We start from the raw sequence: 144179 nt of genomic DNA on the forward strand, positions 1-144179 counted from the left end.
TGTCAGGGAGTCTCTTGCAGAATGCAGGAGGGGAGGTAACTATGATGTAACAGTGTAATGTGTGCTAGGTGACATGAGGGAGATTGCTAGACTAATGAGTGGGAGAGGGAGATTGCTGCTATGTCAGGGAGTCTCTTGCAGAATGCAGGAGGGGAGGTAACTATGGTGTAACAGTGTAATGTGGGCTAGGTGACATGAGGGAGATTGCTAGACTAATGAGTGGGAGAGGGAGATTGCTGTTATTTCAGGGAGTCTCTTGCAGAATGCAGGAGGGGAGGTAACTATGATGTAACAGTGTAATGTGGGCTAGGTGACATGAGGGAGATTGCTAGACTAATGAGGGAAAGAGGGAGATTGATGTTATTTCAGGGAGTCTCTTGCAGAATGCAGGAGGGGAGGTAACTATGATGTAACAGTGTAATGTGGGCTAGGTGACATGAGGGAGATTGCTAGACTAATGAGTGGGAGAGGGAGATTGCTGTTATTTCAGGGAGTCTCTTGCAGAATGCAGGATGGGAGGTAACTATGATGTAACAGTGTAATGTGGGCTAGGTGACATGAGGGAGATTGCTAGACTAATGAGTGGGAGAGAGAGATTGCTGCTATGTCAGGGAGTCTCCTGCAGAATGCAGGATGGGAGGTAACTATGGTGTAACAGTGTAATGTGGGCTAGGTGATATGAGGGAGATTGCTAGACTAATGAGTGGGAGAGGGAGATTGCTGCTATGTCAGGGAGTCTCTTGCAGAATGCAGGAGGGGAGGTAACTATGGTGTAACAGTGTAATGTGGGCTAGGTGACATGAGGGAGATTGCTAGACTAATGAGTGGGAGAGGGAGATTGCTGTTATTTCAGGGAGTCTCTTGCAGAATGCAGGAGGGGAGGTAACTATGATGTAACAGTGTAATGTGGGCTAGGTGACATGAGGGAGATTGCTAGACTAATGAGGGAAAGAGGGAGATTGATGTTATTTCAGGGAGTCTCTTGCAGAATGCAGGAGGGGAGGTAACTATGATGTAACAGTGTAATGTGGGCTAGGTGACATGAGGGAGATTGCTAGACTAATGAGTGGGAGAGGGAGATTGCTGTTATTTCAGGGAGTCTCTTGCAGAATGCAGGATGGGAGGTAACTATGATGTAACAGTGTAATGTGGGCTAGGTGACATGAGGGAGATTGCTAGACTAATGAGTGGGAGAGAGAGATTGCTGCTATGTCAGGGAGTCTCCTGCAGAATGCAGGATGGGAGGTAACTATGGTGTAACAGTGTAATGTGGGCTAGGTGACATGAGGGAGATTGCTAGACTAATGAGTGGGAGAGGGAGATTGCTGTTATTTCAGGGAGTCTCTTGCAGAATGCAGGAGGGGAGGTAACTATGATGTAACAGTGTAATGTGGGCTAGGTGACATGAGGGAGATTGCTAGACTAATGAGTGGGAGAGGGAGATTGCTGTTATTTCAGGGAGTCTCTTGCAGAATGCAGGAGGGGAGGTAACTATGATTAACAGTTTAATGTGGGCTAGGTGACATGAGGGAGATTGCTAGACTAATGAGTGGGTTAGGGAGATTGCTGTTATTTCAGGGAGTCTCTTGCAGAATGCAGGAGGGTAGGCAGCTATGGATGCCGGCTCTCTGTATTCCGGCGTTTGCTTTGTTGGGTTTTTTATTTGGTATGTTTCATTATATATATGTGACCACAATCAATACAAACGTCTACCCTCGCGGGCTTTATCTGTTCGCCACACTTCCCAATCTTAGTCCACTGGATAGTAAATTAAGCAAACTTTGGGGAAACAATTTACAGACCGTTGATCTGTTGTGTTGCGTTGTGTGTTATTGTCGGTTTATTATGTACAGTAACGATCAGTCAGCAACACTACACACAGAGATTGATTCAGCAAGGCTCGCTAAGCAGTGGCCATCCGAAGTGAGCCATGAATCATGGGCCAGCCGAACGTCACCTGACCCCCCACCGGCCGCCGCCGCCGAATCCCCTTGGTACCATGCCAGGGAATGTGCGTGAACACATATCCTCACATGCAGCTGAAGGGGAGAGAAATCATCAGATGTCACTGACACCTTCGGTAATAAAAGTCAGTCTAAGCGTAGTTTTATTTACGTCAGTGTCCACCGAAGAGGGGGTGGGGACTGATGTCAGCTGCCCACCCCCAACAGGCATCGCCCCACCTGCATATCCAGGGGACAGCCCAGGATGGTTCTGCCCCCAGCCATCCCTCCCCGCAACAAATGGCACAGCAAGTGCGCAACTCGCCAAAGCTATTCGATGCTGGGGTTTGCACATACGCAGAAATACGCAAACCCCTACTATCGGGGCTGAGGTCAAATTCGACCTGAATCAGCCCCACAGTGGCCCTTATTCAGATCTGATCGCAGTACAAATTTTTTGGAAAATGGGCAAAACCATGTGCACTGCAGGTGGGGCAGATGTAACATGTGCAGAGAGAGTTAGATTTGGGTGCAGTGTGTTGAAACTGAAATCTAAATGGCAGTGTAAAAATAAAGCAGCCAGTATTTACCCTGCACATAAACAAAATAATTCACACAAATCTAACTCTCTCTGCACATGTTACATCTGCCCCACCTGCAGTGCAGCATGGTTTTGCACATTTTCCAAACAAATTTGTACTGCGATCAGATCTAAATAAAGGCCAGTGTGAACATTCCCACAGATCAGAGCCGGCCCTAGCCTAAATGACGCCCTAGGCAAGATTTTGGCTGATGCCCCCTCGCACCGCCACTAGTTCCGCCTCTGACCCTTCTTCCCTTTCCCAGCACCATCAACTCTCATCATAGCAGTCATCATTTTGGTGCTCCTACCCACAATATTTTAAATAGAAACAGTGCACACATTCGGTGCGTGGCCCAAACAAGGGTGTGTTCTTGCTGGGAAGGTGGCATGGCCACACAATAGTACCCCTAATTCAAATTATGCCACACAGTAGTGCAACTTTATTCACATTATATCATGGGATGGTGTCCCTTATTCACGTTACATCACACAGTAGTACCACTTTACCTTATATACATTAATCCTCATATTATTCACATTATATCATGCGATGGTGTCCCTTATTCACGTTACATCACACAGTAGTACCACTTTACCTTATATACATTACGCCTCACATGATTCACATTATACCCTTAGAAAAAAATCTTGAGAAAATATTGTGTTTTAAGCACCTCCATGGCCACACTGCAACCCAGCACAAAGCAGTGTGTGCTGGGCAGAGGAGAACAGCTGCAGCTGCTGCTGTCACTTAAGGGGAGGGGGCCTGGGGACCCCACTGGGCCCTTCTATCAGACTTTGGCCAGGGTAATTTGTACCCCCTACCCCTTTCTCTCGGATACAGATGTTTCCTCATATATCTTGCCTCAATAGGTCAAAAAAGGCACCCAACGTTAGCAGAACTGGCCAGGAGCTGCATGGCCTATGCAGCTCCTGGCCAGTTCTGCTAACGTTGGGTGCCTTTTTTGCTGAAATTCAAATTCGACTTATTTCCATTGTTATGTGACAGGAAACACAATGAGCTTCTGATAATTAAAATGATATGCAGCATGCCTATATTCTGTGTGCGACTGTGGCTGTACCTGCATACAATGCTATGTTAAAGTGATTTCCGTTTCCACTATTTCATATGCAGATACAGCTTCACTCATACACAGAATATAGGCATGCTGCATATCATTTTAATCAGCAGAAGCCCTAGGCATTTGCCTAGTTTGTCTATGCCTAGGGCCGGCTCTGCCACAGATTAGCATAGGCCAGTGATGGCTAACCTTGACATCCAGCTGTTGTTGAACTACACATCCCAGCATGCCCTGCATCAGTTTTAGCATGGCCAACTAGTAAAACTGATGCAGAGCATGCTGGGATGTGCAGTTCAACAACAGCTGGAGTGTCAAGGTTAGCCATCACTGGCATAGGCCATAGGAGTACTGACCAGACACAGTGGGCGGTATTCAATGAGGCTGATTCGCCATGTTTTTTTATGGCGATTTTGTGCTGTAAGGCGAATTTTTGACTAAAACGGTGAATCACCCTATTTAATGACCAGATGGCGAATACATTTCAAGGTTTTTTTCGCCATGATTCACCGAGTAGCAATCGCTATCTTTTTATGGTGAAGTGGAATGTGAATTTTTAAAATAAAGTGTTTTGTTTTTTACATTTGGTGTCAAAAAATCAGGAATTTTATTCTGAGCAGGGGCATGCTATTTTTATTCATATATGAATATATATTTACTAAAAATATATATATATATATATATATATATATATATATATATATATATATTTTTTTTGGTACTTGTTTCCTAGAACGGCCACAACGATTTAGATCGTTGTGGTCGTAAGATAAAAAATCGGATCGATCGCATCGCATGCGATTTGGTCGCATACGATGCGACCGATCCGATCTGCCGATTTTTCACCCGATTTTTTTTTTTTTTCACAAGATTTGTTTAAATTGCCCCCCCAAATGTTAATAAGTGTGCTAGACCCCACGATAGACGTGAACCCGAAGCGTGGCGAGCGCAGCGAGCCCGCGAGGGGCGGCGGTGCGCGTCCTCCGACCTTTTCATTCCCCTACTATCCACTAGGGCGTGGAGTGAGAATATAATAGTGTGGCGAGCGCAGCGAGCCACCGAGCCCGAAGCGTGGCGAGCGCAGCGAGCCCCGCGAGGGGACGCGTCTAGCTTCACAGGTATACGCGTCCCCTCGCGGGGCTCGCTGCGCTCGCCACGCTTCGGGCTCGGTGGCTCGCTGCGCTCGCCACACTATTATATTCTCACTCCACGCCCTAGTGGATAGTAGGGGAATGAAAAGGTCGGAGGACGCGCACCGCCGCCCCTCGCGGGCTCGCTGCGCTCGCCACGCTTCGGGTTCACGTCTATCGTGGGGTCATGGCGGGCACATAAAAAATGTGAAATGGGTCATATTGGCCCATTTCACCTTTTTTATCATTTTACACTATGTGAGATGGACTTAATCAAGTCCATCTCATCTTGTGCCATTATAATGGCACAAGACCGACCGATTTCAATGTTAAAAGATTTTTTAACATTGAAGTCTATGGAAAAATCGGGTCAATCGGTCGGTCGCATCGCGGCCGATTTTAATTGGTCGCGACCGACCGATTGACCCGATTTCTGTCAATCACAGTGAAAAAATTGTCAAAAATCGGCCACATCGTGAGGATCGTGTCCCTTAATTAAGAGCCACGATCACTCACGATTGTGGCCGTTCTAGGAAACAAGTACCTATTTTTTTTTTTACACAGACCAGCCAGCAGGGGGCCGGGAGCCGAGCCGCTCATTAGATATTCATATATTCACTGCACCCGATCATTACATATGCATGATCGGGTGTAGTGAATATACCCGGTCCCCTGCTGGCACCCCCGGGGGGGCAGCCTGTGCTGCCTGGCACCCGGGGAGCCCACCTCCCCCCCACAAACGTTCTGGGGCAGGCAGGGATGACTTCCATCTCCCTGCCTGCCGCCGTCCTCGGGCTTCCTGCGGCATCGCCGCAGGAGTTAAAATTCGCCGGTCAGGGGCAGTGAGCCCCTGACTCGTTGAATACTGGAGCCGGCGAGGCTCCGGAACGCAGCGAGCAGTGGCGAATGTGCAGCGAATCCGAAACAGGATTCGCTGCACATCGCCAAAATGCTCATTGAATACTGCCCACTGAGTTCTATCTCCCACACCCTACTCTGTAACGTCTGCTCCGCTCTTATCTCTCCGTAACTCCCATTATCCCAGGGTTATAGGATTGTCTCGTGTATCAGACAATTGTCACAGAGAGCTGTAAGGAAGCAATTAAAAAAAAAAACACAGAAGAAATCAGCTGGGTGATGGTGAAAAAAACAACACATATAACTTGTTACAATCCACTATCTCATAACACCCACTACGAAACAGATTACAGATTCTGTTCCAGGACATGGCTGGGAGATTTGTATCCCAGGCAGATTTTAGCTGTTAAACGCTATGTACATATATTTATTTATTAATTATTTACAGTGTCTTATATAGCGCAGTAGATTCCGTTACAGTTTCTTATATAGCGCAGCAGATTCCATTACAGAGTCTTATATAGCACAGCAGATTCCGTTACAGTTTCTTATATAGCGCAGCAGATTCAGTTACAGAGTCTTATATAGAGCAGCAGATTCCGTTGCGCTTTACAATGGTAGACAGTGATAAAACAAACTGGGTAACAACAGACAGACTTGGAGGTTAGAGGGACCTGCTGCAAGCTTACAATCTATAGGGACATAGGAGGGAAACACAAGGACAGGCACCAGTAATAGCATAGCAGTCCCACCAAGTTACAAGTCCAGAAGGGAAGCTACCGGTATATAATACATAAGTGCCTCCGAGGGTTATGTGTGCGGTATATAAATATGATAGGCTTGCCTGAAGAGGTGGGTTTTCAGGGAATGCTAGAAAGTTTGGAGGCTAGCGGAGAGTCTTATTGTGCGTGGAAGGGCATTCCATAGGATGGGAGCAGCCCGATGAAAGTCCTGTAATAGTGAATGGGAACTAGTGACGCAGATCTTGTGCAGAGCGGAGTGGTCAAGATGGGAGATATTTTGTGGCCCCCATCCTAGGGCCATTATAAGGTGTTTGGTGCAGGTACAGCATGCACCAAAGGGTGTATTTTCACAAGGAAGGGGTGAGGTCACACAATAGTACCCCCAATTAAAATTATGCCACACCGTACCACAATTTTATTTACATACCACTCTATGTGTGATTCATTACACAACATAGTAGAGTTACATAGTTACATAGTAGGTAAGGCTGAAAAAAGACTTGCGTCCATCTAGTTCAACCTGGTATAGATATCCATTGCTGATTTGGTAGGTTCTGGTATTTTACAGACAAATTATATTTCTTATTTGTACCCATGGATGTTTTTCTCCAGTAAATGTTTGTCCAACTTTGCCTTGAACGCATTTAATGAGCCAGCCGTTACCACCTCTCTGGGAAGAGAGTTCCAGAGTTTGACTGTTCTGACCGTAAAGAAATTCTTTCTACTAGCTGAATGAAATCTTTTTTCTTCTAATCTATACTCATGCCCTCGTGTCCTAGATTCCTTTCTAGTAGAAAAGAGGGTACGTGACAGTTCCTTATATTGGCCCTTGATATACTTGTACATGTTGAGCATGTCCCCCCTTAAACGTTTCTTTTCCAATGTAAATAGTCCCAAATTGCTTAATCTCTCCCCGTAGCTTAAATTCTCCATTCCCCTAATAAGCTTTGTTGCTCGCCTTTGGACTTTTTCTAATTCTATGATGTCCTTTTTATAGTGTGGGGCCCAGAACTGTACTCCGTACTCGAGGTGAGGTCTCACCAATGCTTTATATAGTGACATAATTACCCTTGAGTCCCTAGTTTCCATTCCCCTCTTAATACATGCCAGAATTTTGTTGGCCTTTTTTGTAGCTACATTACAATGGGCACTACATCCTAGTTTGCTGTCTATTTGGACTCCTAGATCCTTTCCAGAGTCTAGAGTCTCTTATTCACTTTTCATTACAAAGGAGTGCCCCTTATACACAATGGCCCTTATTCTGGTTGACTCGCTCGGATGCAAATTCGCACCATTGCGAGTCATCTTGAACCTGCCCGGCGAATGCTGGTACGCCTGCACCCATTGGCACACCAGGTTCCTTCATCTGGCACGCGAATGGAGGTTTTACATAAACAACCATTCACATGCTGGTGGGATCATCCCCTATCTTTCGATCGAATGATGGGAATGGCACACACATATGTACGGGTGGTCCAGACCACTCGTACATATGAATGAAGAAATGCAGTAATATAGGCGGGCAGCTGACATCCGGTTATGGCAGGGCCGGCGCCACCACTAGGCAAGGTTAGGCATTTGCCTAGGGCGCCGGCCACTGGAGGGCGGTAGTGAGCTGGCCTGGCCAGCAGCAGCAGGAGGAAGCTGCTACGCACGTCGACGCTACCGCAGAGGAGAGAGCCGGAGGAGGAACAAGAAGGCAGCGGCTGGACTCCACACAGGCTGAGGGCGAGGCTCAGCAACAACTGCACAGCTGAGCTTGTAAGTATAACAGACTACCCCCGTCCCCCCCGCCCGTGTACATGGCTGCCGCCTGCCTGCCGCCAGCGCTGACAGACAGTAGTCAGTCAGTCGCTGTCGCCCGGACGGTCATCAGGCCGCGGCGCCAGCAGCCAGCGGGAAACTTCGGCGGCGGGCGGCGGCAGCTCCTGCCCCTGCCCCCACTGGCAACTTAGCCGCAGCTCCTGCCCCCCCCCCCCACCCGGTGCCGTGCCCGTGCTGCGCCGTGACCGACACAGGCTCAGCAGGCCTGCAAATCTCCGGCGGGTGGAGGAGCCGCCGCCCACCCCCTCCTACCCACCCAGCTAGTCAGTTTCACACAGTCTGATCTGCCACCCACTGCCAGTCATCTGGATGGTGGCGTGGTGGCAGTCAATCATTATTTTACAAGGTGCGCAGCGCTTCCTATCACTATGAGGGGGGGGGAGGGGGGTCATCTCCTATAGGATGGTGCGTGGCAGTAAATTTTTTTTTTAACAAGGTGTCGCTTCCTCCCTCTATAGGGGGGGGGGGTCATCTCCTATTATAGGAGATGACCCCCCCCCCCCCATAGAGGGAGGAAGCGACACCTTGTAAAAAAAAAATTACTGTCACCATCCTATAGGAGTCCTATAGGATGGTGGCACTCAGTAATTTTTTTTACAAGGTGATGTAAAAAAAGGTGGCAAACAACAAATGAATGGCTGCACCTTAACCCCACAAACCTCCACCCTGCACTTGGAGCACATTTTATTGCATGGATGTGATCCATATTATCACCTAACTGGTGCTGCACTAATCCCAGCCTCACCAGAAGCCTGGTCTCCCTATCCACTGTACATTACAGAGCTGGCACCAGCAATCCCTCATGCTGCATTTGCCTACCCAGCTGCTGCTGCAGCAAACCTTTAGGATTGTGTTTGTTTGGTTACGGGGAGCTGCAGGGCGGTGAGGAGCAGTGGGGGCGGGCGGCGGCAGCTCTCAAATGAGTGGCCATCGGGGGTGCTGGTGAAGAAGCATGCCGGTGGTAAAATAGTGGGGAGGGCTATCACTGTATGCAGTGGGCGGGTAGCGGTGATCAGTGTCCGCAGCACAGCGGCGGGCAGCAGCGGCATTTACAAGTTTAAAAAAAAAAAGTGTCAAATGACTCTCTGGCTCTTGATTGGCTGAGATAGAGCGCTCTCTATTGGCTGCGGAAGGAGGCCGCTGATTGGCTGAGAGTGCTCTATCTCAGCCAATCAATAGCCAGGCAATCATTTGACACTTTATTTTAAAGTTGTAATTGCCGCTGCTGCCCACCCGCTGCGGACACTGATCACCGCTGCCCGCCCGCTGCACACAGTGACAGCACGCTGATGATCCCTGCCGCGGCTGCACTGCTTCACAGGTACTTGGGGTGCCCCCTTCACTCTCAGAGAGCTCTCAGCCAATTACTGACTGTCCATACATTTTGTGATATTTAATGTGATATTTAATGTGGCTTAATGTGACATTTCCTGTAAAATGTGGCAGTTATTGATGTTACTGTTACATGGTATTTATTGTTGCTATAATTTATGTTGTTAATCTAAAAATATAGCTAATAAAAATGTTAAAAGTCAATTGTGTATGTGAGAAGTTGGTAGGGTGGCGGGGGGGGGGGGGGGGGGGCGGGGCGGTATCCTGTAGGTTTGCCTAGGGCGCCTAGATGCCTTGCACCGGCCCTGGGTTATGGAATGTGCACATATATGTAAGGGTGGTCTGGGGCACCCTTACATATGTGTGCAGGTTCAAAAGGAAATGGGTGGGCAGCTGACATCCGGTGATGGCCTCATTAGCATGAGAATGGCCATGAAACGCTGGGTACTTGTTTCCTAGCATGGCCACACCGATTTACTTCGGGGTGGTCGTGTCGGAAAAATCGGGTAGATCGCATCGCATGCGATTTGGTCGCATGCGATGCGATCGACGCGACCGACCCGATTTTCGACCCGATTTTTTGATTGAATGAAATGTAAATCGGGTCCCTGGGACCCGATTTTACATTGGATTCAATGTAAAATATTCCCTAGACCCCCAAATTTAACGACGTAAACCCCACCCCACGATAGACGCCAACCCGAAGCGTGGCGAGCGCAGCAAGCCCGCGAGGGGCGGCGGTGCGCGTCCTCCGACCTTTTCATTCCCCTACTATCCACGTCGGCGTGGAGTTGAGAATAGAATAGTGTGGCGAGCGCAGCGAGCCACCGAGCCCGAAGCGTGGCGAGCGCACGCGTATACCTGTGAAGTTATACGCGTGCGCTCGCCACGCTTCGGGCTCGGTGGCTCGCTGCGCTCGCCACACTATTCTATTCTCAACTCCACGCCGACGTGGATAGTAGGGGAATGAAAAGGTCGGAGGACGCGCACCGCCGCCCCTCGCGGGCTCGCTGCGCTCGCCACGCTTCGGGTTGGCGTCTATCGTGGGGTGACGACGGGGACATCTATAATGTGAAATGGGTCATATTGGCCCATTTCACATTGTTTCCTATGTGAGATGGACTTAATCAAGTCCATCTCATCTTGTGCCATTATAATGGCACAAGACCGACGCGATCCTCACGATTTCAATGTTAAAAAATATTTTAACATTGAAGCCTATGGGGAAATCGGGGGCATCGCGTCGGTCGCGTCGGGACCAATGTTAATGGTCCCGACCGACGCGATGCCCCCGATTTTGTACCTTTGCCGGCAAAATGGACCTGATTTCAAAGGAAATCGGGTCCATCGTGTGGATCGTGTACCTTAACTTAAAGGTACACGATCCCAACGATTGTGGCCGTGCTAGGAAACAAGTACCAAACACTGCACCCAGCGATCCGAGTATTCTAGTTTTCTCAGTTGGTGCACGCACCCTGCGCATGCGCATGTGCAGTAACAAAACATCAGTCCCCGTATGAACGTGCGCTAGCAGCGAATAGACCAGAATAAGGTCCATAATGCCCACAGTAATAGCATCCCTTATACACATAATGCCCACAGCAATAGTGTCCCTTATACACATAATGCCCACAGTAGTAATGCCCCTTATACGCATAATGCCCACAGTAATAGCATCCCTTATACACATAATGCCCACAGTAGTATTGCCCCTTATACGCATAATGCCCACAGTAATAGCATCCCTTATACACATAAAGCCCACAGTAGTAATGCCCCTTATACACATAATGCCCACAATAATAGCATCCCTTATACACATAATGCCCACAGTAGTAATACCCCTTATACACATAATGCCCACAGTAATAGTGTCCCTTATACATATAATGCTCACAGTATCAGCGTCCATTATAGTATTATCACATGATAATGGCTCTTTACTTACATATATCTAAACTAAAAAGAATCTATCTTGAATCAACCCCATAATGCTCCATGTGACACATTAGGACAAGCACCTTCTCGTAATGCAAGCTCTTCTGTCTCCCACAACAGTCATATATATAGTGGCTGATGCTCAATTAGTTTAGTGATATCACTCAGCAGTGGCGTAACTAGAAATAAAAAAAAAATTGGCGCCCCCTCCTCCCCCTCAGTAAGAACAACCTTCAGTCTTGCCACCACATACCCTACCCTCCCCCAAGAGAAATCTACCTTCAATGTAGGGTTGCCTCATCCACCCCTGCACAGGCAGCGCCGCTGGGTCATCTCACTACATACAGGTGGCTCAGGGGCTTCCAGCGGGTCACCTTCTCTCCCCTGACTGTACAGAAGCTGCCGCAGGGCCTCCTGCTCGGTGCTGTACATATGGCGCCGCAGGGCTTTCTGCTCCCCGCTGGTCCCTGCTCGTCCCGCATGGGGCTTACTCATATATTTGCACAAATATATGTAACAAAGATCTCTGAATTCTATTACCATGTAGTATTTAAATCTGGTTACTTTTTACATAAAAGATATTCACTATAATAATCATCAGTGGTGGATTCAGGGGGGGGGGGACTGCAGCACAGTTCAAAATTCAAAAGGGGAGTCACACCACCAGCCATCAACTGCCATTTCAAACTGACTCACTGGCAGTGGGTGTGGCTCCCCTATTTTAATTTTAAACTGTGCTGCCACCTCCCCTCTGGATCCGCCACTGGTAATCACTAAGGATTGTAATAAATATTGTAAAAATGTATAAAAGTCACAAAAAATCCCATCTCAAACTATTTCAGCTTTCACCCTTGAAGCAATGTTTTAAACACCTAGTGTTGGACAGCAGCATGAAGGGCCCAACAGGGGAATGCAGTGGAAGGGGCCCATGTTAGGACCCTGTCTCCAGGGGCGGTGTGGCCAGCAAACACATTAATTTGCCTTACCAATAGAGAGTGCATAAATACAGCTAGAAAACGTATGATAAAGTACCAGATAAATACCAGCAATACCAATACACCATGGTCTACTGCAGCAACTGGTATATTGTGTAATTCAAGTGCACAGTGTTGAACCTGTGGAGGAGGTGGGGCCCCGGGGCACTGGGGCCCGCTGTCATTTTCCCCTGTGGGTCAGTACAACCCTGTAGACACCTTGCACAACTGGAACGGTCAGTTCAGCTTTGGAATTGTTTCTACAGAACAAGGTGTAGGAGACAAGCAAACTGTATTATTCATAGATTAGACAGTCACAAGTCGCTTTCAGTATGAGAATTCATCCCAACAAATAAAAACAGCTTTAAGTAATAAACATGAGTCGCCATCGCCTTTACAAGAGGTCAAGGAAAAATGGTTGTGCAGTCATTAGATCTATGGGGGCAGATTCTGGATCACTCGTAGTGACCTGAATTCGGACCCTGCCCCAATGGTCAGGGTTTGCAAATGCATTTCTGTGCACGTGCAAATCCCGACTGCGAATGGTCAGGGCAAGTTACTCACTCACCTGGGCATTCGCATCGGTGAGAAGGGATGGGGGCGGTGCTGGGCTATAGGCGTCCTCTTGAAAATGCTGGGCATTCCCATGGGTACGCGGGTGGGCGGGGGCGAGAAGCTCGGAGCTTGAAAAAGGTCTAATAAATCGACCGAAACGTTGCTTGATGCTGGTTGTCCTGTACTGATTCTGTTGAAGTCCCGTGAGTGCCGCCGCCGATTACCCTCTAATATCTGTGCTGACACACCTGGGCAGTGCCAGTTTCAACGGAGGAGTGCCGACAGTTCTGTCTCTCTCTCTCTCTCTCTATATATATACACACACACACACAGATGGAGCGCAGCTCTTTCAGTCGGGGGCTGACGATTCCATTGACAGCCATCGCCAGTGGGCACACGCGCTTGAGACGCTCATGTGCCCCGATGCAACGGAGCTCCTCGCCGCCTCCATCGCCAGTCCCCACCACCGCCCAGACTCCCCCCAACCCTGCCCGTCTCCCTAAAGCAGAGACGGGCAGGGTCCTGCTGCCCAGCCGCCGGCTCTTGCCAGCGTGGGATGTTCTGGCGAGAGCCGGGCAAGCATGAGAGGGCCCCATCTGTGTGTGTATGTGTGTGTGTGTATATATATATATATATATATATATATATATATATATATATATATATATATAGACATTGTAGGGGCTCTGCACACACTAAATTAACTGATAATAAATAGTGGAGATTTGGTTCATGAATTGATCAATGCATTTAAGCCTGCAGCCCCCTTCACGGGACCCCACTTTTCTGCAGGTCCTAACACTATCGCTGAAAATAGCCATTTTCAGCGATAGTGTTAGGACCTGCAGAAAAGTGGGGTCCCTTGAAGGGGGCTGCAGGCTTAATTGCATTGATCAATTCATGAACCAAATCTCAACTATTTATTATCAGTTAATTTAGTGTGTGCAGAGCCCCTACAATGTCTGTTTAAACAATGTGGTCACAAGCCATAGGGCACCCCAAAACTAGGAAAGTTATTATATATATATAATTTTATAAGTGATTTATTCACCTTTGAAAACAAGTGGGATCAGGGCAGCCTGTCCGGGATGAAACGGGTCACGCAGCATTTGACAATACATCATTACAGTTAGTGAGCCGCCCAGCTACATGTCCATAACTACTCTCACGTAGTAATACAGATAACTGTGCTTAAGGCAATGCCAGCATCCAATCACACAGAGACAAATCAGCCTTCAGGCAAATCACTTTTTCTCAGTTAAGCTTACCTGTACTTGGGTTACTGCCAAGTCATTAAACTACACAACGACTAAACCTTCCCCTGGGCTGAAGAATGCAGGAACCCTCACATAATGCATCAGAGGGAGTGTACTGGGGAGATAAGAAGATTACACGTCGTACAAGTAAGGTATGCACTGTGTCTATTCATATGCAGATAAGGGGGCGGGGCCCAGGTGTGCCCAGGTGTATAAGAACGCAGGTAAGCTGCTACAAGTTACTGGCTCAGAGCTGAAACCAATCCCTCACCGAGCAGAGGAGGTGAGTTCGCTCTGAATTATTTCATTCTTTGAGTATTTAGGATTGGGTTACCTGCAATGGAACAGGTAACAATTAAGGTAGAATAACAGAATTGATCTCTCGGAGGCATTTACCAGCCCGTTCCTGGGCAACGTTTCACAAAGACTGTTCTTATGCATTCTTGGCTGTGCTCATTTTGGGTAACCATAGAGATTGCTTAATTAGGACCACAGGCAGGTTCAGCAGGTGCGTTCATATCCCCAGTTACCTGGCAATTCTGTTGCTGCAAGAATTGTACATATATCGATTATGTTCTGCTAATCTGAGTTGTTATTTTTGTATATATTATATTTTTATTAGTCTGGGTTTTGCATTCCGTCCGGGGTATTATGCCTGACGCTACAATAGTTGGTGGGGAATTCTGCCTGGATATTCTCTGTAGGACAGTTGTATTGCCTGGGTGTTCTTTATGTAATGTACTTCTTATTAATAGCATGGTACTGTATAAATGATACTAATCTGTTCACAATAGCAATAAATTGGATATTTCCTTGGAACAATCATGTGCAAGTTATATTAAATTTTGGTATGGGATAAACCTGTACTAAGCCTTGGGAAAAGATAAAGGGCCAGATTCTCTACACTTCAAAAGTGATAAAATGGAGAGTGATAAACAGCCGGCCAATCAGCTCCTGCCTGACATTTTTCAAACACAGTCTGTGACATGGCCGGTAGGAGCTGATTGGCTGGGTGTTTATCACTCTCCATTTTATCACTTTTGAAGCTTAAAAGTTGCAAGAGATAAAATGCTAGCCAATCAGGTCCAAACTGCGGTGTTGTGTTTGAAAAATGACAGCTAGGAGCTGGTTGGTTGGTACTTTATCTCTTTTTCACTGTATCACTCTTCAAAGCTTAGTATACCTCCGCCTCTAAGAGAATCTAGAAATGAAAAGTACAAGTCTGTAGATCTGTACACATGATGACGTCTGCGGGAGTTAATAAATAATCCCGGCTAAAATGCAATTTGCCCGACTGGCGTAATCATGTGCAGATATTGTAGATCTTATCTATCCAATGCGGAAACAAGAAGCGCCGTGTTCCAGACCTCCTGTAGAGTCATGTTGTTTTGGGATGGAGTACAGTAGGTGTTCTGCAGTTGCAGCAGAATTGACACAACTCTTGGTGCAGTTTCTGCACTCTAAGGGGTTAAGTTACAAAGCGTCGGGTTGTAAACCTGGAGTTTCTGATAACGTTTAGGGAACAAATTTAGAAGGCCAAATATTTTACAAAGTAAAAATATAGTGCATAATAAACATCAGAAGTGCTGAGTAACAACCCAACGCTTGCCAAATAACCCGCCACAAGGTTGTTCCGTCAACACAACCGTTAGAAAAGCCATACATTTCTTGAGCTCAATAAGGACCTAAGTTAGTTAATTAGCGCTGTGGAGGAGATGCATCAATCCTTGGACAGTGATAAAGGGTCTAATTCTAGTTCACTTGCTAATGGACAAACGATGCTGCACTGCAGGTGGGGCAGATGTAACGTGTGCAGAGAGAGTTAGATTTGGGTGAGCTATTTTGTTTCTGTGCAGGGTAAATACTGGCTGCTTTATTTTTACACTGCAATATAGATATCAGTTTGAAGTACAAACCCCACCCAAATCTAACTCTCTCTGCACATGTTACATCTGCCCCACCTGCAGTGCAGCATGATTTTGTCCATTAGCAAACCAAATGTGCTTTTCGAGTGAACCTGAATCAGGCCAAAAGTGTAAAGGTTCCCAAAAGCAACCAATCAGCTTCTGTCATTCATCTAGGGCAGTCTTTGAAATCACCATAAGAAGCTCATTGCTGAGAGTAGTATGGTACCATGGCCATTAATATTCGTAAAACGCATGTTTTTTTTTTCCCCCAGCAATAACCATGGACGTGGTACTCAAGTCAGTGTTTGTTTTAATCGTCGCTACCTCGCTCTCTCTGGCCAAGGATGTGACCCCCAAAGGCAAAGTACCGCCACCGTCCGGCCGACCCCAGACGCTCTCCAGAGGTATAATAATTATGTTGTGTGTGTGTGTGTGTGTCCAAAGATTAATGTTCCTCTGTAAAAGTGCCCACACCAGGCACAATTTTATGAAAAATCCAATCTGTCACCCAATTTCCCTTGAAATCCAGAACACTCCCAGCCAAACAATATTATGCACTTGCACAGAACGATTGTACACAGATTGCACCGTTATCATGCCCACACACGGACAGTTTTCAAACGATCGGTCGTTCCAATTAGTCAAAAACTGCCATATCGTTTCAAAAATCTACCCGTGTGTGGGCTCCTTTAGATCTAGGAGGCAGATGTATTAATCCCAGTAAAGTGATAAAGTGGTGACAAATCAGTGATAAGGTGATAACGCAGCAGCCAATCAGCTCCTAACACTAATTTTTCAAACAAAGCTGAGTGGCCGGTGCATTATCACCTTCCACTTTGTCACTTTACCAGGGCTTAACTCTTTGAGTGCCAACATCTCTGTAAGAGACGCGCAAAATATCCGCTAACAATGCCAGCACCGCTCACATTTGTTATATAAATTCAAATTAAAAAAAGTAATGTTAAAAAATATTATATTTCCTATATAAGGTAAATATTACAGATCATTATGATGAATACAAACGTTTGCTTGGCAATTTTCACACATAAATTGACAAATTCACTTGGCACTCAAAGGGTTAATAATCTGCCCCTATTTAGTGTACAGTAAGCTCAACAACAATTTCTCTGTCTCCTTTAAATGATATTTTCACCACTTCCTTACACGTCCAAAAGCTGCACCTGTGAGTAAAGCTGTGCGCACAACCTCATTGTTTTATCATTGACTCTATGTTCTTTCACTTACAGGGTGGGGTGACAGCCTTGAATGGGTTCAGACGTATGAGGAAGCTCTGTTTAAAGCCAAGTCCGGGTCAGTATAAGTGCAATCCTTGGGTATAATTTACTGTATATAGTGCGCCATCTAGTGTTTAGTAAAAAGAATGCATTGTCAAACCCTGTGATAGGAACAATATTGTTAACTGCCTACTATTAAACAAATACTGCAGCTCTTTACGCCATAAATCAGTGGCATAACATATGAAGGCATATATCAATAAAACAGAATTGCTGGAAAATAATAATATATGTAATCATCTCTGTAATAAAACATTAACAGTTTATTAGCTATATTTACAATGTAAGCCACTTCATTGGTTACCTGTATTCTACCGTATTCAATACAAAATTCTTTTACTTACACACAAAGCCATAAACCAAACTACACCAACATACATATCCTCTCTTATCTCAAAATATCATCCAACACGACCTCTACGCTCCTCCCAAGATCTGCGTCTCTCATCCACACTCATTACCCGCTCCCATTCCCGACTGCAGGACTTTCTTCGGGCTGCACCCACTCTGTGGAATGCCCTCCCAAGCACAATAAGACTCTCCTCCAGTCTCCAAACCTATAAGCGTTCCCTGAAGACTCATCTCTTCAGGCAAGCTTATCAAATTCCAGAACCAGTCATAGAACCTTGCATTCTGGTGGAATCGATGCAATAAAGAATACAGTATCTATCCTTATGTATCAATGCCTATTTCCCTATAGATTGTAAGCTTGCGAGCAGGGCCCTCCTACATTTTGACTGTCTGTAAATACCCTGTTTTGTTGTTTCACTGTCTGCTATTGTAAAGCGCAACGGAATATGCTGCGCTATATAAGAAACTGTTAATAAATAAATAAATAAAATTAGTTGAGCCGGTCAGATGATTAAAGCAAAACCAATGTAAATTATACTTTATTTACTTATGTTTACAGAAATAAACCATTGATAGTTATTAACCACAGAGAAGACTGTCCCCATTCACAAGGTGAGTCATACCTATATCTGCTAAAACCAATGCATGTGAAACCAGCCATACTTCCACCATGTAAATGTTACAGAATATCATAAAAAATAATCTCTATTTGGTTATATTATTACAAGAACACTTTATGATGATTTTGCATTTTTTTTATATAGTACGATCAACATTTGTAAAATATCCCAGATCTCACCTATGATGTGCACAGGACACAGGGAACCCCTTTTGTGGTCCAATAATGCCCCTAACGGATTTGCGTAGTACACTGTAATATTTATTACTAATTAAAATCCAGTCAAAATGGCGGCTAGTCCCTATCTGCTCCTACCTTTAATCTCTGTATTCACAGCTCCCATATCCAGTAAATTTGAAACAGATCATTTTGCTTTCACTTTCTGTTAAGGTGTCATTTGGTTAATCGAGTGGCCTCTAGTGGCCACTGGTGGTACTTCACCGCAGAGTATTTAGACTTTTATATATAGAGATTTTTCACTCTCAGTGGAAACATCTGTGTAAATGTCAGCCATTCCTTTAACAGCCTTTCTCCTAAAATACTGCCAGTATAACCTTATATAGGTCTCAAACGAATCGTACGATAGAGGAGACACCAGGCCTGTATTATTTCAATTTTTATCCCATTGAGAAAAGCCTAGAAACGCGATTCTCCACCAGAGTGCAGAATGCGTTTGTCATAAGTAGAGGACGAGGCTTAGTAAAGCTGGTATAAAATGCTACTGTGAACTAAAACATTTTTTGCGCCATTTGACACAGCAAATACCACCGCAAAACATAGGGGTATAATGAGTATACAGTGGGTATACAATGCCGCTAATTATATAACCACTGAATAAAAAAAAACAATAGTTATAAGTGCTAAAGAAATCAGCATTATCAGTGGCGTTGAGAACCTTCTGGTCCTATATAAGCAAATGTTTTTAATAGAATGCTCTCTTAAGGTGTGGGTTTAGGACCCAAGAGTCATCTGTGTATTCGTCAAGTGATGCATGTGCCACTTGGGGTGCTGGGAGGGACCTGATTCAATCCCTTTCAGGACAAAAACATGAAAAGAAGCCTAAGTGTGCTGGATGTATATGAGAAAATCTGCCAAACTCTGAAAACCGCCCCAGCAAATTAAAAAAATATTGGCAATGCCTGCAGTAGCCACATGATACTATTGGGAATTCCTGGCACATGCTGTATCGTATGCCAGCTATAGCCACAAAGGGTTATTTCACACGCTCCGGCTCCTGCCGGGCAGCAAAACCTTGCATGGCCAGGAAGCTGTGCCGCACACAGCAGTTTACAATGGTGGGGATGGCCACAGCCCGGCAGCCAGTGGTGGGATCCGGCTGCAACCGGGCGGCCAGGCCGTGGCCGTCCCGTGCGAATGGACACATTTGTGTCCATTATTAACTTCTGTGTGTGGCACGGCTTCCTGGCCGTGCAGGGTTTTGCCGCCCTGCAGATACCGGAGCATGTGAAATAGCCCAAACACTGTAAAACAAACCTGTGACAGTGATTTGGAAACTGAAGTGCCACCATTCAACTAAGTTTATTTATTGTACATGAATTAGATATAAACCAGCTGATATATGTTTACAGCCCTGAAGAAAGCATTCTCTGAACACAAAGGAATTCAGAAATTAGCCGAACACTTCATCCTCCTCAACGTCATCGTAAGTATCAATGTACTGAAGGGCGGCCATTGCAACATATGGAGGCCGTAACTTAGTACAGTCCTCTAGCCCAGGCATGGCCAAACTGTGGCACCTCCAGCTGTTGTGAAACTACACATCCCAGCATGCCTTGCCATAGTTTTAGCATTCCCTAATAGCAAAACTGTGGCAAGGCATGATGGGACTTGTAGTTTCACAACTAGTCACTTGGTTTTAGGACTCCGACATAAACCAGTGCTGACCGACTCTGAATTCCCTCCGACAAGCAGACTTTTCCATCCTTCTTGAGGCACAATTTTAGGAGGGACATTGAGTGGTTTGCAATAAGGGCGCCCAGTCTTTCCCTCTCTGTGGAAACACTTGCATTATGAGACTTTGATAAAAATCCAGGCTTAATCCTTGCTGCTAACAGAATGTCCATTGTCCAGGGATCATGTTATATACACAATGGGCAACCGGCAATCCTTCCAGGCATGTGATACGGCACAGTCCTCAGATAAGCATCTGGACCACTCCTGCTTAAAACTAATTGAGCAGCTCTTTGTTCCACCAGGTGGACTGTGAGAAGGTAGAAGGGCGTGTGGTGGGGACTATTAGACCATGACATTGGGGGAAATAAGACAGAACTGAAGAGCGCCAGACAATACTTTATACAAGGTTCAATGATGCCTTAAGGTTCACTCTTTGTTCTCCGGTTTATGGTGGGAATTGTAGATCCCTATATGGACAAGATGTTCTATGTTCAATGCAGCAGCTGAACCCCAAAACACAGATTTGGAAAGCCCAATAGGTGTTGAAGTTGAAGGCCTAGATTCTCCTCGGTCTCTCATGTCTACTACCTGGAAGTCCTCCTCAGCTCCTTCCTCCCCATATGGAGTCTCCCTCACCCATTCCTGCTGCTTCTACCTCCACAACATCTCTAGGATTTCTCACCTCGGGAGTAAGCCGGCCTCTCCTTCACTCCCTCATTACCTCCGGTCTACAGTACCGTAACCTCCTTCTCTCTGGCCTTACCAAGTCCCACATTGCCCATGAGAGTACGGGTCGTAAGGTCCACCCAACTTAGGTAGACACTCAATAGGTTGATGCCACTTAGTCGACGACAGAAAAGAAACATCAACATGGCTTAGGTCGACAGGGTAAATAGGTCGACACAAGCAATAGTTCACAGGAAAAAAGGTTGACATGAGTTTTTCATGTTTTTGGGGTCTATGTTGACTTATATCGTCATGGACACCATATAAGTGTACTTCCTCACTCACTGTCAATCTTTTTAAGGTGTCGACCTACTTATTGTTGATCCATTAACGCATACCACCCATGACCTGTGGAACACACTCCCCCACCCTATTAGATCAGATGCTGTTCTCCGAGGCTAAAGGGTTTCCTTAGAACTCACCTCTTCATTAAGCCTATTAGCCCCCCTGACTTACCTGCCCTTGCTGCCAGTGCTACGGCCCTCTCCCTGTTCCCCTCTCTGTATCTGTCCTTTTTCTCTTACACACAAGGCCGTCGTCCTTTGCGTTTTCCTTCCTAACGCAGATATATTGCCGCCTGTACATTATTACTGTTATCTGTGCTCCTGCTCACTTGTACGGTGCTGAAGATAAATTGTAGCACCTTGCAAATAAAAGGGTGGCAATGTTAACAGAGTTTTCTTAATGGACACGGTAGTGATGACATGATATTGGTATAAGTGATGACATCAGAACTCACTGTTGATACAGCATAAGAATTTATACGCCACTTTTACGTCATACACAATGGGCGATTGTAGCCCTATTTCTAAGTGATCTGACTAGATCGCGTAAGAATGTAGCACGGATTGCTCCGCGTGTGTAGGCCCCCCAGCGACGGCGACGTGCGGTCCCATGTGCCGCCATCGCCTGGCTAGATTTATACTGCCTGCAGTATAAATCTAGTCATTGCCAAAGAACACTGGCCATGCCAGATTGCTCAGCGCACATCGCTGGTGCATCGCTGTGCGCCGTGTGTACGGGGCTTCAGACACCAAAAGAATGTTCTGTAACTAATGGCAACGTTCTCTAAGAGCCTTTTCTAACATCTATTTGCTTGTCTTTCAGTATGATCCTACAGATAAGAACTTGCTCCTTGACGGTCAATATGTCCCTAAGATTGTATTTGTGGGTAAGTTAAACATTTATCATGTATATGCTATTATGGGGGAGAGGGGGGGGGGGGGGGGAGAGTACCAACCAATCCATCTTTCATTATTCAAACCTAACCTGTAAAGGGAAAGATGCTGATTGGTTGGTACATTATCCCTCCCACTTTATATTTATATACCCTCCAACATGACCCATTCCATTAGGTACAAAATGCTCTGTTCCTGGACTTCCCTGCCAGTGGCAGTTACAGAGGTGGGGCTGCAGCACAGTCCAATATTCAAAAAGGGGAGCCACACCTACTGCCACCTCAAACATCACTGTCCTGGACTCACAGGCAGTTGATGTGACACCCCCCCCTTTGAATTTTGGACTGTGCTGGAGCCCCACCTCTGTAACTGCCACTGACAGGGATGTCCAGGAATAGAATATTTTGCACCTAATGGAATGGGTCATGTTGGAGGGTATGTATTTACATAACTCCCTGCATGATTTGATACATCTGCAACTCAGGGGTAAATTTAATGAGACTTCTAAATATGAAAAGAGTTGATGTTTCCAATAGCAACCATGTAGATTCTGTCAATCATTTCTCCATTGAATTCTAGAATATAATAGGCAGAATTTGATTGGTTGTGATGGGCAACATCATTGCTTTTCAGTTTTTTAGAAGCTTTAATAAATGTTCCTCTTAGAGTTTCCCACTAGACTCAAAAGTGATAAAATGGAGAGTGATAAACAGCCAGCCAGCCAATCAGCTCCTACCTGCCATGTTACAGGTTGGGTTTGAAAAATAACAGGCAGGAGCTGATTGGCTGGTTGTTTATCACTTTTTGAAGCTTGGTACATCTGGCCCAGAGAGTAGTATTTGTCAAAGCTGTATAATCACTGCTGCATTGTTTGTCTGTCACAGATCCCTCCCTTGTGGTCAGAGCAGATATTCCCGGGAAATACTCCAACCACCGATACACATATGAGCCAGAAGACATCGACCTGTGTAAGTATATAAGCGATGTACGTCCCTGCCGCATGTAGGTTCTGCTTTCCCCATTGCACGGGGCTACAACACCGAAATAGTCATAATACTGGAGGACGTATCTGAGCGACAGGGCTGGCTTATTATATACACCTAGAATTCTCAAGACCACCATGTAGGATGGGCCTGATTCAGACCTGTTCACTAGACTACGTACACTCACCACCCGCATCCCCTCGCTAGCGTGTGTAGGAGAACATATCCCCTCGCATGCGGCCCAAGGGGAGAGAAATCATTCGATCGCGCCGACCATCAAATGATTTTTCTCCACTTCGGTAATAAAAGTCAGTCTAAAATGACTTTTATTTCCACCGCAGATCGCCGAAAAGGGCGTCATGTGATGTCAGCCACCCGCCCCGAGCAGGCATCCCCTGAGGCTGCCGCCCCCTTCCAGTCCCTTCTGGAGCAAGCCATTCGCACCCAGCGTTTGCGCATGCACATATTCGGTCATGACTATGCGCAAAACCCCCTACCATCGGATTAGGGGCCTAATTCGGACCCCAAACAAAGGGTCTTGAGTCTGCCGCAATATCCAGTTTATATAAAGTTTTAGGAATAAGAAAAAGAGGCAATAACTGGGTACTTATGTAGTAGCCAAATAGCTTAGTGGGCGATTCTGCGTAAGAAAATTGCATCGCATCGCATGCGGTTTTTGCATGTGATGCGATCGCATGCGATGCTATTTTCCTATGTAATTTATTCACTGCTCTCTGGCCTTGGGTGGTGCGCTGAAATCGCATCGCATCGCACCTCCCGCAAAATCGCATGCGATTTTATAGGGCGCGATGCCGTTTAATGTAGTATACACTTGTATGACATCCGATGGGACTTAGGCACCCCCACACCGAAGCATGGCGAGCGGCGGCGGAACGTGTCCCCCCGACCTTTTCATACCCCACTATCCACGTCGGCATGGAGATGATTTTATATAGTGTGGCGAGCCCCGTGAGGGGACGCGAATTACGTTACAGGTATTCCACATCCACTCGCCACACTATATACAATCAACTCCATGCCGACGTGGATAGTGGGGATATGTGGCGTGGATAGTGGGGGGGTGCCTAAATCCCATTGGATGTCATACATTATAGTACATTAAATGGCATCGCACCCTATAAAATCGCATGCGATTTTGCGGGAGTGCGATGCGATCTCATGGCACCGCCCAAGGCCAGAGAGCAGTGAATAAATTACATAAGAAAATTGCATCAGATCGCATGCAAAAAAATCGCATGCAATGCGATTTCACTACGGTGCCGTACGTATGCAAATTGGAGCGCCCGGCTACTATATAAATACCAATAACTGTTCCTGTAATAAAAGAACTCCAGGAACAGAGGAACCGTGTGCTGGGATAACCCAGTTTTCCCCCAGCTCCACCCAGGGCCGGCGCCACCACTAGGCAAATCTAGGCATTTGCCTAGGGCGCCGGCCACTGGAGGGCGGTATTTCGCCCCCCCTTGCCACCCAGGTACCTGTCCTGCGGCGTATATGTGCGTAAAAGCTGGCGGCGGCAGCGGGGGGTCCCTGCAGTCAATAAGAAATAACGAGCGATATCCGCCGGGCTATGCGGAAGCGCTTCTGTTTTGGAAACACTGGCCGCACGCTGATTGGCTGAGATTCAGCCAATCAGCGTGCACCCAGTGTTTCCAAAACAGAAGCGCTTCCGCATAACCCGGGGGATAGAGCTCGTTATTTCTTGTTGACTGCAGGGACCCCCCGCTGCCGCCGCCAGCTTTACAGCACCGCAGGACAGGTACCCGGGCGGCAGACACCGGGGCGCCCCCACCCCGACTTGCCTGGGGCTCTCTGGTACCTTGCACCGGCCCTGGCTCCACCACATCCCCCTCACTTCTAGGCCCCAAGCTGTGTATGATATGGCACATGAAAGTGCACCATATGACCGCAAACAATTCAGACAGCATCCCAGTGTGAGGACACCAGGGGCAGATGAACAATTCATCCCGCTAAAATTGTGCGCCACTAAAAACAAGGGGGTGTGGCCTCGTACGATGGGGGTTGTGGTCGCAAGGTTGTAAGCCCACTTTTCATTGGTGTGGGGCATTGGAGACTCTGGGCTGCCCTTGGAGACCAGATCAAGCAACCTGGCATTTTAACCCTGCACAGAGCTAGGGTTGAACATGGGTCTGACCCGGGTTGGTGCACAGTGTAAACAGGTAACCCGGGTCGTGAGATTTAGGTCCGGTTCACACTATGGAGCTTCCCTGCTCTAAACTGCACTGTCATAACATCCCCTTAGAAACCCAGGAGGCACGTGATACGTTGCTAGGATACAGCTGCTTATGGGGGTTATTCAGACCTGATCGCAAAGCTGATTTTTTTATCGTAATGGTCAACTGCACAGCAGGTAGGGCAGATGTAACATGTGCAAAGAGAGTTAGATTTGGTGGGAGTTATTTTGTTTCTGTGCAGGGAAAATACTGTCTGCTTTATTTTTACACTGCAATATAGTTATCAGTTTGAAGTACACACCCCACCTAAATCTAACTCTCTCTGCACACGTTACATCTGCCCCACCTGCAATGCACCATGGTTTTGTTCATAGAGATTTTTAGTTTCTGACATTTTAGTGTACAGTATTGATTTTGTTTTCCTGTTTTTTTTTTTTTAAAGTGTTCGAAAACATGAAGAAAGCTATGAAACTGTTGAAGACCGAGCTGTAGAAAACCTTTCTATATGTATAGCTATGTTACAATATTCCAATTGTGGATGTGTCCGACGTAAAATATTTAAGCCCTAACTAATGAGATTAGTATATGAACGAAAGTTTGTTTTTCTTCTGTTTGTTTTTAATACGTTCAGGCTCCGGCCTTCGGCCTTTTCTAAGAAATAAAATCAACACGTGGTTATTTATAATTGTGCTTGTTTTCTTACATGCGTTTGTGAAGCCACGGTCTCTCTATGGTCACTAAGTCCAAACTATGAAGGTCCACATACATTAGAACAGGCATTCCCAACCACGGTCCTCAAGGCACACCAACAGTTCAGGTTTTGTAGATATCCAGGCTTGAGTACAGGTGACTTATTTAGTATCTGAGGGTGGGGTTTTTTTTTTTTGGGGAGTGCTCCCCACTGGGCAAGCTTTTTATGGGGAGCGCTCCCTTAAAAAACCCCCACCACTGCCTCCTTGGGTCCGGGCAGCGCTGCTGAACTGTCAATGAGCGGCTGCCCGGACCTGCACACCCGTCCCCAGCAGCCGGCTTGTCATAAGCCGGCACTGGGGACTTCAATAGAAAACCCAGAGGGGAGGGGGAGACGCGGCGGAAGGGAGGGAGTCGGCCAGTGCCGAAGTTGCCTGAGTTCAGTGATTGAACTCAGCAGTACTGCCCGGCTCTAAACAGTGGCAATCCCGAGAATTTTCCGGGTTTGCCAGACAGGACACTGAGGCACAGCCCGGAAAATTCTCGGGATTGCCACTGAAGGGGTTAAACCATCCGTGCTGAAGCCTGGATTATCACTAAAACCTGCACTATTGGTGTGCCTGGAGGACCGTGGTTGGGAATGCCTCATACTTGCCGACTTTTGAGCTGCCCTCTCCGGGAGAGGGCAGCCAGCTCTGTTAGGCAGGGGGCGGGGCCATATTCGGGAGTGGAAAAATAGGCGGTTCGGGGGCGTGGCCACACAGATGCTGCCCTGTTGGGGGCGTGCCTACAGCGGCACGTCATTTTAGCCCCGCCGTGCAATGCAGGTATTTCATGCATTTTACCTGCGAACCCCCCCCCCGCCGATGGACACATCGCGGGAGCTGGGGGAGATATGCGGGAGGATTGCCACCCTTTCCGGGGGGCCGGGAGGGGGACCCGATTTCCGGGACCCTCCCGGCCATTCCGGGAGGGTAGGCAACCCTGGAATGCCTGCATTAGACCAACAGGGTTAGAAGGTTAACACAAGCATTCGTTTCACATGAGTTTAAGTATTTTTAGCTGACATCTCAGACAGGCGGTAATTCATACCCTACCATCCACTACAGCAGTGGTTCCCAACCCTGGTCCTCCAGTACCCCAACAGTGCATGTTTTGCAGGTCTCCACACAGAATCACAAGTAACATAATTAGCTCCACCTGTGGATCTTTTAAAATGTGTCTGAATAATGAGTGCACCTGTCTGGTGACCTGGAAAACGTGCACTGTTGGGGGGTACTTGAGGACCAGGGTTGGGAACCACTGCACTACAGTGTAGTGGGAGAATATAACAGTGTTCCGAGCTCAGCGAGACACCGTACCGGAAGCACTGTGAGTCTGTACTGTGTGGGTTACTTTCAATGTCACCATTAAGGAGAGTAAGCGACTATTATCACTGCTATTTTGTGGCTGGAAATTGGCAGCATTCATTAGCACCCACATAAGGAACCTTATACAGAGGAGAGGCGACACAGCCAGTGGCGAAACGCGTCAGGTGTACCTCCAGGATTGGACTGCCAGCTACCTCCCTCACTGATCTCCATATCCCTGCATCCCATTGGGGAACTGATCTTTGCTCTCCCACTTCCAAGAGCTTTGGACATTCCATAGGAGTCCTCCAGGTGAGCCTCTGCCATTAGCCACCTGACCCAGGGGACCCATTGCCACTTATGTGGCCACCAAGGTGCCTAAACTACTAGTGGCACACGGACATCATCATCTCCTCCCCATCCCAAGGGGGAGCATCCAATAACCAGATCCATTGTGGTCAGTTGCCAAGTGGTGTCATTCCAGGTGCATCTGTACACCAGCACCGGCACCCCAATACTATCGGGGGACATCCGTTCGAGCACCCACTGAGGCTCCACCCATCCACTCCTTTCCCTAACAAAAGTGGATCGATCTCCGTATACCATCCAAGGAGTGTCCACACGGGACTTTCTGTTGCCCACTCCACCCTCCAGCGGTTTGTGGTGACCCCGCTTCAACTAGAGAGGACCACTGGGCACGAAAGAAAAAATCTTCACAGAACCCTCCAGCGGCTAAAAAGATACAAGTTTCCGCATACATAGTGAGGACCTGTAACCCCTTTCCCATTCCATAATGGAGCAGTGATTTTTTTGGAATTATTCATTGGGCAAAGTGCACTTACCCATCATTGAACCAACTTCAGCGTCCATCCTGAGAGTGAGATACCCCTTTTACATATTCCCCCCCCTTTTTATATATATATATATATTGTATTTTCAATGCCTATTATATAAATGCATATGTCAATGTTTTAAACCTTACTTATATAAACTTTTTTTTTAAATTCCATCCAACTGTGTAAATTTTCATTGTAGTACCAGCGCTGCTTTCCACTTTTTTCTTTAGGCGACAGGACAGAGTCTGCTACACAACGATAGTGATTGGAATAGAATATAAAACAAAAAGGCCTATCACCTGCTTCCAGACACGGAACCAGTCAAATGTGATAAAATGGAGAGTGATAAACAGCCAGCCAATCAGCTCCTTCCTGACATTTTTTTTTTTTCAAACACAGTCTGTGACATGGTAGGTGGAAGATGATTGGCTGGCTGTTTATCATTCTCCATTTTATCACATTTGAAGCTTAGTGCATCTGGCACATGAAGAAGTTTATGGAGAGCAGTGGTTTTGTAACAGCAATCGAAGGCTATGTCATTCACATGCAACACTAGTGCTGCGCTCTTGTGGTGATGATACATCACAGTTTTCAGTCACAAGATGGAGGGGAGTCTTGATTGACACATTTATCAGAACTCTGTGACATCTACAACACACACGCATGCATACAACATTTCTTGAGGTAAAATAGGTAAATAAACCATACCACAAACTAACCGGTACATCTAGGACAGGGTATGATGAAAAGGCTTCATCAGTGAACACCAGTGGCATCAAACTCATGGCCCTACAGCTGTTGTGGAACTTCACGTCCCAGCATGCCCTGACACAGATTTTATATAATGGATTGCTAAAACTGTGGCAGGGCATGCTGGGACACGTAGTTTCACAACAGCTGAAGGGCCTTGAGTTTGACACCGCTGGTGTACACTATTCATATTGCCATGTACAAAGGTCCAGGGTGTTCCATATCTCCTATCTGTGCTGCGTCAGTTATTTATAACCCTATGATAAGGGCACTTAGCTAGATCCTGTCCTCTAGTATCAGGAACCTTACTGCCTTCTGTCATGGACTCACTGGCCCTCGGTGACCGTATTCTATTGATCCATAAAATCAGCAGTAGTCCAGGAGCTACTTGCATTAGTCATTGTGGGAGATTCAGACGCGATAGCTCAAGTCCGATTTCTCTACCCCCGCCGATGTTTGGGGTTTGTGCATGCACATATGACATATGCAAACCTATTTGCACCAGGTTGGGCAGGAAGGGGCACTACTGTGGGGGTTCACTCGGCAAGGGGTTGAGGGGGACGGATGTTTACCTTCTCTGCTAAGCAGCGAATATCAAGCAGGTCTGAATCAGGCCTATTACCATGGCAATATCACACGAGTTCCAGTCACGGCACATTCACGCTCATCTGTAACCAATAAGACAATAGACAGCACGGATTGTTCCGGGGTTTATATCTTTATCAATCATTTCTCCAGTGCAAATTGAGATCAATTCTGTTTCTGAACAAAACAGCCCTGTATTCACAGCATTAAGACAGGACAGAAAAGCCCCAGTAATAAGATCCGGAACTGAAATACAATGAAATAAACAAAAAACATGAATGAACTTAGCCATACACAATACTGCCAGAAGGCTACAGAAGAGGAAGGCCGGAGGCCGCAGTAGTGAAGGTTAACAGTAACGGTTTGCCAAAATTCATGGGCACGGCAACTCCCCCCGTGCCACCATATAAGCGCCATTCTTGTCACCTGTTTCTTGGGGCGAGTGAAGACCTTTATACACCATGCCGCACCCCCACACACACTTAATGTTTATGTGCTTTGGGGACCAGTCCCGTAGCCTGCTGTTAGGGGTCATTACTGCAGGAAGAACCAACAGCAGCCCAGGAAGGACTGTATGTGAGCACAAAGCCCCGTAGCTGCTGTACAGGACAAAGTTTTTATCATCATCATCATTTTATTCCAAGAGTTCGGAAAACCTGCCACAAATACAGATCACGGTACCGGTGTGGACACCTGCTTACAAAGTCGCCGTGTTCGATTTTAAGCAATAATTTTTCTCTGCATATTTATTTTTCAACTCAGGATAGAAGTATATTATAAACAGGACTGCTGACACTGTACTGCATGCGTGGTAATGGCAATTTGGTTGGTTGGACGTATAGCGCTGTTAAAAAGCGCCGGCGTTCAGCAAAACAACTTTTTCTCCCTTACAGAGCCCTCCATGGGCAGGCCCACCTTTAGATTCAGGGGGCTAATTTATTAAGAGGGGGGAAAAAAAGAAGAGGTGAGGATTTATTTATAAAAGTGGGTGTGGCTAGTTTTGTAGTAGGTGTGGCTATGGGTAGCTGGAATGCCCCATTATGTGTTGCCACCGCCCATATATTTCCCGTCACAATTGAGGGATTAACGATAGCACCCCTTATCAATTTTAAAAAGTTGGCTGCAGCGGTTGAGTATCTAAGCAAAATGATTTTTATTACATTTACAGGATATATATATATATATCACCTGAAGATCGCAGTTTGTTAATTTATGTACAACGTGTCCCTAAATTGAAATTTTATGGAACCATAAGTACAAAGGGACTGGTTCTTGCTGCCGATTTTACAAACACAAGTAGTCTCACCACAAGTCTCCGTGCCCTGTATTACTGCTTGACGTTTATATTATCAGTGTGACAGAGGGCGCGCTATTTCAGTAAACAAAGTTGAAAGAAAAAAAGGAAAGCAGAAGTGATAGAACAGGAATGCCAAGTGCACTCTGCAACAATGCAAACGACAGGATAAAGCAAACATCATTCGCTGAGAAAATACTGGACTTGACTGTGCATTAAATCAGCCTTAAATAAGAAATATCCCAACAAAGGAAATGTATAACAATTTCATAAACAGCTGCTAGATAACATAAAAGGCCGCTTCAGTCAGCTGACCTACGTGACTACCATTTAAACCATAATGATGCTTAGGTGATATCTAAAATCTATGGACGTATAATACATGATTTTGTGTTCTATTTAACCACCTTTTAGGAGTTGTATGGTTACAGAAGCTTAATTGGATTATCTTTATTTTTTTCTATTACTTATTACACTGTTATGATCTAGTCCAAACTTTCGACTTGAATAGTGGTACTTCTTTATGTCCCTTTTAAGAGAGAAAAAAAAAAAAAGTCTTATTAGTTAAAGTTGGGTTCTTCAAACCAATCAACCACAGCAATCAGGATAGCCGTAGAGGGGTCAGTAGGTAAACTGAGAGGGAACAGTCTTAGAAAATGTTTTTGTTTTTCAATCAAAGAAACGCACTTGGGTTAGCACGCGGATCCTTCTGGTTTCTGTATCTGTAAGTCAGCCAGACGCCAAGTATCTGTGGGACAGAATATAACTTTATTCCAGCAAAACAGCTTGAATTTTTGCAAAACCCTTTAAAATCATACACCTTTTTTGCTAAAAAAAAAAAAAGCATCACTTCAAATTAGAGATGTGCAGGCTCTGATTTACTCTGGTTTCAAAGCAGGATCTTATTGGCTATCAACTGTCAACAGCCGTCATGTAATTTGGGATAGCCAATAAGATCCTGCTTTGAAATCAGAGTAAATCAGAGTAAATCAGAGCCTGCACATCTCTACTTCAAATAGGGTCAATCTGGATTAATTTTGAACATAATGCCTAAAATTAGCAGGAAGTACCGGTATATGTATAGGAGAACCAATGTCTTCCTCGTGCATTGAATTAAGGCAGGGGTTCCCAATCTTTTTTGATTCACGGCACCCTAGAGAATCCGAATTTTTTTCACGGCACCCCTAGGTCCAAAAAAAATTAATTTGATTGGGTTTATATGCGATTCTTAGTGGCAGTTATGTGGTAAAGGGCAGGATTTGCTTCTGTTTGTACACATTCTATGATTGGCAGCCAGCAGCACTGGTTTTGCTCATAAATAATTAACCATTAATAATTTGAGTTGGTCCTGGACCACCAAGTCGCGGCACCCCTGCATGTGTCCCGAGGCACCCCAGGGAGCCACGGCACACAGTTTGGGAACCACTGAATTAAGGGGTTACTAAAGTTTATGAATGAAGTACACAGTAGCTGCCAGAGGGTGGCGCACTAGGTGAACGTTATAAATAGAAACATATATGGGTCTGGCACTCAAACTCAGTAGTGTAGTTGCTATCAATGTTTCAAAGCCTTTGGTTTCTGTCCTGATCTGAGGAAAATGAAGCTATATTAAAAGGCACTGAAACTTCAACAGCAATTATGCTCCTGAAGTGGAGGTAACGTGCATGCAAGGAGCAGAACGGTCTCTTCCACTGGGTTCTAAGGGCCTGTGACAAAAATAACCCCCTCAGAAACCAAGATCCCCCCCTTGGGAATCACAGCCCAGAGCCGCAGTTAGCAAGCAGCCTCCCCCAAACATCCCAAACCCAGCCACCATTAACAACAACCTCTCCAGGGCATCGAAGCCATCGCCGCCAATATAGATGTAATATTTTTCCGTTTATATCTAGCGCAATCATCTGCATAACAGGGAATACCAATATACTAACCCCATTACTATATGGAAATCAGAGGTGTTCATTACTTACTACCAAATGAAAGGTGAGCAGGAGTTACAGAACAAAACAAAGGTGTGGAGATATGTCGCTCAACGGAGCTTGCAATCTAAAGCCGCACGCGTCCCCATATCGACTCACCTCAGTGAAACTGAAGAAGAAGCCAATTCCGCCCACTACCCTCAGCACCGTCTCTGCATGATCCTCTATGACGGATCCACACGTGGCACAATTTGCGGTATGATAACAAGACTGCAAGAATAAAAGGTTTCATAAAACAGTTACTTTCACCATGTACTTTGTGAGGGAGGAGGAGGAGGAGGAAGAGGAGGAGGAAGAGGAGGAGGAGTAACAAAAGTTTGTGGCGGCCATAGACTGGTCAATAGCTAAATATCCGCTAAAAAGGCCAGCGTCACTCACATTTGTTATATAAATGCAAATAAAAAAATGTTATGTAAAAAAAAAAAAAAAAAAGATTTAATTTCATATATAATAGGTAACATTACAGGTCATTATGATTAATAAAAATGTTTGCTTGGCAATTTTTAAACACCTATTTTGACAAATTCACTTGCGCTCAGAGGGTTAAATGTTGACTCCTTTACAGACCTACATCCAGTGACGCTAACTATAGCGTTGGGGAACATTTATCAATGAGTTCGATCATAAGCTACAGGTTTTCAAACATTTGGCAGTTACAGTAGGAGCAGATTGGCGGGAGCACCCTGTATCATAAGCAAGGAATTTTAAAACCTGTGTATAAATGGAGTTCGCTTCAGGTAACTATACATTATTACCAATAATGTCTGAGTGCTTGTAGTTCACTACTGACCAATCTCGGCACTGAGCCACTGACAATGCAAAGGTTGTGTTAGTAAATGTAGCAGCTGTTTCGACATCGAATACTAAGCTGGGATTTCAGTTTTAGTTTCCAGTTGCTGCTCATGTGAGTAGGTGGATGCGGAGCTGCTCATGTGAGTAGGTGGATGCGGAGCTGCTCGTGTGAGTAGGTGGATGCGGGGCTGCTCGTGTGAGTAGGTGGATGCGGAGCTGCTCGTTTTAGTAGGTGGATGCGGGGCTGCTCGTGTGAGTAGGTGGATGAGGAGCTGCTCGTGTGAGTAGGTGGATGAGGAGCTGCTCGTGTGAGTAGGTGGATGCAGAGCTGCTCGTGTGAGTAGGTGGATGCAGAGCTGCTCGTGTGAGTAGGTGGATGCAGAGCTGCTCGTGTGAGTAGGTGGATGCAGAGCTGCTCGTGTGAGTAGGTGGATGCAGAGCTGCTCGTGTGAGTAGGTGGATGCGGAGCTGCTCGTGTGAGTAGGTGGATGCAGAGCTGCTCGTGTGAGTAGGTGGATGCAGAGCTGCTCGTGTGAGTAGGTGGATGCGGAGCTGCTCGTGTGAGTAGGTGGATGCAGAGCTGCTCGTGTGAGTAGGTGGATGCGGAGCTGCTCGTGTGAGTAGGTGGATGCGGAGCTGCTCGTGTGAGTAGGTGGATGCGGGGCTGCTCGTGTGAGTAGGTGGATGCGGAGCTGCTCATGCGAGTAGGTGGATGTGGAGCTGCTCATGCGAGTAGGTGGATGCGGGGCTGCTCATGCGAGTAGGTGCATGCGGGGCTGCTCATGTGAGTAGGTGCATGCGGGGCTGCTCATGTGAGTAGGTGCATGTAGAGCTGCTTATGTGAGTAGGTGCATGTGGAGCTGCTTATGTGAGTAGGTGCATGTGGAGCTGCTCATGTGAGTAGGTGGATGTAGAGCTGCACCTGGTTTCCTTCTCACTGCCACCACTAGAAGCTTTGTTCTCTCTGTAGAGTGGTCGGATAGGCAAATCACTTATTCAAATGTAATTGCTAAATGCAGTTTATTCACTGAAAAATTAGGTGAACATCTACAGTAGACACTGCCCCCTATAGCACACACTGGTCTGTCCGCCTAAAATTACTCCTTCAAACTCAACCTTACAGCACTCCTTTCTCTTGCACTGTACACCTCACTACAAGCCTCTGTCCCTTCAATGTCCATGTCGCATACCTCCTATTGACCCCTTCACAGTCCATGTCAAAGCAACCCCGTCCAATAACAAGATCACAGCTCTCCCTCAGCACCTTCATAGTCCTCCCCCCTCCACACACACCTGTGTCCTCAAATGTCCATCGCACAGCAGTCACATTGACTGACCCCTTTACTGTAGTGTACTCCCCACAATATCCACATCCTCTCTACACTTTCAATGCCCCCCCAAACAAACTGTACTCTCTACACCATCAATGCTATTCCCCCAACACCCCCTCCTCTCTGCACCTTCTATGCTATGCTATCCTCTCCCCCTTAATTGCTCCCCACCCAACACCTCCTCCTCTAAGCACCTTCAATTCTCCCCCCAACACCCCCTCCTCTAAGCACCTTCAATTCTCCCCCCAACACCCCCTCGCATGAGGCCGAAGGGGAGAGAAATCATTCGACGGTCGCCGACCATCAAATGATTTCTCTCCCATTCAGAAAGAAAAAGTCATTCAGAACTGACTTATTTCATTTGTTATAGTATAGAAAGTGTGGTTTCTGGATTCCGCACTAGGTTCTACCCACCTAGGGTGAGAGAGGTCAAGTGGTGGTGCACGGCCTGGGTAGCCTGTAACCAATTCTCGAAAAGGTGTCTATCACCCGAATGGGGTATAGCTTATTTTGGAGTCCAAATGTAAACATAGGCAAAGGAGAAGAAAAAGAAGACTCTTTTTGTGGGGGTACTCTTGAATATGTAGATTTATTTAAAACATAACTTTTATTTATTTAATATTTAAGATAAATGGGACAATTGGGCCTATCGTGCTAAAATAAATCCTTCCTGTGCCACTTATGCAGTGAGATTTTACAATATATGCTATGCACTTGGGGGGTACGCTTGTTGGTAGGAAGGGTTATTCCCCTCTGGGAATCTTGAATAGACAATGTGTTCCCAGTGTGGCCGAAGCTCTACTAACTGGGGATCATTTGGAGGCAAAATTTTGTATATAATCCTGTGTTAGGTAATTGAGGGGTGTATTCCCTGCTGGTAATATTCCCTCTGAAAAGGAGACTGCTTATTAATTGCTGAAAATAATAGAGCGGTACCCTGTGCGGGTGTCAGGATTTTCTCATTATACCTCTTTCTATCGAATGCAAACAGTATATTTGAGGTCTAAGTACAAAAGATGGATGTCTATAGCAACAGATTGTGTCTGTTTGCTGAAGACACACTTGGCAAACTTCAACAAAGTACTTTAGTTTACAGTTGAGTATAGATGTGGCAACAATTTCTTGCGCTTAATATCCAGGATTAACAACGTGCTTCTGTTGGGTAACCAACGCAAATTATAGTACTTGTCAGCTATAATCACGATATAGGCAAGGACAGAAAATTGCACTGCTGTAAGTAACAATGAAGTGATACTTTCTGCTGTTAGTGAGTCATGCTCCTGCAGCGGACTCATTTGTTGTCGGGCGAAGAGGGGGCAGGCGCTGACCCGCCAGATGCCAGTTTTTTCGTGGGGACGCCCATAAAACGCTGGCCGTTCCCCTGCTCCATGGATTTATGTAACTAAGTATAACCACTCTACTTATTTCATGCATATTATTCAGCTCCCTAATAAACGCACTTTTATATGTACTGATAGTGGTTTCTCTGCAAATTAATTGTGATTTTACAGACAATAAACACTCACCGCATCACATGGCTCATTCTTATCGAATACAAGGAAGCCGCAGCAGTTGAAGTTTTTCTCGATGTCCGACCTAGCGGTTGCCGTGTGGTTCCACCCAACTTCCAGGAGCTCGTTCTAAAAGATTTTTGAAATGGTAAAAAAATTAAATAAATAAACTCCCTTCCACTTTGAGGAAAACATTGTGAAGGGATGTAGTCTAATACAATAAATGGCAATTGTTAAGGTACTTCTGCAATCTCGCGTATAGCGAAGGCATCCATTTTGTGTAGAGATGCTGAAAAATTCCTAACAGTTCAAAGTTTGATCCAAAGGTCACTGGCTCGATGGCCACGAATGTATTCGCTGTACAATTTCCCGTTGCCCAATCCTTGTGTTGCGGTTCAGAGTTTTCAGTAAAATTTGTATTTTTAAATACAGTATTATAAATGGTGAAGTAATGGCCACAAAATGTTGGACTTCGGCTTCTAAGTTTATAAGAGAACAACCTATCAAGTTACTAAGATTATTAAGGAGACTATGAACTATAGTGGTGTCCTATTTATCAAACAACACAGTGTCCATGGTTCATATTGTCACATTGTAGTGTCCCAAGTTAACAATATGCCACAGTGTGCTGCCACCAGTGCACATCACACAGTTCCACCGGGTCACATTCTGCCGCTCTGTGTTCGTTGGCAATGACAGATAACTGTACGACCTGGCAGATGGAGTCCAGCTCCAGAGATGGGCACTCTAAATATTCATGATTATGGGCATAACTATAATTGGTGCAGGAGGTGCTTAAAGGCTCAGAATCAGCTTGCAAATGGCTGCCTCCGTTACCAGCAATGCAGGTGGCTGAAGACAATGTCTAGGTTAACAATCAAAAGGTCGACATTGACAGAGTTGACATGGCTTTTTTTTTTTTCAACTTTTTCATACAACATTCATGTGGACTGAAACTGGGAATGATAAAAGTTCCCAGAGTGCAGCAGTAGCGGAACGAGGCACCTATCCTGAAGCATGGCAAGTGCAGCGATCCATGCAAGGGGACGTAGCATACTTATTGGGGGGGGGGGGGGGGTCCACAAGCTCAGGTTTAGTCATTGACACCCAAATCATTTTTTTTTTTTTTTTTTTAAACTCAACATTTTTATTGTGTCAACAGACATCTTTGAGCCATATCACACCCCCCCACTACCCATAGGCAAGATCAATTTCCAGCGTTTCGAACGGGAACTTGGTTTAAAAAAAAAGCAATGATCACATAATGGAATTGGAATTAATTTAATCTACAATAGTCATAAATTATTCTACCATCCTAAAAAAGTAGCAATTATTTAGTAAATATAATACTAAACGGAACCTTCTAACCCCCCCCCCCCCCCCCCCCAAAAAATACTAATACTTGGACTTGCTCTTCCAAATCACCCAAATACGATGCTCAAATGTCCACAAGAGGGTTCCATAGACGCATCTGTAAGTAACAACTGCTTAGATGGAGCACTCTGAGATTGCACTGACTGTTTGCTAAAGATACTCCACACAACTTTCGGCAATGAATAGGGTCAGGTATAGTCAGGGCTATTTTTCAGCAGGCTCCAGCAGGAACTGGGGCCCTTATTCTAGTTCACCCTTTCTGACAAAATATTTCTTAGATGGACAAAACCATGTGCACTGCAGGTGAGGCAGGTGTTACTTGTGCAGAGATAATTAGATTTGGGTGGGGTTTTACACCTGCCTCACCTGCAGTGCACATGGGCCCTTATTCTGATCGGTGAGGTAATATCCGCGTGCGTTCGTGCCGCCGATGTTTTGTGTCTGCGCACGTGCAGAGGCGTCTCTGCGCATGTGCGAGCGGGGCGTACGGCCTAATCCCGCATGAATGTGAACACTCCGAACAGGGGGTGGAGAGGGGTGTGAAGGACTATTTGGGCTCATTACCATATGCATACGCCCCACGTTTCATGGGCGTTCCCATGCAAACACTGGGCGTACGTATGGTAATGCGGCCGTGACGCACGTGTAGGGGGCGGACATATGACATCGCCGGATGTCAGCTGCCCGCCCAGATCCCTGCTTTTGCACGGAAAAATGTCCGTGTGGTCTGAGGTTGCGGGAGCTGGTGGACCACTCGGTCCTGCATTCGATGGTCTGCGACCATCGAATGATGGGGGAGGTTCCCTGAGATGGAGGAGGCGTATTCCGTGAAAAATACACGTGCGGTCCGTTTGGCCAGCTTCTTACCGCGTACGGACGGAGTTGGCGATCCGTATGGAAGGCGGGGTTTCGCACGCACGGTCCTGGCCGCATATTCGGATCCGGCCGCACCGATCAGAATAAGGGCCATGGTTTTGTCCATCTAAGAAATATTTTGTCAGAAAGAGTGAACTAGAATAATGGCCTCAGTTCCTGCTGGAGCCTGGGTATAGTCTTTTTCCCAGGGAACAGGAAGTGACATCACTGCATTTTTCTGTAGAGTGAACTCTCGGACACCAGTATTGAAGCAGCAAGAGAGCAAAGGATTACATTGGTGGGTCCATTCCACACAATTCTACTGCCCCAACCTTTATATAACCATGTTCAAATGAAATAGAGGGGGGAGGGGTTGTTGGTATTTTGTTTTTATAGGACACCATTCAACACTAACTTTAACAGTTTAGCAACATACAATCTAAAACCCATAGCAATAAGACATTACACCAACCTGCTGATCTTTGTTCAATGCCAGGGAGGCACAGGACACAGAAAACTGGACAACAAACACCATAAACAGGATAATCATATACTAAATATAACGGGTTAAGGATGTTTCAGGACAAAAAAATATTTGTGGTTGCCAATAAAAATAATGTCACTATCCGGCACAAATTCGCATGAAGTTGAACATACCGGTATTAGCTAGTATAATAGAAATAAGAAGGATTCAAACTTTTATCTGACACGTCAAATAGAAGTACAATATACTTCTTTTTAAAGTCACTCCTAATTTTCACTCCTTTCTAAAAACCATCCTTTTATCACATTACTACCTTTTTTTTATATAGGCTGTTAAACTCTTTAATGCAAATAAAAATAAATACACTGTAAACAAAACTTGCTCATTCTTATGAAGTGTAGCGAGCAGCACAGCACCCCTTGAATTACTTAAGGGATACCAAAGTGTGAAGTGACACCGTATAGTGTAACCCCCTGTATCATTCCTGTACTGTGTTATGCAGCAGATTTTGTGACATCATCCACGTCCACATTCAACATCTGGTTACCCTTTTATCTGTGGCTACAGCAGCTTCTTCTGGGTTCCCGGACCCCAGTGGTGGCATTCTGGGGAGTATTAAATGTTTTTTATTTATTTATTAACAATGATAAATTCCTTAACCCCCTACCAATAAGATAACTCCAAGGGCCTAACCCCCAACCCTAACCACTTCTACAACCACAACAATCTCACATTGGGTTCTACCCCTCGGAATATGATGGTTTTAGAAAGCAATGCCAAAATCAAAGCTTATTGGATGCGCATCAGATACAATATATTATTTTTGAGGGGTCAGGGGGGGGGGTTGATTTTGGAGTCCTACGCTCCTAAAGTAAATGAAGTCTAGGACAATACACACTAAAGTGGACTAAAATTAAGAACTTTATGTTCAAGAGTTTATGGGGGGTATTCAACAACGACAGCATTGAAAGGTGTCATCTTTTTAAGAAGTTAGATCTGTTTATTCGGAAAGGGCTGCCGATTGTTGAATTCACAGCCGTTTTTCGACAATCCGCTGCGTTTTCGCCGATCCGCTGACTTTCCGACACTTACAGTCTGAAGAAACAAAAACTGACCAGTCGGAAACCCCGGATTGAATAAACCAATATGGCATTGTGGGGCAGATGTATTAAGCATTAAAAAGAGATGAACGCGAGGGTAATAAAGAGCCCGGCCAATAAATGCCCAGCCAATCAGCCCCTAACTGTCATTTTTTTCAAACACTGCCTATAACATGACAGTTCGGAGCTGATCGGCTTGACGTTTAGTGCTTGTGATCTCCCTCGAGTTTAGCTCTTTTTAAAAAGCTTAATACAGGGGTGGCCAAACCTGTCCTCGAGATCTACCAACGGTGCATGTTTTCCAGGCAACCTGTGGATCTATAGTAGGAATGAATGCAGCAGGTTTGAAAATGTGACAGTTAGTATTTAATGCAGCTGTGCAGCAGCTAGGAGATGTGGAAAATGTGGACCGTTGGTAGATCTTGAGGACCGGTTTGGCCACCCCTGGCTTAATACATCTGCCCCAGAGGGCATTAACCCTTTGAGAGTCAACGTTGCCGCGAGATCCTCAAAATATCCGCTAAAATACCAGCGCCGCTCACAGCGACTGTTCGTTTTTTGGGCGAAAAATGTAACTAACCTTCACTTAATTGCCTTGAACGTATTTGTATTTATTTATGCTGAAAGAACAGTCGCTGGGAGCGACGATGGCATTTACAGCGGATATTTTGAGGCTATCTCTCAGTAACGTGGCAATCAAAGGGTTAAATATGTATTAATCGACTTAACATCTGCACCATTTATTCATTTGTTTAGTCTGCTTTAGTGCCCATTGTCACAAACGTCATGGACTTCAGCAGCACGTGGGTTAATAACCTAGCACGTATAGGTTTGCTCGCCGCGTCTTGTGTGTGGGTCACATTCTGAGCACACCAAACATGCAGCAGCAGAGAATTCCCATGCATGCATTACTGTAACCCATACAGGAATCCTACTGAGACCGGCACGGTGCTACCGCCCCTTGTGGACCATCTGGCGCACCATATTAATGGCTTATAGAGCGGTGTACTCAGTAGAAAAGGGAAGTCTCCTTTTACAAGAAGACTAGGTGTTATCATGACTAAACAGTCATGACTTGTATGTACGTAGTATAATATTCCCTGCAAACGACAGCTGCTCCCACTAACCAAACACTGCGCAACATTACAGCCCGTCGCCAAGCCACTCCTCATAGTCAAACACCCGAAGGCCGCTCATAATACTACATTATCCATGCTGTGTAATTGTAACGAGTCACTTCAATCCACGATGCACCTGAGGAGCGCCTGCAATGTGCTCATTGCTGCGGCTCAGTGATCCCGGATACTGCAGCCTCGTGTCTTAGCCTGCAACATAGGCAGAACTCTGGGAGGCAATGGAGTCATCTGCAGCCGGGCTTCTGCTCCCAAGGGGGCACCTTTTCCTCCCCTGCAAGTTTGAATCACTTAATTTAAATCCATTGATAACGGTTCGGTGGCTGACTCCCCCTCCTAGCAACACCATAGAGGTCACACTTTATTCATTTTAATATATAAACAAGGATGCTGGTACCATAAGTAAAAACACTGTGGACTGATTACCACATGATAAAGCACGTTACCCACGGCAAACAGCTCCTCCGGAACCACGGAGTCCTCAGCAGCATGAGTCACTGCAGACGCTGGGTTGCGCCGCAGAAACCAGCAGACGGACGGATGGACGGGCACCAAGCGGGAGATGACGGGTCGCACTGGAAAGCGGGTATCACAGGCCACGCCCTAATATATATAGTGGTATGTGTGTGTGTGTGTGTGTATGTATGTATGTGTGTGGGGGACACCAATATTTATCTTGCCTCCAGGCAACTGGGATGACCCCACTGGCCTGCAACAATGTGCACACGGCTTCAATGGAGTAGTTGCCAATATCAACCAGTCTTGTACCTAATGCATCGTTTTATAAAATGTAATAATTGGTTGAAATTTAGTCTTAAGCAGTGGCGGATCCAGAGGGAGGGCTGCAGTGCAATTCATAATTCAAATAGGGGAGCCACGCCCACTGCCAGTGAGTCCGTTTGGAATAGCAGTGGGCGTGGCTCCCCTATTTGAATTTTAGAATGTGCTTCAGCCCTACCTCTGAAGCCACCCCTGGTCTTAAGGCCCCTGTACACTAGTAAAATATGGCCCTTTTAAACACAATTTCAACCCACCGGGCCGATAAATTGCGTGAAAAGCGCTATATCCTATATCATTTACTTCAGATACAGCTTTTTCAGATTCCTTGATCCAATTATATTAAATTAACTCTGGTACGCCAACAGGGTCTTCTATTGCTGGTATAACCTACTTCCGAAGCAGAGACGGGAACACTACTGGCAATAGCATTCCTATAACACCATTGTATTTTATGGTCATTAATTTAGGTTTTATCAACCAATAAAAGGATACAAAGAACAGCAACACCTGATGGTGCTTAATTGCTCCAATTAAGCCAACCAATGCGATCAGGAACAGTAGGATCCCCACGGCAATGGCGACTCCAACCACGCGGATACTGGAAATGACTCCAAAGGTGATTCCCCAACCTGCGACCCCAATCAGCAGGAGGCTGACCATCTACACAGAGGAGAGAAGGAGGATTACAATGTGACAGGACACAATACATATTCATCGATCGATAATGGGGACACATCTATTTGTCTTGGTACCAATTTCAAATCTGTGTCTGTAATGGGCCCCATACATCTACAGGCGACGGGGTGATTGTCCGTTCTGCCAACACAGATTCACCGTTTAAAAAAAAAAAATGCAGATCGGCAGACATCGATGCTTGGCGATCTTGCTAAAAGATCCAACTTAACCGATACCGATCATTTTTTAATCAGCGTTGGAGAATTAAGGGATTTTTAACATTGGTATTTCACCTGTAACTCAACCCACCACAGATGTATGGACCCCATCAGTGTATGGGCAAATTTTTTGAATTTATTTATATTTCAATAAAAATCAGCAGCACAAGAAATAAATTAAAAAACACAAGAAAAGCAATAAACATCACTAACAAAAAAACAAACAGGTTTTTAGTCGAACCTATCAAATACATGTAGTCACTTGTGGTTGGCCGTGCATGGTGTTATACATAAAGATACATGTCCGATTGTTTTCCTCCTTGCACTTGTGTTCCAGCATCGGGTAAACATGCTAGGAATCACACTGCACTTTAATCGCAGAGTTTGTACTGTAGTACAGTAGGGAAGTGACCCCTGCTCCAGATGACGGCAGAGACTTGAGTCAGTGACTGTTACAACATCAGTGACTTGTGCCTTATGGAAGGCTGAGCTGTCATCTGGGCTGTAAAACACACAGGTCTCCTGGCTTACAGCAGTCTATGGAGGAACACAGCAACAGATTTTTTTTTTTCTTCAATTAAATATCCCCCAAAAATAAGGTCACTAATACCCCTTTTAGACATACTACCCGGGATTTTGGCCAGGTTTACCCGGGATTTTCAACCCAGGTCACTCCCAGGATTTTAGTAACAGACCCCCTTTCACACTACACCTCAAATCCGGGAAATACCCGGGTATACCCCTTTCACACATGAGCCAGGCTTTTCAAGCATTTCAGTGTTTCATCATTAAAATCTGACACGCCCCGGTAGCAAAAAAAGCAACATCACATGTTTAAAACTGAAAAACCCGGGTAAACCCATTCAGACATAAGCCGGGTATTATACCCGGGAGTTAAATACCGGGAAAAACCCTGGTCAATTGCAGGTGCTCAGTATCCGGGAGTGAAATCCCGGGTATACCCTTTCAGACATACACTAGTCCCGGGTTTGGGCGCGTTCATGTGAAAAAACCCGGGATTTTTGCGTATGTCTGAAAGGGGTATAAACAAAACTGTCAGATTCCTATAGCAGAAGAGGGAATGGATCATTAGATTAGTAGGTCGACAAGCATAAGGTCAACACCACTAGGTCGACATGACTGTAGGATGACATGGGTTAGGTCGACAGTCAAAAGGTCGGCATTGGGGTTTTTCACTGTTTTTTTACCCGAATGTTGACACAGTCGACATAGACACTGAAACGTAGCACCGCATCCACTCACATGGCTCGCCATGCTTTGGGTACACTATTTTATCCTCCTACCATGCCCTAGTGGATGGTAGGGCGTAAAAATTCACCTGTCGGCACAAAAAACAGCGGAAAAAAATCATGTCGACCCTTTGGCTGTCGACATTTCCCATGTCAACCTAATGCTTGTGTCGACCTAACCCATGTCAAACAAATGCTTGCCTACCTAGTGACCGTATCCCGCAGAAGAGTAGCTAGGCCTGGGCCCCATAGCACTAGAGCCACACCCTTGGAGCCAGGAGCACTGTTATACCTAGTCTGGAACCCAGATAAAATACATATACTGTATACTGTATTGTGTAACATTATATAACATCCCAATACTGACCACCAAACCGAAGAAACATTTAATAGGAGAGATTCATGAATAAATAACTATAAATATGTTTAACTGTAATGCTAGCCAACCATCTACCCGCTAGCCGTACCCCTACCACTAGCCATCATTATCAGCCACATAGGATCCTAATGAAAGCTCAGGATGGAGCAGAAGGTTGTAATTCAGATCGGGATAAATAGGGATGACAGGCAGTCAGGATGTCAGCGGTCATAATACCGGCACCGGCATCCGAAGGAGGGAATAATGACAGGGGTCACGGAGGTATACTTACCCTGCCCCCTATCCCTGGTACAAACCGCATCGCCTATACCTAGCCTAACCGTTAAAGCCCCCATCGCATGAGGTACCCCTCCAACTCCCCCCCCCCCCCCCCCCCCGCAGCAGGATTGCATATGATACATCGCCTGCGTTTCTTTAGCATACATTGCATCGCATGTGATCCCAGCAAGGGCTGCAATAAATATTCATGGCCATCTGATCTGCGACGGCATTGCGACGAGGAACGCGCATGGAAATTGCAGGAAAAGGTCATGTGACTTAACATGCAATCCGTTGCATCAATTTTTCATAATCGCATGAAAAGTGCGCATGTTGCACTAGTGGATAGGACATACACACCACACAGTTGTGATGAGATACTATAACCGAGGGGACTGAACTACAGCGACCAGCTAGAACACATTTACTGCTATGAAACAATTGGCAGTGCTCCGCTAGATGGAGGAAATAAAACCAGAAAGAAAGTCATGTAAGTATCCGTTTCCTTCCTGGCTGAGCAGTGCCAGCGATGGGTGCAGGGAAGGGCACAATATGTGCCTGGGGAGGATGTCCTTTCAGTAGAGGAATTTCCACCGCTCACAAGTGAGAAGGTTCACAATCCATGTGCATCCCGAACACTAGGATATTAAGAGCACCCATGGCAGGCAGTGGGCATGGCACAACCATCTGTTGGCAACAGGATGGGGATTGGTTTTCCTCTGTGTGCAAGGAAATAGCTTACATGCAAAAAAAAAAAAATAATAATGTGCACAAATAATATTCCATGCTGTAGAGTACGACTGTTAAAATGTACACAAGGTGGCCTTGAGCGATATCTTTTACTATACTGCTTAATGTATATGGATCTTCCTACTTGGCTCCAGAAAGACCTGCAATCCACAGCATGTTCCAGTATCCCGCACCACTACCCCATTTGCATCATAGACTGACCAGCTGGTGATCTGTATGAAATCCCACTCTGCTCAAGCTCCACTCCATCCCCAGAGTACATGTAACAGTGAGTACAGCTGTACCTGCTATCAATAAACACTTGATAAGTAACCTGGCTGAGTGAAACATCTGCTGGCGTGTGCCTATAAAACGCTACAATATCATTACCTGCACAAAAATCATTGCCACCATTGTGTACATTTCATTTGTGCCTGTACAAGACATAGGCAGACTTTGGGCCAGATGTACTAAGTTTCAAAAGTGGTAAAATGGAGAGTGATAAACAACCAACCAATCAGCTCCTGCCTGACATTTTTCAAACACAGTCTGTGACATGGAAGTTAAAAGCTGATTGGTTGGTTGGTTATCACTCTCCATTTTATCACTTTTGAAGTTTAGTGCACCTGGCCCTCTCAACACAGATAAATAATAATAATAATAATAATAATAATAAAGTTATAGGTAATAAAAACGCTAAAACATCAGTATTTCAGGAACAAAACTAAAAAATAATAATTCAACAGAAGGAGTGGAGCTAAATACAGTGTTGAAACATCTCTTCTAGTCAGTTACCAGGTGTTGCAGCAGGAACCGAGGTTGCATTGTACAGTACGACGCACAGAGCATTAAACATTTACTGATTTCCACCACAGGTTTTATAAATGTCTCTCAGAGTCTCCTCAGATTTCCCTGGGCTACAGTTACACACATCACTCTCCCCGGTGATTTGCTACATGGTAAACAATATGGAGGAAAGCCCTCTCCGTACGCGCGCTCCCAAGGCGGTCCGCCCAAGACCCAAAGGGATATTGCTCCCACAGAGTGGATTCTAGAGACATAGGGGGAGATGTATCAAACCTAATAGAGAGATAAAGTACCAATCATTTCCTGTTAAGCTGGCCATACACCTAAAGATTTAATGTTTAATCTGGGTGGTTGGCACAAAAATCTGGTAATAGTTTTTGTCAGTTTTTCAGCATTTCGAAGCAAATGGTCAATGGTCAGTTGCTCCCATAACTTACCAGATTTTTGTTGCAAACAGCCAGATCGGACAATTAGTGGCCCATTTATCACTATCCGCATCTGAGGATAACATTGGCCCAATTATGGCATAATGATTGACTACATCGCACAGATGCATCAATTCTTGCATGCAGGAACAGAGCTTGCAATAAAGCGGTGTCCCTGAGATGGGTCTCCGCAGCACCATCGGGGTATTTTCACATAAAATACTGCAATGCTGTACTGCCCATGCACCGCCCCTCCATGTGCCGCGACCCCCCCACCACCACCACCACCGCTGGTATACTCCAGCAGCTCTGACGGTCTTCCTTCTCCTGTGGCACCTGGTGCTGTAAAATGAGTTTCCATTTTGCAGCGTCACTTTACTGCACCAGGTTCATAGCGCACCAGGAGGCCCCAGAGACCAGTAGCCCTCACCGGACCACCAATACTAAGACCCTGGGGAGGTTATCACAGGAAGGTCCGTCTGTCCCCGCAGGTGGCGGTTCAGGTGTAATTATCGCATACCGAAATGCAATCTTTGGTGCTAATATCGTGCCCAGACCGCATTGCAAATACGACTGATAAATGGCCCCTAATTCTCTAACCAGGTGAATGTGGACCAATGCAGCCGTGTACAGTACAGTTTAGGGAGTTGATGGCCACACACTCCACTGTATGATGTGGTGAGGTCATAAACTAGGGGGTGTGGCTGTCACAGGGCTGATGGGGCCCCTCTTCTCTTGAGGTTTTGATACATACCCTAGGGAGTGTGTTGTCTTGACATTGATGAGGTTTATGGCCATAGAAATTAACTTGAAAGAAATAAAAAAAATGAGTATTTCATTGATCTGGATCCTGTAGATTTACGACACGTGTTGATACATATGAAAGGACCACTAAGTGGTCAAGTTACTTGAATACCCGCCACGTCTAATGACCTTCAGAACATCAATAATATTACAAGCTAAAGAAGCTTTAAAAAAAATTATCTCAAAAACTTCGGACAAAGTCTTAGCGCAAATAAAATAAAAATGTGAGTACAAAGTGACATAACCATCACTAATAGCATCAGGCATGGAACATTGGTTTCCAGCAGGGACAATGGATGGTTCTGTGTGTCTGATCCCCGTGTCACAGAACAAAGCACGCTGCAGCAGCAGCTGATTGCCGGTTGCAGTCAGAGGTCACGGCGGCGTGCACTGATCTGGAACATACGCCATTGCTGCACAGTGAAAATAAACCTATGAAAAATATCATTGTTTTCTATACTGCAATATCGTTCTATGGCTCTTTATTCATGGAAACAGCTCAACAGCAGTTTCAGAATCATTCAGAAGCCAGTCCTACAACCCAAGTCACTGAATATACAATACACAACTGAACAGCAGCGTTGTGCAATGCAGAAGTCGGTTATAGTATAAAATACAAAAATAAGCAAAAATGACTATTGGCTCAGATTGTGCTGATTGGAGCATCTATTATGTAGATATACTCACTATCCGAAAAGTAGATAACATGAAAAAGAAATGTTCATCTCCAATTGGGTCAATCACTGAAGGAAGACATGGCTAAGGTCGACAGGGTTGGAAGATCAACACAAGCATTAGTTGAACAATGGCTTCAGACCGCATATGCCGTGTCGCACCCAGGATTAGGACACGGGTCCCGTCCTCAGAGCGACACGGCATATGCGGTCTGAACGCTCCGACACCGACCCGGCTTATTGCTGTGTTGGTGACGTAACACAGGGCGTAGCTGAGCGGCAGCGCGTCACCCGGGGCTTGGGAGAAGGCAGCACTTGGAGCTGACAATGCTGCCTCCTCCACACTGTGAACGGGACCCGGGTCGCTCGACCCAGGCACCCGTTCACACTGCACTTGACACGGGTAAGAGCTGTGTTTAACCCTGGTCATTATCAGAGTTCTCCACATTTTTTGTGTCCCGAATGTCAACATGGACAAAGTCAGAGTGTAACCCAGCGCTCGCCATTCTTTTCTCCCTCCACTCCATAGTGGATGGTAGGGCATGAAATACCACCTGTCGGCACATGTCGGCTCAACTTAAAATACACAAAAAGATCAGGTCAACCTTTTGACTGTCGACTTAGCCATTGTGGACCCTCCAACCCTGTCGACCTTAGCCATATTGACCTTCAGAGGCCGACCCAACCATATAGCCTCCAATTGTCTATATTTAATAGATACAAATTATTAATTTGAGTCATTTGGGACATGGGAAGGGTATTCAGAGAAATTTGGCTGAGTTCAGAAAGCAACTTATTTTTTCTTAGTACATGAGTGGTTCTCAGTTTTAAGGATAATTCAGAACACTCCTGTGATATGGAAACTTTATTGGGGTCCCCAAGTCATAGGTATATAGAAGTAGCGTTAACATATTTAGGAACACCACTATTTGACTGGAAGAATAAGGAAGGGGGGGGGGGGGGGTTAACAGATCGTGGGAGAGACGGACTACAGATAGTACTGGAATGTATCCCAGGGTCTCCTGATTCCAGTTACCTCTCCATTCACAATCTAAAAAGCAGCACAGCTACTTATCCACCCCCCACCCGACTGATTTGTGAATGGGTGGCTGGCTACAGAGGCAGTAACAATGGCTGAGCTGCTGAGGCTGTCACCATGGAAACAGTGCACACTCCGATGACGCTGAAGGTCTGACCTGATGAGGTCAGCATCGCTGTTGTGGAAAAAGCCGAAGACAAATAACTCCGACAAAACGGATCGGGGGGACACAAGATCTCTGTTCAGAGTATACCTGGCACATAATACAGTACAGCAGCGCATTCATGCCAGACATGAGACCAAAGACAATTCTCAAGGCAGGCATGTCCAACCTTGACCCTCCAGCTGTTGTGAAACTACACATCCCAGCATGCCTTGCAGTAGTTTTAGCATTCCCTAATAGCAAAACTGTGGCAAGGCACGATGGGACTTGCAGTTTCACAACAGCTGGAGGGCCAAGGTTGGACATGCCTGCTCTAAGGCATGCTACAGATACCGGAACAGGCTAGGTGCCGTTGCCCATAGCAACCATATACATTCTAACTGCAATCTTCCATGCCCACTGGGATGTTTACAAAAAAAAATCACGAAAAGCTCATGTATACCTTTTTCATTTGTCGAACAATTGTGGTCGACCTGAGTCTTGACCTAGACACTGTCGGTCTATAACCACATGCCCCCCACACACACGCATGCATGCATGTAACAGGTGCAGTATGATACCCATGGTCACCACTAATATTTATACCCGTGGCTCTAAGCTCCTATGTACTTGGAGAGGAGAAGTGTCCCCAGCACACAGGACCTCAGTGGCACACAGCAGAATGAGCCAGCAGCGTGTATCCGGTTCCAGGTAAGCGTCACACAGTGCAGCACGGAATACATCAGGTAATGATCCCATGACATCCGCCTGGGCACTGGGAGAACCAGCATAGCTCAGGCTGACTGTCAGCACAATACCTGGCTGGCAGCGTTACACAATGTGGTGTACTGTTACCAGCCGATTATCAGATCGCTTATACTGTGTTTTTCCATTCGTCAGACGTCAGCTGACACACCATCACAGTACACACAACACAGGGAAAAGGGATACAAGCTGAACAACATCATTACAGTCCAAACACAACATTACTTTTTTTGGTACTTGTTTCCTAGCACGGCGCCCATCGCATCATATACCATTATAGTAAATAAGGTATACGATGGTATGTGATATTGTACAATAAAATATTGATGCGATCGTATACGATTTTTGATTGTACAAGCACCCTGATGGGTCCTTACCATGTTAAATGGCCCCCTATAGTCAACGCCACCCCCAGGATCAACACCAACCCGAAGCGTGGCGAGCGCAGCGAGGGGCGGCGGTACGCGTTCTCCGACCTTTTCATACCCCCACTATCCACATTGGCGTGGAGTTGATTTTAGATAGTGTGGCGAGCACAGCGAGTCCCGCGGAATACATGTAAAGTAATATGCGTCCGCTCACCACGCTTTGGGATCGGTGGCTCGCTGCGCTCGCCACACGATCTACAAACCACTCCACGCCGATGTGGATAGTGGGGGGATGAAAAGGTTGGAGGACGCATACCGCTGCGCTTGCCACGCTTCGGGTTTGCGTTTCTCCTTTGCCTTGATAGTGGGGGTGCATTTAACATTGTAAGCACCCATCAGGGTGCTTGTACAATTAAAAAAACGCATTGCATGCATCGTATCATGCGATGTGATCAGATGCTGTAAGATGGACATCGGGGGCGCCGTGCTAGGAAACAAGTACCCTTTTTTTTCCTACTGTTCTGGTTTTTTTTTGTCCCGGTAAAGCACAGTCCGGCCAGGTAATCACATTCCCTCCGATTATGGATCAGCAATAGGCGCCTCTACCACACGTCATGTGACAAATGGCCCCTTCGGCTCTCCAGCTGTAGTGGAACTACACATCACAGCATGCCTTGTTACAGTCTTGCTATGTGGCCATGCTACAACTGTTGCAGGGCATGCTGGGATGTGTAATTCAACAACAGCTGGAGGGCCAAAAGTTCCCCATCCCTGGTATAGTGGGTCGACAGTGACTAGGTTGAAATAACCTAACGTTGAGATAGGCAGATGGTTGACACAAACAAAATTTCGACATGGACATGGTCAAAAAGGTTGACAGGAGTCTCATGTTTTTGAGTGTCTACGTCGACATGGACACTGTGTGATATAATGATATAGAGCTAATACAATGAACGTTAATGTTAACAGTCGTCCAGTGATGTCACCGGAACCCCCGCCGAGCGTACGGTCAGATTTGGCGGCATGTTCTGTCACAATCCACAGGAGTGTGCATAGTTGACGATATAGTCAGGGGCGCCGACAGCTCTGCCAGCGCCCCGGGAGTGGGGGTGGCCACCCCCCTGTAAATAAAACAAAATACAAAATTTAGAAGGGGTGCCCGCTCAGGGAGAGATAGCGGACAGGCTTCCTCTGCAGATCCCTCTCTCCCCAGCACACTGCACAGAGAGGCCGCTGCAGCAGCATCCTGTCCTCTCTCTCTTCCACTGCCTGCCTCTCTGAAACGGGGAAGGAGTGTAGCGGGCCCCTTCATCAGGCCCAGGAAAAAAGTACCGACCCCCCCCTTCTCTGCGCCACTGGATATAGTGGCTACACACTGAACAACACGCACAATGATGTTGTTAACAATATAATTATTGTTCATATCGATAACGAAGATTGCATAGTGTGTACCCCGCTCATCTCCATTGCAGGGGTTAGTAAATCTCACTGCCACAAAATGGAGGTGACACGCCTACATCTACTCCCCAAATCAGGAGGTCACAGTAACATGGTAGCACACGTGCTCTGCAGTTCCAGCACATGGACAGTATGGAATCGATGCAATAAAGAATACAGGATCTATCCTTCTGTATCAATGCCTATTTCCCTATAGATTGTAAGCTTGCGAGCAGGGCCCTCCTACATATTGACTGTCTGTAAATACCCAGTTTGTTGTATCACTGTCTCCTTTGTAAAGCGCAACGGAATATGCTGCGCTATATAAGACACTGTTAATAAATAAATAAAATACAGTCCTCGAAAAATTGATCAATTGTAGCCAACCGGAGCAGCATGTGAAGCCCCCGAGTGTACACAGCCCGGCTGACTGAATTGGGAGATCACATGTATATTTCTCATAAGTATATTCATTCATTTGTCTTTCCGACAGCAATTGAATATACCGGGGGCAGGCACTCCTTAGCCTGACTATCACAAAATTAAGGACGACTGAGGGGGAAATGTACTAAGATGGGAGCACTATTTCACAAGGGATGTTGCTCTGGGCAACCAATCAGAATCTACTTATTTAGCACCTTCTAGAACAGTGTTTTTCAACCACTGTGCCGTGGCACAATAGTGTGCCTTGAGCTGTTCCGAAGTGTGCCCCCAGATCTAGAGATGCCCAAACCAGTTTACAGACACGACCAGTTCAACTGTTATTTACTGGTCTTTTCTTTTCATTTAAAGGGCCAATGTATTTTATTTTTGTTACCTGTAGGGACCAGTGTGATTTATTTTATATGGGGGCCAATAGGTTTGTTTTTTTTCCTGTGGGGGCCAATGCGTTTTTCCCTGTGGGGATCTCATGGTGTGCCTTGGCAATTTAAAAATGGTATTTAGTGTGCCGCAAGGTAAAAAGGTTGAAAATCACTGTTCTAGAAGATAATAGATAGTATCTGATGGTTGCCCATGGCAATATCCCATCTGAAATAGAACTCCCATCTTAGCAAATGTCCCCCCCGAGAGAAAGGCATACTCGTTGAGTTTAATGCAAACGTCAGGTGTTGAATGTCTAAGATGCCACCTACGTACATTCACCTGAGGTCCTGGAGAGTCGGTATTGGTGTGTGGGTGGTTAAGCTGACGTTTTGCCTGGAGTGCCGAAACCCCCTGCACTGGCCCCGAGGGCAATGAGAGAATGCTGTCCTCAAGGTCATCTTGTGGCGACCCAAGGCAGGCAGGGAAACATTTGTGTGCGCCTGTAAATTAGATATGGATCCTGTGGCCCAGCTCTAAAACAAATTAAGAGCTTTTAGACAGATTTACACAATCACGAGTATCCAGGTCACTGCATTCCACTAGCGCACTCGTCTCCTTATACACTCAGTGCTGCTGTGAACACTCCAACAATTCCCTTAAATAATTAACTAGAGACAAGGAGATGAAGTGCTCTTGCCCAAGTCATGCACAGCACAGAAACTCACCCCACTTCTACAGTGTCTGGCAGAGTTTCCCATCCTATATAATAACAGCTTACTGCTGCTCCTCCCCTCTATGGTGAACTAGCAGCCCCTAGATGGCGCCATTCCGGCACACGCGCACACACACCTCAGCATCACAGTGCCCCGGTTACCAGCAGGTCTGTCATTTTGACAGGCTGGTAACTAGTTAAAATATATAGTTTCGGGGTAATATACATATTGTAAAGGAAAAGTTGCCCAGGGTCCTCTTAACAGCATTGTGCAAAATCAGGCAAAGCAATGTGTTTGGGGCCCCTCCACACCCATTAACGGGAAAAAAAAATCTAGACAAAAAAATTCATGAAACACCCCCTTGTGTTCCAGCTGTCCACCAATGGGCATGCTGACAGCCACTCACTGGCTGGCTGCATTCGGGAGGCATGTAGGGGATGCTGGATACCGATTGGTGGATAGCTCCAGCATTCACCAATCAGCATTCCTTGGAAGCAGGAAGTGAATGCTGCCTGTGTGTGTGTGTGTGTGCGTGTGATTCACAATCTCTACTGCCTACCAAGAAGCTCAGGAGGCAGATGCCCACAACCCAATCCACCCCAGCTCGAAGGCCCTTAGAATTTAGGGTCCTTTGGCAGCTGCCCATTGAGCCCATACGTTAAGTTGGCCCTGAAAAAGCCAAGTAAAGCACTGTAACCAATACTTTGCTGTAACCAGGATACCTTGCTCTTGACTGACCAATGTTATTATCTGATAAGCAGCTACAGACCACAGAACATTATAGCTTTCTCCACTTTGTTAAGCAATTTGTAGACCATGTGCTTTATTACAGCACTTTGCAGCAATGCAGACAGACAGGACCGACCGGATTTCTATCTTGCAGGATTTCTCCAGATATTACCTATTGCCTAAAGAGCTGAATCAGCAGCGAGTCTTCTCGCAGTCCTGATTATTATGTAGCGGGAACATTATCTGTAGCCAAGACACTTGTATGACTAATGCAGAGCAAAGCGTTGCAGAGCCTTCCTCCTTAGCACCTAACGTCACCTGCTGTGTCACAGCCCCAGGATGCATCAGTCTCCCAATAACATATATTATAGGGAAAGGCGCACGTCACTAAATGATTAAGTATTGGCTATGTTAACTGGATTCTTTGGATGGAAAGCATTGTGTTGACAAAACAATAAAAAATTAGGATTGTGAAAAAGGTTTTTATGCTTTTCTAGAGGGATTTCATTTCCACTGTATGAGAACTGGAAAGGAAATGTTTTCCATGATAAAATCAATTAATTCAACTTTGCAAAGTATTTTGCTTATATAGGTTTACTATCATCCCTAATAAATTATATATTTTTTCATACATGGGCAGGATTTATTAATGCTTCAGGGGTCTATGGCCAAAGTCTTGGAGAGAGATAAAGTGAAAAGAATACCAGCCAATCAGCTCCTAGCTGCCATGTTACAGATGGCGTTTGAAATAATGACAGTAGCGGACTGGCTGGTAATTTAGTTCTGGCCACTTTATCTCTCTCCAGAGTACATCCATAAATCTCTCTCCACTTTAGCGCTCTCCAAGTATGACCCTGACACACCAGTTATATAGGTTTCCTTCTTTTTTTTTTATAAAAAGGGGGCATCAATCTTCAACTTGCCTCCAGGCGACTGGGATGAACTTAAGCCTCTGCCAGGAGGATAAGTAACTTTAATGAAAAGGCCAAACCTTAAAGTTTCATGACATCACTTCCTGCCACACATAGAAGGTGACCAAGTGAAGGAGAACGGATCTAGAAAGAAAGCGCTGTTCTGACTTTTGTCTTGGTGACATCACAGAACATCATCGTTTACGGACAGCTTATAACACAGTCAGGCGAACGACCTTATCCCCTTGAACACCTGAAATACCAGCCGCAGCAGACGCGCCAACACAATTCTAACAATGACAGGGCAGTTCACTTGCCAATAAATACCACCAGAGGGTTTATTAGGTTGGTATGTATAGGAAATAGACAAACACGTGGTCGAACGCGTCTAGTTAGACGCCTAAGCATAGTCGACGGCGTATAAAAAAACAACGTTAACAAAAGATCGATGCAAGCAATAGGTCGACATGAACTTGATCAACATGAATTTTTCATGTTTTTTTGTGTGTCTATGTCGACATGGACACCATATAAGAGTACGGTGTCCCTTTGCATGGCTCGCTGAGCTCGGCACACTATTTTATTCTCCTTCTATGTCAACTGGAATAATAAAGTATGAACAATTCGTCGAAAGAAGAAAAAAAATCATAAAAAACTCGTGTCGACCTTGTTACTGTCGACTGCGTTGCCTTTGACCTTTTACTTGCGTTGCTCTTGTTACTGTCGATCTAGATGCTGATGACTATGTTTAGGCGTCTAACTAGTCACGTTTGACCATTAGTGGGTGATCATTGTCAATCCATCGACCGGACACGGTATAAATAGGAGAATCGATATACGCCGCGTACCAAGAGGCAGTAGGGTAGTAATGTACTTTCCAGCAGACAGTAAGGGAACAACAATAAAATGACAGAACACAACTGGGACGGACACTAGCATTTCCTAGACCATTAAAGTGCTTTGTCTTCCACCAACATCCTGCTTCTATGTAGCCGTTTCCCATTTAAATAACGGACATGTCTTATTAGTAAGAACACAGCCATTACAGTCAGTATAATAGCCTAATTGCTGGAGTGTATACTGTATTTACTAAAGTGAGATGATAGAAGTGGAGATATTGCCATAGCAACTTATCTAGCACCTGATTCAATTTATCTAGCACCTGCTAGAAGACAAGACTCTAACCTAAAAATACCCTTTATACTACACTGTACAGCAGCCAGACACATGGGCCCATCTTATGCATTATAACACCATTGCAATTTTATTTAGCTGCACCTTTAAATTCATCCTATTATAACACACACACACACACAGAGAGAGAGAGAGAGAGAGAGAGAGAGAGAGAGAGAGAGAGAGAGAGAGAGAGAGAGAGAGAGAGAGAGAGAGAGAGAGAGAGAGAGAGAGAGAGAGAGAGAGAGAGAGAATGAACAAGTCACTAGGAAGACAGATTAAAATATATATATATATATAGATTAAAATATATATATATATATATATATATATATATATATATATATATATATATATATATATATATATATATATATATATATATATATATATATATATATATATAGACACACACACACACACACAGTAAGGCAGCTGTTGGTAAACGAGAGGGGACACCAGATCCCCCATCTCCAGTATCCAGGCTCCCACTGACCCACATACACCAGGCTTGTTAGAATATCCTGTTCCCCAAGCAGGAGACTGATCCCAGCCTTCCTGCTACTGCTGCCACCCAATCCAGGCTGGCATGGAGCTGGCACTGCCCCCAGCAGCAGCTGATGAATGGCACCATGGCAGGTGCAAAGCTTGGATGGCAGCCCCCACTCCCCCTCTCTGTGCGGAGTAAGCCTGATCTAGCCCAGCAGGTGAGCCGCAGCATGGCTGCACCAGTACTCACAATATACAGCAGGTTGAGGACGCACAGGGAGTTCTTGGTGCAGGTGAAGCCCCCGCAGACCATGTTGGCGGCTTCTAGTCTCCCTCTTTTCTGTCCTGTTCCTGGCAGCAGGGAAACGTGTGAGGCTCCGGGATCCTGCGACAGCTGTGACCAGTGTCTCCCAGTCCCCACCTCTCGCCTTAGGTGGAGAATAATGGGAGGGGGAGTTTCTCTCTCTTACATATAGATGCATGATACCGGCTGCAGCTGCTGAGCGCCCCCCAGCGGCGGCATGGCAAACTGTTGCCTTTTGCTGGTCGATAAGTAACAATACTAATAAAAATATTGCAATTAATTAGCTAATTTATTGTTGGAAGAGGAATGCATGAGGTAACAGGCTAAACTAACCTCTTCATAACTAGGGACAGTTTGCACTTAACTAGCAATTACTCACAGAAGAGCTTACAGTCAATAATCCCTGTCACATGTTCACTGGGGTTAATGTTTTCCCAAAGCCAATTAACCTACTAAGGCTACTATCAGAATGTAGAGCATAAACTGAAACCTATGCAAGCATGGAGAGAACATACAAACCCCACACACATACATTTGTCATGATCTATCGTGGGCTCAGGTCTGTGACGCCGTAACATTTGCTACTATTCCAATCGTGCTGCCCGGAGCCTTGAAAAAGCCTTTTTAATACAATTTTATTATGGTAAAATCCAAGGAGGCTTTTAGCAAAAAGGGGGCATGTCTGACAGACCCTTTATTGTCCCAATAACCCTGTAGGCCTTGCTCCAAGTGTCCTCTGTAAATACATGGTGACTACATGCATACGCTCCCACAACTGCCCGGGAGGCTCCCAACTACCCTCCCGGCATCCTGGCAAGTCTGTATTCCCCCAGACTACCCACAACTGCCCTCCTCAGCTGCCCACTTACAGAGCATAATTAGGGGTGGCCATCAATTTGAAATCATTGTTGGTTTATGGTCGATGTAGAATAGTTTTGCCATTACTAGGGGATCCAGGTGGTTTCCCTCCATTGATGTCAAGCATCAACGAATAGTTTTTTTTGGTACTTGTGTCATAGCATGGCGCCCGTTACGTAGTTAGCGTAGCGTCCCTGTCAGAATCAGCGTAGTGTTCTCGCAGACAGCGTAGTCAGCATCCCTGTCAGAATCAGCGTAGTGTTCCCACGGCCAGCGTAGTCATCGTCCCTGTCAGATTCACTGTAGTGTTCTCACGGCCAGCGTAGTCAGCTCCCCTGTCAGATTCAGCGTAGTGTCCCCGCGGCCAGCATAGTCAGCGTCCCTGTCAGAATCAGCGTAGTGTTTCCACGGAGCTTAGAGTAGTCAGTCAGCGTTACGCAGTTAGCGTAGTCAGTCAGAGGTGAAGGTAAAGTGACTGCGGCTGTATTATTTCTGAAGCTCCTTGTTAATTTGGAATGGCTGCTGTACCACTGACGATATTTAACCTGCCGCAGACAGAGGAGGAGTCAGTGGCATTTCTTCAACAGCACCACTTGCTGCCACAGACACAAACCTGTCTTAATGGCCACCCAATGCGCTTGAGCATAAAGGAGTGTATGTGACGCTGCCACATTAAAACATGCCGAAAGAAGGTCAGTCTCCGTGCGGCACATTGGTTGGTACTCTTTACCTAGAACGGCGCCCATCGCGGGCATTGCATGTACATCGCATGCCATTATAATGGCATGCGATGCGACCGATGCGATGCCTGCGATTTCACATAGAAATGCATGTTAAAATGTAAATCGCGTCGGTCGCATCGCATGCGACCAAAAAATCGCATGCGATGCGACCGACGCGATTACCGCGATTTTACATAGGAAACAATGTTAAATGGCCAAATTGACCCGATTTTACATAGGGAACAATGTTAAATGGCCCACAGACCCCAAATAGCCACCCTGAAGTGTGAAATGCCCCCCCCCCCCAATTGTTAACGCCACCCCACGATCAATGTCAACCCGAAGCGTGGCAAGCGCAGCGCGCCCGCGAGGGGCGGCGGTACGCGTCCTGCGACCTTTTCATACCCCCACTATCCACGTCTGCGTGGAGTTGAGAATAGAAAGTGTGGCGAGCGCAGCGAGCCACCGAGCCCGAAGCGTGGCGAGCGCAGCGAGCCCTGCGAGGTATCCGCGTCCCCTCGCGGGCTTCACAGGTATCCGCGTCCCCTCGCGGGCTTCACAGGTATGCGCGTCCCCTCGCAGGGCTCGCTGCGCTCGCCACGCTTCGGGTTGACGTTGATCGTGGGGTGGTGTTAACAATTAGGGGGGCCATTTCACACTTCAGGGTGGCTATTTGTGGTGTGTGGGCCATTTAACATTGTTCCCTATGTAAAATCGCGGTAATCGCGTCGGTCGCATCGCATGCGATTTTTTGGTCGCATGCGATGCGACCGACGCAATTTTTTTACCTTGCGATGCCTAAGATCAAAATCGTGGGCGCCGTTCTAGGTAAAGAGTACCGATTGGTTTCACAGCTGTCGCATCCCATTCCTTACCCGTTTTCGTTTTATTTATTCATGGGCAGAGCAGCTTACAAGCATTTCTTTTTTTGAGTGACACCTAAAGTTGTCGAACAAAACCACCGTTTTGTATAATAATTTGATGCGTGAGGCCTGCACCCTGGATTTGATGTCCCAGCCCCAACGCAGGATTGGTGGACCCGGCAAAATAGTTTAAATGGATGAAAGTCTCTTTGTCCCCAAAAAAAATCATGTTGGACGCGTCCTGCCCCAGCAGTGGCTGTTTGGAGGCATATCCCGAGACACAGGTGAATGTTTTGTAATGCCTGTGGCCAGCCTTGACACCAGCACCCTGATGGCCGCCATCAACACACATTTTGAACCGAGTACCATATACTCTGACTGTTGGTGCGCATATAACACTCAACAGCTTGAGCAGGCAGGGTACCATCATGTGTGTGTGAACCACTGCTACAATTTCGTGGACCCAGACACTGGGGTTCATACCCAAAACATCGAAAGGCTATGGGGGTCTTGCAAGTGGAGGAACAAGAGACAGAGGAGGGGCACTGCGCGACAATATCTTGACTCATACCTGCAGGAGTTTATTTGGCGCAAAACTCTTGGTGCAGAGAACGCTTTCCTGTGAATTTTACATGCCCAAACTCTACTCCCAATGGCCGACAAACCAGCCGACACAAATGCAGACACAGCTGTGTCAACTTCAGCTGCATTTGAAGTGAATGCAGAAACTGAAGAATGACTGTTTTACTATTTTCTTTGACTTGTTAGTTGATATTATTGTTTTTATAAAGTGTGGCGAGCATAGTGAGCCACCGAGCCCGAAGCATGGCGAATGTAGCAGTATACATGTAACGTTATCCGCGGAGGGAGGCCGCTGATTGGCTGAGAGTGCTCTATCTCAGCCAATCATTAGCCAGACAGTCATTTGACACGTTATTTTAAAGTTGCAATTGCTGCTGCTGCCCACCCACTGCACACAGCATACTGATGATCACCGCCGCCCGCCCCACTGTTCTGATCACCGCCGCGGCTGCACTCAGTGCCGGTGCAAGGCGCCGGTGCGCCCCAGGCGCTCCACGGGAGGGGGGGTGGGGAGGAATACGCACGCCGTGCTGCCCCTTGGGGGGGGGTGATGCGGCCGGCGCACTGATTTGTGGGGGGGGGGGGGAGAGGGATACGGCCGCCGTGCTGTTCCGGTGACCGTGTATATACTCACCCTTCAGGAGCTCGGGTCTAGCTCAGCGGGCGGGAGGCAGAGCTGGAGGTCTGGCTTAGCGGGCAGGAGGGATGCCTCGCAGTTCAGTCCCGGCGCAGTGTGACTGACATCTTCCTCCACCCACACCGCGTACAGCCGCTCAGCCAGGCAGCGCTGAGCACTTGGCTCACCCTCAGACGCTGCCCGGCTGAGCGGCTGTGCGTGGTGCGGGTGGAGGAAAATGTCAGTTAACATGCACCGGGGTCCGGGACTGAACTGCACACAGCGCAGCGAGCCCTCCCTCCTGCCCGCTAAGCCAGACCTCCAGCTCTCCCTCCTGCCTGTGGCCAGCCTTGACACCAGCACCCTGATGGCCGCCATCAACACACATTTTAAACCGAGTACCATGTACTCTGACTGTTGGTGCGCATATAACACTCAACAGCTTGAGCAGGCGGGGTACCATCATGCACGTGTGAACCACTGCTACAATTACGTGGACCCAGACACTGGGGTTCATACCCAAAACATCGAATAGCTATGGGGGTCTTGCAAGTGGAGGAACAAGAGACAGAGGAGGGGCACTGCGCGCCAATATCTTGACTCATACCTGCAGGAGTTTATTTGGCGCAAAACTCTTGGCGCAGAGAACGCTTTCCTGTGAATTTTACATGCCCTAACTCTCCTCCCAACGGCCGACAAACCAGCCGACACAAATGCAGACACAGCTGTGTCAACTTCAGCTGCATTTGAAGTGAATGCAGAAACTGAAGAATGACTGTTTTACTATTTTCTTTGACTTGTTAGTTGATATTATTGTTTTTATAAAGTGTGGCGAGCATAGTGAGCCACCGAGCCCGAAGCATGGCGAATGTAGCAGTATACATGTAACGTTATCCGTGGAGGGAGGCCGCTGATTGGCTGAGAGTGCTCTATCTCAGCCAATCATTAGCCAGGCATTCATTTGACATGTTATTTTAAAGTTGCAATTGCTGCTGCCCACCCGCTGCACACAGCATACTGATGATCACCGCCGCCCGCCCCACTGTTCTGATCACTGCCGCGGCTGCACTCAGTGCCGGTGCAAGGCGCCGGTGCGCCCCAGGCGGGGGGGCGCCCCGGCGCTCACCCGCTCCACGGGAGGGGGGGTGGGGAGGAATGCGCACGCCGTGCTGCCCCTTGGGGGGGGTTATGCGGCCGGCGCGCTGATTTGGGGGGGGAGAGGGATACGGCCGCCGTGCTGTTCAGGTGACAGTGTACACACTCACCCTTCAGGAGCTCGGGTCTAGCTCAGCGGGCGGGAGGCAGAGCTGGAGGTCTGGCTTAGCGGGCAGGAGGGAGGCCTCGCAGTTCAGTCCCGGCGCAGTGTGACTGACATCTTCCTCCACCCGCACCGCGTACAGCCGCTCAGCCAGGCAGCGCTGAGCACTTGGCTCACCCTTAGACGCTGCCCGGCTGAGCGGCTGTACGCGGTGCGGGTGGAGGAAAATGTCAGTTAACATGCACCGGGGTCCGGGACTGAACTGCACACAGCGAGCTTTCCCTCCTGCCCAGTAAGCCAGACATCCAGCTCTCCCTCCTGCCCTGCTCCCAACTACCGCCCCCCAGTGGCCGGTGCCCTAAGCAAGTGCCTAACACTGCATAGTGGTGGCGCCGGCCCTGGCTGCACTGCTTCCTCACGCCCCCCCCCCCCCCCAGCTGCTCCTGCCAGCCACTCATTTAAGAGCCACCGCTGCCCGCCATTCTGCAGGAGGTACGATTCGCACGGGACCGCACATCGGATTGGATCAAATGTCGAACGCATGTGATTTTGGCCTGATTTCACGCTTTATCGGCCCAAGTGCCGAAATCACGTGGATTCGGTCCAAAATCGCATAGTGTATGGGGGCCGTTAGAATCCAATCCCAAGCTTTCACGTATATTTAACAGTCTGCGATGTGGGACAGTGTCAAAAGCCTTACTAAAGTCTAGATAAGCTACATCTACAGCCCCACCTTGATCTATTACTGTAGTCACCCAGTCAAAAAAAGTCAATAAGATTTGTTTGACATTATCTTCCCCCAGTAAACCCATGCTGTTTCGGATCCTGTAAATTGCTGGTTTATGATTCTGTTTTATGTTCGGGTGCTGGTTGCAAATCATAATAGAGCCCTGAAGGGGTGGGTTTTATCAAATCTTGGAGAGAGATAAAGTACCAGCCAATACGCTACTGCCTTATATTTTACAGATGTTTGAAGAGCAGAAGTTATTTTAAGGAAATGCACTAATTATTATAATACAAATTTTAGGGGGTTTATCAAAGCTGGGAGAAAGATACAATTGTGAAAGATAATATACAACCAATCTGGTACGTTATCTTTCACAATTTGATCTTTCTCCCAGCATTGATAGGGATCTGTCATATTATCTACAGCAACTAGGTTGATAGGCATTGGGTCGACACCACTAGGTTGACATGCAGGAAGGTCGACATGGGTCTAGGTCGACAGGTCATTAGGTCGACAAAAGCATTAGGTCTACATGGGCAAGGTCGACAGTCAAAAGGTTGATATGGGGGTTTTCACTGTTTTTCGACCCGGCATGTGCTGACAGGCGGTATTTCATGCCCTACCATCCACTAGGACATGGTGGGAGAATAAAATAGTGTGACGAGCGCAGCGAGCGATGCGAGGGGATGCGGTGCACTTTAAAATGTGTCCATGTCAACAGTGTCGACATTCGGGTCAAAAACCAGTGAAAAATCCCATGTTAACCTTTTGACCATCGACCTTGCCCATGTTGATCTAATGCTTGTGTCAACCGAATGACCCTGTCGACCTAGACCCATGTCGACCTAGACCCATGTCGACCTAGTGGTGTCGAGCTAATGCTTGTCGACCTAGTTGCTGTAGACAATCCACACCCCTTTGATAACCCCCCTAAAAGTTTTATTATAATAATTACTGCATTTCCTTAAAACAACTTCTGCTCTTCTTTCTTTTGTCATATAAGACAACAGCAGAGGTGTAGTTCACTCTTCAGCTGAAGGAGGCTGCAAAGGGGGTTGGTGAACTTGGACAGCAGTCAGACTCAGCAGTGATTAGAGCAAATCACTATGAAATGAGATGAGAGTTCGTCAGCCCCCTCGGTCTTTCTGTCTTGGTGCCCCTCTGACAGCTGGAGCCCAGTGGCCAGTGCCTTCAATGTCTCAGAGTTACACCACTGACCCTAATCCAATCCTATAAACTAAGCCTAATACCCTATCCCTATGTTTTTCCCTAGTACTATAAAGGTGGAGGCCCTCTCTCACTGGCTGTCTGGCTAATAAAACACTGATATTACTTGGGTGCCATGGTAATTTCACAAACTAGATACTGACTATCTAATCAACTAACGCTACAGTATAAGCATACAGGTCTCTCCGTATGGTGCATTATAAGCATACAGGCCTCTTCGTATGGTGCAGTATAAGCATACAGGTCTCTCCGTATGGTGCATTATAAGCATACAGGCCTCTCTGTATGGTGCAGTATAAGCATACAGGCCTCTCCGTATGGTGCAGTGGAAGCATACAGGCCTCTCCGTATGGTGCAGTATAAGCATACAGGCCTCTCCGTATGGTGCAGTATAAGCATACAGGCCTCTCCATATGGTGCAGTATAAGCATACAGGCCTCTCCGTATGGTGCAGTATAAGCATACAGGCCTCTCCGTATGGTGCAGTATAAGCATACAGGCCTCTCCGTATGGTGCAGTATAAGCATACAGGCCTCTCCGTATGGTGCAGTATAAGCATACAGGCCTCTCCGTATGGTGCAGTATAAGCATGCAGGCCTCTCCGTATGGTGCAGTATAAGCATACAGGTCTCTCCGTATGGTGCAGTATAAGCATACAGGTCTCTCCGTATGGTGCAGTATAAGCATACAGGCCTCTCCGTATGGTGTAGTATAAGCATACAGGTCTCTCCGTATGGTGCAGTGGAAGCATACAGGCCTCTCCGTATGGTGCAGTATAAGCATACAGGCCTCTCCGTATGGTGCAGTATAAGCATGCAGGCCTCTCCGTATGGTGCAGTATAAGCATACAGGCCCCTCCGTATGGTGCAGTATAAGCATACAGGTCTCTCCGTATGGTGCAGTATAAGCATACAGGCCTCTCCGTATGGTGCAGTATAAGCATACAGGCCCCTCCGTATGGTGCAGTATAAGCATACAGGCCCCTCCGTATGGTGCAGTATAAGCATACAGGCCTCTCCGTATGGTGCAGTATAAGCATACAGGCCTCTCCGTATGGTGCAGTATAAGCATACAGGCCTCTCCGTATGGTGCAGTATAAGCATACAGGCCTCTCCGTATGGTGCAGTATAAGCATACAGGTCTCTCCGTATGGTGCAGTATAAGCATGCAGGCCTCTCCGTATGGTGCAGTATAAGCATACAGGTCTCTCCGTATGGTGCAGTATAAGCATACAGGTCTCTCCGTATGGTGCAGTATAAGCATACAGGCCTCTCCGTATGGTGCAGTATAAGCATACAGGCCTCTCCGTATGGTGCAGTATAAGCATACAGGTCTCTCCGTATGGTGCAGTATAAGCATACAGGCCTCTCCGTATGGTACAGTATAAACATACAGGCCTCTCCGTATGGTGCAGTATAAGCATACAGGCCTCTCCGTATGGTGCAGTATAAGCATACAGGTCTCTCCGTATGGTGCAGTATAAGCATACAGGCCTCTCCGTATGGTGCAGTATAAGCATACAGGCCTCTCCGTATGGTGCAGTATAAGCATACAGGCCTCTCCGTATGGTACAGTATAAGCATACAGGCCCCTCTGTATGGTGCAGTATAAGCATACAGGCCTCTCCGTATGGTGCAGTATAAGCATACAGGCCTCTCCGTATGGTACAGTATAAGCATACAGGCCCCTCTGTATGGTGCAGTATAAGCATACAGGCCCCTCCGTATGGTGCAGTATAAGCATACAGGTCTCTCCGTATGGTGCAGTATAAGCATACAGGCCTCTCCGTATGGTGCAGTATAAGCATACGGGCCTCTCCGTATGGTGCAGTATAAGCATACAGGCCTCTCCGTATGGTGCAGTGGAAGCATACAGGCCTCTCCGTATGGTGCAGTGGAAGCATACAGGCCTCTCCGTATGGTGCAGTATAAGCATACAGGCCTCTCCGTATGGTGCAGTATAAGCATACAGGTCTCTCCGCATGGTGCAGTATAAGCATACAGGCCTCTCCGTATGGTGCAGTATAAGCATACAGGCCTCTCCGTATGGTGCAGTATAAGCATACAGGCCTCTCCGTATGGTACAGTATAAGCATACAGGCCCCTCCGTATGGTGCAGTATAAGCATACAGGCCCCTCCGTATGGTGCAGTATAAGCATACAGGCCCCTCCGTATGGTGCAGTATAAGCATACAGGCCTCTCCGTATGGTGCAGTATAAGCATACAGGCCTCTCCGTATGGTGCAGTATAAGCATACAGGCCTCTCCGTATGGTACAGTATAAGCATACAGGCCCCTCTGTATGGTGCAGTATAAGCATACAGGCCTCTCCGTATGGTGCAGTATAAGCATACAGGCCTCTCCGTATGGTACAGTATAAGCATACAGGCCCCTCTGTATGGTGCAGTATAAGCATACAGGCCCCTCTTTATGATTGTATGAAATGTCACGCAGCTGTAGCAGGATTGTTTTGGACGGACTGGATTTCTTTATGGTGCCCCTTGGAGGGCCCTAGGTGGGTGCCTAGGTTGCCTTGTGGGGGTATGACATTGTACAAGGAGTGTGAAGCTGAACTAGGAGCATACCGTTGCAGGAGGAGGATGATAATGCAGATGTTATGCCGTGTTAATGGTGGGGGAGCTTATTTTGCACAACATAAATTGCACCAGAGCTTTTAAACAAAATACCTCAACCCAACATGCTGCCCGCCATGTACAGAACAGACAGAGCACCAATGAGTGATGGCATTAAGGGAATCCGGGTCCGATGAGCAGTCTCTTACACATCAGACCAGGACCCTGTGGTCACACCAGCGGGACATCAGATGTTTCGCAATCGGACCCATCAGTGGCATGTCTAGGGTGCTTTTTAGCACCGGCAATGTGTTGGGTCCGATCCTAGCTGTGTGCCAGCGGTGAAGCATATGAAGCACAGCTGGCACCCATTTATGTGCAGTGGGGGTCCGTGCAGCTGGGGGTGGGCAGCGGGGTCTGTGGGGCGCAGTCAGAGTGGCGGCTGGTAACTAGTAGCAGCATTTGCTGGGAGGCAAGGCGGGAAGTGGCTGGTGAATTTGAAAAAAATATTTTGAAAAGACTGGCCGGATGCTGATTGGCTGAGAGAATTCTCTCAGCCAATTAGCATCCGGCCAGTCTTTTCAAAATATTTTTTCAAATTCAGTAGCTTCTTCCCGCCCCGCTCGGACCACGCTTCCCACCCCCCTGCTGCTGCAGCCGCTCCTTGGGAGATAATGCATGCAATAAATCTCATGCCATTTATTGTAAAAATGGCACATCAAGGGCCAAATGTAACAGGGTTTCAGAAAGTGAGAGATTTTGGGAGAGTTTTCCCATGTTTTTTAAAGCAGCAATCAATTACATGGCAAAAATCAACCTGGTTTTGCAGTGTAATTGATTGCTGCTTTAACCCCTTCCCGACATTTGACGTATATATACGTCATGGCCGGGATGTACTTCCCGACACATGACGTATATATACGTCATGACTTCAAAGTGCCACTGCGTCTCGAGACGCAGTGACAGAGGGACGATGTCTGCTGTCCCTGACAGCAGACATGTCCCTGCATGCCCAGGGGGGGCGGCGATGCCGCCCCCCCCGTCGGCGATCGCTGTGATTGGCTGTTCAATGTGAACAGCCATTCGCAGCGTTTTCCTGTGTTACCGGCGAATCAGACGCTCGGTAACACAGGTGTCAATCACCGCCGGGTGTGAGGGGGCATGAGGGGGTCATCGGTGACGACGACACCTCACCCCACCTGCCCCCAAGGCTGTGATTGGTCCGTCGGACCGATGGACCAATCACAGCCAAGGCGCGCCATTTAAACTAACGGTGACTGCGCTGCAGACGCCATTCCGGTCTGGAATTGCGTGCAGAGCGGTCACCGGCCACTCTGTCGTGATATACATACCTGAACCTTGCCTGATACTTACCTGATCACCGCTGATCACCGCTGGTAGCGTGCTGCCAGCAGTTGGATGCTTCCTGGATCTTGTGACTTCCTGTGTCCTGCTGCTGCAGTGTCATAGAGTCACAGATCGTGAGAGATAGTGACAGAGAGTGATAGAGAGTGATAGAGAGTGATAGAGAGTGATAGAGAGTGCTATATTTTGTGTTTGCCGCACCCCTTTTGTGCTGATCAGTATATCTGTGCTGATCAGCAACTTTTTGGGGTTTTTTTTTTTTTATATATATACCTGTCAGTTGCACCAAAGGTTGTGCTGCCTGTGCAACTGACTGCTGCCCCCCCTTTTGTGCTGATCAGTTTAAATTAATTAACTGATCAGCAACTTTTTGGAGGTCCAGGTTTTTTTTTTTATATATACCCTGTCAGGTTGCACCCACAGTTGTCTGCCTGCTGCCCCTCACTGCTAATCAGTGTCGCATCACTGCATCACTGATCTGCAGTTTTTTTTTTTGGGGGGGGGATTGCAGTGGGGTTTTGTTTTTACACCCACGTTGCTTTTGTGGGTGCTTTTGTGGGTGTCCTGTGGCCGCTGATCAGTGACATACATCACTGAACAGCATTTTTGGCACAGGGTTAATATCATTTTTTTTCTGCAGTTTTTTTTAATTGTTTTTTTTTTGGAGAGTGCTGTGGTATTTTTTTTTTTTAAATTGTTTTTACACCTGTTGCCTTTGAGCGCTGTTCAGTGACGGACGTTACTGACCAACATCTGTGCTCAATTTTTGGCGCAGGACCTTTTTTTTTTTTTTTTTTTTTAACCCCTTCAATGTTTTTTTTTTTTTATTGGGATCAAATTCCTGTATAAAGTATTTTTTTTTCTGCACTACATACACACTACACACTACATACCCCCCGTGTTGAAATAAAGTTTGTACCCCCCCAACACTATACACGTGTTGAAACATTACACTTACAGAAACACAAAAATAAAAATGGCATCCCAAATGTCATCCCAAATGTCATCCCAGTCATCCAGAAGAATGTATTCAGCGGAGGAGGCATATGCCATGCTTGCCTCTGACTCTGACACAGCCAGTGATGCAAGCGGGGAATTTGAAGGATTCGTCTTAAGCTCCTCTTCCTCCTCTAGTGATGAGGGACCCCCTCAAAGACGCCCCCGTAGAGCAGCTGAGACCCCCCCCCAAATGATTGATCCCGTATGGACCCCACCACCAGACAATTTTGAGCCCCAGGTTCCTGAGTTTTTGGCCATCCCAGGAATCCAATTTGATTCAACAGGTCTCAGAGAAATTGACTTTTTCAAATTATTTTTCTCTGATGATTTTATAAATTTTATGGTGGACCAAAGTAATTTATATGCCCAGCAGTTTATTGCTCAAAACCCCACGTCATCATTTGCTAGGTGGACCCCTGTAGATGCAGTAGAGATGATGACGTTTTGGGGTCTGGTGTTACATATGGGCATAGTAAAAAAGCCAGAAATTAGGCAATATTGGAGTACAGATGTTCTGTACAGCACCCCACTTTACCGTATGGCCATGACTCGGACTCGTTTTGAGATAATCCTTAAATTTTTACATTACACCGATAATGCACAGTGCCCACCCAGAGATGATCCCACCTTTGACCGGCTATTCAAAGTCAGGCCGGTCATTGATCATTTCAGTGCCAAATTTGCAGAGATGTACATCCCTAAAAAATTTATTTGTATCGACGAGTCCCTTATACATTTTAAAGGAAGGGTTAAATTCCGCCAGTACCTTCCCAGTAAGAGGGCAAGGTATGGCATAAAAATGTATAAACTGTGTGAAAGCACCTCAGGGTACACCCACAGGTTTAGGGTATATGAAGGGAAGGATTCAAGAATTGAACCGCCAGAATGCCCCCCCTCCCTCGTAGGTGTTAGTGGAAAAATTGTCTGGGATTTAGTGCACCCCTTCCTGGATAAAGGTTATCACCTCTATGTGGATAACTTTTACACTAGCATCCCCCTGTTTAAGGCCCTTGGTTCAAGAGGTACAGCAGCTTGCGGTACTGTGCGCAAGAACCAAAGAGGCCTCCCAAAAACGCACATTGCCCAAGTACTGAGAAGGGGTGAAAGCAGGGCACAATCCACCGAAAATATGTTGTTGGTCAAATATAAGGACAAGAGGGATGTCCTTATACTGACAACAATTCATGGAGACAGTACCACCTCCATCCCTGTACGAGGTACCAGTACCCACACCTCAAAACCTAATTGTATCCTAGATTACAATAAGTACATGGGCGGAGTGGATCTTTCAGATCAGGTACTGAAGCCGTACAGTCCCCTGCGGAAAACAAAAATCTGGTACAAGAAGCTAGCCGTGTATATCATCCAGATGGCACTGTATAAGGCTTACGTGCTATTCCATTCTACCAGCCAGAGGGGGACATTTATGCACTTTCAAGAGGAATTCATAAAGGGCCTAATATTTGGGAACCAGCAGGCAGAGGGCCCCAGTACTTCTAGTACTGGCCCCCGTATTGTACCAGGGCAGCATTTTCCTAACGAAATCCCCTCCACTGCAAGAAAGGGCAGGACACAAAAAAGGTGCAAAGTTTGCTATAAAAAGGGAATAAGAAAGGATACTATTTTCCACTGTGAAACTTGCCCCGACAAACCCGGCCTATGTATAAAGGAGTGTTTTAAAATATACCACACATCTATGGATTATTAGGTTCATCATTTCACCGTGCTTCGGGGGTCTTGCTAATGCCACATAGCACCCACCAACATTCCACCAGAATCTGAGCTGCAAAATCCAAAAATCACTCCTTCCTATCTGAGTCCTGCCATGCACCCAACTGGTATTTTTTGGTCACATATGAGGCATTGCCATACTCGGGAGAAATTGGGGCACAGATTTTGGGGTGCTTTGTCTCCTTCATTCCTTGTGAAAATGAAAAATTTGGAGCCAGAACTGCATTTTTGTGTAAAAAATGTAATTTTTCATTTGCACAGCCCAGTTGTATCAAAATTGGTGAAACCCCTGGGGGTTTGAAATGTACACTATACCCCTAGATGAATTCCCTGAGGGGTGTAGTTTGCAAAATGGGGTCACTTGTGGGGGGGTTCCACTGTATTGGTGCTTCGGGGGTCTTGCTAATGCGACATAGCACCCACCAACATTCCACCAGAATCTGTGCTGCAAAATCCAAATATCACTCCTTCCCTTCTGAGTCCTGCCATTTTTTGGTCACACATGAGGCATTGTCGTACTCGGGAGAAATTGGGGCACAGATTTTGGGGTGCGTTGTCTCCTTCATTCCTTGTGAAAATGAAAAATTTTGAGCCAGAACTGCATTTTTGTGTAAAAAATGTAATTTTTCATTTGCACAGCCCAGTTGTATCAAAATTGGTGAAACCCCTGGGGGTTTGAAATGTACACTATACCCCTAGATGAATTCCCTGAGGGGTGTAGTTTGCAAAATGGGGTCACTTGTGGGGGGTTCCACTGTATTGGTGCTTCGGGGGTCTTGCTAATGCGACATAGCACCCACCAACATTCCACCAGAATCTGAGCTGCAAAATCCAAAAATCACTCCTTCCCTTCTGAGTCCTGCCATGCACCCAAATGGTATTTTTTGGTCACATGTGAGGCATTGCCGTACTCGGGAGAAATTGGGGCACAGATTTTGGGGTGCTTTGTCTCCTTCATTCCTTGTGAAAATGACAAATTTGGAGCCAGAACTGCATTTTTGTGTAAAAAATGTAATTTTTCATTTGCACAGCCCAGTTGTATCAAAATTGGTGAAACCCCTGGGGGTTTGAAATGTACACTATACCCCTAGATGAATTCCCTGAGGGGTGTAGTTTGCAAAATGGGGTCACTTGTGGGGGGGTTCCACTGTATTGGTGCTTCGGGGGTCTTGCTAATGCGACATAGCACCCACTAACATTCCACCAGAATCTGAGCTGCAAAATCCAAAAATCACTCCTTCCCTTCTGAGTCCTGCCATGCACCCAAATGGTATTTTTTGGTCACATGTGAGGCATTGTCGTACTCGGGAGAAATTGGGGCACAGATTTTGGGGTGCTTTGTCTCCTTCATTCCTTGTGAAAATGACAAATTTGGAGCCAGAACTGCATTTTTGTGTAAAAAATGTAATTTTTCATTTGCACAGCCCAGTTGTATCAAAATTGGTGAAACCCCTGGGGGTTTGAAATGTACACTATACCCCTAGATGAATTCCCTGAGGGGTGTAGTTTGCAAAATGGGGTCACTTGTGGGGGGGTTCCACTGTATTGGTGCTTCGGGGGTCTTGCTAATGCGACATAGCACCCACCAACATTCCACCAGAATCTGAGCTGCAAAATCCAAAAATCACTCCTTCCCTTCTGAGTCCTGCCATGCACCCAAATGGTATTTTTTGGTCACATGTGAGGCATTGTCGTACTCAGGAGAAATTGGGGCACAGATTTTGGGGTGCTTTGTCTCCTTCATTCCTTGTGAAAATGACAAATTTGGAGCCAGAACTGCATTTTTGTGTAAAAAATGTAATTTTTCATTTGCACAGCCCAGTTGTATCAAAATTGGTGAAACCCCTGGGGGTTTGAAATGTACACTATACCCCTAGATGAATTCCCTGAGGGGTGTAGTTTGCAAAATGGGGTCACTTGTGGGGGGGTTCCACTGTATTGGTGCTTCGGGGGTCTTGCTAATGCGACATAGCACCCACCAACATTCCACCAGAATCTGAGCTGCAAAATCCAAAAATCACTCCTTCCCTTCTGAGTCCTGCCATGCACCCAAATGGTATTTTTTGGTCACATGTGAGGCATTGTCGTACTCGGGAGAAATTGGGGCACAGCTTTTGGGGTGCTTTGTCTCCTTCATTCCTTGTGAAAATGACAAATTTGGAGCCAGAACTGCATTTTTGTGTAAAAAATGTAATTTTTCATTTGCACAGCCCAGTTGTATCAAAATTGGTGAAACCCCTGGGGGTTTGAAATGTACACTATACCCCTAGATGAATTCCCTGAGGGGTGTAGTTTGCAAAATGGGGTCACTTGTGGGGGGGTTCCACTGTATTGGTGCTTCAGGGGTCTTGCTAATGCGACATAGCACCCACCAACATTCCACCAGAATCTGAGCTGCAAAATCCAAAAATCACTCCTTCCCTTCTGAGTCCTGCCATGCACCCAAATGGTATTTTTTGGTCACATGTGAGGCATTGCCGTACTCGGGAGAAATTGGGGCACAGATTTTGGGGTGCTTTGTCTCCTTCATTCCTTGTGAAAATGAAAAATTTGGAGCCAGAACTGCATTTTTGTGTAAAAAAATAATTTTTCATTTGCACAGCCCAGTTGTATCAAAATTGGTGAAACCCCTGGGGGTTTGAAATGTACACTATACCCCTAGATGAATTCCCTGAGGGGTGTAGTTTGCAAAATGGGGTCACTTGTGGGGGGGTTCCACTGTATTGGTGCTTCGGGGGTCTTGCTAATGCGACATAGCACCCACCAACATTCCACCAGAATCTGAGCTGCAAAATCCAAAAATCACTCCTTCCCTTCAGAGTCCTGCCATGCACCCAAATGGTATTTTTTGGTCACATGTGAGGCATTGCCGTACTCGGGAGAAATTGGGGCACAGATTTTGGGGTGCTTTGTCTCCTTCATTCCTTGTGAAAATGAAAAATTTGGAGCCAGAACTGCATTTTTGTGTAAAAAAAATAATTTTTCATTTTCACTGCCCAGTTGTACCACAATTGGTGAAACCCCTGGGGGTTTGAAATGTACACTATACCCCTAGATGAATTCCCTGAGGGGTGTAGTTTGCAAAATGGGGTCACTTGTGGGGGGGTTCCTAACTTTTAGCATCTTATGGTGCCTAGAAACCTACATGGTGCCTAAAAAATAATCTCATAAAAAGGAGGCTCCAAAATCAAGTAGGTGCTCCTTCTATTATGAAGCCTGTGGTTTGGTCAACGTGCACACTAGGGCCACATATAGGATATTTATGAAAACAAAAGAATTGGGGGAATCAATTTTTAGTCACATTTCTCTAGTAATATCTACTGTGTTCCTTAGAAAAATGTATTAAAATTGCAAATCTGCAAAAAAAAATGAAATTTTGAAATTTCACCTACACTTTGTTTTAATTCCTGTGAAACACCTAAAGGGTTAACAAACTTCCAAAATGCTGTTTTGAATACTGTGAGGGGTGCAGTTTTTGAAATGGCATCATTTATGGGGGTGTCTCACATACAAGTCCCTCAAAGTCACATCAGAACTGAACTGGTCCCTAAAAAAATCAGTGTTTGAAATTTTCTTGAAAATTTGAGAATTTGCTATTCATATTTTAAGCCTCCTAGTGTCCAAAAAAATTAAAAGGAGGCTGAAATAATGATGGAAACATAAAGTAGACATATGGTCTATGTTAGTTATTAACTATTTTGAGTGGTATGATTATTTGTCTCACAAGCAGAAAATGTAACATTTTGAACATTTCTAAATTTTCCATTTTTTTACGACATTTTGGTATTTTTCACAAAAAAACACAGACTGTATCGACCCAAATTTACCACTAACTTGAAGTACAATGTGTCACGAGAAAACAATCTCAAAATCACTGGGATAAGTAAAAGCAAAAAAAAGTTATCCCCACTTAAGTGATACCTGTCAGATTTGAAAAAAAGGGCTCTGTCAGGAAGGCAAAAACAGGCTGCGGCGGGAAGGGGTTAAAAAACATGGGAAAACTCTCCCAAAATCTCTCACTTTCTGAAACTCTCACCCTATTACATTTGGTCCCAAGTGTCAAATCGTAAGCGAGCCTCCCGGGGAGCTGCCGGGGTGCTCGCAAGGGGGAACTGGTTCGACTTGTCCTTAGGACAATCGGGCCAGTGTATGGGGGCCTTACCACTGCTACTTCTGTATCAGTGATAGGGATCGCGGAGATAGTTGGTTTCCGAAGCAGCTGTCCATACAAAGGAATACACGAAATGATAAGGGGATTAAGTATCCACCTCCACAACTCACCCCCCGATAATGAAAAAGCGTCATTGGGTCAACCACTGAAGGTCGATACAAGCATTAGGTCGACAATGGCAAGGTCAACAGTCAAAGGGTTGACATGTCAATGTCAACCGTGAAGACCTTGCCATTGTCGACCTAATGCTTGTGTCAACCTTCCAACCCTGTTGACCTTAGGCATGTCGACCTATTTCAGGTGTCGACCTTCAGTAGTTGACCCAGTGCATGTCAACCTAAATAGAGTGGACTCAATGAGCCATACCTCTAATCTGTGTAAGGATTATCCCACCAATCACCTCCCTTAGTAAGCAAGGTGGCAGCCAATCACAATGGATGTCCTCTGAGTGTACGGCACCAATACCTCATTCTGGCAATATATTATTTATATTGTATGACCCCGATCCACTAGACAAAACTAGTATTTCATAGGTTGTCAGCCCTGCAGCATCATTCCTCCATGTAGATCGTCCTAATTTAGAAGACAAGTTTTACGGTACACTAAGAATCGTAGCGACGCAGGACGTTGTGCTCAATAAACTGCTGGTTATAATAAAAAAATAATTTATTTCATTTAAAAAAAAACTCGCCCCATTATCTGCGACACACAGTGATCTTTCATTACATCCTTATAAAAGCAGAGGAACCCCTGGGGAGGATTACATGACACGTCGAGCTGGGAATGAGCACAGATAAGCAATATACAATATATAAATACCGAACAAATGCAGACATCTTACAACACATATCACTGGCAGGTTTGTGTCTCCAGCAAAACATTATATTAAAAAAGTTTGACATGTATTACTATATTATGAGTTTTTCCAATTTCTAGTTGAACTCTTTGTGCTTTTAGATAAAATAGATTGTCCTGCGCACTGCTGCCTTTATCACTAGGCGCAACCTTTCGTGATACCACAATGGAAGGCTGAATGCAAGAAAATGAGGAAGACAATCAATGTCAGCTGCCCCCAAGAGGACGAGGACGGTGTTAAGGTGGCCACACATCTACAGATCGATTGTCAGATTGGGCCAGTTGGAGCAAAAACCTGGTAATATCTGAATGACAGTTTGGCAGTTTTCCAGCATTTCAAAGCAAATGGTCAACGGTCATTTGCTCTCATCCGTTACCAGGATTTTGTTCCAACCAGCCCAATCTGACAATCGATCTGTAGATGTATGGGGCCCATTAGTCATACAGATTGGCAGAACACAAAGTGGGATGCAGTCAATTTACCTACAATCAAAATAACGACAGTCAAAATACCGACACGGTCAAAATACAGACATTTGAAATGTTGACACGGTCAAAAAGTCGACATGAGTTTTCATTGAAACCGACATGTTCATACTTTACCATCCCAGTGGACATGGAGGGGGGGAATATAATAGTGCCCAAAGCAAGCGAGGGGACGCAGTATGGTCATATGGGGTGCATGTCGCGCTATGTCAACATACAGACTAAAAAAATATCTGAAAAACTTGTGTCTACTTTTTGACCTGTCTATATTTTAAATGTTGGTGTTTTGACCGTGTCAGTGTATTGATACCGAACCCCACAAAGGTACTACTTTGGTAGCAGGTACAGGAAGTGATTCAGCGATGGGCGCAGTAAACACAGCAGTTGTCTTTGGATGCAGCTGCTGTGTGAACATACCGTATGCCAACGCTGCAGGAGACTGCTGTGATGTAGAGAGGCGGCCACACCCCGTCCCTACCTCAAACCTGTACTTACTGTACCTGTGGTTGCTGCCTTGGTCACCGGTCTGAATTTCATTTTTGCATCTTGTGACTCAGCAGAAGTGACTGTGTAGAAAAGCTGCCAATTATCCTAATTAAGGGTCTGATTCAGACCTGATCATTAATCTGCAAAATTGCAGGTGACTGAGAGCAGATAGCCACCACCCAGACAGACAGAAAACCTGTCACGTGTAAAATTTCCAAGCGAACTGCCAACGGATCGCTATTTACAATCCACCCGCAAATCCGTGCGCAGTTTCCAAACCATCGGAAGGTTTTTGCAGTCTGAGCAGACGGGAGTAACCCCGACCCTTCCACAACTCTGCGACCGGCTGATCGAGGCCGTCACTGATGTCACACAGTCTACCTTAAGATGCTTGGCACGCCTGCGTTATTTCTGACACGCCCAGAAAACGGCCGGATAACACCTCCAAAAGCCGGCTTCCTGTAAGTCAACCACTGGCAGCTTTGCTTTTACGATCCATAGTCATTTTCTATCACTAATCGGGCAATGCCTACGTTACGCATACACAGTCATCCCATAATGACTCAATTTGCGGATTCCCTTATTAGCAATCGTCTCTGAATCAGGCCCTACCGGTGGGAACAGACACAGATGTGAAGCAGGAAAATACTGTGTTTAGGGCCTGATTCCCACAGTGAGCTATCTAACGCCGCAGCGAGCCCCTCCCCCCCCTCTGACCTGCAAACACCCATGCTGCACTGCGCATAGATATTTAGCATAAACACCATCAGCACATACTGAATCCTGCCACAGCTGTTCTAACCTACACAAGCGGATAATAAGCGGGTGTCCGAATAAATCCACAGTAAGTTTCTCCTTTCTTGTATTGTGATGTACAAGATAAAACTAAGAATGTATATGAGCCACAAGGAGTCCGGTCTCAACACCCCACAGTCACAGGGAGTCCGGTCCTCACACCCCACAGTCACAGGGAGTCCGGTCCTCACACCCCACAGTCACAGGGAGTCCGGTCCTCACACACCACAGTCACAGGGAGTCCGGTCCTCACACCCCACAGTCGCTGTGTCTGTCCAGGGGCTTCCTAGCCATAATTTGCTGTGCCGAGAGGAACGCTACGGAGACATGGAAGAGAATCTGCCAGAGGTTGCGCAGTCCGTACAGGTACGCGTTACACAGGCAGATCAGTAAGAACAGGCTGAAGGCTTTTAGGGTCCGTGCTGGGCAGTAGAAGAGATACAGGTAACACTGAAATAGACAAGATCAGGTGTAAGAAATGAATCCACATACACACACACAATAAACGTGCCACAAAGGCTTCTATAGAATAACCATATGAGTCAGATGGACTAAGCCTTGAATAGTGATAAAGTGGAGAGTGATAAAGTACCAGACAGCTCCTAACTGTCATGTTTAAAATACAGCTTGAAATGTGGCAGTTGGGTGCCAATCGGCTGGTAGTTAAACGGGTCATGGGTTCTAATACAAAGTGTGACACAAATAATATGTTTAGAATAAATGGAGAGTGACATTTAAGGTCCTGCTAGGAGGAGGAGTCAGCCACAGAAGCGATATCAACAGCTTTTAATTAACTGATTCAAACTTGTAGGGGAGGAGCAGGCGCCCCCTTGGGAGCAGGAGCCCAGTGGCAGATGACTCCATTGCCTCCTAGAGTTACGCATGCGATCCCAGACAAGCCTGCCAAACTCGTAAGCAATCCAACAGATCGCAGTGCTACTCGCAGGCTCCGCTGTGATGCGTACGGGACCGTGCAGCACATCGGACCTGCTGTCAATCACATGCAATTTGGACACTTTTCATGCGCTTGATCCCCGCAATTGCATGAAAAGAGTCCAAACTGCATGTGAATTGCCCCAGTGTATGGGGGCCTTTAAGTTCTGCTTTTTCCACTTGCTGAAAGCAGACACATAAATACTGTAATTGGAGGATGAACCTGATTAATGTTTGTAAGCAAAGCAAAAACATCAAGCAACTGGCCAAAAACATTCTGCGCTGAAGGGGGGCATATGGAACATATGTATGTAGAGGTGTGTGGGTTATATTTTTTCTGTGCAGGGTAAATACTGACTGCTTTTGCATATAGCCCGCAAATGTTAGACAGCTTTATATTTACACTGCAATTTAGATTTCAGTTTGAACACACCCCACCCAAATCTAAACCTCTGCAGGTTACATCTGCCCCATCTGCAGTGCAGCATGTTTTTGGCCACTTGCTTGATTTTTTTGGTACTTGTGTATTATCACGGCACCCGATTTCATCTAAATCGCATACGATATCGCATCCGATTTATCGTCCGATTCGATCTGCGATGCGATTTTGCGTCCGATTTGCGTCCGATTTTCGGCCATTTCCTGCCGATTTGCATGTTATTCCATCCTTGCACACCCCCAGGTACTATGCGATGGTATGCAATGTGATTTTCGGGAAAATGCCCCTGATTGTACAATTAAATATCGCATAGCATTGCATGCCAGCAAGTGGCATGCGATGCGATGTGATTCGCAATGTTAAATGCACCCCCATTATTAAAGCCACCCCCACTATCAACGCCAACCCAAAGCGTGGCGAGCGGCGGCGGTACGCATCCTCCGACCTTTTCATACCCCCACTATCCACGTTGGCGTGGAGTTGATTTCAGATAGTGTGGCGAGCGCAGCGAGCCCTGCGAGGGGACGCGGATTACTTTACATGTATTCCACGTCCGCTCGCTACACTATCTAAAATCAACTCGGCCGCAAAATCACATCCGATTCTAGCATGCGATTTGCGGCCGATTTCGTGGGCGCCGTGATAATACACAAGTATCATTTTTTTTTATGAATAATGATAAACCACTATCCATCCAGATCTTACCTGTCATGCTACAGGCTGTGTTTGAAAAATGTCAGGTGGGAGCTGATTGGGTGGCGTTACATCCACACGCAATGCTGCAAATTTTGCAGAGTTGCATGTACACCAGAATAAGGTCCTTTATATATGAATTTGTAGCTACCGTTGGCATCAATTGTTCTGTAAATGACTGACCTGTAATATGTTTGCGGTAAATGCCGTGAGAAAAGCCAAAACTCTTCCCGTATTTTCATATCCGTCCTGTAATGAGAAGAGGATTAGCCTGTGAGCTCCTTATACGGTACTTACTGCAGTTATATACAGTATTCCCATTTATTGGGTGGTCACTGTGATACTAATTATCATACAGCCAACCAATTCCCCACACAAGTTATAGCCCTTTTTCTCTGCACATGTTACATCTGCCCCACCAGCAGTGCAGCATGGTTTTGTCCATTTGCAAAAATTGCAGCCTTGCTAATAACTGAAATAGAACGCAGTGAATTACAGTTCAAGACAATGTAGGACAAGTATAGGGTGTATAAACTAAGCTGCATCTGCAAATGGGACTAAAATAAGCATCAGGGTGACAGAAGATTGAGGGTTATGTTCCGTTGAAGGGAGGATGGAATAGAAAAGAGGGAAGAGGCTTGTGAGACCTTAAATTCATTTTATTCGTTTGTATTTAAATGGATAATGGGTTTTTATCATTTTGTTTTTTACTTTTTAAAAGCACTCTTATTATTTTTCTTTAGGACAGTAACAGACTGTTTTAGACTTTTTACATGCGTTTGTAAAAAATATTATGTGGGTGCTGAATAATAAAGTCTTGGCTATTGCTATAATGTGCACATCATTAATGTGTTAGAGTAGGATGCGCACAGGGGGAAGAGAAGCTTCAGCAGGAAAGTTCCATCGCTGCACAAATCATCTATTATATGTTGTGTGGAACATTGCTTACTAAGCCTTTACAGAAGGGCTATTTTAATCTTTGCTCTACATAGTGAATTATTAATATTGTGCTTGTCTTTCTCTCGTTATCCCAGGCGATTCGGGCAATGCTGTATTTCAGCTGCTCTGTTTGTTTATGATTGGATTATATTAAGACATTTTTTTCTTTTTGTACTATAGAAGGACAGGTTTAGTATCCCTTATCCGTAATGCTCGAGAACACAAGCATTTTGGATAAGGGATTTTTTGGATTTTGGAATACATTTTTTTCCCCCTGGTGGTACCCCGATGGTTCCCCAGATGTCCACGGCGGCCTTCAGATTCCCCTTCAGAGGCATCTCTGGTCCCAGGGGTGCATTGCCCGAGTGCGCGGGCGCGCCAATGATGTCAACGACGCACCTGTGCAATACACCCCTGGGACTTGAGCGCTGCTGAAGAGGATCCCGGAGGCTGTCGTGGACATCGGGGGACGAGGTAAGTATGAAAAAAAAACAAAAAAAAAAACAAAAAGCCCCCGAAATATTCTGAAAAACCATGGTTTGCAGAATATTTCGGGTTTTGGAATACACAGATAAGGGAGAACTGACCTGTAGTACAAATTGCACCCAGCGTACAGTCCAAATTGTATAGCACAGATTGTATGGCTCAAATCACACATCTTACAAGGTGTGGGCACTCCCATCCGGGCCCTACACCTGAGGAGCATTGGCCCAGCATAATTTATATAGCCGTACATCACACTGTTCACTGACCAGCATGACGGTCATATATATATATATATATATATATATATATATATATAGCAGTACAGCTCTACAAATGTTCAGAGATGGCGTACTAGTAGAAGGGAGAATGGGTCAGCAGGGGTCAGGGGTTACCTGGAATGAGTACTCGGCCAGGTGGACTCCTCGGATGAGGCTCAGAGAGCTGCACATGATGTTGAGCGTCAGTGACAGGATGCCCAGGGCACTCACAGGGGCCATTCTGCAAGGCGTTGCTGTGGACATATAACAGAGAGTCTCAAGTACTTGGTCGCAGATGCAAAAGATGCAACACTATGGGCTCAATTAAGATTGGCTTGACGTCCTGTGACGTCAACCGCCTGCCCCAGGCAGCCATCGGCCCGCTGGCATACACATTCCCTTCACCGTCCACCCGGCAGCCCCAATGCTTTGCAAAGGGGGGCTGCACATTCGCATAATAGACCATGCAACATCCCCCAAACATCAGGATGGGGCCAAATTCAACCAGTCACCTCCTATACGCGGAAGTCACCTGACAGTGTCACGAGCGCAGGACAAACATATAACATCTATTGACCATCGACCCAGACTGTAAGTATCGGCCGAGTTGAAAAGAGCCACTGCTCAGCCATGCCCAGTGATCTATGTAGGCATGTGGGACAGAGGAAGTCCACAATCATCATGCCAACACTGAGGAAATGCTGACATAATTAGAATGTCAACAAATTGCCACTGGTGGTCTAGTGGTGACTTACCTGTTATGGTGGGTCCATAGGCTACAGGGTCTGGCAGTGGTGTCAGAATGTGTATACGTGGAGACTACGCCCCCTAACTGGTGAGTGATGGACCTCTGGTGCCGCTGTGCCTGAAGGTCTATTGTATTATGGTACAGCGCGACATTGTGATCATAATATCAACATTCCGCATGTACCGACATGTTCAATGGTGGCATTTAACAATGTCAACATCATAGCTGTGGACATTGTTAAGGTCAACGTTTTGTATAAACCCCACTACATGAGGGCACGGAACACTTGTAAATCCAAGAAGAGGGAAGAAGATCTGGAGATGACAGGTACTCCATTACCCCCCTGAATGGGAGGATCACAGAACGGCATTCCGGAGCATCAAATATACTGGAGTCCTGGAGGGTTCGCTCCTGAACTAGATGTATAACGGGAGATGTATCAAAACTTGGAGAGAGCTAAAGTTTCACCCAATTTATAATTATTCAAACACCGCCTGTAAAAGTCTATATTGATGGTGCTAGAAAGTCTGCTTGCAGTGATCACCACTTACTACAGGTGGCGCTGTTTCCTTTCTCTTTTCCACAATCCCTTTATCTCTTCCCAGAGCTCAACTGTTATTCACATTGACATGTACTAATCCTCGGTCTGTATACTAGATTTGGGTTGAGTGGCATCGGTGTGTACTCTTGTAGCAGTGGATAAGTGTGACATAACTGTGGGTGGGTTCTTGTTCCCGGAAGTACAGACAGGTCTGGAATAGACCAAAACTACAATAGGGCACATGCAATAAGCTGACAGACGCTTAATTATAGTGACATCAGGTCAATACAATGAAACCATTAATGTAAACCTGGCGCATACACACAAGAAAGATCGGTCATTATCCAGTGTACCAATACATAATGCATTAAGCCTGGTGAAGTGATAAAGCAGAAGGTGATAATGCAGCAGCCAGACAACCTATAACTGCCATTTTTCAAATCCAGCCTGTAACATGACAGAAGCTGACTGGCTTCTACGTTTTTATCACCTACTACAACTTTATCACTTCGCCAGTCCTAATACATCCGCCCCATTGTCTAATGTCCCATTTTGTAGTTAATATCTAGGCTGAATAATTCATGGGCCAATAAGATGTGGGAATTCGACGAGTCCCCTTTAGAAAATAATATGTAGGGCAATAAGGGCGCTCCATTATTTTTACCTGAGTGCACATGTGCGTACGTGTGCCCATTTGCGATGCCATTTAATTCTGCCACCTCTTCCAGCTTTACAAAGACGGGCGGGGGGGTGGGGTCCAGACGGATCGGGGGGCTGTCAACAAAGTTAAAGTTGTGCTTCACGCGCTGAATAACACTGTCTGGATCAGAGAGACAAAAGATAGACAAGATGCAAGAAAGCCAGAGACTGTGTTACTAAAGGCCAGGATCGGCGGATCACGGAGGCCAATATAAGAGATTATGCTTCATTAATAAAACTTTCAGTTGCCCCATTAACTTGGTGGCAGTCTGGCTGGTAACAGCTGATTGGCTGGCACTTTAACCCTCTCCACTTTATCACTTTTCCAAGCTTAGTGCATCTGACCCTAGATACTGGCTTTACAGTGTCTGTGTTAATGACGGGTGCGGAGAAGTGAGAGGAGCTTACCAAACTCCAGGAAGGCGTATGGCCGGGATGCCAGGGCAATAGCTGTGCTGTTGTAGGATGAGGAGAACTCCCAGATCAGCTCTTCCAGGAAGCAGAAAGCAGCCGCAGAGGAGTAACCGCTGGCGCAGACGGTGAGACAGGAAATGTCACCTGATGAGCAGAAGCTGAGGAGGGGATTAGGTTTTATTTATATGTAACATAAGGCATCACAGATATAAAACTTCAAATCTCCTAGCACAACAGAACACGCAATGTCGACCATTGGCGCACAGAGACTCTTGGGAGTGTCCTGTATGCAGAACATGTCCCTTACAGCAGGCACTTTTTGAGGATGCTAGAGGAGGCGGCCGCATCCTCAAAAAATGTCTGCTGTAAGGAGGCGGACATTTTTTTAGCTATTTTTTTCATTAGCAGGAGCAGGAGCCAGCCAGGAGGAGAGTCAGGACCGCAGACAAGTAGATCTGCGGGTCCCGGCCACAGACCCGGCTGCGGAAATGCAAGCAGCAGAGTAAGGCAGGGCAAAGCATCGATAGCCCCGCAGACCCCCGGCACCCACACTTACTCAGCGCCTCCCCGCAACCTCAGGGTCTGTGGGTCTATTGTTATGTCACTGAGATTTGGTTAGAAATCAGTCGACAATCATTTATTTTGGTCTGACAGCCATACATGCCTGTGGTATGGTTGGCTGACAGATAGGATTCCGACGGTCAGTACAACGACATCAGAATCCTGAATGCCAGTATTTCCGACAGAGGGGCGAGCGCAATGAGCACTCGTCACAGGTCCTATTGTCCCTCTATGGGGGTCCCCCACGAGGGAGAATAGCTCCTGTCAATCGGGATACCAACTGTCGGGCATTTGAACAGTCGGGATTCCAATGTCGTAGTACTGTTGGGACGTCACCCGGGATCTGCCCTTGGCGGTAGGCCGCTCTAGCAGTTTCAGACTATAATGCACATGCACAAATCTCCAGAAAAATGGCGCAGAGGCCATATTTCCGGCGATTTCCTCAACACTGCTGCCATTGTTGCAGGAATCTGGAGGGGTAAGTATTGGGTGTAGCATGTGTGGCACTACACAATCGCACCCATTATAAATTTGCCACTGCATCTCCCCCTTTTTTTTAATAATGTAATTTTTTATTTTTTTTTGCATGTGGACAATTGCACAGCGCCCTCCTCTGGTTATGATGGGAAACAGCAGAAAGCTTCATTGGCTGAGAAGGGGAACTGGCGTCGCTCTGAGGAAGCCGGATAAATGGGGCTTACTGTATACTGAGGTCGGATGCTTGGACAGTGCCTTTCGCAGGCCGCTGGGACAGCGTCACGGATAACTTCTTCACCCATCTCTTGCACTCCAGCAGTTGCTTGTTGGGGTGGAAGTCCGTGGAGGCCGATAGTGGGAGGCCGTCCTGTAGCCTCACGACACAGGCGTAGAGGATCATGGGTATTCTCCGCTGCCCGATTCATGAAGTTTGGATCTGCACATAACGTACATCCACGTATCTAAGACTTGTGAAGTTACTGCAGAAAGATGGATATTAGACTATTATGTACATTCACTGTGATTTCTACCATCAACACTTTCCAACATTCAAAATACCGATAGTCAAAATACCAACAAGCTCTGGCAGTCAGTCAAAATTCCGACATGCTCAAACATTCATTATGCCGACACGGTCAAAATGCTGACACATTTCAAATGTCTAACTTTTGGGGGGGTATATGTCAACATAGACACTGTACAAGTTTCTAACTCTGCCCACTTGGATCGTGAGGTAAAAGTCAGTTTTAAAGGGGGGAAAAAATCATGAAAAACTCATGTCAACTTTTTTACATGTCGGCATTTTGACCGTGTTGGCATTTTTATCGTATCAGCCTATTGACTGTCTGCCAATGGTTGGTGTATTTTGACTGTCAGTAAATTGACGGTATACCGAATAGGCAATGCTACTGCGGGTGAGGGGTCCAGTGCTGGGCAACTGGAGGGGCACGGTCTGTTTTGCCTTTTGGGGGGGGGGGGGATTGGGATGCCCTACTTATTTTGTCAGTCCTGGGACCCACAATTTCTGATGGCACGCAGCTACGTGCAATGAGTTCCAGGGCCGCAACTTAACGGTGCTTCCGCACAATTGTCACCGATGGTTATTACGCTTTCTATACACGAGGAACAACTTTTATCAAAATAGTATGCTGGCAAATGTGGGCAAAAAATGTCTATGGGAACAACGCTGCAATGCTTATAAAGCTGGTGGGAAAATCCAATTACCCAATAGAATCCATTAATTGTCAGATTTGTTCATTCATAGTTTAAAACACAAATGAAAATGCTGACTGTTACATAGTTACAGTCTCTTTATTAATTAAATTAAGGGTAAAGGCAATTAGTCAATCAGACGTGGCTAGCTGATGCAGGCAATCCTTTTCTCCCTAATCAGTGTGTATTGGCCCCATGGCTCTGACAGGCACCTATGCATCACTGTGCGGGTCTGCATCCAACCTGTCATTGGTCAACATTAGCCCCACCCTCTCCCGCCATCCTTGTCAGAGTGAAGCAAATTTGTGCTACACAAACTCATATAAATCCAACACCAGCCCCTGAGTGTCTTTATGTTACTATTTGGCATCTGATGTAAGCAAAAAACAAAATCCACTACTCACTGGAAGATGTGGTTGTGCTTCAGTCCAAGACAGGATCAGGAACGTCCCCAGAATCAGCCTTTACCGCAGCAGCCAGGGAAGATGTCACTGCCATCCCATTGTCCCCATTGCGCACACGAGCTCCTGTTTACAACACATTAAATACTACAGTTACTAGAATGCATCATTGGAGTAGTTATTATTATTATTATTATTATTAAAATGTGACAAGGAATCACATACACTGGATACGATGAAGTCTTAGTCTTTATTATTTAGCAAATAAACAGCATACCAGGTAATCATGATAGGTAAAGATGGTTACAGCATTGCAGCATACAGATGTCACTGCATAGTACAAACTCCCCAGTATGTTCCAATGGTCCCTACTATAGCCCACACCCCCGGCCTATCACATGGGCAGCTGTTTCACCATCAGAAGCCCTGACACTCTGCCCTGGAAACACATAAACACATATATCAGGAGAGCACAGGTGCTGATAATCAGCCCAACCCTGAGCACATCAGTTTTCCTGCTGCTGCTCTAAAATATGGACCGGATCCTCCACATTACCTTCTTATAGAAGTATGCTGTCCCTGCCACAATAATAATAATAATAATAATAATAATAATAATAATAATAATAATAATAATAATAATAATAATAAATAATATGTTTTTATACAAAACATAATGAGTATTTACATAAAAAAACATACTGTCTTGCTAAAAAGGCAGGAGGGCCCTGCCCCAGTCTATATTGTCATTCATACATTAACCAGTCCCTACAAACACCATAATTAATGGGTGTGGATCGATAAGTGGACAGTGTTTAGGTCAACAGTCTAAAGGTCGACCACTATTGGTCGACAGGCAGAAGGCCGACACATGGAAAATGCCAACAAGCATTAGGTCAACATGGTCAAAAGGTCGACAGGCAAAATGTCGACATGGGCAAGGTCGACATGAATTTTCAGGATTTTTTGGCATCTATGTCGGCATAGGTCAACATAGACACCGTATTAGTGCACCTCACCCCCCCCCCCCGCATAGGACGCGCTGCGCGCCGAATACTTTGGGCACGGTGACTCGCTTAACTCAGCATTCTGTTATTTTCCCCCCTCTATGGCCACTGAGATGGCAAATTCTGAACAAATCGGTTTAAACAAAAAATCATAAAAAAAGAATCTCGACCTTTTTCCATGTCGACATTTTGCTTGTGTCAACCTTTTTCATGTATTGACCTTCTGACTGTCTACCTAGGAACTGTTGACCTAATGACCGCATCCCATAACTGACAGCTAGGTAGAAACTTAGCCTTATCAGCGCAGATTAGGGATGGCCACAGGTGTGGTTACTATCGATGGTTATGATATGGTGAGTGACCTTCAATGGATACCAACTATGCAATGAATGACCATCGATGGTTCACCAACTGATAGTCATCCCTGCTCTTTGACTGACTGGTCGGTGGGTCAATTAGTACCTGGCATCAGGGCTTCCCAGGTGTCTGGGGCAGGACTATGCTCTGTGTCCCAACGCCTTATAAAGAAAAGAAAAACAACAACCATTCAGTTATGCTGAGCAATCGATGAAGGGAAACATCTGGATCACCCCCATCGATGGCAAAGGCATTTGACATCGGCCATAAGCCATCATGACTATGAATCATCATCTGGCCATACCTTGACCAGATTATAATAACAGGAGACTTTGCGCCATCCAGACAGTTAGGATCCGCAACCAGGGTCATTTCTTTCCTCCCATTATAAAGCTTTATGTTTAAAAATCAGCAGAGGGGCAAAAGATCAAACAATTAATATGTAATTCTTCTTAGCCATTAAGACATTCTGGGGCAGATGTAGTAAGCCTGGTTTAGTGATAAGTGGTTATGAAGTGGAAGGTGATAATGCACCAGCCAATCAGCTGTGTTTGAAAAAATGACAGTTAAGAGGTGATTGGCTGGTTCATTATCACCTTCCACCCACTTCATAACCACTTGATCACTTTACCAGCCTTAACCCTTTCAGGTCCAACGTCTAGTCAGGCTGAACAGCCCTAGCGCTAGTAGCAGATCCAGTGGTGACCCACTTTAAGATAAGAACATTAACATGGTTCAGCATTTGATGTAGACCATTTTTTAATTAACGAACAAAAAAAATTACAATTAATTTAAACATTTTGGATTTGGAAATTTGGACTGCAAAGGGTTAATATGCCTGCCCCACTGTCCAGTACAGTACAATGTATGAGTAAAGACACAACAACACATCTACAGTATGTGTAATAAGCACTGCATTCAGTTTTATCTATTTCCCAGCGTATGTTACTGAAGAGACGCCCTAATTATGTAATACATTGTCCTGGAGATGTATTGTATTTCCTGCGTGTTTGTGCAGCATGAAAGAAGTCTGTGCACATACTGTAGGTAATTCCTTACAAAAAAAAACAATCAAAAACCGTGAGCGGAACATGCACAGGGGGAGGAGGACAATGTATAACAGCGAATATACCTGGAGGGGATGCAGTTAGAATCCCGGCGGTCAGAATCCCGACGCCGGAATCCCGACCGCCGAAATCCCGACCGCCGAAATCCCAAGGCACCGGGCCCACTGCGTGGCTAGCGCAGAGAGCCCGCAAGGGGAGGCGATCCACGTCCCCCCCCCCCGTGTCGGGATTTTGCCGGTAGGGATTCCGGTGTCAGGATTTTGACCGCCGGGATTCCGACTGCCGGGATTTCGTACCAATCCCACCTGGAGCACTAATAGGGGGGGGGGGGGGGTTTGGAAGCAGTGGCGGTTTTTACCTGTGGGCTGCAGGGTTGCAGCCCCCCAGGTAAAATCTGCCATTGTAGTGAAGCCAGATGCAGTCCCATTGGAAGTTTGACCTGCCAGTCACCAAGGCAGTCCCAATGGGAGGTGTTCCCTCCATCCAGGACACCTTTCTGCGGGCTGCTGTGCAAAAATGCTGATTGCGCATGCGCAGTACCTATATCGGTACTGTGCACACACTGGTCCTAGTGTAACTTATATTGTACAGGCCCCGGGACCAAGATTGCTTCTATGGGCTGTTGCCCAAGCAGCCCATAGAAGCTGGCCGCATGCCCAGTACACATGTTTGTACTGCGCATGCGCCAGTCCCGGCGCCTGTCATCACAGCACAGGCGCCGGGAGGAAAGGAAGCTGCAGCCCCCCTCCCCCGATAAGGTACGAGCCGCCACTGGTTGGTAGACAGTTGACAGTGACATATATTGTGAATTCATTTGCAGATTTGCATTACTGCAGCATTTAAATCCACATCGTCACCAGCATTTAAATCCACATCGTCACCAGGACAGCCGTATGCCAGTATCCTATGGAGCAGCTGACCTGATGTGACAGGATTCGCCAGCAAACTGAATTCTCCCCATTACATCAACAATTTCAGAATGGTGTCAACACTGTAAATGTAACCCTAATTACAGCATATCCCTAGCCCTAATTGCAACCTTACCCTTACAAATTTGGGTACTTGTGTATTATCACGGCGCCCATCGCATACCACTAATTAAGGTATGCGATGGGACCCGCACTGTACAATACAATATCGCATCGCATGCCATTACAATGGCATGCGATGCGATCCGTCCCGATTTTTTATTGTACAGGCACTATGATGGGTGATTACTATGTTAAATTCACCCCCATTGTTAACGCCACCCCCACCCACGGAGGACACGGTACATGTCCTCCGACCTTTTCATACCCCCACTATCCACGTCGGCGTGGAGTTGATTTTAGACAGTGTGGTGAGCGCAGCGAGCCCCGCGAATACATGTGAAGTAATCCGCGTGCGCTCGCCACACTTCGGGCTCGGTGGCTCACTGAGCTCGCCACACTATCTAAAATCAACTTCATGCCGACGTGGATAGTGGGGGTATGAAAAAGGTCGGAGGACGCGTACCGCTGCGCTCGCCATGCTTCGGGTTGGCGTTGATAGTGGGGGTGGCGTTAACAATGGGGGTGCATTTAACATAGTAATCACCCATCAGGGTGCCTGTACAATTAAAAATCGGGCATGCGATGCGATCCGACCGATACGATGCCCTACGATAGAAATCTTGGGCGCCGTGATCATTTGTTCAAATTTGTTCTCAAAATGGGCAAAACCATGCTGCACTGCAGGTGGGGCAGATGTAACTTATATAGAGAGAGTTAGATTTGGGTGAGTTATTTGGTTTCTGTGCAGGGTAAATACTGGCTGCATTATTTTTACCCTGCAATTTAGATTTCAGTTTCAACACACCCCACCCAAATCTAACTCTCTCCGCACATGTTACATAGTCGACACTATGGTGTTGTAATGTTGACATTCTGACTACAACACATAATGAGAAGGTACACACAATAGGCCTGATTAAGAGCTGGTTGCAGTTTTGCAAAACTGCAAGCTTTGGTGGTAGTATGCACTGTACACAATATACACAGAGCAGTGAGGTGCAGCTGTATACAGTATAATGTACACACAGAGCAGTGAGGTGTAGCTATATACAGTATAATGTACACACAGAGCAGTGAGGTGCAGCTATATACAGTATAATGTACACACAGAGCAGTGAGGTGCAGCTATATACAGTATAATGTACACACAGAGCAGTGAGGTGCAGCTATATACAGTATAATGTACACACAGAGCAGTGAGGTGCAGCTATATACAGTATAATGTACACACAGAGCAGTGAGGTGCAGCTATATACAGTATAATGTACACACAGAGCAGTGAGGTGCAGCTATATACAGTATAATGTACACACAGAGCAGTGAGGTGCAGCTATATACAGTATAATGTACACACAGAGCAGTGAGGTGCAGCTATATACAGTATAATGTACACACAGAGAGCAGTCAGGTGCAGCTATATACAGTATAATGTACACACAGAGCAGTCAGTGAGGTGCAGTTGTATACAGTATAATGTACACACAGAGCAGTGAGGTGCAGCTATATACAGTATAATGTACACACAGAGAGCAGTCAGGTGCAGCTATATACAGTATAATGTACACACAGAGCAGTCAGGTGCAGCTATATACAGTATAATGTACACACAGAGCAGTGAGGTGCAGCTATATACAGTATAATGTACACACAGAGCAGTCAGGTGCAGCTGTATACAGTATAATGTACACACAGAGCAGTGAGGTGCAGCTATATACAGTATAATGTACACACAGAGCAGTCAGTGAGGTGCAGCTATATACAGTATAATGTACACACAGAGCAGTGAGGTGCAGCTGTATACAGTATAATGTACACACAGAGAGCAGTCAGGTGCAGCTATATACAGTATAATGTACACACAGAGAGCAGTCAGGTGCAGCTATATACAGTATAATGTACACACCGAGCAGTCAGTGAGGTGCAGTTATATACAGTATAATGTACACACAGAGCAGTGAGGTGCAGCTGTATACAGTATAATGTACACACCGAGCAGTCAGTGAGGTGCAGTTATATACAGTATAATGTACACACAGAGCAGTGAGGTGCAGCTGTATACAGTATAATGTACACACAGAGAGCAGTCAGGTGCAGCTATATACAGTATAATGTACACACAGAGCAGTCATGTGCAGCTATATACAGTATAATGTACACACAGAGAGAATAGACACAATGTACACTATACACACAGAGTAGTGAGGTGCAGCTATATACAGTATAATGTACACACAGAGCAGTGAGGTGCAGCTATATACAGTATAATGCACACACAGAGCAGTGAGGTGCAGCTATATACAGTATAATGTACACACACAAAGAGGTCAGGTGCAGCTATATACAGTATAATGTACACACAGAGCAGTGAGGTGCAGCTATATACAGTATAATGCACACACAGAGCAGTGAGGTGCAGCTGTATACAGTATAATGTACACACCGAGCAGTCAGTGAGGTGCAGCTATATACAGTATAATGTACACACAGAGCAGTGAGGTGCAGCTATATAAAGTATAATGTACACACAGAGAGCAGTCAGGTGCAGCTATATACAGTATAATGTACACACAGAGAGCAGTCACACAGACTAGACACAATGAACACTATACACAGTGCGGTCAGGTGCAGCTATATACAGTATAATGTACACACAGAGCAGTCACACAGACTAGACACAATGAACACTATACACAGAGCAGTCACGGGCAGTTGTATACAGTATAATGTACACACAGAGCAGTCACACAGACTAGACACAATGTACACTATACACACAGAGCAGTCAGTGAGGTGCAGCTATAATATACAGTATAATGTGCACACACCGAGCAGTCACACAGACTAGACACAATGTACACTATACACACAGAGCAGTCAGATGCAGCTATATACAGTATAATGTACACCCACACAGAGCAGTCACACAGACTAGACACAATGAACACTATACACAGAGCAGTCAGGTGCAGCTATATACAGTACAATGTACACTATACACACAGAGCAGTCACGTGCAGCTGTATACAGTATAATGTACACACAGAGCAGTCACACAGACTAGACACAATGTACACTATACACACAGAGCAGTCAGATGCAGCTATATACAGTATAATGTACACCCACACAGAGCAGTCACACAGACTAGACACAATGAACACTATACACAGAGCAGTCAGGTGCAGCTATATACAGTACAATGTACACTATACACACAGAGCAGTCACGTGCAGCTGTATACAGTATAATGTACACACCGAGCAGTCACACAGACTAGACACAATGTACACTATACACAGTGCAGTTGTATACAGTATAGACACAATGTACCACAAAGAGAGCAGATACAATGTTGCTCCCGGTGTGACGTCACCGGGGCCCCCCTACCTGTCAGTGCCGGAGTTACAGATGGGGCAGCTGCTGCAATCAGATCCCTGACACCTGGGCCTGGCGACTTCTCCTCACTGAGCATGCGCACACAGCAGGCTGCTCTTAAATCAGCAGCGGCGCTTCTTCTGTTCTTAAAAGGGCGATGCCAGGCTGCAGCTAATGTAATCTGTCTGTATGTTCTGTCTCACGCCAGGCCAGAGAGTGAGACACAACAATGTGTGTTGTGTTCAGTCCCGACTCCCCAGCGGCACAGACAGGATCCCATCTGACTCATCAGTGACTGCTGCAGGATAGAGCTTACTACTATGGCGCACAGTGCACAGATCTTTCTTTTCATTGAGCCCTCTTATTATAACTGACACCTTCATCTCCATGACAAACAGCCCAATGGCCATAATTAATAAAGGCCGACTCTAAGTTATATGCTGACGTCAGAAACCTGTTATATCCCTTGTACCGTCCAACACGATCCTTACACCAGTTATTCATTGTTCTGCTTCTGGACTTCCCACTAGTGCATACCCACTATTGCTCCTATGCAGGAGAAGCTGATATACGATCATTAGGTCGACCACTGCATTAGGTCGAAAATGGCTATGGGTTTTCACTTTTTTTTTTTTGAGCCGACATGTGCCGACAGATAGTATTTCATGCTCTACTATCAACTAGGGCATGGGTGGAGGATAGAATCAAGGTAATAGAAACATGGCGAGCACAGCGAGTGATTGCAGGGGACGGGGCATACTTAGATGATGTCCATGTTGACTATGTCGACATTTGGGACAAAAAAAAGTAAAAAAATCCTTGTCGACCTTTTGACTGTTGACATAGCCATTGTCGACCTAATGCTTGTGTCAACCTTCCAACCAAGGCAATCTTAGCCAAGTCAACTTAAGCCATGTCAACATTCAGTGGTCAATGCATGTTGACCATACCCGAGAAGCTTGAAGAGAGGAGACACTGATGAGCATTTAGGTAGGGTGGGAACAGACTGTGATGTTATCAAGTCCTTTATCCATAAATCGCAGCTCTCCAAAGAGGAAGTGGGGCTAAAATGAGGTGATTTTAGTCATATTAGTCCCAAACCCTCCCAGGAGTGCCATGATTTCCGATACTAACATTGGCTGCCAAGGGAGGATGCCAGATACCTGCCTAGCTTTCTTGGGATACCCGGTTTTCAGGGACTATGTAAAAACCGGACCCGGACAAGACTACAGACTGCTGGACTGGACATCAAAATCTGCATTCCGGAGCTTGTAGTGTCCAGTCCAGGGGGGGTGTCTCATCCAGGGATGTCTTGTCCGGGGGGATGTCTGTGATAGCTATCAGCAGAGACATGGGGAAGGGGAGATTACAGCCTCCCCGTGTTGTCCGGTTTTTGCTACATGCCCAGACCATACAGGGAGGCATTATTCTCCCCTCCTCCTCTCCCTGGTGACAGCTGTCATGTGAAACCCCCCAGACAGGACTAGGGATGGACATCGATGGTCGATGTTTCGGAAACATCGATGTTTTTCTTTCGATGTTAGTGTTTTTACCATTTAATGGTGACCTTCCGATGTTTGTCACCATCGAATGCTAATCATTCGATGGTGTACCGATGGTGGCTTATTTTTTGTAATTCCCAAAAGCTATGCCTCCCCTGGCTGCTGTGTCTGTGTCAGGGAAACTTCCTAGGTTCGTTGGAGGCTGTCTGACTTTCTCTCTGCTTCCCTCCCTCTCCCTCTCTATGGTTGCTGTAGCTGCTAGGCAACAGGGCCCACTGCTAGTTCTGATTGGCTCTCCCTGACTCAGAGAGCCAATCAGAGCACAAACCTCACCCTGCAGCACCAGTCACTCAAACAGCAGCAAATTTCACAGACACACTGAGCTCTGGAGGATTCAGAGAGGAGGAGACGTCACTGAATGTTATACCAGCTCAGGCAAGCTACAATAATAATAATAGGTACACAATACAACTAGCTACAGATATTTGTGAATGTCAGTCACATACAACACTCATTAATATACTGCATTAGTATTACCAGGCAGCAACCACTATATGATCATCAGTGAAGTGTTGGTCAGAGATTGTCTGTTTCTGTGAATATAGTGAGATAGTGAGGAACAATATACACAGTCCTGGGGTACCAGTGGAATGAACCAAGATAAAGGTGCCCATACACTGCTGTGACGTCTCGCAGCAGTGTACGGACACAGGACAGCCTGCAGGCTGCAGGGACCTTCCCGGCGGCAGGAACGCATGCGATCCGTTGTGATAGATTGCATGCATCCCTGCTTCCCACCCGCCTCACCGCCAGGAGGAACGGGTGGCTGCCTGCCGGTCTGAGCACCTGGTCGGGTCCGATGCGCACGGGACCCAACAGCATGTCAGGGAGAGGCGATTTGGTCCGATTTAAGGGGTCGATTGGTCGCAATTGGCCACAATCGGACCAAATCGCCTCAGTGTAGGGGCACCTTAACTGTTTTTATATATAGTGAACTATTTTTTATATTACGTGACCTTGTCGCTAGCGATTGGTCGCTCAGTGACCGAATTGCTGGTTATCAGTATTTTACTGGGGACCAGTGATTCTAGCAAGTTCCTGCGACTAGCGACCGTCGCTGGGCTGCGGTGGGAGCGCACACACGGCGAAGGTCGCTAGGTATCACCGGCAATATGGTCACTGAGCGACCATATAGCTGACGATGGAAGCTAGAATCGCCTAGTGTGTAGCATTATTAGTGGTGCCCCCACAGATCCTGGCACCCTAGGCAGCTGCCTAATGGTAGAGCCAGCCCTGCTCATTGCAATATTTATCTCACCATATATATGATGTGATGACCACTATACCGTCATCTCCCTTATTTGTGTGTGTGTGTAGTTACACTTGCCTTAATAAATAGACATTTTCCTATCTGGAAAAATAGTGAAACCTAAAGCGAGTTAGTTTACAATTTATCTAATTTTATTACATTTTGATTACTTGCTGTTAAAGTGTTAATAATGTGTACAAAATTATTATACTACTTCATCATTGGGCATTGTGTGAATATTATATATGTATATTATACACACAATGTCCAGTGATAAAGTAATATGCTGCTCAGAGCCTGGGCCCTGCCACCAGACTCAATTACTACCTTACAAATGGCAATACAGGCTTTTGCGCATGCACTAGTCATATAACTAGTTTTCACCATCGAATACTTTTGATGCGATGGTTAGTTACCATCGCATCGAAAGTTTCAATGGTGGAAGCACTGCCATCATTTGATGGTTGGCTTCCGATGTCCATCCCTAGACAGGACACCCCCAGGATGGTACACCCCCCGAACCAGACACTACAACTTAGCTCCGAACTGCAGATTTTGATGTCTGGTCTGGCGGTCCTGGGCCTTGTCTGGGTCCAGTTTTTACCCATACCCCGATTTCAGGATAGACGTGTGTGCGCTAGTGAAGATAATGCCATCTTTAAATGGTGGTACCCATTGTAGATTATTTCACCAAACTATTTTGGGAGTGGTATTCAATAATAAAGTCAATTTCTGGGGAGGGACTGGTTTGTATTAGAGACAGATATACATACACATAAATTATTTAGTTTTGAGTTTTCAATATCAAAGTTATGATCATTTATAAGTTGTAAATACAGTATCATCTTTGAATTATTGTAATCATATTTAAAGGTCACAAAGCTGGAGTATTGCCTGGGAGGTTCTGTGTCCCCTATCTACCCTGACTGCAGGGCACCGTTCTCTGAAGGATCCATCTATGGTAATGTACACTTGCACATGCCTGGATGGACTTCCGCATATACACAGGAGCTGTCAGGGCCACCACTAGTAATGTTGGGGCCCGGGACTGACCTTCAGCCCTGGCCCCCAGCGGCACCCCCCTCGCGCGTGCCGCCCCCCCCCCCCCCCCAATTACTATTACTTACCAGCAGAGTGCTCCGGGACTCGGGCTCGGAGCACTCACTGCACAGTGCAGCCTGCAGAGCGCCAAGCCCCTCTGTATCCTAGGCTCGGTGCTCTGCAGGCTGCAATGTGTATTGTGTGTGCCTGTCCACCGGCGCCGGGTGGGGAGATTTGTGCAGGTGCGGGAGGGGGGGTGGTGCCGTGCCACTGTGGGCAGCTGCCCGGACCCCTGTCGGCGGCCCTGGGAGCTGTGCCGGGTCGGAATAAGTAAGAAAGTGATCACCATAGGCGGATGATTGCTTGGGGGCGGGGCAAGATGTGGTCAATGTTAAAGTGCTCTATTCAGATGCAGCACTTTTACATCAGCCATCATGGGTTAAAAAAAAAAAAAAAAAAAAAAAGAGGCTGTGTCTCTCCTAGGAGCTGTGGGCAGGGTATTCACTTGTATAGTGTAGTGGTTAGCATTACTGCCTCACAGCGCTGAGGTCATGGGTTCTATTCCCACTATGGGGAGTTTTTATGATCTCCTCATACTTTCCTCGCATATACTGGTAGGTCATTTGGCTCCCAACAAAAGTACCCCTAGAATGTCTGTGTACATGTGATAAGAAATATAGGGGGTTATTGTAATCCATTTGCATCCCCCGTGCCTTCGAACGGGGGACCTGTGGTGTACGTCTGCGCATGCCCAGGGTGCTTGCACCCACGGCAAACAGTCTTTTCGCTGGATGCACACACCCAGAACAGTGGGCGGAGCGGGGTGTCAGGCAGCCCCATTAGCATATGGGAACACCCAGCGTTTCATGGGCGTTCCCATGAGAACACTGGGCATTGTCATGCTAATGAGGCCATGACCGGGTGCGGGGGGGCGGGCAGCTGACATCAGCTGCCCGCCCATTTCCTTCCCAGTGTGCACGCATATGGAAGTGACTTGAAAGTTACTTTTGTATGCGTGCACCTTCCACATCTTGGGATACGTGCACCTTCCACAGATATGGGAGGTTCCCCCTGCCCTGCGAATATTCGCAGCTTGTGCGTGGGAACACACGCTGCGAGGGGGAGGGCGGCGGACCTGCATTCGCAGGTGGAGTTTATTGGACCAGCCCCTATGAGGGCAAACTCCACTGATTTTTTAAATATTCTTGGTGAAGCGCTGCAGAATATGTGTGCGACATATAAATAACGTCATTAATAATAAATAATAATAATAGATTCACTGTAGGGCGTCTCAACGGAATCACATTATTTGCTTTATTAGCAGAATTTAATACATAGTACTATATGACTACTACACGCAGAAGGGTCTGCAGGACTGCAATTGCTGGGGTTAGCGGCCAAATAATACATAGTTTTATGTACAAGTCCTGAGCGATCATTTAATCGGAACAGGTAAATATTATATAAACAGACCGTCAGAGAAATGTGTTTGGAATAAAACTCACAAACCTTTGTACAGCGGTTCCACAGTGTCCGATTGTCCTCTGTCTTACCTGTGCTCGAGTTCAGGTGCTTTATGGTAATATGTCTCTTTTGTGGTCTGCAAGTCCAGGAGATCAGACTGACAAATCCTAGGAGGGAAAGAAGATGCTCATTGCAATGGTCCAAGCCTACTGCTGACTAGTAAGGGAGTCTGTGTTTTCTGCACCACAGCAATGGCCCCAGAACCTGTGTACTGCATATGTGTCCCTGATTAAAGGGATGATTTGGCAACACCTAGTGCGAGCTGAAAGTCCAGGCTGAGCGAGTGATGTCATTCTGGACTGCCTGTGCCATAACCTCAGGCCTCCTACCTGCACAGACTAAGATTTACATCGAAGTCAGAGGAGCATACTCAGTTAGTTGGGAGCAAAGCAAGATTAAAGGAGTTTTACTTTGCACCATGGCAAAAACCATGCTGCAGGTGGAGCAGATGTAATGTGCAGAGATTTAGGAACCTGGATATGCAATGCAATTTGGACTGGATCTTACTGGCCAGGATCGCATTGTAATATGTGATACTATCGGCATCATGCACGACTAGAGACGCAAGGACAAGGCTCCGAAAGGATCTGATCTGCTCTGCCAAGAGGTCTACGCGTACGTGGTCATCTAGCCTACGCTGCACAGCAGCCACTTCCACGGAGCCGGGGAGGGTAACAATGATGTATGAGCCCTTAGATTTTGGTGGGAGATATCCGCACTTACATGCAGTGGCGTCCCTTCCCGTTTAGACACTCGATGCAGCAGTATTTTTTGTCCGCTTGCCAGCAAAATGGGTGTGGCCTTGCAGGTTGGGGGTGTGACTTCGCTTACATCTACATTGCAGTATAAAAATAAAGCTGTCCGGCATTTTTTGGGCTACCTTAGGGATGGCCACCAGTCATTGATAATTCAATATTATCGATGGTATCAATGCTTGGGTAACCAATAGGCTGAGTAGGCTGCAGCCTAGGGAACCAGGACTGGAGGGGAGGAACCTTCCATGTTTTGCCGAGGAATAAAATGAAGGCCTAATTTATACCATGCTTGTTATCTGTCACCCATTCCGATGTACTGTGGGAGGTAAAGTTCTTATTTATTATTATTTATTACCAGTTAATTATATAGCGCACACATATTTCGGAGAGGACAGCCAGCTAGAAGAAGGGGGCGGGCCAGCGGCTGTGCCAAGAAAGGGGCCGGAGCTACCCTAATTAACCATGTTTGGGGCGTGGCCATTACGGTCGCTACAACATGGCCACGCCCCCCTGTGAAAAGACAGTATTACAGGCGTTTCACAGCAGGAGGCGGGGCCACAGGCGTAGGGGCTAGCTGGTACCGGAACCATGGAGCTTTGATAAAGGCACTGTGCATGACAGAGATACCCCAGACAGCAGCTAGACGTGACCACGGAAATAAAAATAAAAGTCTTTATTGACCACACAGGAAAGCAATGGAAGACTTACAGTGGAGCAGTGGTCAGTAATCATGGGAATTACTGATCACTGTGGAGCTGGGTCACGTTTAGGGTGCCACTGATGATGGAGGATGTCGATGGATCACACCGATGATGGAGTATCAATGGGGTAGGTACCCTTATCAATGAGTAGCATTGAAGGAGCCCCAATAGAGATGAGGAACTCACCGATGGAATGTAGAGTCGATGGCGGAGCACTGATGGTGAGCTGGGTCGATGGCATAGCACCGATGAAAAGCTGGATCGATGGCGGAGCTCCGATGGAGTCAGACAGCTCCTAGAAGGATGACACCCAGGTGTGGTCGGTACCCCCTGCATCTCCCTAGTGATGCCTCCAGGTCACAATTGAACTTTATATACAGTAGGTATCCTTCATGAGATGATTAAGAGGACTTTATGCCACGAGTCAATACAGATGGAGCGCCTGTCATTCAGCGCCAGCTCTCGCCAGATCTCCTCCGCTGACGAGAGACGGCGGACAGGCACTCCATCTGATGGGGACGAGCGAGCATCTTACACGAACGCACGTCCCCGTCTCTCGGCAACAAGGAGAGGAATCACTGCCCATCTCCGCTTCAGGGAGACGGGCAGGGTTGGGGGGGAGGCACGGGGGAGTGGCGGGAGGCGGCTGTGGGCTCTGAAGGAACAGGGCGCGAGCCTCCTTCCATGTGATGGCGGGTCCTGACGATTGTCTATAGGACCCGCTCAAATCAGAGGCCCTCCATCTGTAGGTCTACCACTATTGCATTGGGTTGACCACAGTAGGTCGACGGCTTTGGTTAAAGTAGGTCGATGTGGCTAAGGTGGACAGGGTTGGAAGGTCAACACAAGCATTAGGTTGATAGTGGCTAGGTCGACAGTCAAAAGGTCAACATGGATTTTTCATGTTTTTGAGCCGACATGTGCCGACAGGCGGTAATTCATGCCCTACCATCCACTAGGGTATGTAGGTAGAACAGAATAGTGTGCCAAGCGTAGCGAGGCACCGTGCCCAAAGCACGGTCATCGCAGCACACCTTGCGAGGGGGCGCGGTACACTTTGACGGTGTCCTTGTTGACCATGTTGACATTTGGGACAAAAATGTGAAAAGTAATGTTGACCTTTTGACTGTCGACCTAGCCATTGTCAAACGAATGCTTGTGTCCACCTTCCAACCCTGTCGACCAATAGCCATGTCGACCTTCTGGTTGACCCAATGCATGTCAACTTAATATGTGTCGACCCAATGACCCATCAGTACAGCACAGTCACAGAGTTTTCAGCACATAGTAAACACATTTGCGGCTGTCGGAGGATCCCGGTCAGAGCACAATGCTCGGGACACCGTTATATGTAGCAGTTCAGCCTGAATGTATTGTATCACTCAGCAGGTTGCTCAGTGCCAGACGCCAGACCTAGAGGCTTCTCCCATCCATCACACCCTCTGTCGCCCTCTAGTCTGACAGCTGACACACTGCGTCCTGTACGTTACCCTGGCATGATATTATCCCTCAGTAGTTCTAAATAAATATGTCAGCGGGGGGGGGGGGTCTCAGGTAGATCTCCTGGATACCTGCAAAAGTCAACAAGTCTTCCTAAAGCTGCCCGTTTGGGGTGTAGGAATTCTGAGCAGCTTGATGGTGTCCTTTGTTCTTTATTACATCCTCATGGGATAGTTCCCAGGGGAAGGGTCCAATATGACACAATTTCAGCATCAAGCCTCCCTGCACTCCCAACTAGGGATGGCCATTGGTAGTTAATCATTGATGGCTCTCATCAATGTTATCATCTGTATTTAACCTCAATGGTATAAAACCATCAACGGCTTCACCCACTAATGGCCATCCCTACTCGGTGGATTAGTAAACTGCCGGCCAATCATAGCTAGGGATCCAGGCTTGGAAGGTCAATCAGATGTAAAGGTAGACATCACACGTGGCATTAAGTTGGAAAAAATATACAACCATCATGGTCTCTCTACCAAGCAGGAGCTTGGGGTTTCCAGAAAGGGGTGAAGAAAAACATGGGAATGGAGACTGAGGTGAACTGTTACATACCTGGATATATATATATATATAAATATATATATATATAGCAGACACAGCAGTGGCACTCCAGACGTCTGTAAATGATCAAGTCGACACACAGTTCAAGTGCAACGTTTCAACGCTTTATTTTGCGTTTTTATCAAGCCATGAAACGCAAAATAAAGCGTTGAAACGTTGCACTTGAACTGTGTGTCGACTTGATCATTTACAGACGTCCGGAGTGCCACTGCTGTGTCTGCTACATTTGAAGGTCAGATGTTGGTCTGAAGCTTCTTCAGGGGGCACCCGGCAAGCAATCAACACATCCCAGTGAGTGCCGACATACGGAGTATATATATATATATATATATATATATATATCTGGTGAATCGGTCGGCACTCCAGCTCAAGTGGTAACGTACCGTGGTGCCTTCCAAGTATAATGGATATTTGTTATAAAGAATTGGCGTCACTCACGGATTTGGTAATCAAAAATGATGTGTATTAAAAATACAACATGGTGTCACAAACGAAAACCCGACGTTTCGAGGCTATGCGCCCCTTCTTCAAGGTGTGAACAAGAGAATGAGTGAAGTGCTTACCTTAAAATAGTGTAAGGCTGGTGCGTGGCGCGGTCAATCCCGGGACTCTCCGTGCGCTCGTGCGCCGCGGGGCACTTCCGGATGAACTCCCTCCTAGTGCTTCCGGGTGCACGGCCTGGGTGAGTTTGCTGAGACGCCTGCGTCCGGTTGCCGTGGATACCGTTAGGTTGCCATGACCACCCCCTGGACGCTAGCGTCCTCTAGCTGGGGCTGCCGGGCGTCTGCAAATACACGTGAAAAAACATCAATGAACAATGTGGGAAATAAAGTGCAATTAAAAACAAGTGTGGTGCAATTAAAATCTTAGATGTCCATTATAGTGTGCTGTTTTGAAATGGACATATGTGATCAAGAAGCTGTTTAGGCTAAATATAGCCTGACAGGTACGTGTTCAGTGTGAGATATGGAATAATATAAAAAAATATTAAAAATACGCAAAGTAACAGTAAAGAACATAATGAGAGTATTACTAAAATTTAAGCTACATCTTATGGGGTTCTTAGCCACTGTACAAGAAACTGGACTTTCAGCTATAGCAGCGTGATTATAAACTAGAACTGTGATGTTCATAGAAGCTGGAATATTAGTCCTGTAATTCGAGTGGTCTTCGGTCTTCTGCGCGATCTTCCTGCAGGGGTTATGGGTGAAGATATTAGAACGCTGGATTAGGAGGGGGATGAAAGTTTTGGACAATTGTTGTTCAGAACACATTCCAAGGCATCCGCTCATTCAATCCATTTGGATAGATGGTGTTCAGGGTAAAGATTTTTTTGGCCTCCAATCGAAGTAATTTGTTACCACGATCTCCACCTCTTATCGAGGGGGGAACATGGTCGATCGCCATGTATTTCAATTGAGCCATGGTGTGTCCTTTGTCTTTGAAATGTTTGGCCACGGGCTGATCTATGTTCTTTCCTGCTAATGCCTGTTTAATCGATGTTCGGTGCATCGCCATGCGTTCCTTCATATTACGGGTTGTTTTGCCCACGTAGTATAGGTTGCAGGGACACACTATGATATACACAATGTGTGTGCTGGAACAGGTGAGAACATGATTGATTCTTATATCTGTGGTCTTATGGGGGTGTCTAAAATGAGATCCCACCATCATAAACTTGCAGGTCTCGCATCCTAAACATTTGTAACAGCCTGGGGCCTTTGTCAGGAAGTGGCTGCTGTTCTCTGAATTTTTAAACCCTGTAATGTCCGCATGGACAATGGTGTCTCTGATGTTGTGGGCTCTCATAAAGCAGGACATCGGTCTTTGATTTTTGAACATTGGAAGGTCCTTGTCCGTTTTGACTATGGGCCACAAAGCTCTCACTGCACGCTGAATTACTGGGCTTGATGTATTATAAGTGTTTTTCCAGGGGATCACTTGTTTGTTATTTTTGACTTTGGGTGTTAACAAAGCCTCTCTTGGGATATCTTTCACTTCTTCCTTGATCTTAAGTAGGGATTTTTGATCATATCCTCTCTCCATAAATTTTTTGGTGATGTTGTTGAGTGCCCCTTCTGTGTCTGATGGCTCACTTGTAATTCTGGCTGTTCTAATGAATTGAGATTTGGGTAGGCCCTTCAATAGAGATTTGGGATGATGGCTGTTAGCTCTGAGCAAGTTGTTCCGGTCTGTGGGTTTGGTATACACTGTTGTTTGAATCTTCCCTCCTATGAGTTTCAGGGTGACATCCAGGTAGTGGATGGTCTCATGATCCCATTGGGAGGTGTACTTAATGATTGGATCGTTTTTGTTGAGATCCTCCATGAATTTCATTAACAGTGTCTCCCCTCCAGTCCAGATCATAAAAATGTCATCGATAAATCTGGTGTATACGAGTATCGATGCTTTAATTATGGGATCTGTGAAGAAGCTGTTCTCCTCTTCTTGGAACATGTATGTGTTGGCGAAGGAGGGTGCCACGTTGCTGCCCATGGCACACCCCCTTCGCTGCACATAAAACTTCCCGTCATACAGGAAATAGTTCCTGGTAAGTGTCAGTTCCAGTAATTGAATAAACAGATCTTGATTTAACTCTTCTGATTTTTCCTTAATCAGGAATTCGCGCAGTGCTCTGAGACCCTCTTGGTGAGGTATGCTTGTGTAGAGATTACAGACGTCTAGAGTGCACAGAATGCTGCCCTCTGGGATCAGTCGGAGATTTCGTAATCGGTTCAAAAAATCGGTTGTGTCTTTGACAAAAGTGGGTTGTTTGATGACCAAAGGCTGTAAAATAATATCCAAAAACTGTGAAATGGGTTGATATAAAGAATTACGTGCCGAAATTATAGGGCGGCCGGGGGGGTGGAGAGCATCTTTGTGTACTTTAGGAACTGTAAACAAGATGGGGGCCACTGGATGGGGTTGAAGTAGTGCTTTATGCATTTTGTTAGTAATGTGGCCTTCCTCTAATGCTTGCTTTAAGATGGAGTCCAATTCTTGTTTATAGGACTTGATGGGATCCCCTGGTAAAGGAGAATACGTGCCCTCATCCTCCAGCTGTCTCTGGATTTCCTCCATATAATCGTTCAGGTTTTGGACGACTAAACCGCCCCCTTTGTCCGCCGGCCTGAAGATGACGTCCCTGTATTCACCCAAGCGTTTCAAGGCAGTTTTTTCTTCTCTTGAAAGATTGTAATGTACTTTGGGTGATGCTTCTGTATATCTCGTCACTGATTGGTCGAGTAATCTAGTAAATGATTTCAAAGAAGCATTAGTTGATGGTGGGTCATAATTGGACTTCATCCTTTTGGCAAAAAAGGAGTCAAATGGAGTTTCGATGGTCTCTGTTTCTTTATTGGATTTTTTGTCGAAATGTTCGCGTAATCGCAATTTGCGGGAAAATTGATGTAATTCCAGTTTCCATGTGAAATCGTTGTAGGTATTAGTGGGCACAAAAGACAGACCTTTATTTAAGACTGATAGTTCATTTTGATCAAATGTGCGTGTAGAAAGGTTGTAAACTAAGTTGGAGGGTCCCCGTTTGGTTTTCTCGAGCCTCTTGTGTTGACCCCCCCTACGGGAGGGCGTCCCGCGTTTTTTGACTTGGTAGACCCTCTTGGACGACCTCTAGGGTTGGGCTGTGGGGGATTAGTGGCTGTGGGATCGTCGGAGTCCAGGTTTCCAAACTCGCTATCGCTATTGGATGATGCTGGAGTGCGTTGTGCTCTATCTCTGTTAGATCTTCCTGTGGATCTGTATCTAGAATTTTTGGGGTTGGACTGTTGGTCCCCTCCCACCAGCCATTTGTACACCATATTTGATTCATAGTCTGCTGTGACTGTATTGAGTTTATTTCTCTTGAACCTGATGAGTTCACGTCTGTATTGTTCGGTCTGTCTTTGCAATTTGTTAATCCAATCCTCAGAGGTGTCTTGTTGTAATTGATTAAGATGTTTAGCCTCATACTCGCTGAGTTTTAACCTGGTAGTTTTTAATTCTTTGCCCATGTGCTCTACTACCAGGAGGATTAGATCCATGCTACATTTGTTGAGGATATTTATCCATTTTGTACAAAAGTCGGGGTCATATCTTCCCAGTGTTGGCGTGTTTCTTATTCGGAAACCGCGGGGTATCATTTTTTCCCGGTAATACTCCGAGAGAGAAATACCGTGTAATAAGAAGTCAGTCTCTTTGTTTTTGAGCTTCAACAATTGTCTGAAGATGTCTTGTATATCTCCTTCCGTATCTGCCATGGGCAGGATCTCTGTGAATAATAGGCGAGCTGCATCCTCCTCGTTGTAGCTGTGTGAGCCCCCTCTGGTAAGGAGTACTGGACGGCAGCCTTTGGAGGGATCTTCCCTGTTGCTGGCTGTTGCGGTGTCCATGCTGATGTCTATACTGATATCTGTTGCGTATGACTGCTCACTTTAATGTTTCATACGATGGTTGTACGTGCTGTAATCACCTCTAGGAAAAAGAGGTGAGTTGCCTTTAAATAAATGCTTGCAGGTGCCTTATCCCATGCGGGCTCTGGAAATCCAGTGTCCAATCTGTATATCTGGTGAATCGGTCGGCACTCCAGCTCAAGTGGTAACGTACCGTGGTGCCTTCCAAGTATAATGGATATTTGTTATAAAGAATTGGCGTCACTCACGGATTTGGTAATCAAAAATGATGTGTATTAAAAATACAACATGGTGTCACAAACGAAAACCCGACGTTTCGAGGCTATGCGCCCCTTCTTCAAGGTGTGAACAAGAGAATGAGTGAAGTGCTTACCTTAAAATAGTGTAAGGCTGGTGCGTGGCGCGGTCAATCCCGGGACTCTCCGTGCGCTCGTGCGCCGCGGGGCACTTCCGGATGAACTCCCTCCTAGTGCTTCCGGGTGCACGGCCTGGGTGAGTTTGCTGAGACGCCTGCGTCCGGTTACCGTGGATACCGTTAGGTTGCCATGACCACCCCCTGGACGCTAGCGTCCTCTAGCTGGGGCTGCCGGGCGTCTGCAAATACACGTGAAAAAACATCAATGAACAATGTGGGAAATAAAGTGCAATTAAAAACAAGTGTGGTGCAATTAAAATCTTAGATGTCCATTATAGTGTGCTGTTTTGAAATGGACATATGTGATCAAGAAGCTGTTTAGGCTAAATATAGCCTGACAGGTACGTGTTCAGTGTGAGATATGGAATAATATAAAAAAATATTAAAAATACGCAAAGTAACAGTAAAGAACATAATGAGAGTATTACTAAAATTTAAGCTACATCTTATGGGGTTCTTAGCCACTGTACAAGAAACTGGACTTTCAGCTATAGCAGCGTGATTATAAACTAGAACTGTGATGTTCATAGAAGCTGGAATATTAGTCCTGTAATTCGAGTGGTCTTCGGTCTTCTGCGCGATCTTCCTGCAGGGGTTATGGGTGAAGATATTAGAACGCTGGATTAGGAGGGGGATGAAAGTTTTGGACAATTGTTGTTCAGAACACATTCCAAGGCATCCGCTCATTCAATCCATTTGGATAGATGGTGTTCAGGGTAAAGATTTTTTTGGCCTCCAATCGAAGTAATTTGTTACCACGATCTCCACCTCTTATCGAGGGGGGAACATGGTCGATCGCCATGTATTTCAATTGAGCCATGGTGTGTCCTTTGTCTTTGAAATGTTTGGCCACGGGCTGATCTATGTTCTTTCCTGCTAATGCCTGTTTAATCGATGTTCGGTGCATCGCCATGCGTTCCTTCATATTACGGGTTGTTTTGCCCACGTAGTATAGGTTGCAGGGACACACTATGATATACACAATGTGTGTGCTGGAACAGGTGAGAACATGATTGATTCTTATATCTGTGGTCTTATGGGGGTGTCTAAAATGAGATCCCACCATCATAAACTTGCAGGTCTCGCATCCTAAACATTTGTAACAGCCTGGGGCCTTTGTCAGGAAGTGGCTGCTGTTCTCTGAATTTTTAAACCCTGTAATGTCCGCATGGACAATGGTGTCTCTGATGTTGTGGGCTCTCATAAAGCAGGACATCGGTCTTTGATTTTTGAACATTGGAAGGTCCTTGTCCGTTTTGACTATGGGCCACAAAGCTCTCACTGCACGCTGAATTACTGGGCTTGATGTATTATAAGTGTTTCTCCAGGGGATCACTTGTTTGTTATTTTTGACTTTGGGTGTTAACAAAGCCTCTCTTGGGATATCTTTCACTTCTTCCTTGATCTTAAGTAGGGATTTTTGATCATATCCTCTCTCCATAAATTTTTTGGTGATGTTGTTGAGTGCCCCTTCTGTGTCTGATGGCTCACTTGTAATTCTGGCTGTTCTAATGAATTGAGATTTGGGTAGGCCCTTCAATAGAGATTTGGGATGATGGCTGTTAGCTCTGAGCAAGTTGTTCCGGTCTGTGGGTTTGGTATACACTGTTGTTTGAATCTTCCCTCCTATGAGTTTCAGGGTGACATCCAGGTAGTGGATGGTCTCATGATCCCATTGGGAGGTGTACTTAATGATTGGATCGTTTTTGTTGAGATCCTCCATGAATTTCATTAACAGTGTCTCCCCTCCAGTCCAGATCATAAAAATGTCATCGATAAATCTGGTGTATACGAGTATCGATGCTTTAATTATGGGATCTGTGAAGAAGCTGTTCTCCTCTTCTTGGAACATGTATGTGTTGGCGAAGGAGGGTGCCACGTTGCTGCCCATGGCACACCCCCTTCGCTGCACATAAAACTTCCCGTCATACAGGAAATAGTTCCTGGTAAGTGTCAGTTCCAGTAATTGAATAAACAGATCTTGATTTTGTTCATTGATGTTTTTTCACGTGTATTTGCAGACGCCCGGCAGCCCCAGCTAGAGGACGCTAGCGTCCAGGGGGTGGTCATGGCAACCTAACGGTATCCACGGCAACCGGACGCAGGCGTCTCAGCAAACTCACCCAGGCCGTGCACCCGGAAGCACTAGGAGGGAGTTCATCCGGAAGTGCCCCGCGGCGCACGAGCGCACGGAGAGTCCCGGGATTGACCGCGCCACGCACCAGCCTTACACTATTTTAAGGTAAGCACTTCACTCATTCTCTTGTTCACACCTTGAAGAAGGGGCGCATAGCCTCGAAACGTCGGGTTTTCGTTTGTGACACCATGTTGTATTTTTAATACACATCATTTTTGATTACCAAATCCGTGAGTGACGCCAATTCTTTATAACAAATATCCATTATACTTGGAAGGCACCACGGTACGTTACCACTTGAGCTGGAGTGCCGACCGATTCACCAGATATACAGATTGGACACTGGATTTCCAGAGCCCGCATGGGATAAGGCACCTGCAAGCATTTATTTAAAGGCAACTCACCTCTTTTTCCTAGAGGTGATTACAGCACGTACAACCATCGTATGAAACATTAAAGTGAGCAGTCATACGCAACAGATATCAGTATAGACATCAGCATGGACACCGCAACAGCCAGCAACAGGGAAGATCCCTCCAAAGGCTGCCGTCCAGTACTCCTTACCAGAGGGGGCTCACACAGCTACAACGAGGAGGATGCAGCTCGCCTATTATTCACAGAGATCCTGCCCATGGCAGATACGGAAGGAGATATACAAGACATCTTCAGACAATTGTTGAAGCTCAAAAACAAAGAGACTGACTTCTTATTACACGGTATTTCTCTCTCGGAGTATTACCGGGAAAAAATGATACCCCGCGGTTTCCGAATAAGAAACACGCCAACACTGGGAAGATATGACCCCGACTTTTGTACAAAATGGATAAATATCCTCAACAAATGTAGCATGGATCTAATCCTCCTGGTAGTAGAGCACATGGGCAAAGAATTAAAAACTACCAGGTTAAAACTCAGCGAGTATGAGGCTAAACATCTTAATCAATTACAACAAGACACCTCTGAGGATTGGATTAACAAATTGCAAAGACAGACCGAACAATACAGACGTGAACTCATCAGGTTCAAGAGAAATAAACTCAATACAGTCACAGCAGACTATGAATCAAATATGGTGTACAAATGGCTGGTGGGAGGGGACCAACAGTCCAACCCCAAAAATTCTAGATACAGATCCACAGGAAGATCTAACAGAGATAGAGCACAACGCACTCCAGCATCATCCAATAGCGATAGCGAGTTTGGAAACCTGGACTCCGACGATCCCACAGCCACTAATCCCCCACAGCCCAACCCTAGAGGTCGTCCAAGAGGGTCTACCAAGTCAAAAAACGCGGGACGCCCTCCCGTAGGGGGGGTCAACACAAGAGGCTCGAGAAAACCAAACGGGGACCCTCCAACTTAGTTTACAACCTTTCTACACGCACATTTGATCAAAATGAACTATCAGTCTTAAATAAAGGTCTGTCTTTTGTGCCCACTAATACCTACAACGATTTCACATGGAAACTGGAATTACATCAATTTTCCCGCAAATTGCGATTACGCGAACATTTCGACAAAAAATCCAATAAAGAAACAGAGACCATCGAAACTCCATTTGACTCCTTTTTTGCCAAAAGGATGAAGTCCAATTATGACCCACCATCAACTAATGCTTCTTTGAAATCATTTACTAGATTACTCGACCAATCAGTGACGAGATATACAGAAGCATCACCCAAAGTACATTACAATCTTTCAAGAGAAGAAAAAACTGCCTTGAAACGCTTGGGTGAATACAGGGACGTCATCTTCAGGCCGGCGGACAAAGGGGGCGGTTTAGTCGTCCAAAACCTGAACGATTATATGGAGGAAATCCAGAGACAGCTGGAGGATGAGGGCACGTATTCTCCTTTACCAGGGGATCCCATCAAGTCCTATAAACAAGAATTGGACTCCATCTTAAAGCAAGCATTAGAGGAAGGCCACATTACTAACAAAATGCATAAAGCACTACTTCAACCCCATCCAGTGGCCCCCATCTTGTTTACAGTTCCTAAAGTACACAAAGATGCTCTCCACCCCCCCGGCCGCCCTATAATTTCGGCACGTAATTCTTTATATCAACCCATTTCACAGTTTTTGGATATTATTTTACAGCCTTTGGTCATCAAACAACCCACTTTTGTCAAAGACACAACCGATTTTTTGAACCGATTACGAAATCTCCCACTGATCCCAGAGGGCAGCATTCTGTGCACTCTAGACGTCTGTAATCTCTACACAAGCATACCTCACCAAGAGGGTCTCAGAGCACTGCGCGAATTCCTGATTAAGGAAAAATCAGAAGAGTTAAATCAAGATCTGTTTATTCAATTACTGGAACTGACACTTACCAGGAACTATTTCCTGTATGACGGGAAGTTTTATGTGCAGCGAAGGGGGTGTGCCATGGGCAGCAACGTGGCACCCTCCTTCGCCAACACATACATGTTCCAAGAAGAGGAGAACAGCTTCTTCACAGATCCCATAATTAAAGCATCGATACTCGTATACACCAGATTTATCGATGACATTTTTATGATCTGGACTGGAGGGGAGACACTGTTAATGAAATTCATGGAGGATCTCAACAAAAACGATCCAATCATTAAGTACACCTCCCAATGGGATCATGAGACCATCCACTACCTGGATGTCACCCTGAAACTCATAGGAGGGAAGATTCAAACAACAGTGTATACCAAACCCACAGACCGGAACAACTTGCTCAGAGCTAACAGCCATCATCCCAAATCTCTATTGAAGGGCCTACCCAAATCTCAATTCATTAGAACAGCCAGAATTACAAGTGAGCCATCAGACACAGAAGGGGCACTCAACAACATCACCAAAAAATTTATGGAGAGAGGATATGATCAAAAATCCCTACTTAAGATCAAGGAAGAAGTGAAAGATATCCCAAGAGAGGCTTTGTTAACACCCAAAGTCAAAAATAACAAACAAGTGATCCCCTGGAGAAACACTTATAATACATCAAGCCCAGTAATTCAGCGTGCAGTGAGAGCTTTGTGGCCCATAGTCAAAACGGACAAGGACCTTCCAATGTTCAAAAATCAAAGACCGATGTCCTGCTTTATGAGAGCCCACAACATCAGAGACACCATTGTCCATGCGGACATTAAAGAGAATGAGCTGCAAATAGCAACGAATGAGTATAAACGCTCAGCCTGTGCTCCACAAAAAAGAGACATAATTGCTGGAGGGGGGAAGGCAGGTAGGGTAGGTGCCAGCTTAAAGCAAGAGTGAAGATAAGGTGAAGAACAAAAGATTAATGGCCCCTCCCCAGGGCATAGGCCATACTTAAGGAAGGTGGAGGATGGGGGTCATTACACTCAGAAGCAACCCCAGCAAGGATCATCCAGCAGCAAGAAACGGAACCAGAAATTATGCTAAGTATCTATTTATTTACAAGTATTCCTTCTTATTCTTTTACTTAATCTCCTATTCGGCACCCTGCCACCCTCTATAGTCGCCTGTCACAAACTCCCAATGTATGTTATGAATTCAATAGTCAATGCAGCATACACAGGTTCTGGTTCTGCCTGTCACAGTGGGTCTGGTTCTGCCTGTTCACAGGGGTTCTGGTTCTGCCTGGTCACAGTGGGCAGGATTGCCATCGCTGCTCTCTTATTATGCATCTGTCCTCTCTCAGTAATACCACATACTGTTTGGGAAACTTTCCCCTAAGGAATAAAGGCACCTTATGGGGTTTGTACACCAATTATCTAACAGTACAGTTGGGATTCAGGGCAGGAGTAGTTCAATGCTGCTTAATAGGAGGTTACTACAAGGGACAAGGCCAAAATATAAGTACTTTATATATATAAGGGATTTAAGATTATACTCCCTGCAACCTTTAGCAAAGCAGCAGAGAATTAGGCCCAATGGAGACAAGCAAGTCTCATGATCCCCCCCCCCCCCCACCCCCCTTAATGAAATTACTGAGGGCTTGTTTTCATGACATAGCAGGGGGGATTTGCTTTGATAGAGATGATATCGCCTTTCACCCTGCATCTACTCCTCCCAACATGAACCATGAACCAGGCTGCCTAGCAATGGAAAACAAATGCATAGTTTTGTACAGATAAATGTTGGAAAAACTGAATTGTTTTTTCAGTAACATAATATAATATTGCGTAGCAGCGTTATTAAGATACGGCTAATCAATAATATAAGAGGCAGAATGCAAATATGGGAATGCATGGTTGCAAGTGTATATTTATAATGTTAATATAATGCAATATAAGGCAGGAGAATTAATATGGTGGCACATTTTTCAGCGTGCAAGGCATCATAGCATTATAATATACAGTATTAGAAAGATGTTGCTGAATGGGGGATGATATATTGTATCAGGTTAGATTAAGCTGCATTCAGAAGTATAACATGGTGTTGCATACAAAATAGTAACTTCATAGTTACATGTTATATGTACAATCATAATGGTAGTACATGATATCAATAAGTGAATTCATTATGTTTGTGCATCTTTAGCATTTTACTTCAGTATTAGACTGAATGTTCAAATATTCTCTGTAAAGCACTGCGCAATATCTAATGGGTATTATTAATAAGGGCACAGGGATGGAACCATAAGTCTGATAGCAACTAAGTTTGCGGTACATGCATGGCCTTCACATGGAAGAAACATTACTGATGCTGGGTGCAAAGGTAGATGGATCCTTTAACAGATAAGGCAAAATAAATAAGTAAATAAAAATGGGTGTACGCATAATCTTCCCTCCAAGTCTAGCTGTTGTTAGCCAGTTTGTTTTATCACTGTTTACAATTGTAAAGCACAATGGAATCTGCTGCGCTATATAAGAATCTGTTTATAAATCAATAAATTAACTACACAGTACAGGTAACTGCTCAGTGCGCACTAGCTTGCCAATTAGGAGGAATGTGCTGGAAATTCTGACATTGAATAAGCAAAGCACAATAATTATAAGAAAAGCTATGTCATTTTATGTAACTTGGGTAGTATACCATCATAGCTGCCATAATGACAGGGATCAGAAGGGTGCAAGCAGACATATGCGCAGTGCACCTGCCAGCAATGTGGTGGCTAAATCTTCTAACCTTTATGCAAATACGAGGGATAACAGCCCCTTCGACAACATGCTAGCAGTTTAACAACCCCAATTTTCATTAGGAAATTGGGTTCTCTGTTTAAGCTTAGTACAAGTTCTCTATCATGGTCATTTAGAACAAAGGTAATGAACTATTTACTGAAAAAGCCGTTACAAATTCCATGGGGGTAGTTATCAGCGCAAATTCAGTCACTTGTATATGGATAGAGGCAGTTTAAGAAACGGAAAAAGGAGAATGCATGGAGGTGGCATTATAGGATTATTGCTCAGGTTTGGGAGGCTGCATGGTCCAACGTATTTACACACAGTACAAACTAACATGTTTTATGTCACCTCGCAGTGCAACCCTTCTTCTTCCACATGCAGATGCCTAATGATCGGAGGAGGCAGGCAGGCTGATGACCTGGACGGACACTGTGCTACGAAAATGCAGAAAGCGTAGTATGCAAAAGTACTCTTCCTTGACAGGAAGGAGGGGTGAAGCTAGCATGGCCATTCATGGGGCACCAGGAAAGAACAAGTTAAGGCCAGCATGGAGGAGGTATGAGGTACCCGGCATGCAGGCAAGAGGAGGGTCTGCTACTGGAGCTGTCCCCAATAATGCTTCACATACAACAGCACATACAGCACCAGGGGCCAGTACTGCAAACACAGGCACGCATGCACACACTGTGGCAAAGGGCACCCAGCAAAGGAATGCTACAAGAGAGCAGGCGGTTACACAGTGCCTAAAACAGAAGGACATCAGCGCAATAAGTAAGGCCGCAACCCCGATACAACTAAAAACATGCAAAAATGGCTAGGATGGTACCACAACAAAGAAGATGCAGAGTTTCTGGAAAAGGAACCCACTTTACAGCAGCTAGTAGTGTCCCCCTTGGGGGTAGTACCAAAAAGGATGCCTGGAAAATTCATATAAATACAGCACATGTCATACCCCACAGGAGGGTCGGTAAACGATGCTATAGAAAAGCAGCAGTGCAGCGTGGCTTACCAGTCTTTTGAGGATGTGCTCAAAATAGTGCGCAGCTGCGGGGAAGTGGCCCTTATGGGGAAGATAGATATCGAATCAGCATTCAGGCTCCTTCTGCTTCACCTCCAGAGTCAAAGATTCATGGGCCTCAAATTTGAGGGCAGTTATTTCATTGACCTATACTTACCAATGGGCTGCGCCATTTCATGCGCTTTTTTCGAAAAATTCAGTACGTTCCTGCACTGGTGTGTGGAAGCAGGAACAGGCAGTAAGACAATGGCACACTACTTGGACGACTTTCTAATGGTTGGCCAGGCTTATACCGATAGACGCGAGCAGCTGCTCAAATCCACCCAGGCGCTATTCCACACATTGGGGGTACCAATAGCAACCGAAAAAACAGAAGGACCAACAACAAGGCTCTCCTACCTAGGCACTGAAATAGACACCTCAGACAAGACGTTTAGGTTACCAGAAGACAAGGTGTCCAACCTCCTGGGGCAGATTAGCGAGCACGCAAGGGCAAAGAAATTGACACTAAAACAGCTCCAATCATTGCTGGGGTCACTAAACTTTGCGTGCAGGATGATCCCTATGGGCAGAATCTTCTGTCGCAAACTGGAAAGGGCCACAGCGGGGACAAAAAGGGGCATCACTTAGTTAACAGCAGAGATTAGAGAAGACATGCTCATGTGGGAAACCTTTTTCTAGAAAGTCAATGGAGTAAGGATCCGGCTGGCACCACCCGTGCCAAACAAGAAGTTACACCTATACACGGACGCAGCAGAGTCATGGGGCTTCGGAGATTACCTAGAGGGAGAATGGTGCGCGGCGCTGTGGCCCCAGAGCTGGGCAGAGGAGGGGCTGACTAAGAACTTGCTGCTTCTGGAGCTGTTCCCAATAATAGTAGCAGTTGAATTGTGGGGCAGCAGGTTAGCCAACAAGGAGATAACTTTCTGGTGTGACAACTTGGGGAGGTGCAGGCGGTCAACAAGGAATGGCCTCCTCCCCGCCAGCGATTAACCTAATCAGGCACCTGGTATTGGGGTGTCTACAACACAACATTAACTTCCGTGCCAGGTGTAGACAACAAAATAGCCGATGCCCTCTCCAGGGGAAAATGCGAAGCCTTTAGGGAGGCAGCACCGCAGGCTCAGCTGCAAGGTTTAACCTGCTCTCATCACTTATGGCAGATTGTGAAGACGAGGTGTTACCACAACAACAGGCAACAAAGGTCAGAGCACAGTATGGACAAGAACATAGCTCGGTCACAGCCATCTGGGCAGAGAGTAAGCTGGGGACTAGGACACCAGCAGGCATTAGGGGACAAAAAAAAAAAAAAAAAAAAAACCATCAGACTAGAGTCCAGGGCGAGGTAGGGTCACGGTAGGGTGGCGGGCTACGGTCCTAGGACCTAGCGTTGGCGGAAGTACTGCGGGCCAGCCAAGGTGGGCGCCAGGCCTGGCGTCGGGGGGCAAAACGGGATCACCCACGGGTACAGGTCGTCAGTTGCGAGAAGGGGATCCCGGCCCCCCAGGCGGTTACATGATTCAGTTGGTAAGGGCTGGTGGACCGCAGTGCTATCTTTGCCACCCAAATTAAGTAACAGTAAATCTGAAATCAAGTTAATAAATTGTGACCATTTAATTCGCCAAAAATACTATACTCTGACTGGTTATTTCAGGTACAAGGGGAAGGTTACAAAAGGGGAAAGAAGGGGAGGAGATGGTGCTTTGGGTTCAAGGTTTGTTGACTGGTGAGGGGCATCAGGCGCTCAGCGGTTTAAAGAGAATGAGCTGCAAATAGCAACGAATGAGTATAAACGCTCAGCCTGTGCTCCACAAAAAAGAGACATAATTGCTGGAGGGGGGAAGGCAGGTAGGGTAGGTGCCAGCTTAAAGCAAGAGTGAAGATAAGGTGAAGAACAAAAGATTAATGGCCCCTCCCCAGGGCATAGGCCATACTTAAGGAAGGTGGAGGATGGGGGTCATTACACTCAGAAGCAACCCCAGCAAGGATCCCACCCACCCACCCCAAGAGGAAGAAGGAACAACATTAAGCAACTTCAAGAAGGCAAAGCAACAGACGGAAGTACTGCAGACCAGCCATGGTATGGCGCTAGGCCTGGCGTCGGGGGTGGAAGTACTGCGGGCCAGCCAAGGTGGGCGCCAGGCCTGGCGTCGGGGGGCAAAACGGGATCACCCACGGGTACAGGTCATCAGTTGCGAGAAGGGGATCCCGGCCCCCCAGGCGGTTACATGATTCAGTTGTGAGAAGGGCTGGTGGACCGCAGTGCTATCTTTGCCACCCAAATTAAGTAACAGTAAATTTGCAGGAAGGGGGTCATTACACTCAGAAGCAACCCCCCGCAAGGATCCCACCCACCCACCACAAGAGGAAGAAGGAACAACATTAAGCAACTTCAAGAAGGCAAAGCAGCAGACGGAAGTACTGCAGACCAGCCATGGTATGGCGCTAGGCCTGGCGTCGGGGGCGGAAGTACTGCGGGCCAGCCAAGGTGGGCGCCAGGCCTGGCGTCGGGGGGCAAAACGGGATCACCCACGGGTACAGGTCGTCAGTTGCGAGAAGGGGATCCCGGCCCCCCAGGCGGTTACATGATTCAGTTGGTAAGGGCTGGTGGACCGCAGTGCTATCTTTGCCACCCAAATTAAGTAACAGTAAATCTGAAATCAAGTTAATAAATTGTGACCATTTAATTCGCCAAAAATACTATACTCTGACTGGTTATTTCAGGTACAAGGGGAAGGTTACAAAAGGGGAAAGAAGGGGAGGAGATGGTGCTTTGGGTTCAAGGTTTGTTGACTGGTGAGGGGCATCAGGCGCTCAGCGGTTTACAGGGTTTAAAAATTCAGAGAACAGCAGCCACTTCCTGACAAAGGCCCCAGGCTGTTACAAATGTTTAGGATGCGAGACCTGCAAGTTTATGATGGTGGGATCTCATTTTAGACACCCCCATAAGACCACAGATATAAGAATCAATCATGTTCTCACCTGTTCCAGCACACACATTGTGTATATCATAGTGTGTCCCTGCAACCTATACTACGTGGGCAAAACAACCCGTAATATGAAGGAACGCATGGCGATGCACCGAACATCGATTAAACAGGCATTAGCAGGAAAGAACATAGATCAGCCCGTGGCCAAACATTTCAAAGACAAAGGACACACCATGGCTCAATTGAAATACATGGCGATCGACCATGTTCCCCCCTCGATAAGAGGTGGAGATCGTGGTAACAAATTACTTCGATTGGAGGCCAAAAAAATCTTTACCCTGAACACCATCTATCCAAATGGATTGAATGAGCGGATGCCTTGGAATGTGTTCTGAACAACAATTGTCCAAAACTTTCATCCCCCTCCTAATCCAGCGTTCTAATATCTTCACCCATAACCCCTGCAGGAAGATCGCGCAGAAGACCGAAGACCACTCGAATTACAGGACTAATATTCCAGCTTCTATGAACATCACAGTTCTAGTTTATAATCACGCTGCTATAGCTGAAAGTCCAGTTTCTTGTACAGTGGCTAAGAACCCCATAAGATGTAGCTTAAATTTTAGTAATACTCTCATTATGTTCTTTACTGTTACTTTGCGTATTTTTAATATTTTTTTATATTATTCCATATCTCACACTGAACACGTACCTGTCAGGCTATATTTAGCCTAAACAGCTTCTTGATCACATATGTCCATTTCAAAACAGCACACTATAATGGACATCTAAGATTTTAATTGCACCACACTTGTTTTTAATTGCACTTTATTTCCCACATTGTTCATTGATGTTTTTTCACGTGTATTTGCAGACGCCCGGCAGCCCCAGCTAGAGGACGCTAGCGTCCAGGGGGTGGTCATGGCAACCTAACGGTATCCACGGCAACCGGACGCAGGCGTCTCAGCAAACTCACCCAGGCCGTGCACCCGGAAGCACTAGGAGGGAGTTCATCCGGAAGTGCCCCGCGGCGCACGAGCGCACGGAGAGTCCCGGGATTGACCGCGCCACGCACCAGCCTTACACTATTTTAAGGTAAGCACTTCACTCATTCTCTTGTTCACACCTTGAAGAAGGGGCGCATAGCCTCGAAACGTCGGGTTTTCGTTTGTGACACCATGTTGTATTTTTAATACACATCATTTTTGATTACCAAATCCGTGAGTGACGCCAATTCTTTATAACAAATATATATATATATATATATATAAAAATATATATATATGTATATCAGGGTTGCCAACCCTCCCAGAATGGCCAGGGCAGGATTTCCCACCTTCAGGATCCACCATTCTCACGGGGGTACGTGAAATGCAGGAGCGGGGTCATGGGGGTGCGTTGGGGGGGGGGGTTGAATTTCCGGAAGGTAGTCAGGGGGGTCTGCAAATTGCGGTGGGGGGGGTTGTGGGGGGTCAGTGAATCGCGGGAGGGGGGGTTGTGGGGGGCGGTGAATCGCGGGAGGGGGCGCGGGGGTGCCGTGAATCGAGAGAAGACGTGGGGGTGCCATGAATCAAGGAAAGGGGGGCGCAGGGGGGCTAGAATCCCGGGAGGGGGGGTGTTGGGGTCCGCGAATTGCGGGAGGGGGTCTGCAAATCGCAGGAGGGGGGCGCGGGGGGGGGGGGAACGAATCGCGGGAGGGGGCGTGAATCGCGGGAGGGGGGGGTCTGCGAATAGCGGGAGGGGGTCCGCAAATTGCTGGAGGGTGGCTCGGGGGGCGTGAATCGCAGGAGGGGGAGTCGTGGGGGTCCACGAATCGCGTGAGGGTGCGCCGTGAATCGCGGGAGGGGGGGGGCAGTGAATCGTGGGAGGGGGCGCGGGGGGTCAGCGAATCACGGGAGGGGGGGTCGGGTGTGCCGGGACTGCCGTGAATCACGGGAGAGGGGTCCACGAATAGCAGGAGGGGGTCCGCAAATCGCGGGAGTTAGGCGCGGGGGGGAGCGAATTGCGGGAAGGGGGTCGCGGGGGGTTCCGCGAATCACGGGAGGGGGGGTTGCGGGGGTCCAGGGTGGGGTGCTGGCAGAGGGGGTGGGTGGGGGCAGGCAGACCTGCCGCTCACCTGGTGGCTGCGGAGTAATGGTGGATGGTGAGCGTGTACTGTAGCCCTGGCTGGGCGGGGGGAAGTGATGTCAAGGGGGTGGTGGTGTGTAGAACACTGGTCTTTTCCCTGGGGGGGTGGGTTTGTGTATCCCACTGGGCGGGAACGTTATATACATAGAACTCTGGTCTTTTCCCTAGGGGGAGGGGGGGTTGTGTATCCCGCTGGGCGGGAACGTTATATACACAGGGGATGAGTGACAGATCTGGCTAAATATATAAGAGATGCTAAAGCTGTGGCTAGGCATGCTGGGATGTGTAGTTCTACAGCAGCTGGAGGGTCGCATGTTGAATACCAGATCACTTTAAAGCAGGCATGGGGAACCTTTGGCCCTCCATCTGTGGTTGAACTACAAATTAAAGCATGCTCTGCTACAGTTTTGCTATTTGGCCATGCTAAAACTGTTGCCAGGCATGCTGGGATGTGTAGTTTAACAACAGCTTTAAAGCTCATTGTTGCAATGTAACCAGTCCTGCAAGCTCCAGTACAGTTTGCCTGTAAAGGAAAAAAATCTATGCCGATTGTCTCCAGTGGCTTTCCAGTTGGAATTGTCCCTATATTTCCAGTAATAGCAATGTATACACACACACACAATACAGTGTATTGTTTTGATGTGTGCGCTCAGTAACCGACACCTAATCCTGCCAATACACCTGTGGGAATGAGCGCAGCACGCCAGGTGGCGGATTTGCATATTGCACTGTGCTCAGGTGCAGCCAAACCGTCATTACTCTGTGATGTCTGTTCCATATGCTGCAAATCCTGTTTATCCGGACTGGTTTGTTTCACATCAGATCCATTGCTTGGGGGCTGTTATACATAAGGCCCCCATCCACTGGTGGGAGGTATCGCATGCGGCAGCTCCCGGGCGGCTTGATCGCATATGATATACCATATGCTCATGGCTGTGGGATCCAATAGATCCTTGTGGCAGCCACTAAGATCTGCGATTGCGATGCGAGGTGCACTGGAACGCACTCCACTATGAGCCAGAAAACTCTGGGCTGCCACCCACAAAAGACGGCTGGCTGTCAATCTTCTTGCGAAAGGCCATCACTGGCTTTGTTATTACCAGCAGATGAGTGAATGCTCAGTGTGAGTCTGTGCGCACGCACTCTAGAGGGATGCTCAGTGTAATTCTGTGCGCACGCACTCTAGAAGGATGCTCAGTGTGTTTCTGTGTGCAGCCACTCTGGAGGGATTCTGTGTGCACCCACTCTAGAAGGATGCTCACTGTGATTTTGTGTGCACGCACTCTAGAAGCATGCTCAGTGTAATTCTGTATGCACCCACTCTAGAAAGATGCTCAGTGTGATTCTGTGTGCACCCACTCTAGAAGGATGCTCAGTGTGTTTCTGTGTGCAGCCACTCTGGAGGGATTCTGTGTGCACCCACTCTAGAAGGATGCTCAGTGTAATTCTGTATGCACCCACTCTAGAAAGATGCTCAGTGTGATTCTGTGCGCACCCACTCTAGAAGGATGCTCAGTGTGTTTCTGTGTGCAGCCACTCTGGAGGGATTCTGTGTGCACCCACTCTAGAAGGATGCTCAGTGTGTTTCTGTGTGCAGCCACTCTGGAGGGATTCTGTGTGCACCCACTCTAGAAGGATGCTCAGTGTGATTTTGTGTGCACGCACTCTAGAAGGATGCTCAGTGTAATTCTGTATGCACCCACTCTAGAAAGATGCTCAGTGTGATTCTGTGCGCACCCACTCTAGAAGGATGCTCAGTGTAATTCTGTGTGCACGTACTCTGGACGGATGCTCAGTGTGATTCTGTGCGCACCCACTCTAGAAGGATGCTCAGTGTGATTCTGTGCGCACCCACTCTAGAAGGATGCTCAGTGTAATTCTGTGTGCACCCACTCTAGAAGGATGCTCAGTGTGATTCTGTGTGCACACACTCTATAAGGATGCTCAGTGTGATTCTGTGTGCACCCACTCTAGAGGGATACTCAGTGTGATTCCGTGTGCACACACTCTGGACGGATGCTCAGTGTGATTCTGTGTGCACCCACTCTAGAAGGATGCTCAGTGTGATTCTGTGCGCACCCACTCTAGAAGGATGCTCAGTGTGATTCTGTGCACACCCACTCTAGAAGGATGCTCAGTGTAATTCTGTGTGCACGCACTCTGGATGGATGCTCAGTGTGATTCTGTGTGCACCCACTCTAGAAGGATGCTCAGTGTGATTCTGTGCACACCCACTCTAGAAGGATGCTCAGTGTGCACCCACTCTAGAAGGATGTTCAGTGTGAGTCTGTGTGCACGCACTCTGGAGGGATGCTCAGTGTGATTCTGTGTGCACCCACTTTAGAAGGATGCTCAGTGTGATTCTGTGCGCACCCACTCTAGAAGGATGTTCAGTGTGATTCTGTGCGCACCCACTCTAGAAGGATGCTCAGTGTAATTCTGTGCGCACGCACTCTGGACAGATGCTCAGTGTGTTTCTGTGCGCACCCACTCTAGAAGGATGCTCAGTGTAATTCTGTGTGCACCCACTCTAGAGGGATGCTCAGTGTGATTCTGTGCACACCCACTCTAGAAGGATGCTCAGTGTAATTCTGTGTGCACCCACTCTAGAGGGATGCTCAGTGTGATTCTGTGCGCACCTACTCTAGAGGGATGCTCAGTGTGATTCTGTGCGCACGCACTCTAGAGGGATGCGCAGTGTGATTCTGTGTGCACCCACTCTAGAAGGATGCTCAGTGTAATTCTGTGCGCACCCACTCTAGAAGGATGCTCAGTGTAATTCTGTGCGCACCCACTCTAGAAGGATGCTCAGTGTAATTCTGTGTGCACGCACTCTAGAGGGATGCTCAGTGTGATTCTGTGTGCACCCACTCTAGAGGGATGCTCAGTGTAATTCTGTGCGCACCCACTCTAGAAGGATGCTCAGTGTGATTCTGTGCGCACCCACTCTAAAAGGATGCTCAGTGTGATTCTGTGCGCACCCACTCTAGAAGGATGCTCAGTGTAATTCTGTATGCACGCACTCTGGATGGATGCTCAGTGTGATTCTGTGCGCACCCACTCTAGAAGGATGCTCAGTGTGATTCTGTGCGCACCCACTCTAGAAGGATGCTCAGTGTAATTCTGTGTGCACGCACTCTAGACGGATGCTCGGTGTGATTCTGTGTGCACACACTCTAGAAGGATGCTCAGTGTAATTCTGTGTGCACGCACTCTGGACGGATGCTCAGTGTGATTCTGTGTGCACCCACTCTAGAAGGATGTTCAGTGTAATTCTGTGCGCACCGACTCTAGAGGGATGCTCAGTGTGATTCTGTGTTCACCCACTCTAGAAGGATGCTCAGTGTGATTCTGTGCGCACCCACTCTAGAAGGATGCTCAGTGTAATTCTGTGTGCACGCACTCTGGACGGATGCTCAGTGTGATTCTGTGCGCACCCACTCTAGAAGGATGCTTAGTGTGATTTTGTGCACACCCACTCTAGACAGATGCTCAGTGTGATTCTGTGCGCACGCACTCTGGACAGATGCTCAGTGTAATTCTGTTAGGCTAGGGATGGACATCAGAAGCCCCCCATCAAATGATGTCTGGGCTTCCACCATCAAATCTATCAATGCAATGATCACTTTCTATAGCATCAAAAGAATTTAATATAAAACATTTTTTTATATGATTGGTGCATGAGCAAATAAAATCCCTTTTTTTGCACATGCCCAGCCACTCATGTGCAGGGTGGCTGGCTGGGCGTAAGGACCATCGGAACACCATCATATGTTTACCATTCAATGGCGGCAAACATCGGAATGCCATAATCGAATGGTGAAAACACTTCATTGAATAAAAACTTTCATGGTAGTGAACCATCGCGATTCGATGTCCATCCCTAGCTTAGGCTGCAGAAGGGTGAGGTTATGGTTAGTCTGCATACAACACTTTGTATGCAGCTGCAGGGAATTGCAAAAGTGCCGGTGGTCGCCCCAATAGAAATCCAGCATGCATATGATCTATGGATAACAACAGGTAAGGGATAATGCAGAGCAATGTACCACCATTACCACCCAGACATACAGGGGTTGAATATGAATTCTCATTAAAGCTGGCGTAAAACGGACGAGATGATCCAGGAAAATGAACAATATAATTATATGTACACAACTGACAAGATCCAGGATGCAGACAGCACAATAATTACCACAGACCGTCCCACATCCTTGTCTGGTGACTTTGTAAATGTCAGAGCAACTTTGCTGAGCACTGAACTCCAGCCAAACATTTCCAATTATAATGCAAGTGCATTCATTTCAGGGAACGCCGGGTAACTGGCAGGACGTCAGCAATGTCACACGTTAAGCAGCTTTCATACTGACACGTTTAAGTGAGTGTGGATTGTTTTATCGACCACAGTAAGGTCGACAGTCATTAGGTCGACACCGTTGGGTCGACAGGGGTGAAGGTCGACAGGTGTCTAGGTCGACATAGGTGAAGGTCGACAGGTGTCTAGGTCAACATAGGACAAGGTCGACATGGGTTTAGGTCGAGATAGCGTTAGGTCGACAGGTCGGAAGGTCGACATGTTTTTTTTACTGTTTTTTTACCGGAATGTTGACATGGACACAGTTGGAAGGCAACCGCAGCCCTTCGCATCGCTCGCGATGCTTCGCGCACGGTGCCTCGCTGCACTCGGCACACTATTTTATTCTCCCACCACGTGCTAGTGGATGGTAGGGCATGAAATACCGCATGTCGGCACATGTCGGCTCAAAAAACAGTAAAAACCCATGGCGACCTTCCGACGTGTCAACCTAACGCTATGTTGACCTAAACCCATGTCGACCTTGTCATATGTCGACCTAGACACCTGTCAGCCTTCACCTATGTCAACCTAGACACCTGTCGACCCAACTGTGTCGACCTAATGACTGTCGACCTAAGTGTAACCATAATTCGACCGTATCCCGTTTAAGTGAAGTCTGATTTAGAGTTGTACGCTATGCTGACGTTTTCACAGTTGAACGATTATCGGACATCTACATCTAAGTTGCACTGCGCACAGGGTAGGTGCAAGACTTGTTCACTCTGGGCAAAACCTCAGCTTACCTCCCCCCCTCCCCACACACCACACTGTCACCAATACCTGCTTTCCAGCGGCCTGGCAATGCCTGTATTTTCCAGGGCACTCCCAGAAAATGGCACCGTTCCACCCCCAAAGCCCAGCGCCTGTAAATTGAACTGTGAGCCTTTATGCAGAAAACATAATGCCTGCATCTTGGTTCCTGTGACCATTCTGCACAATCATAGGGATCTCAGCTCTGCGAATGCAGTAACTTACTGAATCAGTCGCAGAGTTCAGAGAATTCATGAGGTTCCATTAACTGCAAATTTGCATTATTAAGCATTGTCCTATATAATGTTTGATGGGCCATGTAATGTGATAACTAAGCCCCCTGCAATCTGCAGCGTGTGCTGTTGTTTTCACCCTCCTGATTAACTGATCTCTTGCCACAGATGACGTAGATACAAGTTGTGGCTTTTTCCTTATGCCAAAGTACAGGCACAGCTACATCCATGCTCTCTGTAGTTTATGAAAAGCTTTCCTGTACTTTATTGTTCCTGTACTGTATTACATTCATTCTATCGGTTAAGCACCTTGAGTCAAAATCAGGGCCGACAACGGAAATCTTGTACACTCATTTTTGGGGGCCCCCTATCCTCTGCTGAAAAAAGGGTGCATAATGCCCGTAATAGTGGTGCCTCTTACCCACTTAGGGCATTATTCAGGACCGCACACTAAGCAGCGGCCGTTTTCTGCTGCTTAGTGAGCAGCTTAATGCTGTCTGGCACCCGGCTGGACTCCCCCTTTCCCCCTCCGAATCCCCTTGGTAACATGCGAGGGGATGTGCGCGAACACATTACTACACATGCGGCCTAAGGGGAGCGAAATTGTGCGATGGTCAACCATCAAATGATTTCTCTCCCCTTCCGAAACAGTCTAAACTGACTTTTATTTCCATCGGAGTCCTTTAAAGAGGGGGGCGGGTGCTGACGTCATGTGGCGTCATCTGTCACCCCAAACAGGCATTGGTCCATCTGTGTTCCTAGGGGAACGCCCAGTGTTTCCCTGCCATGTTTCTGTCCCCTGTCCCTCCCTCCTGGCATGCACAGACCCAGACCATCGGGGCTAAGCGATCCTGAATCAGACCCATAATGTGCCCAGTAGCAGCAGTGCCGTAACTAGACATTTTGGTGCCCTGTAACAGAAAATGAATTGGTACACACCCTAAAAAAGAACAACAGTGGGCGCCGAAGTGGCGCAGGACAAAATTTACATCGCAATGTCTACTATACATGGGGATGATTTTGGTTCACTCGCAGTGAACCCAATTCAGCCCCTGCCCTGATGGTCAGGGTTTGTGCCTGCGCATTTCTGCTATCACTGATGGCGAACGTCCTCGATGAATTACAATGTCTCCAGGCCATTTGCAGCGGCGGGGGGGCATCTTTTCGGTGGGGTGCGTGTGTGGTATAGCACACTGACAGTCGGGATATCAACAGCCTGGACTCAGACAGCGAGGGGAGCGCAACAAAGCCCCTAACAGACTCTCTGCGCTCACCAAGCTGCGGGCACAGTGGCTCGCTACTCTCGCCACCTATTCTATTCTCCCTATTCTATAGTAGCCAGTGGCCATCGGGATCCCGAGTGTCGGGGTTTTAACAGTCTGGATTCCGATGCCAGTGTAATGACTGTCAAAATCCCTACTGTCTGTCAGCCATTCGGCACCCACGCTCTCTGGGACTCAGTATGCTGCGAACTTTGCAGTTTACGGAGTCAACAAGAATCAGGGACATTATGCCACACACTGTAGTATCTACTACACATTATGCCACACATCATAATGCCTACTACACATTATACTACAAACCATAATGACCATTACATATTATACCACAAACTGTAATGCACGTTATACACTATAATGTCCATTACATAATATACCACACACTGTACGGCCTATTACATATTATGTATACAAGTGAAATTTACCTACATGCTCATTGCCAGGGGTTACATGCCCGTTGTCAGGGGTTTCTTGCTCAATGCCAGGAGTTACTGTTCCTTGCCAGTGGTTTCATGCTCATCGCCATGGTGGATTACATGCTTATTGCCACTGAGGACATACTAGGCTTCCTTGGGGAATGCCATGCTGCCGGATGTATCAATATCTGGCAGCATCGTATCAGGTCCCTGAGCTACCGCCATTCTGAAATGGTGGTAGCCCATTGTAGCCTATGTCTACAGATCGCACTGCTGGCGGGGTTGGAGCTGACGGCGCATGTACAGACCCCCAGCAAAGCATATCGCAAGGACGAACTCCTTCTCCATTTGGAGTTTTGGCCGTGCATTTGCAGGGCGATACATCTAAACCAGGCATGTCCAAAGTCAGGCCCGGGGGCCAATTGCGGCCCATGCTGTCATTTCAAGCGGCCCCCAGCCTCCAGCTGGAAGCGGGCAGAGCATCAGATGTGGAAAGCACAGTACTAAAGGTGGGGCCCCGGCGAGCGCGCCTTTACCTTGCTGTCTGCTGCAGTGAGGAGGTGCCGGCCGCCACAGTCAGATGTGTTCAGTGTCCTACCCCTGCTTCTGCAATCGTATATCACCCTACTCCACAATCATAGTGACAGCAGTGTTTGGGGAGGGGGGCAGCAAGGGGGAAGCTTGCTACTGTAACATGCAGAGTGGAGGAGGGCAGCAGCGGGAGCCCAAGCATCTCCTGTCCTTGCAGTGCCTGCTTTGCCTCTCCATCCTCTGGCTCACCCAAGGGGCTGGGAAACATACAGAGAAGGGAGGGGGCAGAGTGGGGGACATACAGTGAAGGAGGGTCAGGCTGGGGGACATACAGTGAATGGAGGCAGTGATGGCTATTCAGAGAAGGGGGAGCAGGGGCAGGCTGGGGGACATACAGTGAATGGGGGCAGAGTGGGGTAAATAGTGAATGGGAGTCATACAGTGAAGGAGGGTCAGGCTTGGGGACATACAATGAATGGAGGCACTGATGGACATTAAGAGAATGGGGCAGGCGGGGGGACAGAGTGAATGTGTGCAGAGTGGGGAACATACAGTGAATGGGGGACATACAGTGAAGAAGGGGCAGGCTGGGGGAAATACAGTGAATGGGGGCAGGCTGGGGGAAAAACAGTGAAAGGGCAGGCTGAGGGACATAGAGTGAATGGGGGCACAATGGGGGACCATTCTGATGTGATTAATGATTCAAAGAATGTCAGGCTGAATGGTCGGCCCCCACATTTACACTTCACCAAATCTGGCCCTCGTTGCAAAAAGTTTGGACACCCCTGATCTAAACGATAGGATTTCGCCCAGATTGCATTGCATTTGTGATCCATCTTAAATGGGCCCCATAATCTGTTTGAAGGGAGCATCCCATTCAAGTCTGCTTGAAGCAAAACTGCTAAATATTCTGACACGGGGCATAAGATTATCTTGGCAAACAGACAAATTCCGGTGAAATTACAAGGTAAATGTAGCCCTGTGCCATTTCTCATAAGCACCCTGTTCCCATCTATAACTTCCTGGCTCACGGCTAGACAGTTCCAGGCATGCCAAGTCCTACGGTCCTGCCATGAGACAGGTGGTTTGCAAAGGTCACGTAATGACCAGAGCTAAGCACATGGTAATAATAAATACCGGGATGACACTCAGTAATTAGCACTCAACTTGCTTTTTGCAATGTTAAAGCCCCATACACACTAAGCCGAAATGGCTAAGAATAGGCTAAGAATAGCTGTATTTGTAGTCTTGAAATCCAGCCGTGAATGTCCAGTCCAGTCCACTGCTGAGGGAGCAGGGAAACCATGTGATGCTCCCCCAGCGGCAGTACACTGAGTTACATATATTGCTGCCAGCCCAGGACGCATCTCCTCCACCCACCCACTGGGATCTCCCCCCTCCACCCGGCCGCCGATGAAGCTCCACCGCCCACCGGGATCTCCCCCCTCCGCCTGCCGATGAAGCTCCGCCGCCCACCGCAAGTAAGTGACATATTAGCAGGGCGCCCGGCAATGGCTACACTGACAACGTAGCCTAAGGTACGTTGTCAGCGTAGCGTAGCCGGGCGCCCTGCTAATACATAAGTACCATAAAAAATACAATACAAATATAATCTATGGTTGTATATTGGTCAAAATAGTTAATATAGGAGGCAGACCTAAAAATATAACAAAACTCAAATAGAGAAAGGAATAAGGATTGACATTTCAGAGAGTGCCCCTCCTTCCAGTCATTGGAACGCACGCTGCGTCCGACTTCAGGTCGGTGGAACGCACATTGTGGCGCCACCAATATATGAACTGAATGTGGGGCGGATCTATGCAGTAAAACAGCGTGCACACATAGTTGTAACTATGTGGCCGTGTGCACGCTGAAAGTCCGGCTGGTGGGGGCGGGGCACATCGCAACTGTGTGCGACTTCCGGCTTCATAGTTTAATACAGGGGATGGGTTAAGCGGGCGGGCTGGTGAAACGCATGTGGCTGTGTGTATTTCCGGCTACACAATATCCACACAGCACATGCCTCGGCCGGGGCTCAATTATCAAAGCACCTCATATTTTTTTTTTTTCTGGGCTCCCATAGTGAATGTGAAGATTACTAAAAAGAGGGAGAAGAGCATCTATTATGAAGAATTAGGATGCTTTATTTAATAATCTGTTCTTTTTGATTCATTCATATTCTTCAACTATATATTTATAGAGATATATAATATTAATCAGCCTGGGTTATTTGTACATATCTGTATAGATATCTATATCACAAGTCTACATAGTTAGAAAAATGCGTATTTTGTGTCAATATACATGCATGATAATAAATATATTACATAACATATTAGATAACAAAATCTGGTACTTATGTATTATAATGGCGCCCATCGCATCCCAGAGCACGATTTTTCATCGCATCACATGCCATACACCCGATGCACAGCGATGCGATTTAAGCCCCCTATACGATTTTAAATTGTATAAGCACCCTAATGGGTGCTTACCATGTTAAATGCACCTCCACGCCACCCCCAGTATGAACTGCCACCGAGCCCGAAGCGTGGCGAGCCCCGCGAGGGGACGCGTATTAATTTACATGTATTCCATGTCCGCTCGCCACGCTTCGGGCTCGGTGGCTCGCTGCGCTCGCCACACTATATAAAATCAACTCCACACCGACGTGGATAGTGGGGGTATGAAAAGGTCAGAGGACGCACACCGCCGCCCCTTGCGGGCTCGCCATGCTTCGGGTTCACGTTCATACTGGGGGTGGCGTGGAGGTCCATTTAACATTGTAAGCCCCCATTAGGGTGCTTATACTATTTATAATCGCATCGCATTGTATGGCATTGTATGCCATATACAATTTTAACATTGTATGACATCGGGGGACATCGCGGAACATCGCATCCCATCGCATGCCTTATGGTCTGTGATGCGATAGGCGCCGTGATAATACACAAGTACCAAAAATCTTAAGTGTAATCATAATGATATTGGTGTAGTGTAAAGACATAAGAAAGATTATAATAATACATTATAAATAATAAATGAACATAAATAAAGAATAAATGTAATTATAAATAAAAGATAATCAAGGGACTGAGATTTATAAACAGACATTTAGTTCTACTTGGTCATTAAGACCTTCTGGATGAATAGAATTCATCATATACATCAAACAAATCTCCTGGAGGCATAAAGTATTGAAACCATCCCCCACTCTTTTGGTGTTTTTAATGTGTTCTAAGCCAGTAATAGTAAGACATCTGGGGTCGCTATTACGATAATAATAGATAATGTCTGGAAATGCTATGTCTTTGTAATTTGTTTATAATATTTATTCTGTGCTCAAGAAAACAAATCTTTAGGGACGTTGTCGTTCGTCCAATATATTTCATATCGCATGAACATGTCAGCATATATATCACGTATTGAGTTTCGCAGTTTATGAATGTTTTAATTTTATATTGTTTATTATCACCTGTGGTGATCCATTGTTTTTTATTAGTTCAGAGGTTCCCAAACGCGGTCCTCAAGGCACCCCAACGGTCCGGGTGTTAGGTATATCCAGGGCTATTTTTCTGCAGGCTCCAGCAGGAACTGAGGCCCTTATTCTAGTTCACTCTTTCTGACAAAATATTTCTTAGATGGACAAAACTATGTGCACTGCAGGTGAGGCAGGTGTAAAACCCCACCCAAATCTAATTATCTCTGCATAAGTAACACCTGCCTCACCTGCAGTGCACATGGTTTTGTCCATCTAAGAAATATTTTGTCAGAAAGAGTGAACTAGAATAAGGGCCTCAGTTCCTGCTGGAGCCTACTGAAAAATAGCCCTGGGTATATCCATGGCTCAGCACAGATACTTAAATCAGACTGACTGAGTTACTAATTAAGTCACCTGTGGCCAGGCATAGATTTACTTAATACCTGGACCGTTGGGGTGACTTGAGGACCGCGTTTGGGAACCTCTGTATTAGTTATATGTTGAAATGTAATGCATCTCAGTTTATTGCATCTAAAACATGCGGAGATGGAGCTGGATAAGGATTTTAACCAGTTGGTAAACCCCTGCCTATGACAAGCCTTACAAAAGAAAAGACAATCGTAGCTGTTCCTACGATGATGAGTCCGATTACAGAATTTGCAAAAGTGTCTTGCGCCTAGAAAAGCCACAACATTGATCGCGCCATAAAAGTGTGAAGGTGCCCACACACGGTCTGATGCGGCGGGTCCATTTTGTACTTTGAGATGCGAGCTCCCGCGCCATCTCATCGTACAGTACATGTAAAGTACATGCTTTTCATTGCATCGCATCACATGCACAAGGCATGCGATGCGTGCTATTTAAGTACAAAACGGATCCGATAAACAGACCGTGTGGGGGCACCTTTAGTGATATAATACAAACAGGGTATCATTGTATCGACTGTCTGCACAAAAATAATGGCAAGAACCATTATTGTGATACCATATTTTAATTGTTGCTTTTAAGTGTTTAAAAAAAAAAAAAAGCAATATTGCTAAAGCTCACGGCTTTATCGATCGGAAGGTTGAAATCCTTATGAATCTGAAGCACCCAATGATGTATTTCAGCGTCTGTGGCATTACCTTTATCCAGAAGTTTGCAGATCGATGCCACAAAGCACAAATAATGGTGTATATTGCTGAAATCATACAGGTGTCTTCTGCGCCTTTCTATGATTAAACTATATGGAATGCGCGTAAGGCCGCGACCAGTTAGGGCACCACCCGATCGATTTCTAAAAACTGTGATCAAACCTTAAACCTGTGGATAATAAGAACTCAGCGTTCCTTTGAAGTGTATTTGTAATTTGATTCAAGAAACTGACAGTGTCTAATGTTTCTTTCGGCTTATGGTGCGAGTAGATGGCGTTGTGTAAACCACCACTCCTATGATCTTAACTGTACACGATCATTAGGGTCAACACCAGCCATGAAGCAGATCATGTCCTGTATAGCGGAATGTATGGCCTGAACACCCTCCGCAAATGATGTAACTTTCCAAATTAACGAATGAAAATACATACTCAACGGCTCTGAAATTAGGATGATGTCGGTCATACCTATTAACCGCTTCTAAGTACACGTCACCAACCTCCACCAATATTGGGCGACACACCCCCATGTGCGTCATTATGCCCGGGTTATGCGGGACGTTCAACATGGTCAGGCTGCGCCACCCAATAATGGCTGGGCCGGCGAATTGTCAACCTGCGCACTCAGGAATCGGGGTAGCCCACGTTTGCAATTTCTTAACCTGAATATGCATTTTAATGCTTGTTTTAATTTTGAACGTCAAAATAAGTGTGAGATTCTGTAAATGACGTTTGCTTTAATTCGTGGCTTTTTTTTTTTTTTTACACAGGTAAATCACACATTTCAATCCGTACCCCACCAATGACTAGTCACGGATCAGTTTAATTTATTTCTGCAAAATGGTACATATCTGCTTTATTAAAGGCCCTAGTCTTCACGGTCTCTTCTATAGAGGTTTTGACATAATGGGGGACATTTACCAAAATGGATTCGTAGAAAAAAGGTGTATTCGTAGGGAGAAATACACCTTTTTTTTACGAATTTGTATTTTTGGGATTTACAATCCCAAAAATACAACAATTCGTAGTCCTAAAGATGGAACATTCGTATTTGTATTTACAAATATGAATGTCTACACCATCGATAGAATACGACAGAAATCACCATTCAAAGAATGGTGGTTTCTGATTTACTAAGCAGCCGTACTGATAATACGGCTGCTTAGTGGTGTAAAACACCCACGCAAATACGACAGGAAAATAGAACACCATTTTCATGTCGTATTTGCGTTTTAGCCTGCACGGATCAGTCAGATCCGTGCAGGCTTCGGTGTAAAAAAATAGAAAAATTAAATAAATAAAAAAAAAAACAGCGTGGGGTCCCCCCCACAGCCGAAACCAGCACCAGGCTGACAGAGCCTGGAGCCGGTAATTAAAAATCAGGGAACCCGACAAATAGGGGTTCCCTGATTTTTAACAACCAGCCCCAGGCAAAACCAGCCAGCAGGGTAATGCCACAGTCAGGGGGAGACTTTTTATGCAAGTCCCCCCGGCCAAAGCATTAACCCTACCGACCAGTCAGCCTGGCCAGGGGCCCTGGGGGAGTGGGGACCCCCCCAATAAAGGGGTCCCCCCCCTCCAGGACTTACCTGACCAGGCTGAAGCCTGGTGCTGTCCTCGATGCCCCTGGGCGGTGGGCATCGAGCTGATAGAGGTGTAAAAAAAAGAACAAACTATTGTTTTTGACTGTGGCACTACAAGTGCCAGCAAGCCTCCCCAGCAAGCTGGGACTTGGAGAACCACAAGTCCCAGCCTGCTGGGCATTAAAGGGTCCGCTGGCACTTGTAGTGCCACAGTAAAAAAAATAGTGAAATAAAACACACTGACACCCATTTAAAATAAAAGTTTAATACACACATCACAAACATACTGATACTTACCTATCTTGTTCCCGTAGGTAGGTCGCTGGCTCTGGTGTCGGCGGCTCCGGGGTCGGCGGCTCCATGTCGGCGGCTCCTGTGTCGGCGGCTCCGGGGTCGGCGTCCTGTCCGAGGATAATCCATGTTGGACCTGTGGAAGGAAATCCTACTCACCAGGTCCACCATGGATGGTCTTCTTTCTTCATCTGTCGACATCCTGGAAGTCGTCAGCAGCTGCCGGCATCTTCCGCGACGCTCCCCGGCTTTCAGAGCCGGAGAGATCCTCTCTCTTCGCCGTCTGGGCTCAGAATGAATTCTGGCCAATCAGGAGGCGCCTAGCCGCCTAGCGGCCAATCAGGAGAGGTCTCCTTTATTGGGGGGGTCCCCACTCCCCCAGGGCCCCTGGCCAGGCTGACTGGTCGGTAGGGTTAATGCTTTGGCCGGGGGGACTTGCATAAAAAGTCTCCCCCCGGCTGTGGCATTACCCTGCTGGCTGGTTTTGCCTGGGGCTGGTTCTTAAAATACGGGGGACCCCTACTCATTTTGTCCCCCGTATTTTGGGAACCAGCCCCAGAGCAGGAGCCTGGGGCTGGTTGTTAAAAATCAGGGAACCCCTATTTGTCGGGTTCCCTGATTTTTAATTACCGTCTCCAGGCTCTGTCAGCCTGGTGCTGGTTTCGGCTGTGGGGGGGACCCCACGCCGTTTTTTTTTAAAATTTATTTATTTATTTAATTTTTTTTTTACACCATGCAGCCTGCACGGATCTGACTGATCCGTGCAGACTGCTACAAATAATTTGTATTAGCGGCCGTATATACGGCTGCTAATACGAATTCCTACGACATCGGAGGGTTACAAAGCAGTCGTATATGACTGCTTTGTAAATCCCCCTCCGGAACACGACTTTGCATACGACTGAAACAGTCGTATGCAGTCGTAGGGAAAATACTAATACGAAAAACTAGGTTTTTCATATTAGTAAATTTCCCCCAATATTTATATACAGTTTCTACAATAACTTTTCTGGTTTCCTTTTCGATCCATAAATCTCATCTTTCATACGGTTTAACAGGAAATTTACATTTTTTCTCATATGCCCTATATGTTCCCGCATCCTCCCCATAACGGCATAATATTGTAGTTCAGCATCTTGCCCTTATTTTTCTGCATTTTGTTCCCCATCAACTATGTTGGGTGATACTACGGGCAGCGGGGCATTAATATCGCCCAGCTGTCCGTGGTAAAAATATTGGGTATTGTTGATGCAACATTATCATCCTCTATGGCACTAACCGAAATTCCTGCTACAGCTGATGTCAATTATTCTGCAACATCAGCTGGCGTGTTACCAGCCACGCATTGTGTTTCTGCTGTAGGACACTCCTGTGCATCCGAAATTACAATGACAGTCATCTGTCAGAGGTGTGAATCTTCTTCTTGAGAGTCGTGAAGTTTTACCAATTTTCAGTCTTTATGTTACCAGGTATGTCACGCTCTACAATGCCTGACGTAGGGGATGCAGTTGAGGTAAATATGCACGGGTCAACAATCGCATCCTCATTACTCATGGGTGACAAGGGTTTTAATGCTATCCTTTTCCGTTGTGGCACTTCATCGTCCGAATATTCCAGCCTTCTTTTAAGGTTTGTTAAATTTGTCTTTTTTTCTTTGTCATTGAGCCTTGGCACCCAACGTTTGTTTGGTTTGAAATAGTCGTGCTCAGCGGCCATAGATACAACCTTTTGGTGATTGTGCTCGATCAACGGAATAGCGATTTGCCGGTCCCCCGTTTCAGCGTCGGTTGTCAGTCTCATCGTTTTCCCACTTGTGCTAGCCCTTTGCATTTGCGCGACTGTGGTGTCTATCCCCGATATTTTGCACATTGTAGCGGATCAACTGCAATAAAAATATCATCATTTAATTACACAGTCACGGCCGCCCAAAAAAGCAAAGTTTAAGTAAAGCATTTATCACACCTCAATAGCATCCACTGTAATACATATATTAATATTGTAATCAATTACAGATTCACAGATTTGTGAAAAACACCATTTAGGTCATGATAACAACAACAACACCCCGTGTGGCCGCTATTCATTAACTTGTGGTGAGATACAACATTTAAGACAAAATACATTATAAAAACCAAGCCCTGCAGCAAAATTCACCTTGTATGGATGGATTCTGAAATAATGGATTATAGAGTTGCAACGGCCGCAAATTTTAAATATTATAGAATCGGCTTTGGACATGATTGCCAACACTTTTAACAGAGGAAAAATAATAAATTATTACATGCAGGATAAAATTAGTATAACATGAAAAAAAGACGGGTTATTGAAACTGTGGAAATCTTTGAGGTTATTCAACAAGTTAAACTAACGCAGCAATCTTATAGAATTTTAACATATAAAACATTTTTGAAGGCTTACATGATTATGCGGTTCGTTCAAATTGGCGTATGATGGGTACGGGTTTTGGAACGTCGCCAGATCCGGGCCAAATGTGTAATCATAACCAAACGGTCCAACTTCAGACAGATCATTTGTGATATCTGAGCCTGTTGAATCATGAGAAATAACAGTTTTAATACAAAATAATTAACAGACTGTATATATTCAAAACACTGGACTGCTGCACAAAGATATCTTTAATCTACCTTTATGCAATACTGTTAATGTTAACATCTGGGGTGGTATTTGACATGCTGAATATCCGTGTATGAAATTACAGCATCAAATCAATTATATTTTGATACTGTTTTAATATTATTTTATATAAAAAAAAAAAAACTTGATATCAAAGTGTATTAATGCATATCAAATGGGGGTGTGGCAGCTGTCAAAATCAATTAGTTTTTCTCCAGTCCCTCCATTGGTTACCTGTGTTTTACCGTATTCAATATAAAACACTTCTACTCGCATATAAAGCTACTAACCATACTGCACCAGCATATATCTCTGCACTTATCACAAAATATCTCCCATCTCGACCACTCCGCTCTGCACAAGATCTGCGTCTCTCTTCTGAGCGGATCACTAGCTCCCATTCACTATTACAGGACTTTCATCGGGCTGCTCCCATCCTATGGAATGCCCTTCCACTCACAATTATACCCCTTTTACACCACCGAAAAATCCGGGTCAGCGGCGGGTCAGACCCGGATCCTCGGCGGTGTAAATGGGGGGTATCCGTGTCCATTTACACGGTCCTCTACCCAGGTAGAGGGGGGAAGCTGTCCCCGGGTGCTGTGAGGGTAGAGGGGGGAAGCTGTCCCCGGGTGCTGTGAGGGTAGAGGGGGGAAGCTGTCCCCGGGTGCTGTGGGGGTAGAGGGGGGAAGCTGTCCCCGGGTGCTGTGAGGGTAGAGGGGGGAAGCTGTCCCCGGGTGCTGTGAGGGTAGAAGCTGTCCCCAGGTGCTGCGGGAGGAGGGGGGTCCCTGCGGCTACTGAGGGGAGATGGGGTACCTGTCAGCCTGACACTATGATTGCCGGCGCTGCCGCTGCTGTATCTCCCCCCGGCGGCCGGTCCTTGCGGCGGATGGACAGTCAGTGTCGGCGGTCCCTCTGGCGCAGGGGAAATAGTACTATTTCCCCTGCGCCAGAGGGACCGCCGACACTGACTGTCCATCCGCCGCAAGGACCGGCCGCCGGGGGGAGATACAGCAGCGGCAGCGCCGGCAATCATAGTGTCAGGCTGACAGGTACCCCCTCTCCCCTCAGCAGCCGCAGGGACCCCCCTCCTCCTCACAGCACCCGTGGACAGCTTCCCCCCCTCTACCCCCACAGCACCCGGGGACAGCTTCCCCCCTCTACCCCCACAGCACCCAGGGACAGCTTCCCCCCTCTACCCCCACAGCACCCGGGGACAGCTTCCCCCCTCTACCCCCACAGCACCCGGGGACAGCTTCCCCCCTCTACCCTCACAGCACCTGGGTACAGCTTCCCCCCTCTACCCTCACAGCACCCGGGGACAGCTTCCCCCCTCTACCCTCACAGCACCCGGGGACAGCTTCCCCCCTCTACCCTCACAGCACCCGGGGACAGCTTCCCCCCTCTACCCCCTCCAAGCTATATAGATAGATCTATCTATCTAGATATATAGATCTATCTAGATATATCTATCTATCTATCTAGATATATAGATCTATCTATCTATCTATCTAGATATATATATATATATATATATATATATATATATATCTCAACAAGGAAAGGCAGGGCTGACCCAGGTTCAGTGTAAATGGTGCAGACCCAGGTCGAAGTGCTGTGTAAATGCAGTATAAAGCAGGGTCAGACCCTGGAAACTTCAGCGTTTAAAGACCAGGGTCGGACCAGGGTTTTTGGTGTAAAAGGGGTATAAGACTCTTCACTAGCCTCCAAACTTTCAAGTGTTCCCTGAAAACTCACCTCTTCAGGCAAGCCTATCATATTTATATACCGCACCCATAACCCTCTGAGGCACTTATGCATTATATAGCTTCCCTTCTGGACCTGTAACTTGGAGGGACTGCTATGCTATTACTGGTGCCTGTCCTTGTGTTTCCCTCCTATATCCCTATAGATTGTAAGCTTGCAGCAGGGCCCTCCTACCTCCAAGTCTGTCTGTTGTTACCCAGTTTGTTTTATCACTGTCTACTATTGTAAAGCGCAACGGAATCTGCTGAGCTATATAAGAAACTGTAAATAAATAAATAAATGTGTGCCTGATCTACTCCAGTTGAATGGATCTTTTACAAATCCTGACTGCAGCAGGTAAGATATCCAAAACGAGCAGCGGGAACGCGCATCAGAATTGGATCTAATACATGCAATCTCAACCAATTGTATAGATACTAGGTGATTCATCACGCCATATGGGCGCTCTTCACACCGTCATAAGGGGCTGCGCCCCCTTAATTTGTGAACGTTTGTATATGAGAAATATGGTTAGAATTGTATGAAAGATGCCTGTATTGCAACTTGAGTTATAGGTGAAATGTGTTAAATAGAGAGCCTATGATTTGGAAGGGGGTGTGTATTGTTTTGTTTAATTAAAAAGCGGTTACAGAGTAAGATGTACATTGATAGTGTGGATGGTACAGTGACATTTGTGGGTGGGGGGGCTGCGTGTTGTTTAGGTGTGTGTGTGCGCAATAGTATAGTAGGGTGTTTGAGTCAGCGGCTCCCCACTGGCGGAGGTCACGACACAGGAAAACAGGAGGCTGGGTAGTGAGAGGTGTGTGTGTGGGCATAAGGGGGACTAAAGAGGAGGGTGGGAGACACTGTGCAGCTTCTGCCAGTGGGTGGGGGTCCAGCGTGGCAGCACAGGAGTACAGGACAGTGGCCCTGAGTCAGTGTCTCCTCCTACTGGGTGGGAGTTAGGGTGCATGAGAGCAGGAGGCTGGGCTATGAGGCATGATAGGGGTATGTGGGCAACACAGCATCAGCGACTCCCCAGTGGTGGAAGTTACGGTTCAGGAAGCTGGGTAGTGATTGGGGTTCCGCGAATTGCGGGAGGGGGGGTGCCGCGAATCGCCACAAGAAAAAAATAAAAAACACAGAAAGGTCAACACATGTAAATTTTGACATAAGTGTGGCACCTCATTGGTGTCCATGTCGACACATGAGAATGAATATGAAAGCATAAAAAAAAAAAAAAAAAAAAAAAAAAAAATCGGTACTCTTTACCTAGAAGGGCGCCCATCGCATGTACCAAAAAATCGCATGCGATGCGACCGACGCGATTACCGCGATTTCCCATAGGGAACAATGTCAAATGTCCCAATTGACCCGATTTTCCATAGGGAACAATGTTAAAAGGCCCACAGAGGCCAAATAGCCACCCTGAAGTGTGAAATGGCCCCCCCAATTGTTAACGCCACCCCACGATCAACGTCAACCCGAAGCGTGGCGAGCGGCGGCGGTACGCGTCCTACGACCTTTTCATACTCCCACTATCCATGTCGGCGTGGAGTTGAGAATAGAAAGTGTGGCGAGCGCAGCGAGCCACCGAGCCCGAAGCGTGGCGAGCGGACACCTGTGAAGCCCGCGAGGGGACGCGTATACCTGTGAAGGTGTCCGCGTCCGCTCGCCACGCTTCGGGCTCGGTGGCTCGCCACACTTTCTATTCTCAACTCCACGCCGACGTGGATAGTGGGGGTATGAAAAGGTCGGAGGACGCGTACCGCCGCCGCTCGCCACGCTTCGGGTTGACGTTGATCGTGGGGTGGCGTTAACAATTGGGGGGGCCATTTCACACTTCAGGGTGCCTATTTGGCCTTTGTGGGCCATTTAACATTGTTACCTATGGAAAATCGGGTCAATTGGGACATTTAACATTGTTCCCTATGGGAAATTGCGGTAATCGCGTCGGTCGCATCGCATGCGATTTTTTTGGTCGCATGCGATGCGACCGACGCAATTTTTTTCCCTCACGATGCCCAAGATCAAAATTGTGGGCACCCTTCTAGGTAAAGAGTACCAAAAAAAGAGTAAAAAAAAACTCATGTCAACCTTTTTCATTGTCGACCATAGCCATGTCAGTGTTTTGCTTGTACCATTTAATCCTGGGGTTGCCGTGAATCGCGGGAGGGTGGGTCGGGGGACGTTGGTGCAGCGAATTGCGGGAGGAGCAGTCGTGGGGGGTGCCGTGAATCGCGGGAGGGGGGGGGGGTTGTGCTGCGAATCGCGGGAGGGGGGCGCAGGGGTTTGCAGCGAATCGCGGGAGGGGGGGGTCGCGGGGGTTTGATGCGAATCGTTGGAGGGGGGGTGTGTCACGGAGGCGGGGGTTGCCGCGAATCGTGGGGGGGTGTCGCGGAGGTGCCGTGAATCGTGGGAGGGGGCGGGGTTGCTGCGAATCGCGGGAGGGGGGGCTCCGCGAATTGTGGGAGTTGCTGGGGGGTGCCGCGAATCGTGGGAGGGGGGGGGTGCCGTGAATTGCGGGAGGGGGGGGCGGCGGGGGATGCTCACCTGGTGGCTGTGGAGTTGGTTCCTGGGCAGCATGGGGAGGCAGAGGGTGTCTGGCACTGTGGGCTCACTGGGCTGGTTCTCTGTCATGTGAGTCAGAGGCTCCACCCAGCGTTATAGACACTCACACACTTTGAGTGACAGATGTAGCCAAATATATAAGAGATTGGGGGGGAATTGAGGCCAAATAGTTTTGGTGTATACCCAGCATAAAGCTGGGTGCCCACCAGTAAGTCTGTCTGGGGGGGGGATAAAAACCTGGGACTGTATGGGAGCATATAAGAAAATCAGTAATTTGCTCCCAGACAATGGAAAACAAACAATGGTCATTCAGACAAATTGTCTAAATCAGTTTGATTTAACAAATTGGTACTTGTGTAGTTTCACGGTTGCAGTTACGTAGTCAGCGTAGCGTCCCTGTCAGAATGAGCGTAGTGTTCCTGCGGCCAGCGTAGTTAAAAGTAGCGTAGTGTTCCGGGAGCTTCCCTGTCAGAATCAACGTAGTGTTCCCGCGGTCGCTTATGGTAGCCAGCGTCCCTGTCAGAAATCAGCGTAGCGTACTGTTCCCAGGGCCAGCATAGTCAGTCAGCAGTACATTGTGTCAGTTATGGCTGCCGACAAATAAACTATTTTTAACCTGCCGCAGATGGAGGAGGAGTCGGAGAATATCTTGCAGCTCAACCACTTTCTCCCTGAGACCAAGACATGTCCTAATGGCCATCCAATGCGACTCAATGTGAAGGAGCGGATGTGGCGCTGCCACATAAGAAGCTGCGGCAAAAAGGATAGTGTCCGGGCCACACAGTGCTTCCGTGGATGCCATCTCACGTTCATGACACTCATAAGCTTCGTGTTTTGTTGGGCGGAGGAGCTAACCAACATCACGTTTTGTGAGCGTCATCTCTCCATTTTGAAAAAAAAAACACTGTGCAGTATAACAACCTTATGCGGGAGGCCTGCACCGTGGACCTAATGTCGCATCCTTAACGCCGGATTGGCGGTCCAGGGAAAATTGTTGAGGTAGATGAGACCCTCTTTGTACAGAGGAAAAGTCATGTGGGACGCATGCTGCCTCAACAGTGGTTTTTCGGAGGCATTTCCAGAGACCCCGGTGAGTGCTTTGTGACACCTGTTGAAAGGCGTGACGCCAGCACCCTGATGGCCACCATTAACAAATTAATCGAACCCGGGACGACTATATCCTCGGATTGCTGGCGTGCATATAACACCGAGCAGCTGGAGCAGGCAGGGTACCACCATGCATGGTTGAACCACCGCTACAATTTTGTTGATCCGGACACTGGGGTTCACACCCAAAACATTAAACGCCTTTGGGGATCGTGTAAGTGGCGTAACAAACATCAAAGGGGCACTGCGCACCAGAATCTGGACTCCTACCTACAGGAAATCATTTGGCGAAAGTCTGTTGGTGCAGAAAACGCGTTCCAACTAAAATCCAGTTACCAGATAACACATGCTGTCATTACTTTGTCAGATTTATGATATGCCAGGTGTGAATGTGTTCCTAAAACACCCCCACTATCCACGCTAGTCCGAAGCATGGTGAGCGCAGCAAGCCCCGCGAGCTAATGATGCGACTGACCTAGCAAACGTATCCCGGTGGGGCAGATGTAACCTGTGCAGATCGTTATGTTTGGGTGGGGTTTGTGCTTCAATCTGCCATCTATATTGCAGTGTTAAATTTAACAGCACTCAATATTTACCCTGCACAGAAACAATATAACTCCCCCCAAATCTAAAGCTGGGTACACACCTACATATTTGTCTGTCTGATCTATCTGGTGGGGACAAAAATCTGTCAATGTATGAGAGCAAAGGAGCGGTACGCGTCCTCCGACCTTTTCATACCCCCACTATCCACGTCGGCATGGAGTAGATTTGATAAAGTGTGGAGAGCGCAGCGTGGGGACCCAGATCACTTTACATGTATTCCGTGTCCCCTTGCGGGGGTCGCCACTAAAATTTAAACTAATGCCTATTACACATTTCACACACCCATTACATATTATGCCACGTCATAATGCCCATTACATACACCACTCGCTGTAATGCTCATTACATCAAACATCAGGGGTGCATCCAGCAACAGCCTCTTGTGTCCCCCCCCAACCAGCAGCATCCTCCTAACTGAACCCCCCCTAACCAAGCAGCAGCGTCCTAACTGTGCACCCTCACCCAGCAGCAGCATCCTACCCCCCCTCATTCACCGCCCAGCAGCATTCCTAACCCCTCCACCCTCTCCCTCATTCACCGGCCAGCAGCAGCATTTATACCCCCCCCCCCCTCATTCAGCGACCAGCAGCAGTATCCCAAACCCCCCCCCCCCCCATCTCCCTCATTCACCAGCCAGCAGCAGCATCCTAACACCTCCTCTCCCCTATTCACCCAGCAGCACGGCTTGGCGCTGGCCTGGACGTCTGAGTGGCAGAAGCGCATCCCCAGTCGGCAGCATCCACTGAGCATTGAAATCTGGACACAGGCAGGTCCCGCCCCGCGGCTAGCCCGGAGGTCACGTACAGCTCACGATTGTTCCTACGCGGCTCCAATGTACCACGCCACGCTCCTGACCGCATGGTAACTAGTAGCTGCTGCGATCTATACAGAAAAAAGAGGTAGAAGATAATCTGCGCTTCCAGACTGCGACACTGTACACGCCAAGGATTACCAATCCCAAAATTCACAATACAAATACAACAAAGGACGAGTACAATTGCGCTGTCTGAATCTAATAATCCACTATAAGTGAATTTCCACCTGATGGTATAGTCAGAGGGTCTGGGCGAAGGGTCAGAGAGATATATAAAATGGGGGGATCGCCCCCTGCAACTGACCTCTCTGCCGTGCCCTATGGGCATATAAAGGTATCTTTAATCCAAA

The 144179-nt window shown here is 46.6% G+C and overlaps 3 protein-coding genes and 1 long non-coding RNA gene across 8 annotated transcripts in view; 1 reads left to right on the top strand and 3 right to left on the bottom strand.

Moving 5' to 3' along the window:
* The first annotated feature begins 16399 nt into the window (after positions 1–16399).
* On the top strand, positions 16400–26083 carry LOC146079398 (anterior gradient protein 2-A-like). Its single transcript, XM_083186192.1, has 7 exons — positions 16400–16526; positions 17370–17433; positions 18328–18380; positions 19977–20050; positions 22135–22198; positions 23090–23173; positions 25847–26083. Exons 1-7 carry the CDS (start codon positions 16403–16405, stop codon positions 25894–25896), a joined length of 513 nt encoding a protein of 170 aa, XP_083042318.1. The 5' UTR covers positions 16400–16402; the 3' UTR covers positions 25897–26083.
* Positions 26084–29726: 3643 nt separating this feature from the next.
* On the bottom strand, positions 29727–57489 carry TSPAN13 (tetraspanin 13). 2 transcript variants are annotated; one of them, XM_083186824.1, is made up of 7 exons: positions 57284–57489; positions 42737–42904; positions 39220–39300; positions 36534–36647; positions 32984–33094; positions 31596–31656; positions 29727–31437 (listed from the first exon to the last, which is right to left on the bottom strand). In XM_083186824.1, the coding sequence occupies exons 1-7, from the start codon at positions 57344–57346 to the stop codon at positions 31430–31432; spliced, it is 606 nt and encodes a 201-aa protein (XP_083042950.1). In that variant the 5' UTR covers positions 57347–57489; the 3' UTR covers positions 29727–31429. The 2 variants fall into 2 exon arrangements, with proteins under 2 accessions (XP_083042950.1, XP_083042949.1); XM_083186823.1 differs by having other exon boundaries at positions 29727–31656; positions 57284–57488.
* An 18178-nt stretch (positions 57490–75667) lies between these two features.
* Positions 75668–93454, bottom strand: SEC22C (SEC22 homolog C, vesicle trafficking protein). 4 transcript variants are annotated; one of them, XM_083186825.1, is made up of 10 exons: positions 93300–93453; positions 88119–88207; positions 87920–87975; positions 86454–86576; positions 85062–85316; positions 83794–83957; positions 83351–83506; positions 81533–81651; positions 79899–79964; positions 75669–78100 (listed from the first exon to the last, which is right to left on the bottom strand). In XM_083186825.1, the coding sequence occupies exons 5-10, from the start codon at positions 85235–85237 to the stop codon at positions 77900–77902; spliced, it is 882 nt and encodes a 293-aa protein (XP_083042951.1). In that variant the 5' UTR covers positions 85238–85316; positions 86454–86576; positions 87920–87975; positions 88119–88207; positions 93300–93453; the 3' UTR covers positions 75669–77899. The 4 variants fall into 4 exon arrangements, with proteins under 4 accessions (XP_083042954.1, XP_083042951.1, XP_083042953.1 ...); XM_083186828.1 differs by lacking the exon at positions 83351–83506 and having other exon boundaries at positions 75668–78100; positions 93300–93454; XM_083186827.1 differs by lacking the exon at positions 88119–88207 and having other exon boundaries at positions 93300–93421.
* A 41725-nt stretch (positions 93455–135179) lies between these two features.
* Positions 135180–144179, bottom strand: part of LOC146079399 (uncharacterized) — a 36504-nt gene continuing 27504 nt past the window's right edge. The window contains exons 2-3 of the long non-coding RNA XR_014474510.1: positions 136770–136897; positions 135180–136233 (exon numbers count right to left, since the gene is read on the bottom strand). This is a non-coding gene — a long non-coding RNA (uncharacterized LOC146079399). The remainder of the gene's footprint in view (positions 136234–136769; positions 136898–144179) is intronic.

Source organism: Crinia signifera, chromosome 5 (genome assembly GCF_055691185.1).
Source record: "Crinia signifera chromosome 5, ASM5569118v1, whole genome shotgun sequence".
NCBI classification, from domain to species: domain Eukaryota; kingdom Metazoa; phylum Chordata; class Amphibia; order Anura; family Myobatrachidae; genus Crinia; species Crinia signifera.

Bases quoted from the DNA above. Each gene is read 5' to 3' on its own strand.
- TSPAN13 (XM_083186823.1), bottom strand. From the start codon at position 57,346: ATGGTCTGCGGGGGCTTCACCTGCACCAAGAACTCCCTGTGCGTCCTC. The intron at 42,905-57,283 runs GTGAGTACTGGT...TCCTCTGTGTAG, and splicing joins TCCTCAACCTGCTGTATATT to ATGGTCAGCCTCCTGCTGAT. The intron at 33,095-36,533 runs GTGAGTGTTTAT...TTATTCTTGCAG, and splicing joins AGAATGAGCCATGTGATGCG to TCTTGTTATCATACCGCAAA.
- SEC22C (XM_083186825.1), bottom strand. From the start codon at position 85,237: ATGATCCTCTACGCCTGTGTCGTGAGGCTACAGGACGGCCTCCCACTA. The intron at 83,958-85,061 runs GTAAGCCCCATT...TCCCCTCCTCAG, and splicing joins GCATCCGACCTCAGTATACA to CTTCTGCTCATCAGGTGACA. The intron at 78,101-79,898 runs GTCAGTCATTTA...TGTCTATTTCAG, and splicing joins TTACCGCAAACATATTACAG to TGTTACCTGTATCTCTTCTA.
- LOC146079398 (XM_083186192.1), top strand. From the start codon at position 16,403: ATGGACGTGGTACTCAAGTCAGTGTTTGTTTTAATCGTCGCTACCTCG. The intron at 22,199-23,089 runs GTAAGTTAAACA...TGTCTGTCACAG, and splicing joins CCCTAAGATTGTATTTGTGG to ATCCCTCCCTTGTGGTCAGA. The intron at 23,174-25,846 runs GTAAGTATATAA...TTTTTTTTAAAG, and splicing joins GCCAGAAGACATCGACCTGT to TGTTCGAAAACATGAAGAAA.